Source organism: Ziziphus jujuba, chromosome 10 (genome assembly GCF_031755915.1).
Source record: "Ziziphus jujuba cultivar Dongzao chromosome 10, ASM3175591v1".
Classification (NCBI taxonomy): domain Eukaryota; kingdom Viridiplantae; phylum Streptophyta; class Magnoliopsida; order Rosales; family Rhamnaceae; genus Ziziphus; species Ziziphus jujuba.
In genome coordinates this window covers 852,167-974,062 of record NC_083388.1, presented here as the reverse complement: position 1 = coordinate 974,062, position 121,896 = coordinate 852,167, and the positions used below count along the sequence as shown (strand labels likewise).

At 33.6% G+C, this 121,896-nt stretch overlaps 17 protein-coding genes across 18 annotated transcripts in view; 7 read left to right on the top strand and 10 right to left on the bottom strand.

Annotated features, from left to right (window-relative positions):
- The first annotated feature begins 5,043 nt into the window (after positions 1-5,043).
- On the top strand, positions 5,044-7,429 carry LOC107403584 (E3 ubiquitin-protein ligase PUB23). Its single transcript, XM_016010493.4, has 2 exons — positions 5,044-6,438; positions 7,291-7,429. Exons 1-2 carry the CDS (start codon positions 5,213-5,215, stop codon positions 7,352-7,354), a joined length of 1,290 nt encoding a protein of 429 aa, XP_015865979.3. The 5' UTR covers positions 5,044-5,212; the 3' UTR covers positions 7,355-7,429.
- A 2,911-nt stretch (positions 7,430-10,340) lies between these two features.
- Positions 10,341-11,763, top strand: LOC107403585 (E3 ubiquitin-protein ligase PUB23). The gene has a single exon (XM_016010495.4). It carries the CDS (start codon positions 10,503-10,505, stop codon positions 11,733-11,735), a length of 1,233 nt encoding a protein of 410 aa, XP_015865981.1. The 5' UTR covers positions 10,341-10,502; the 3' UTR covers positions 11,736-11,763.
- Positions 11,764-27,042: 15,279 nt separating this feature from the next.
- LOC112489570 (protein FAF-like, chloroplastic) lies at positions 27,043-29,360 on the top strand. The gene is made up of 2 exons (XM_025068297.3): positions 27,043-27,232; positions 27,452-29,360. The coding sequence occupies exon 2, from the start codon at positions 27,496-27,498 to the stop codon at positions 29,236-29,238; it is 1,743 nt and encodes a 580-aa protein (XP_024924065.3). The 5' UTR covers positions 27,043-27,232; positions 27,452-27,495; the 3' UTR covers positions 29,239-29,360.
- Positions 29,361-31,787: 2,427 nt separating this feature from the next.
- On the top strand, positions 31,788-35,926 carry LOC107403933 (uncharacterized). The gene is made up of 9 exons (XM_025068455.3): positions 31,788-32,023; positions 32,863-32,953; positions 33,052-33,112; positions 33,497-33,574; positions 33,750-33,823; positions 34,232-34,345; positions 34,437-34,544; positions 35,430-35,468; positions 35,577-35,926. The coding sequence occupies exons 1-9, from the start codon at positions 31,935-31,937 to the stop codon at positions 35,661-35,663; spliced, it is 741 nt and encodes a 246-aa protein (XP_024924223.1). The 5' UTR covers positions 31,788-31,934; the 3' UTR covers positions 35,664-35,926.
- Positions 35,927-36,569: 643 nt separating this feature from the next.
- On the bottom strand, positions 36,570-48,800 carry LOC107403588 (serine/threonine-protein phosphatase BSL3). Its single transcript, XM_016010869.4, has 22 exons — positions 48,644-48,800; positions 47,760-48,548; positions 46,929-46,989; positions 46,747-46,825; positions 46,557-46,636; positions 46,379-46,473; positions 46,166-46,265; positions 44,916-44,985; positions 43,751-43,852; positions 43,574-43,655; positions 43,287-43,466; positions 41,535-41,805; positions 41,193-41,430; positions 40,919-41,089; positions 39,899-40,137; positions 39,093-39,177; positions 38,911-39,009; positions 38,625-38,824; positions 38,466-38,541; positions 37,613-37,748; positions 37,385-37,524; positions 36,570-37,281 (listed from the first exon to the last, which is right to left on the bottom strand). Exons 2-22 carry the CDS (start codon positions 48,187-48,189, stop codon positions 37,198-37,200), a joined length of 3,018 nt encoding a protein of 1,005 aa, XP_015866355.1. The 5' UTR covers positions 48,190-48,548; positions 48,644-48,800; the 3' UTR covers positions 36,570-37,197.
- Positions 48,801-53,387: 4,587 nt separating this feature from the next.
- Positions 53,388-57,870, top strand: LOC107403937 (outer envelope protein 39, chloroplastic). The gene is made up of 11 exons (XM_016010860.4): positions 53,388-53,674; positions 53,894-53,960; positions 54,041-54,079; positions 54,272-54,416; positions 54,557-54,715; positions 54,842-54,912; positions 54,995-55,073; positions 55,172-55,287; positions 55,710-55,857; positions 56,486-56,555; positions 57,294-57,870. Exons 1-11 carry the CDS (start codon positions 53,641-53,643, stop codon positions 57,449-57,451), a joined length of 1,086 nt encoding a protein of 361 aa, XP_015866346.1. The 5' UTR covers positions 53,388-53,640; the 3' UTR covers positions 57,452-57,870.
- A 416-nt stretch (positions 57,871-58,286) lies between these two features.
- Positions 58,287-59,645, bottom strand: LOC107403942 (uncharacterized). The gene is made up of 3 exons (XM_016010867.3): positions 59,268-59,645; positions 58,871-58,978; positions 58,287-58,720 (listed from the first exon to the last, which is right to left on the bottom strand). The coding sequence occupies exons 1-3, from the start codon at positions 59,610-59,612 to the stop codon at positions 58,409-58,411; spliced, it is 765 nt and encodes a 254-aa protein (XP_015866353.1). The 5' UTR covers positions 59,613-59,645; the 3' UTR covers positions 58,287-58,408.
- Positions 59,646-61,734: 2,089 nt separating this feature from the next.
- On the bottom strand, positions 61,735-64,683 carry LOC107403936 (glycosyltransferase BC10). Its single transcript, XM_016010859.4, has 2 exons — positions 63,126-64,683; positions 61,735-62,327 (listed from the first exon to the last, which is right to left on the bottom strand). Exon 1 carries the CDS (start codon positions 64,257-64,259, stop codon positions 63,147-63,149), a length of 1,113 nt encoding a protein of 370 aa, XP_015866345.1. The 5' UTR covers positions 64,260-64,683; the 3' UTR covers positions 61,735-62,327; positions 63,126-63,146.
- A 1,033-nt stretch (positions 64,684-65,716) lies between these two features.
- Positions 65,717-71,449, bottom strand: LOC107403946 (protein IQ-DOMAIN 5). Its single transcript, XM_016010872.4, has 8 exons — positions 71,244-71,449; positions 69,987-70,086; positions 69,683-69,800; positions 69,082-69,327; positions 68,622-68,849; positions 67,895-68,008; positions 66,496-66,979; positions 65,717-66,218 (listed from the first exon to the last, which is right to left on the bottom strand). The coding sequence occupies exons 3-8, from the start codon at positions 69,764-69,766 to the stop codon at positions 66,064-66,066; spliced, it is 1,311 nt and encodes a 436-aa protein (XP_015866358.1). The 5' UTR covers positions 69,767-69,800; positions 69,987-70,086; positions 71,244-71,449; the 3' UTR covers positions 65,717-66,063.
- A 1,502-nt stretch (positions 71,450-72,951) lies between these two features.
- On the bottom strand, positions 72,952-75,208 carry LOC107403577 (dnaJ protein homolog). Its single transcript, XM_048468012.2, has 6 exons — positions 74,903-75,208; positions 74,470-74,635; positions 74,167-74,305; positions 73,792-74,068; positions 73,500-73,698; positions 72,952-73,395 (listed from the first exon to the last, which is right to left on the bottom strand). Exons 1-6 carry the CDS (start codon positions 75,050-75,052, stop codon positions 73,070-73,072), a joined length of 1,257 nt encoding a protein of 418 aa, XP_048323969.1. The 5' UTR covers positions 75,053-75,208; the 3' UTR covers positions 72,952-73,069.
- An 814-nt stretch (positions 75,209-76,022) lies between these two features.
- On the bottom strand, positions 76,023-79,264 carry LOC107403586 (probable receptor-like protein kinase At1g49730). Its single transcript, XM_016010496.4, has 7 exons — positions 78,955-79,264; positions 78,164-78,419; positions 77,670-77,722; positions 77,511-77,578; positions 76,810-76,899; positions 76,614-76,686; positions 76,023-76,542 (listed from the first exon to the last, which is right to left on the bottom strand). The coding sequence occupies exons 1-7, from the start codon at positions 79,016-79,018 to the stop codon at positions 76,244-76,246; spliced, it is 903 nt and encodes a 300-aa protein (XP_015865982.2). The 5' UTR covers positions 79,019-79,264; the 3' UTR covers positions 76,023-76,243.
- A 2,895-nt stretch (positions 79,265-82,159) lies between these two features.
- On the top strand, positions 82,160-84,766 carry LOC107403581 (uncharacterized). Its single transcript, XM_016010489.4, has 4 exons — positions 82,160-82,421; positions 83,009-83,110; positions 83,503-83,663; positions 84,466-84,766. The coding sequence occupies exons 1-4, from the start codon at positions 82,325-82,327 to the stop codon at positions 84,571-84,573; spliced, it is 468 nt and encodes a 155-aa protein (XP_015865975.1). The 5' UTR covers positions 82,160-82,324; the 3' UTR covers positions 84,574-84,766.
- An 838-nt stretch (positions 84,767-85,604) lies between these two features.
- Positions 85,605-92,268, bottom strand: LOC107403932 (solanesyl diphosphate synthase 3, chloroplastic/mitochondrial). The gene is made up of 12 exons (XM_016010853.4): positions 91,832-92,268; positions 91,604-91,732; positions 91,090-91,173; positions 90,862-90,933; positions 89,734-89,862; positions 89,013-89,099; positions 88,558-88,629; positions 88,356-88,441; positions 87,875-88,007; positions 87,334-87,423; positions 86,790-86,888; positions 85,605-86,016 (listed from the first exon to the last, which is right to left on the bottom strand). The coding sequence occupies exons 1-12, from the start codon at positions 91,961-91,963 to the stop codon at positions 85,837-85,839; spliced, it is 1,293 nt and encodes a 430-aa protein (XP_015866339.1). The 5' UTR covers positions 91,964-92,268; the 3' UTR covers positions 85,605-85,836.
- Positions 92,269-92,817: 549 nt separating this feature from the next.
- LOC107403945 (methyl-CpG-binding domain-containing protein 11-like) lies at positions 92,818-96,789 on the bottom strand. Its single transcript, XM_016010871.4, has 3 exons — positions 96,570-96,789; positions 94,257-94,407; positions 92,818-94,177 (listed from the first exon to the last, which is right to left on the bottom strand). The coding sequence occupies exons 1-3, from the start codon at positions 96,642-96,644 to the stop codon at positions 93,162-93,164; spliced, it is 1,242 nt and encodes a 413-aa protein (XP_015866357.3). The 5' UTR covers positions 96,645-96,789; the 3' UTR covers positions 92,818-93,161.
- A 1,100-nt stretch (positions 96,790-97,889) lies between these two features.
- On the bottom strand, positions 97,890-103,051 carry LOC107403944 (BEL1-like homeodomain protein 1). 2 transcript variants are annotated; one of them, XM_048468252.2, is made up of 5 exons: positions 102,802-103,051; positions 101,358-102,330; positions 100,095-100,489; positions 99,760-99,820; positions 97,890-99,168 (listed from the first exon to the last, which is right to left on the bottom strand). In XM_048468252.2, the coding sequence occupies exons 2-5, from the start codon at positions 102,204-102,206 to the stop codon at positions 98,299-98,301; spliced, it is 2,175 nt and encodes a 724-aa protein (XP_048324209.2). In that variant the 5' UTR covers positions 102,207-102,330; positions 102,802-103,051; the 3' UTR covers positions 97,890-98,298. The 2 variants fall into 2 exon arrangements, with proteins under 2 accessions (XP_048324209.2, XP_048324210.2); XM_048468253.2 differs by lacking the exon at positions 102,802-103,051 and adding an exon at positions 102,437-102,626.
- Positions 103,052-106,028: 2,977 nt separating this feature from the next.
- Positions 106,029-114,478, top strand: LOC107409774 (transcription factor LHW). The gene is made up of 10 exons (XM_048468069.2): positions 106,029-107,037; positions 108,067-108,288; positions 108,404-108,485; positions 109,321-109,362; positions 109,458-109,517; positions 110,189-112,009; positions 112,110-112,211; positions 112,618-112,758; positions 112,846-112,971; positions 113,822-114,478. Exons 1-10 carry the CDS (start codon positions 106,943-106,945, stop codon positions 113,999-114,001), a joined length of 2,871 nt encoding a protein of 956 aa, XP_048324026.1. The 5' UTR covers positions 106,029-106,942; the 3' UTR covers positions 114,002-114,478.
- A 5,136-nt stretch (positions 114,479-119,614) lies between these two features.
- LOC125421130 (aluminum-activated malate transporter 2) overlaps positions 119,615-121,896 on the bottom strand; it is a 3,669-nt gene continuing 1,387 nt past the window's right edge. The window contains exons 1-6 of the mRNA XM_048468984.2: positions 121,673-121,896; positions 121,388-121,528; positions 121,014-121,286; positions 120,732-120,847; positions 120,484-120,627; positions 119,615-120,295 (exon numbers count right to left, since the gene is read on the bottom strand). The exon at positions 121,673-121,896 is cut by the window's right edge and continues 1,387 nt beyond it. Coding sequence (XP_048324941.1) covers positions 119,813-120,295; positions 120,484-120,627; positions 120,732-120,847; positions 121,014-121,286; positions 121,388-121,528; positions 121,673-121,896 — 1,381 coding nt within the window. The 3' untranslated portion in view covers positions 119,615-119,812. The remainder of the gene's footprint in view (positions 120,296-120,483; positions 120,628-120,731; positions 120,848-121,013; positions 121,287-121,387; positions 121,529-121,672) is intronic.

The window sequence follows — 121,896 nt, the reverse complement described above, 5'->3', positions numbered from 1 at the left end:
ATGACCTCTTGTTGTGTCCCCACTCCCAATAGTTCTTGCACCAGACTATGGGTCCCCTTGTAGGCCGTGCATTGTCATCCTCGGATGGATATCTCCTTTTTACTCTTTTTGGCCTTCCAGCAGCCTTTCTATATGAGGAAGGGTACACAGGGTCAAATGAGGTATTTGTCCACATTTTTTGTCCACTTAGTGGAAAAATAATAGGTTCGTATACTCTCATGTAGGCAATTATACTGTATGATGGGTCAATATATTCAGCTGAGTCATATTTCATAAAAAAGATGCATGACACAGCATGCTTACATGGACACCACATATTTTTCACTTTCTACAACTACATGAATGTTGTTGCAAATTGACCACAAACCTATTCGGATGATCATCTACCTCGAAAAATTCACCACCAGCCTAATATGGCAAGCAGTTCCTACTATCTACTTTTACCTGCTCCAGCTTTTATAAAGATAATGGACAAATCCTGTAAGTATGTTTTCTCATACTCTCCATATTCTCTCTCATCCTCAACATTAGCTTCTGCCTTATATACTCTAACATGTATATAATGGGTTTCTCTCTCCCCTCCCAAATCCAAGAGTTAAAAGACTCACTGATATTATTTGTCAGCAAATCGCATTTAATATCCTCCCTAAATACATGTCTACTCCAATGCTTTAGATCTAACCTTAGCAACCACTCGGCTGCATTCTTGTCTATCCTTTTTAGAACTTCCATTTTCATCACAAAATCAGGTGCATTGCTTACCCTAGCGGCATCCCACAACAAATCCTTAAACTTCTTTCCTCTATAAAGCTTATTGAAGTTTGCATGGAGGTGTCTCACACAAAAGCGATGGTCCACATCCGACATAAGCTCTTCAATTGCAGGAGCTATCCCTTAAATGTGCTTCACATAAAAAAAAAATCAGGTTATTAGTAACAGAAAATAATGAATGCTGAATTGTTTGTTAAAAACAAAGGAAAAAAAATAACAAACAAACAATATTACTAATAAGCAGATCCTCAAACAGAACTTAAAAAATTAATTACAAATACCTTTTGTTGATCACTCATGAAGGTAAACTTTTTATCTCTATCGGAATACCCAATGCCATCTATTAAATATTTAAGGAACCAAGTTCATGATTCCTTATTCTCATTCTCAACCACAGTATAGGCTATTGGATACATTTGCTTATTTGGATCCCTTCCAACAACTGACAACAATTATCCTCCATACTTGTTTTTCAAATGGCACCCATCCAATCCAATGAATGGAATGCATCCAGCCCTGAACCCATTTTTGCATGCTGCTAAACAAATATAAACTCTTTGGAAAATATGTTTCCCACTTTCTCTATTTATTTTCAGTTTACAATTGCTCTCAGGATTGGTTCTAACAATCTCAGCACAGTAGTCCCACAACCTACTGTATTGTTGTGCCATATCGTCTACTGCTTGCGCATTTGCCTTAGTCCTTGCCCTATATGCTTGTGAATTTGATATGCCAACTACATAATCTTGCTTAACCTTGGATTGAAACTTTGGAACATTTAATCTTAGAGTTTTCTCTAAATGTATGGAAATATTTCTTGGCCAACCACTTTGAACTAGCCAACCTATTATGCAGCTGCCTACTGCAAGTATGCTCTTCTTGCAAAGTCTTGATCTGGAAAGTCTCTTCTCTTTGCATGTTTGAAGCATGCACTCTCCAAGGGCAGACTCCTTCGCAAACTACTGTAAACTTCCATGAGGCACTTTTTATGAATCTAATATTATAACCACCTTTCAAAGCATAATCAACCAAGTACTCTCTAAAAGCTGCTTGACTAGAAAACTCCATTCCAACATAAAGTTCCAACTGGTCACCCACTGAACTATAAGTGGGGACTGTCAAAGTTTTCCTATCCTCATCTAAGCTTGCCAAAGTGACAAGCTCATCAGAATCCCAGTGAACCTCTCCCGTACTGTTACCATTCTAATGGCCAGATGCAAAGGCTACACCAACACTCCCTTCATTACTACCCTCTGCATTACCATCCCTGGCATTCTCAGAAGAAGTGCCAACACCATTCGATCCATTTTTCCTACCAGCACAATTTCTAACATTTTTTCTGGCATCGTTCACTCCTGCACTCGCAACAAAAATACCAGCACCATTACCTTTTGCAGTCCCACCAAAAGTACCAGTACCATTACCCCCTTGGACCTCATCTTCTTCTTCATCCTCATAACTCTCATATAACCATTTCATGGTCATCATCTTCTTCATCCTCATCCCTCTCATGTAACCAAGCATCATCATCTTCTTCTACATCAACATTCATATAAGAATTATGGCCTTCACTCCCAGTTTCATCATCTACTGGTTCATCCAATGGTGAGTCAAGCAATGAGTCAATTGGTTCATCCAATGGTGACTGTACTACTTCATCTGCTTGTTCATTTCCAACTATATCCTCATGCTTGACGTAAACATCAATTGCTCGATTTTTACTATCCAACTCAATCAACTTTAAAGCATCTCTATCAGTTTGTAATGGTTTTACATCCCATTGTAATATGCTATGAGGCTCTAAATACCACAACTTAAACTTATTGTACCCCATCTCTTTTACCATGTCTCTCAAGTCAATTATGTTGGCAGTATCGAAATCAAACTTTTCAAATATTCTCACCTTCCCACCCTTATATTTTGTAACTGGATTAAAGTCAAAATAACCACCATACCACATATGGATTGAAAATAAATCCATTAAACCTATATTGTATACAATACACAACCACATAAGTTTCAAATAAATTACTCAAATAACAAATACACATAAGTTCCAAATATTTTAGTAAAATAACAAATATTGCCACTAGTAGTCAAAAAAAGAATAATAATAACATCCCCATCCAATACTTCATTGATGGGGACCAGCACATCTGTTTTATCATTTTTAAACATTTAACTACATGCTGCCAACCCATGTCTAACTTAAAGGAGACATAATGGAACCAGTGCCACTGTTGTAGCATTTTTTAATTCTAACAACGCATGCTATCAACACAATATCATGCTGTTATTATCAAATGACTACAACAATAACTATCATCATCAGCGGGACCATCCATTCACAAAACAATACAAACAAAAAAAATTAAATAAAAAATAAATATATTAAAAAAAACACGTGAAAATACATGGTGTAAGCAAAGCTTTAGATGAACTGTGACCCACACAACCCAATCACACATCAAACCCATTCCACAAACTATGACCCACACCACCCAATCAAACATCAGCACCCCTTCCAAACAACCCACATGCAAACATGAAATAAAACGATTACATTTTCAACTAGCACCTTCATTTTTGCATAAAACTAAGCTAATATTCATACATACCTCGTCTTGTTACAATCCCGCACTTTTTTCGTCGTCAATACAGAGCTTTGCAATTTCTTAACCCTCTCCTTAAATCAATCGAGATTACCAAATCAATCCCAAAATCCCAATGTTTATATTCAATCCCAAAATCCCGATGTTGTTCTTCTTTAAATCAATTGAGATTGGCAACCAAAATCCCTAAATCCCTAGGTGTGCAAGGTTCATTATGCCAAAACGGTGAGTTTTAGATTTTTCATTTTAAAAATATTTTTCCATTTTCACTTTTTTAGAAAAATACAAGAAAGTATTAAAAATTTGAACTTAGTTGTCATATGCAACTCAGGTGACTGGTTTTTAACAGAATCCGTTTTTCTTTAACAATTTAGATAGTAAAGGGTATTATATGTAAAAAAAAAATTTACAGACCCCTAACTAAAAAAAACTAAAATTAAAAGGTACTAAAATGTATTTTGCTTTTTATTTTATTTTATTTGAAGCTAGAAGAAGAAGAAAAAGAAATCACGTGATGGTTCATAGATAAAATTGTCTCAAAAAAAAAAAATATATATATATATATATATATAGTTTTTGAGAAACTGAAACATGAGTCAAAATTAAAGGGGAGATTAAAACTCTCCTCCCAATAAATTTATCCGATCTATATGGTAATTGGAGTTATAAGAGTAGTGTTGAGTTTGACTGCTTCAAAACAATAAAAGTAAAGTAAAAAAGAGAAAGAAGAAAGAAGTACGGAGTCTTTGATTTGCTCTGTGTGTGTGTGTGTGTGTGTGTACAAGTCCATTGGATATACCCCTTTTGACTTCTAATTAGGAACAGTAAGTAATACTATTGTTGAGTTGATTGGTCCAAAAGAATAAAATAAAGTAAAAAGGATTAAAACTGGCAGAATATGGGCGGTGCAAAAAACAGACAAGATGGTCAACAATTCACGAAGCGGTACGTTTTAAGCTTTTTGGAATTCATGAAGCAGAGAGAGACACCATGTACGTACACACAGAGCGCTCCTCTTCAATTCAAATGCACCAACATTGCTGGCGATGATCATATCATCACGACTTTTTGTTGATGGCTCAGCAACTGATGCGGCAAACTGAAAAATCTATAAATTTCTTTCTTTATTTTAACTTTTAGCCAATAAAAGCATGCCACATCAGTTCCGATCCATATTAATTTAGCTTTTTAGCAAAAGTAATAGGCTTTCCATGCATGCATCCGCACTGTCCAATCGATCAAAGTGGACAAATAGTCACGCCCACTTACTTTTTGTTGAATCCGTGATCTCTCTCTTTCTCTCTCTCTCTCTCTCTCTCTCTCTCTCTCTCTCTCATTTTGAATCATATGAAAAGAGCAATCTGAAAACACTACTATTCCAAAACAACCCACATTTAAACCTGGGCCACCGTTGCCACCCATTATGCATAAAGTGCCTTTTTATTTATACACATGTATACATATATATATATTAAATGGTAGAAACAAAATTCATTTCAAATGTGTTTGTAATTTTACTCATGTGGGTTTGACCCACACAAACAGAACCACACCCAAATAGGGAAACAAGGACTACTGGTTAAAACGCTGAACAAACTAAAGACAAACCGCCATTTGAACAATTAATATGTGTTGCACCCCACATATAAATGCATATAAATATTTTGCTTGCCGTAACTGCTCTTCTTGTCAATGAATTAATAAGCCACTTTCTTTTACTCATCTCAGGAGCTTTGAAGATCCTCCCAATTCTTATTAATCTTTTCTACCCGGCCGATCAGCTTCCTTCATTTTCTTAGTTCCCAAACACACATTTTTAAATTAATTAAATGGAAGTTATGGTTGAACCTCCAAAGTATTTCGTGTGCCCCATATCCCTTCAGCTCATGAAGGACCCGGTTACGGCGGAGACAGGAATCACATATGACAGGGAAAGCATCGAACGATGGTTTTTGACAGCCAACAACTTGACATGTCCGGTTACGAAGCAAACCCTGAGAAGTGACTCCGACTTGACTCCCAACCACACCTTGCGGAGGCTGATCCAGTCATGGTGCACGCTCAATGCAACCAACGGTGTTGATCGGATTCCGACTCCCAAGTCTCCACTCAACAACACCCTCATTTTCAAACTCATAAACGATCTTAGCATCGTTGATAATGATGACTATTTGAAACCTGAGAAAGCTCTAAAGAAAATGGAAGCGCTTGCAAATGAGAGCGATAGGAACAGGAAGTGCATGGCTGAAGCAGGAGTTGCCAAAGCCATGGTTCTGTTCCTGGAAAGATGTTGCAAACAAGGAACAACATCAACAATGTGTCTCCAACAAGCTCTAAAAGTTCTTCATCTTGTTTGGAATCATACCCCGGAAATCAAGCTTCTTGTAAACGAAGAAAACACTGACTTTCTTCAGGTTTTGATGTGGATTTTACAAAGTGATCATAAGGTGAGTAGAACCGAAGCCATGCTTGTATTGAAAATGGCGATCCAAGACTCGAATCGAACTCGGTTGGAGAGATTAAATCCGGAGCTTTTCAAGAGCATCGTAAAAGTGTTGAGAGACAAAGTAGCAGTTAAGTCTGCTTTGGAAGCTTTAATAAAAGCATGTACATGGAGAGCAAACAGGTTGAGAATCGTCGAAGCCGGTGCAGTTTTCGAGCTCATCGAAACAGAATTACTAACAAATCCCGAAAAGCACGCCACAGAATTAATCTTCAACCTTCTGGCTCAGCTGTGTTCGATTGCTGAAGGGAGAGAACAGCTCTCGAAGCATGCAGGAGGCATAGCCATGGTGTCTAAAAGTATTCTCAGGGTTTCTCCTGCAACGGATGATCGAGCAGTCCTTATACTTTCCATGATCGCAAAGTTCTCTGCGAGAAACGAGGTCGTTTTGGAGATGTTATGGGTTGGGGCGGTGACGAAGCTTTGCATGGTCATGCAAGCAGAGTGTGCGGCGTATTTGAAGGAGAAAGCAAGAGAAATTCTTCGACTCCACTCTAAATTGTGGAAAGATTCTCCATGCATTGTTCTGTATTTGCGAACGAGGAACCAACGGTGAAGTTAATTTGATGATTTTTACTTTCAAAATTTTTTATTGGTACAAAATGAATTTGAAAATAATTACTAATAATAAGTTTTTTTTTTAATTTTGTGATAATTACAATGTAATTGGCCACTGGTCGTTATTATTTGATTGAATTTATCCATCAATATTTTGTTTATCAAATTATACCGCAGTGTATTTAGTGGTTGAGAAAAGAAAACTAGACCCTCAATTTATGGATATTAAACCCAATAACACTTTATAACATTGTTTGGCATTTGATAGGTACGGCATTACTACATTTGATTTCTTGATTTATCTAGAATTTTTAAATTACTATTTTTGATTAAAAAAAATTTTATTTTTTTACTAGTGCAAAATGCTATGGATTATGCTAAGTCCCTAAACCATACTTGTAGTACATTGCATTTTGGTATTTTAACTTTTTGTTGCATTTTGATTCCTAAATTTCATTTTTTGTTGCATTTTAGTTATTAAACTATTTTTTCAATCTATTTTTAGCAAATTTTTTGAGACATATATACTATGACAAGTAACCAATACCAAACACACGAGACACCCTTTGTATGTTACAAAAAGAAAAAGGAAAATTGAAATAAATGGTAATTGTAATCATTGGTGACTCGTCACCAATACAAATACATCCTATGTGCAAATCCCCTTTTGCCTTTTTCTAAAACCTAAGATTTTGCAATTCCCTTTTTGCCTTTTCTAAAACCTAAAGATATTTCATTCTTTGGCCTAAATTAGCCTCTCTCTCTCTCTCTCTCTCTTCTTCTCCTTACATGAGTCTTCTTCTGTAAAGCCTCGTCCTCTGATGGTGCTAAGATTATTTGATCCAGGATGGTGCAAATTAAGCTGTTTGGGAGTAACCAAGTCCATCGAACAGCAAGTTCGTCCACATAAGTGAAACAAGAAAGGCAAGGGCAAAAGGGACAATTGCTCGGAATTCACCGTGGAAGAGGTGAAAACACTCGTGGCAATAACGCCATCCTTAATATGATTTGCTTCTTTTTTTATTTGAATGAATAAATTTAGAGTGATCAATTTTTTTAACCAAAATTTTGATATTCATAATTTGATAATTTTTAAAGAGTTTATCTATCTATACATGAGACAATATTAATTTAACACCATTAAAAAACTATCACGTAATTAGCTATTAAAATTTTGATAAAAAAATTTGATACCTATAACATTATTCTATTTAAATATAAATATTCTTGCTTGTGCTCGAAAAGTTCTATGTATGGGAAAATAGATATAATAGATTAAAGTATTGCGTTCCGCAATATTTGAGTACCCAATAAATAGAATATATATTCACTGTAACGTATTTAGGTTCCATTTTATAATTGAACACACACACACACACACACATATATATATATGTGTGTTTTGGCATGAGACATATATATATTAGTCAAACCACAGCCCATAGGTATGGGGTTGACACTTTCAAAACTCCCTCTAAATTAAAAATTGATCTGTAGAAACCCCCCATGCCCACACCAAAACCCCCAAAAAAAAAAAAATGGCAAAATTATATTAAATATGATCCCCTTAAAACAAAGAGCGCTTTTTAATTATTATTGTTATTTTCCTCATATTTATTGGAGATAACCTGGCAACAATACTACCGCTTCCAATTTGTTTGCCATCGTATTTTATATCAATTAATGTGATATTTATTGAAGCTTGTAGTAGTAATCCCCATATTTAAAACTGCAAATATAGAGAAACAGTATAAAGCATTCGGTGGACTGGACCAAGCTCTTGTAGGGCAACATATGTCTTCACTCTTCACTCTTCACGGTCCAGCACTCCAAGCCTGTCCATAAATGATTCGGGCCTAGCCACTGTTCCCTTGCCTGCCTACTTTCAAGTATTTGGATGCACATATATATATATACATACATTATTTTTCCTTTTTATTTTTGTCATTAGTGTCAAATTTTATAATAAAAAAATACCCACCGGTCGAATCTCTCTCTCATTTATGATATAATCTCAAAATTACTTCCATTGGATTCCAATTAATATAGTTATTCTCATTAATCAACCCCAAAGTATCCATGCTGGCAGTGGTGAGTTTGCAGCTTGGAGTGGTATGCCCTCAATCTAATTAAAAATAAAAAATAAAAAATTATTTTATTGATTTATTAATCTTATTAAAATGTTCTTTTTATTGCAGCGAAGACGATCATGTTTTCTGATGATGATTGAATATGTGAGACAATATTCACCTCGCATTAGAGTGGAGGCCATCCTCCTTACCTCTTTATGTGTCCTTTTTATTATTGGTAGTTTCCTTTATTATTGGCTGATGTCATTGAATAACACTTATGTGAGTTCCATAATCAAATTCGAGTTTTTTTTTTAATAATTATTTTTTTTACCTTAGTTTAAAATGAATAATTATTTGTAACTGTTATATAATAATAATGGAACTAGCGATTTTAGCTATTTTCTCCCCCAAAAAAAAAAAATCTTAGTTTTTTTATTTGAATAAGCAAAAATATAATCACTAAAATTGCAATAATTCACTAAACAAAGTTTATGACTAAAAATAACAAACTTTGACCATATACTTTAAAACTAACCATGGCATGAGTCATAAAGTTAATTTTAATTCATCCAAGTTGAAATCGAGATTGAAATTATTAATGTATATTATATAAAAATCTAACATGTAATGATGGTTCCCTTTACATCTTAATCAATATTTAGACATTAAGTTAAATAGATAAATAAAGCTGCCACATCCCATTATTTTTAAAATAAATAAATAAACTAAACGATACCCATATTATTTTCACAATTATAATGCATTTGTCTCGTCTATTCTACTCTATTCACATCACAAACAACAAAAATGTGGAATATTTTAAATTGGTCAACATTATTATATTATATTTGTATATATGTGCAAAGCTGAATAGTTTATTAAAATGAGTTTGGTAACAATGAACTGAAATATAAAATAGAGAAAAAGTAATGGCAGAATTTATATGAGCAAAAGAAATGCGTGAAAGACCCATTTGCTCCCCATAACCTTTATCAGAACGCTGTCGGCACCCAGCTCAGGCACCCTACACGTTTCCCAATCAACTTCGATCCACACATATATTTTATTGGCGAAAGTCAAAAGACCCTATGTATCAAATACTAAAAGTAGACAAAATTACATTAATACCCTTTCATTTTCTATTCTAAATTTCATTATGTCCGTTCTTTTTGGAATTTTATTTTATTTTTCTTGTTTGATAATGCTGCGTTTTCTGGAATCACAAAAGTATTTTCTTTACATTTTATTTTATATAATATAGCTTCACTAACTTTATATATAATTCTTTCAAAATTTTCAATTATAAAATGTATATACATAAAAAAAAAATGTGAAAAAATATATATATCAACTGGTAAATACATATAATTCAGATGCAAATGTGATCATTTTAGTGTCAGAATTCAATTAAATTGTTTAAAATAGATGCATGGAAACAAATAACAATAATAAGAATAATAATAAGAATAAACTTAAAAAAATAAAATATAGGGGTATAAATGTAATTTCGAAATTATTGACCTAAAATATAATAATAGGACACGGTTTGCAACACCGACTGGTGCTCTCGCACCCCTCAATACACTCCATCCATTTCATTTACTCCCATTTGTTTTCGTTATAGATTTAATTAATTAATATATTTCCTCCAAAACCTTGGTAAACGAAAAAACCCCCATTATTAAATCAATTGCATCCCCATCTCATCTATTTCCGTGTGTTGACTTTATCGTTTTCCTACAACTTGCATTGCTTTCTTCTCCCTCTTGGCCTTTCCATATAAAAATTAAAATCCCCCTATCCATTTCCATCCAAACCCTTCAATATATATTGCCAATTTCTACTTTTTCAAAACTTGGAGGCCCATACTTCATTCCCAATTATTCATAATCTGAACCAATCCCACCTTATTTAATTTCTTACAATTTTTTTTTTTTTTCCTTCTTCTTCTTCAACTTAATTTCTTGTTATCTTTCTTTGATTTCGATGGAGGGAAACAGTAACAACAATAATCTTATTGTTGATGTTCCTTCCCATTTTCTTTGCCCGATCTCCTTACAACTAATGAGAGATCCAGTCATAGTCTCAACCGGGATAACATACGATCGGGAAAGCATAGAGAAATGGTTGTTCTCGTGCAAGAAAACAACTTGTCCAGTTACCAAACAGCCACTTTTCGACTCCGATCTCACTCCAAACCACACACTTCGAAGACTCATCCAAGCTTGGTGCACTCTCAATGCTTCTAACGGAATCGAAAGGATTCCGACTCCGAAATCACCAATCGACAAAGCCCAGATCGTCAAACTCCTCAACGAAGCCAACAACTATCCGAGCAGGCACGTCCAATGCTTGCTCAGGCTCAGATCCATCGCTTCTCAAAGCGAAAGAAACAAGAATATTTTAGAGGAAGCTGGAGCGATAGAGTTCTTGGTCTCGTTGATAAAGAAGAAGAAGAACGATAATTCATCGATATCAGAAACAGCCATTGAAGTCCTTTTCCATCTCAAGAACTCAGAAGCTCGTTTCAGACAAGTCATGAAGGAAGACAGCGAGATCATCGACTCATTGGTGAGAGTATTGAGATGCGGGAACTACAAGTCGCGAGCTCATGCAGCGGTTCTGTTGAAGTCGCTTTTAGAAGTTGCTGATCCCATCCAGCTGGTGAGTCTCGAAACCGAGTTGTTCAGAGAGGTTGTGAATGTTGTGCGTGATCAGATATCGCAAGCTGCATCTAAAGCTGCTTTGAAGCTCCTTGTGGAAATTTCTCCTTGGGGAAGGAACCGAATCAAAGCTGTCGAAGCCGGTGCCGTTTTGATCTTGATCGAGCTTTTACTCGAAACGTTCGAGAAGAGAGCTTGTGAGCTCGTGTTAACGGCTTTGGACCAGCTCTGCGGCTGTGCTGAAGGTCGAGCCGAGCTGTTGATGCACTCTGCTGGACTCGCTGTTGTGTCGAAGAAGATACTTAGGGTTTCGCATGTGGCGAGCGAGAAGGCTGTGAGGATATTATCGTCCATTTCTAGGTTCTCTGCGACTTCTAGGGTTCTTCAGGAAATGTTGCAGGTGGGTGTTGTGGGAAAGTTGTGTTTGGTTATTCAAGTGGATAGTAGTTTGAAGACCAAAGACAAGGCTAAGGAGATTCTTAAATTGCACTCTAGGGTTTGGAAAAATTCTACTTGTATTCCTCCTCATTTGTTGTCTTCATATCCATCTTCTTAATTAGAATTTTTCCTTCTTCTTTTTTTTCCCTTTTCTTTTCTTATTTTTCTGTATATAAATTTTTTCATTGACTAATGCTGTGTGTGGAAAATGGACATGCAGCATAATATACATTATGCAATGCAGTTTTGGTAAATAAGATCTATCAATGATGGTTAAGAATTTTTATAATTGTTTCGGAATAAAATCCTATATATACCTGAAAATGCTCTATGTATTTTGCTCAAAATAATACAATAGGATTAAGTAAAATATTTGGCTTGTCAATTTTTGAAGGCAACATAATTATTTTTATATAGCTATATATAAATGCAAGTCGTGGAAATTATCATTTGTTAAGAATTTTTATAATAGCTTGTGATCGTAATACATCACGTGCTCTATATATACTTTGATTATAAAATTTAATTTATAATACAATATTAATTAAATTAAGTAAAATATTTATCTTGTAAATTTTGAAGGCCACATAAATATTTATATATAGTTACATATAAATGCAGATATAGCTAGCAAGGAGTTGTCACACTAATTTTTTTTTTTCTCGAAAAATATGTCAACGGATAACATACATTTGGGAGTACCATGGAATTTATGAAAACCACATATTTTGACTAAGTTAATTAATTTTGGTCTATTTTAACCCATAAATTCCAATTGAAATCCAGCATAGTTGGATTATCGTTGACATACATTTATTATTTTGAGGTGTACAGCTGGTATTTTAAATGAAAACGGACCCGGAGTCTGAGAATGTTGGGCACGGCTTTGAACACTATACAAGGCCCATCTTTACTTTCTGGCCTGGTTTGATGACTCGAGCTCTGGATAGGTATAGCCCGATGCTTTAAGGCCCTGTTGACTAGAAATTTGAGCTAACATTTGGTGCTGAGAAGAACACCGCCTAATCTATTACCCAAAATATATATATATATATATATACATATATATTAATATTTTTATTTTTATTTTTTTATATCACCTTGGATGGGGGGAAATAGCGATAATAGTGGTTTTGCATTGTTTCCTGATCACACTGACCACCAATTAGGCCATAATAGAGCATTGGGGCCAATACACAAGCTGAGTGAAACATCCAATTTAACCCCCAAAAAAAATAAAATAAAAACAAAACAAACAATTTTCATCATAATATATGAAGTTCAAATAAATGAGGTAAACAAAATAATGATATCAATGCAGAGAAAGGGCAGTGGAAAATTCACTCTTTTTGTAAGTGGAGATCCCGAATTCAAAACCTCAATACTCCCAACATCAAAAAATATATATTAAAAAAAAAATTTACCATAACATAATAACAGTAATAATATAAAAAAGATAAATAGCTTCATAATTAAAGAGGTTAGGCAAACCCCTTTAGGTATGAAATGAAAAGACATGGAGGTGCGGATTAGATTTTGGTTGATGATGAAATAGGAATATACATATACATATACATACATATATATATATATATATATCCTTTTTATTAGAAACTGAGAGAGAAAGGACATTTAGAAGGGGAGCATTTGGACATAATTTTAAGAGACATACTTATGGTGAAAGCCATAAGCCCAACAAATCAAAGAAAGTGGTGTCTCAGTTAATACAATCAAGAAAATTAGGTATACAATTTGATGGTGGGTGGGCAGACAAGGATCTGACTCTCCCTCAATTTACTTTGCCTTGTTATGTGCCTTTCACCGTTCCACAACTTTTGCCATGTCTCTTGGCTTCTTGCCTATATTTTCTGTGGCAAACCTAACTTACTAATTTCATTCCATAATTTACTGGTTTTGCTTTCCAATTTGTGCATGCTCTCTAAGTTCATTGCATTTTTCTTCCAATAAAATTCATTACTTTGAGATATTCATGTTGTTGGGACTAATCCCCTAACGCAAGTTCAGCTCATGGTGTCTAGATAAATTTGCTATATAAATGATGATCTCCTTCACAGATTTCCCTTAACATTCTTTGTGATGCCCATAATAATTGGTACATCTCCATCTGTTAAAACCTATGGAAAAGGACTTTTTTGTTTTTTTTTTTTTTTTTTTTATACCTACACTCAACTCAATGAGGATGTTAAAGCACAATTTATTTTAAAATTTTAAATTCGATATGATAATTTAAAATACAAATTTAATTCGAAAGAAAAACAACTTAAATTCTATTTGCCATAATTACTAAAAAGATAAAAATAAATTTTAAAATTTAAAGCTGCTTTTAAGAATATTTAAATAATTTTTTGAAAGTTATTTGAATCTGTATAAATTTTTTTAATCAAAATCAATAAAAAATAATTTTTTTAAAAAACACTTTTGAAAAAGTTAAAAAAAAAAAAATTACACCAAATAAAGTCTTAACAAAGCTGTCAAAGCATAACTTTTTTGGAAAGTAAATCCAAAGAAGATGGGTAAAAAATTACAAATTTTTTTACATTATCTAAAATATTAATAAATGATAATTTATATATCTACAGTCATTGTCATTCCCTAATCCAACTATCCAAGCACATGATTTTCCCTAAAACTTTGTAAGGAGGCATTCATTCTTAATGTCGAGACGGTGTCGGCCACAATTAATTTTGTATTCAAATTAAGGAAATATAGACTTGAATATGTACCAAATGTAAGCTGATTACCACGAATATAAACATTTAAAAATATATAATTAGTTGTTTCGTTAAACTAGCTAGTTGTAAGAGAATCCAATATGATAGTAATTAAAGTGTCTAATTACGTAATTGATTTGACATGTCCTAGAAGTGAAAACTTTTCTTGTTTCTTTCTTCAACTATTATTAAAAATTAAAAAAAAAACATATTATTATAACATTTCCTACTAATACAAAGGGTACCCATGATTAAAACCCATATGAAAAAATAAATAAAGAAATCCATAATAAAGTGTTTGATAACTCTATGTCAGGCTAAAAAAGCTACGTACCAGAAAAATTGATGATTTTTTTTTCTTTCTATAATTTAATTTCTTTTGAATCCTTAGGCCGCAATTTAGAAGAAGAGATGCGCAAAGAAAAGTAGAGGGGTAATGCTGCATGCATTTTTACTACTAAAATTGTGACAGACACACGGTGTCTTTTTGAGAATAAGCTTTGATATATTCTTATTCACTTTCTTGCTATGGAATTAAAAAAAAAAAAAAAAAATTCACCACAAATATGCTGACAGAAGTGGAAATAAATTCTTCAACGCTAGGCTGCTTAATTATTATAATTACAAATTCAAAATCTATTATTATCTGAAAACAATTAACTCAGCTATATATCAAAATTAATTAATTAAATTCCAAGTTCTTTGTAGTAATAATAATAATAATAATAATTGTCTATTTTAGATCCATCACTTCATCATATATATAAATAGTTAGATTAATTGAATGAACTATTACTTATCTGTTAAAACATCAAAATGTATTTAGCATTCCAAAAATTGTAGTTAAAGGAAAATTTTAATTACAGAAGCAAGTTAATAATCACCACAAAAAAATAAAATGAAAAAAGTTTTTGCATGTGCGATAAGCATGTTAAATCACAAAGTAAAATTGAAAAAGAAAAAACTATCACTCACAAAGCACCATACAATCTGAAAGGGATATAGGGTATCAAAATTGGTTGATTGAACGAAAGGTGGAGGAGAGAGATTTGGATTTTGATAGACCAACATTCTCTTCTCTTCTAAGGAATAATAACAAAACTTTGTGTAAAAAAAAAATTTAATAATAATAAAATATAAAAGTAAAAATCAGAAAAAGTATGAAACAGGATCTTATTAACTCTGGGTCAAATTTTACACGTGTAAGCAATTCACACGTACAAAGAGAAGGCCGAAAGAATATACTAAGATTCTGCTAGGCTGGCTACCAATTTCTCACTACGAGTACGTTGGTGGGTGGCTCACACCCCATGCTTTGAAAAGTCAGAACCCAAAGCCAAACGCCACCGCTGGCCTCGCCATCATGGTGTGTGCTGACTGCTGGCCCTTTCAAAAGGCCTTGGACCACGCACGACAAGCAAAGCCTACACCGTTTACGTGTCCGTTTGCTATTCTGCCACGTGGTACTCTCTTATTCGCAGCATTTGCAACCCTCAAAAAAGGTTTCTAATTATTAATAAAAATTTTGTTATTTGACAACGCATGAACAAAAGTTCTAAAGGAAATCTATTATTGCCAAAATGGGTAAATTTTATTATTATTATTATTTTTTTGAAAAAGAGATAAATTTTAATTGGTTTATTTAATTGCTTTATAATTTTTTATACTAAAAATTTATTAAACAAAAATAATTATTTTTAAAATACTACTTAAATTGTTATATGATATATAATTAAATTGTTATATAATATATAAATTTTATTGGTGGTGGTCGAACGACGAATAATAATTTTAGACTAATAAATATTCAAATGCCAAACACGAGAGTCATAGCTATAGCTGGAGGAATTCTTCCAAACATATTCTCGCATTTTCTCGCTTTTTTTTTTTTTTTTTTCCCTCCTTCTTTTTCTCTCGTATTTTGCTTTCTGTCTTTGTTTCTGTGCCACCAGATGGATCACCCAATCACTGTAATAATGGGGGAAGATCTTCTGATTGGAATAATAAAGGTGGTGTTATTAAAAGAAGCCCCTTTGCCATAAAGTTTAGTGTATATAATATTTAAAGCAACACTTTGTTGGGGGCGAATATCTTCCCCTTTTCTCTTTTCTTCATCACCTTTTTTTTTTTTTTTTTTTTTTTGGTCCCAAGTCTCACACCGTCTTTTTAACTCTGATTTTTCCAGTAAACTAATTTTCTAGGAAAGTTAACAAAAAAAGGAGAGGTGTTTGCTTCTGCTGACGTACTTTGATTTTTTCCCTTTTTTTTTTTTTTTTTTAAAGCCAAAGTTTCGGATATACATGAAATATATTTAACCTTGCTTACCTATGAATATATGAGCTTTTTTCTGCAAATTGAGTAGTGCATTCGATTTATAATGCGCGCGTATTACATTCTGCTTCATTTTCCTTCTAAATTAGAACTTTTTCTCCGATTGTTTCTTGTATTTAATTGCTAACCAATCATTAAATTTGTGTAACTGAGAGTTATATATTTATATAATAACCTAGCCGAACCATTAGGGTAGGACTGAAAGATATTTTGCTTGTGCTATCCTATCTTTTAGTTAAAGTGATCATATAAAGTGTTGGTCAATATTGGTCTATGCATGATTGGAGGTGCATATTGTATGCGTTTCTATGCATAGTAATATTCTTTATCCTTTTTTAAACATATTGTACTATTTGGTTAAACGATATATTGTGCATGAAACACGTAGCATTTGTAATATTGATAGCTAATTGCATGTAAATTGATTATTAATTTCTAGAGTTTTTGCACCATATAAAATATAACATATTAATATTCTTTTTGTTAAACAGTATATATTGGTTTCTCTTAAGTCCTATCATGGCTCTATGCTAATTAAATATATTTACTTCCCTAGCTAGTTTCGTAGGGTACCAATACCTCGATCCATTAATGGGACATTATGTGTATGTTGGGTTTTATCAAAAACCGCTTATAATCACAAACATATAAATTCAATAATAATATATATATATATATATATACACACACACACACACACACACATTGCCTTGTCCCAATGACTAGGAATCATTGATAAGTGATCCCTGTGCATGATGATGGGACATGCACAATCTATCTAGAATGGCGAATCGATCAAATATAAATGCATATTGTGGGAAACAAAATAGGCCACAAGATCAGTACAATTTTTACAGCAAAAAGGAACAAAATAAAACAATCTTTGGTAAGAAAAAATTGTAGTCAAATCACATATTTAGTTACAACATGATGACCCCGTTAATACGAAACAGACACGAAATAACGTTTTCGTGAAGCAAATTGTAGCCAAATTAACGTGTGTGTGTGTGTGCGCGCGCGCGCGTACATGTAATTATTGATGAAATAATAACAAATTGATAGCTAAAAGTTGTGACAGAAAACTGACAAACAGGAGCATGATCAATCACAGCTTTATCGAATGCTTTTTAAATAATATATATTAGTAATCTTTTTCAATAAGCATAAAATTTTTATGATATGACCATATATGATATTGTTGTCATGACTATGGACCCTCTAATTAAAAAGAAATTTATGTCATATATATATAGGGGTATGAATATAAAGTTACCCAAGTCAGTTTAAGCAAAAAATAAAAAATAAAAAATAAAGTTACCCAAGTCAGAATATTTTGTAATAGTGATTAGCATATGAAAGATGATAAAAAATTATATATATATATATATATATATATATAGATATGCTCCAATTGATCAGGTTGTCCGGCTGTAGATATGAATATGTTTTAACTGGAAAATTCTTATCGAACTGTTGTCCAATCGCTCTATATATTTGATGCAAAGCTTCTGCCTATTTAACCATGTGCCATGCAGCATTTTGACCCCCTACGTGTTGAAACATGATTAAATCTTTCAAGATAAAATTATACTTATGTGTACTATAGATAAATGTGAATATACTAACAATGGTAGGAATGTGGAGATGGCATTTTTGCTATAAATTCTATAAAAGTAATTAATTATAAAAATAAAATTTTGTTCTATTTTATATATAGTGTTTCTATGATCAGGTCGGATCTGATCAAAATGGTACGATTTAAAAACATATCAAAATTTGTGATCATTGGATTTAAAACATAGCATAGATGGTTCAGATTTAAAATTTTCTCACGTGAGAAAAATTATCAAAATTCCCTTCCCACTTGATACCATAGCTCCCGCTCTACCAACCCTCCAACCTCCGCAATGGTAGACTAGTCTAGAGCCAAAAAGAACACCAGCCCACTGCAAAAATGCAATTATTCCACCTTCTTCTGCAAACCTTCTAATAAAAAGTTCTCTCCTTAGGGTTTTGTTTACCATCTTTCTCTCTTCCTTCTTCTTCATCCTCAGCTCTTACACCATCTCCACCATTCTTTCCACCACTTCTTGTTCTTCTTCTTATTCTTCTTCTTCACCTCTCCTTCACGATCATTCCCTCCACTATTCCAATCTCAACTTCTCAATCTCACCACCTTTGCAATTTTCAACTCACCACGCTCTTCCTCTTCCACCAGAACCTTCGAAAACTCCAAATTTCTTGGATTTTTGCTCAGAAAATTTCACCAACTACTGCCCATGTCATAACCCATCAAGAGAGAATGAAAGATGAGCTGAGGGTGAGAGGTTACAAATCCCAAATAAAAATTTTGAATAGGTTACTACACTAAAAACATTGAAAAGTGAACAAATAAAAATTTAAAAAATAAAAAAGAGAGTTTTCTGAAGAAAAAAAAATAGGATTTTAGTGACGGTTTTCTAAAAAATCGTCTTCAAAAAGAAGAAAAGTCGATGCTTTAATACAAAAGCGTCAGATATTGTAAACATTTTAGTGATGGTTTTTAAGAAAGCATCGTTAAAAATTCTATGCAATAGCCGATATTTTTTGTAAAAGTGTCGGCTTTTCTCCCTTTGGCGATGGTTTTTAGAAAATCGTCACTAAAATCCTCTTTTTTCAGATAACCCTTTTTTAAAATTTTTTTTTTGCTTTTCAATATTTTTAGGGTAGTAACCTTTTCAAAATTTTATTTGGGATTTGTAACCTTTCATCCTCAACTCATCTTCCATTCTCTCTTGATGGGTCATGACATGGGTAGTGGTTGGCAAAATTTTCAAAGCAAAAATCCAAAAAATTTGGAGTTTTCAGAGGTTCTGGTGGGAGAGGACAAGCATGGTGAGCTGAAAATTGCAGAGGTGGTGAGATTGGAACAGTGGAGGGAATGGTCGTGAAGAAGAAGAACTGGCAGAAAGAGTAGTGGAGATGGTGTAAAAGCCGAGGAGGATGAAGAGAGGAAGAGAGGAAGATGGTAAAGAAGACCCTAAGGAGAGAACTTTTTGTAAAAGGTGGAATAATCGCCATTTTTGCAGTGAGGCTGGTGTTCTTTTTGGCTCTAGACCAATCTGCCATTGAAGAGGTCTGAAGGTTGGTGGAGCAGGAGCTATGGTGTCGAGCGAAAGGAAATTTTGGCAATTTTTCTCACCTGAGAAAACTTTAAATCTAACTCGTTTCGTACTATGTTTTTAAATCCAATAGCTACAATTTTTAGCTTGTTTATTGACCGAACTATTTTGATCAGGTCCGACCTGCTCATATAAATACTCATAGTATATATATATATATATTTACAAAAAGAACTTCCAAATATATCATATATATATATATATATATATAGTAGGCATACGTATGTCAAACTATAAGATTATGAAGTTAGACTGCTCATACAGTAATTAAAGTTAGAAATTAAATAATATAAAGGGAAAGAAAAATAAAAAAGAAAAAGAATTCCTACTAGATGTCCAATATTGCCCATTGTCTCTCAATTGTGAATGGGTGTGAGTGGGAATCAGACAGGACAATATGCTCTCTTTCCATAACGCTTGGTCTCCCTTTTTATGACAATTGTTTATTAGGGGAAAGCACAAACCAACTGCCTCTCATTGGAAAATAAAATAAAAGTTTCATTACGTGTCACTTCCTTATTTGTCAATTTTGTTTCTCATGGAGATGCCACTTCAAATAATTAATTATAATATTATCTGCTATTTTTGTTTAGGCAGTACTTTCATCTGCATCTTAATTTTCTCACTTTCGAATTCCCAAAAAAAAAAAAAAAAAAAAAAGGTTTAACTCAACACAAAAATATAACAAAAACAAAAAAATAAATAACAAGTTAGAAAGTACACCTGATTGCAATTATATATAAGGAATTTCATATACAAAATTTTTTTTTTATTTTTTTGAGGTATTCTTTTGTGTGTATATATAGATATCAATATGTCAACATATATATATATATATATATATGTACGTATGTATTTATGTCCAAATCATATGATCAAGTATGGACAAAATGGAATACACACAATGTATTTTATCACCTATAAATCATTGGAATTAGTTTAATCCCAAGAAGAATCATACGCCAAAACATGCACGTATATATACGCGCCCTTATTTTGCTTTATGTTTCGCCCAATGATCAAATAAGTGGGATTAATTTGTCTCCATTTGAAAAATGACATGTAAAATACACAAGAGAAAATTGACCAAAACAGGAGGTTAATGGCTTAATAATCCCCTCAATATTATTGAATATTATGGTTTACCCCCTTCAACCTTACTTAATCAAACCGTTATGCAATCCAAAACACAAATAAGACTCAAATAAAGTACTACACTTCGTTTATTATTTTATTTCATCAAAGAAATAACTACGCAACAGTTCAGTAATCAAATCATTATATTTTAGTAATGATTATAAATTTAAAATTTTATATTTGAAAAAAAAAAATATATATATATATATATATTATTAATTCATAATTAAAGTGATTAATTTTAAGACTAGTAATCATAAAATAAATATAGATAATTTAGCCCAAGTATTGGCTAAAGGTATATATATATATGTGTGTGTGTGTGTGTCCCATTCGACAAATTAAAGAATATCATTCCTACAGCTAGCTCTTCATGAGACCCCTCCTTATCTCTTGGCCAATAGATTTTTTTTCTTTATGGTTCGACCAACCCAATATATAATTTAATATCACCAAAATGTAGTCAAATACTAAACTGTTAAATACGTTTATAAATTTGATAATCCCATGCGTAAAAAAAAATTAATGATGAAAAGTCTCGTATGGTCAATCAATTGGAGTAATGATGTCCAACTTATCGGGTCCCCTAAAGCGTCCTAATTAATGCAATTCCTTTATGCCTCCTACAATATATATGATAAAAAAAAAGAAAATTATATATAATATGATGTGATATATATTCTTTATAGGATGATGTATTTGGAATCGTATTTATATCAAAACCAGTCACATTTCTTATCGATTTACTTTGTTCCACAACAGTCCATGACGTGGAGCTTCCCCATTGCTGCATTCCCTTCACTGCATGGGGCACTAAATTTATTTATACATGCACAAATTTTCTATATAATTTTATATATTCCTAATCCTAAACTACAACATTTTATATTTCGCGCATATACAAAATCATAATCTAATGATAATTAATTAATATTGAATATTATATATCTGTATATTCCTTTTATGTAAATACAAAATTAATAATAATAATCATTAACTATTAATGATAATTTACTATTTATTAATAATAATATTATTAATGCCTACCGAAAGTAAAATTCATATTCCAAGGAGATCATTTTATATACCTATGTGTAGTCAACTCCGAATCGATCCATCCAGTTGGAGTCTACTAAATAAACGTACGGAAAAGTAATTGTTATTTGATTATGTTATATATGAATATGACTACATATATTCTTTCTATTTTTTATTTTAATTTTATAATATGTAGCTTATACATAAACACGCATATATATATATATATATATACACCTAAGATAAAGACTTCCTATCTTTAATCACATCCCCATATTTATATTTATTTTTTAATAGGATAATTATACAATATATATAATAATGGTGAGTCGACTATCTGCCAATCAGAGAGGCAGTTGACTTAATTAGCAAGTGATATAAGCTTATAAAATTTTCCTCTTTTTGGTGGAGACAATCCGTATGGTATTGAGTATATGTGTTGACCGTTTTATGATTTAATTATTTCCTAAATACAAAGTATTTCATCCTTCTTTTATTTTTTTTCATTATAAAAAAAAAAAAAATTGTAAGCCAGACCCACCACAACTTTTTTGTATTTGAGGGTTTGCTTTTGTTGTTTTTAATTTTTCTTAAAAAGTGACCTTTAAATTGGTACTAAACGCAATCGACGTTCAAGTTTCTAACATCTTATAACGTTTTTTTTTTTTTTAAAGTTAAAATTAATCATAAAATTATTCCTTCTCTTTATTGTGCTGATGATAAAATTTATTCGAAGTTAGGATAAATAATAATTTAAAAAAAAAATAATATGAACAAAGTTGATGGTGATGAAATTAGAAGAACGCATATATATATATAGGAAAGCCTAGAAAACTGGTCCCCTAAATAAAAACTAGAATTAATCAGAGTTGCATTACCTTTCTTATTCGCTCTCTAAGATTCCACTTAATCAACCAAATTCTACGACGAAATGTCATTCTTTGCACCTTATCTATTCAAATATTCACTTTATTTTTTTCTAATTTATTTTCTGTTCTATAGGAAACCGCATGAAGTTATATTCACGAGCCACTCCTTTTTATTTACTACTTCTTCCCATTAGTCTCCAATTCTATAATAATTTAAATAATAAATAAATAAATAAAAACACCGAATCTTTCTCTCACTTATGATAACTCTCAAAATTACCTCCACCGGATTCCAATTTGCGAGCTTAAAAATTATAAACCTAAAAGATGCTGGTTTTTCTATATTTATTATATATAACATGAGACGTGAGCATGGGAGCATTTTTTTGTTGCATATAGTGGGTAGTTATCTAGCTAGCTTGGAATCCATGAAGAATAGGCCGGTGGTTCAAATTGTTTGAATATGTCATCTTAATACCTATACTTATCATTACTTAATTAGCGCCGAAAACTCATAATTACTTTATCAAACCACGGGAATACTGCTGGCTAGAAATAAAATATATTCTTTTGAAAAAAGAAATAATATTAAAACCCTAATATTGAATTTTAGTATACATCATCAAAATTCTAAAGAATTTAACCTAAAAGTATAGACATATCTTTTCATACCACAGCTAGTAGTGTTGGCCAACGTCACCTCCACCATTTTTCAGTTACACTACTCATACTCCACCTACGGGAGTCACGTAAATACTTTTTGGTTTTGGTTAGTTTTAAATTTTAATTAAATATTTAAAAGTATATATAAGAGACATGCATGCATATGGCATTCACTTTGGAATAATATTATCAAAGTTTTCCAATTAATTTAATTTACCTAGTTACTTTTGGATGGAATTAGTGATAATGAGAGTAAGAGCAAGTGGTTGAAATTAGGGAAAATATTTGAATAAAAAAATTTAGAAACAAAATAGAAAAGCTTTCAATTTGTAGAGGTACATATAGCTAGGTTTTGAGTGGGGTATTTTGCTTTATAGGCAGACAAGCCGCATCCTGAGTTTCTCCCTTGCCTTCTTCGGTTTGTGGCAATGCTTACGACTTGGTCTTTATTTCTATGGGTTGCCTCTCTCTCTCTCTCTCTCTCTCTCTCTATGGTACTTTTTCAACTCATATTTATGGAGCAGGATTTAAAAATATAATGACGTTTGGTCACTAAGCCATTCTATGCTTAAAATTATTTCACTTTCATGTTAATGTTAAACACTTCCAAATATAGTTTTTTTTTTAATAAATATCTATTAAATCAAAAAGTAAACAATTAAAACTAAGAAAAAAGAAACTATGAAATTCTTGAAAATAAAAATTTGAAAATAAATATTTTTTCTTACTTAATAATAACAGTTCAAATAATTAGTATTAATACTAAATAGCTTTCTTATCATAAACCATATCATACACTTTTTTGAGCATTGCCCAAAAAAAAAAAAAAAAAAAACCTCTTCTTTGAATATAAATGGACTTCGCAGTGGTAAAATTTGGTTCAAAATCCTCAAAAAAAATATATTCAAAATGAATGGAAAAATTACTAAAATCTGTTTAAGTATTTAAAAAAATACGAAAAAAAAAATTTGTTCAAAAAGAATAAAAAGTCTAAAAATTAGTGCAAATAGTAAAGTTTGTTTCCAAAATAAATTAAAAATTGTTATTTATAACTAATGTTATTAGTTTTGTTCCATATTTAAGTTTAAAAAGTTATTCTTTGATAAGTAATCACTATGAGTTGGATTCAATAGAAATTAAACCTATATAATCTTTATCTCAAAATATTTCATGTTAAGATGCACTTTTATGTACAGCACATTTTTTTTATGTTCAAAGTATTCAATTTTCACAGAAAAAATGTTAATTATTCAATTTTTTTATATTTTTATATTTTTAATAGATAATTAGATTCATGAATGAAAATATATTTATCTTTGAAATAAGTTAAAAAAAAAAAAGTTTGCTCGAAGGCTAAACTTATGTATATATTATAAAATATAACTATTTTGAAGTCTTAGAAACTAAAATGAGAGAGAAACCGTCTTAACCATATAATGGGTTAGTAACCACACATATTAAAGTTTTTGATGAGGAGAAAATCCAGGTTATATTTTTATTTATTCTTGGAGCTCATCAACATCGCTAACTTTTTGTGTGTATGTAAATTAATAAATACATATGAGTGGTGGACGTATTTGTTGGTTTTTTTCTTCTCAATATACGTATAAACCATATGACCTTTCAGATAGAATGAGCGAGGCAAAAAGTCCAAAAATCCAGACGTGACGGCTTGGATTGTTTCCACATATACATTATTCTTTTTATTTAATTAATATTTTATTTTATTTATATAAGAATTAATTGAATTGTTTATGATGGGATTCTCTCTCATTCTATGCATGATCATGGGTTTTTTTCTGGCCGCCCGATCATGTTGAGCTATCTGAAAGTGATTCCTTTGCTTCTTCCCTAAGCCATTTTCAATCAATGTCACTTTCTGCCTCTTACCTAATTTCCAAATTAATTTTACTAATTATATTAAATTTCATATTTATTGGTATATAACTCGATGCTAATTCTTTGCCTTACCAATTCCTTCAGGTGGGACTTTGCTGGAACTTATTATTCACTAATCTCTGTCAAATAATTGTCAACTTTCATAATTGTACTCCCATGTTCTTAATTTCTCATTAGGTCCAAGTTTAAACAATTTTTTGAAAATTAATTCAACATCATCAACTAGTCCATTTGCAAGTTATATATTCTTACTTTACTCTGCTTTTTGGTCCTTCTTTTTTTTTTTTTTTGGATTAAATTTTGAAGTGTTCGAGTATATAAACATGATTACGACTTGTTATATATCTACATACATATACATCACGATATTAATTAAAGAAACACCGCTTTTTTCGAGTGTTTGAGCTAAAATCAATTTTTCAGAGCACAAAGAGTATAGCGTGGTTATAAATGAAGCAGAAGTTCAGAGCAACTTGAAGAAGAACCCAATTTTGGCAGCTTTTCTTTAGGACCACTAATAATATGTATGAGTTCCCATGCCAAGATTTTATTCCCATTTTTACATGCATGTAGAAAAAGTATTCTCATTTATAATTTTCATGGTCTATCTCCATCTTGCAAATTTTTTTAACCAAAACATCTAATATCAATAGTTCAATATCCTTTTTCCATTTTTTCCATATAGCTTTCTAAGAGACCCTTTTATTTACTTTAAGTGAAAGCTATAATTGCAATCTAAAATAAACCATGCATAACTATATTTGAAGAAGCCTATAGCTACTTAGTACTTACAAGATAACAAATTACTTATAATTTGACCCAAAAAGAGATTGAGATGCCAATTATTAAATATATATATATATATATATACAAGTAATTTCAATAAAAGTAAGTCATTTTTATTAAAATATTATAAGAAAATTAATTGTCACCATTAGTTACTATCATTCATATATCATGTAACAATTTAGTAATTGTCTAAAAAAAATCACTTTATTGTATTAGGTTTCAGTTTTAAAAAATCAAAAAAAAAATTAATTAGATATACCCATTTAACATTCAATGGATTCCGACATCTTTATTGTCTATAATAACAAATGGCAAAACTTAAATGATAAATATGAACAGCAAAATTCACAAGTAACTAAGAGATGTAGCTATATACTATGGTTGACATGACTTTCAAAATGTTATTTTATGTAAGAGTGTAGGTCTAAGAAAAAATATCAAGTAGAATCAGTAAAATACATCTTTTTCAAAGCTTTTATGAAAAAATGGAAGCAAAAATTATCCCAGACAAATTGAAATAAAGTGAGAGAGAGAGAGAGCCTACGGGAACCAAAATAAGGCCATCCGTCCTTAACTCCAAACTCCATGTATTATTATTATTGTTGTTGTTTTTTTTCTTTTCTTTTTTTTTTAATTTTTTTTTTTATTTTTAACTAAGCGACTTTTCCGATAAGGGAAAAAAACTAGGAAAAAATAATAAAAAAAGAAATGAAAGTGTATCTTTTTTTCGTGGTGGTGTTAGGGCGGGTCCCAATGGACACGGTTCCAAAAGCTTTTTGGCCCCCTACAAATACCACATTCTCCCCCCTCCTTGCTTTGCCATCAGCCACAGCCACTCCTCCTCAAACATCAACTTCATCATCATCATCATCCTCTAAATCAGCTCTCACTCTTACTCTTTGCTTTCTACTTTAATTTACTCTGCAACTCGCACCCCCAGTGGTCTCTTCCCAGAGACCTCTGTTGGATGCTGTTGCTTTCAATCCTCTTAATAAGGTACATCAATTGTTTCTCATCATCATCATCATCATCAGCTTTTTTGGTATTTTCTAAATGATCACATGCACTATCTTTATATATATATATATATAACGTTTTTGCTTTGTAACTTGAAATTTGTTTATAAATGTTCAGAAATTTACTGGCTTTTTTTGTTCTTTTTTTCTTTGGAATTTTTGATTTTCTGATTTCTGGGTTACCATTTTTATTCTGCAGCCACTAAGAATTTTAGTCCTCCTCCTCCTCTGCTTTTCTGGGATATGCCTTCAGCTTCTTTGATGAACAACAAGAGCTTTGGCTTACAATCAGCCTGCTCTTCTTTCATGGAGATTGACACCCAAGAGGTGGTGAAGAAGCACAATGAGAAGCAGGGCATCGTCACCATTCTCGGCCCTGATGTCGCCTTGGAGAGAAGTCGAGCTGCTTCTCTGCGTCGAACTCTGTCCGCCGACATGTCGTCCAAGAAATGGCTGGCACAAAATGGATTCTCTCCAATGAAGAAGACTGCCTCCTCTGCAGAGCTCTGTATGGCTGTTATTCCTGATTCATCGTCTTCATCGTCCTCGTCGGAAGGAGAAGAAGAAGACTACCACCGAGGACGACGACATGGAAAGTTCAATGTTTGGAGCTCTGTTCCAGACGAAAACAAGAACAAAGAGGTGGAGAAAACAGGACTATTCGACATCTGGAGCTCAATAATTTCTCAGAAGGCCAAAGAAGATGAAGCTTCCAAATCGGTTTCGCCTCCTTATATTCATCCTCTGGTGAAAAGATCAGCAAGCACGTTGAGTGAAAATAGTCTGAAAATCTGCACAGAGAGTCTTGGATCAGAGACTGGCTCCGATGGCTTCTCTTCTTACCCTGTTTCAGAGTCAGAGACCAGCAGTGATGTTGAAGTAATATCGGAGGACAAAGAAGAAGATGAACAATCTGATCAGAAACAGCCACAGATCGTATCTGATATTGGGGACAACCATCATGGAGGAGGAGAAGGTGGCAGTACCAGAAAATCAGTACTAGCTCCTCCTCGATCATTCCCTCCTCCAATTTCATCTCTTTCTCATTCCGATGGAGCTTCTCTTCGCATGCTAACTCGCCGAGACAATGGCCGTCTTGTCCTTGAAGCTGTTTCTGTCCATTCTCAGAGAAACTTCCACGCAGATCGACAAGATGGTCGCCTTGTTCTCACTTTTCTCAACACCAACACTACTACCTCCTCTGCTGTTGTTGACGGTGTTGATGATCAAGAAAATGAGGAAGAGTTTGATGAGAAATTTGTAAACTTCGAGGAAGATGAAAAAGAAGAAAATAACAAAACAGAGGACGACGACGACGACGACGATGATGATGATGATGATGATGGAGAGACTCATGATGAAGAAGTTGAAGTTGTAGTTGAAAAAGAAAAGGGAACGAGAGGAATTGAAATTGAAATGGAGGAAGCACCAAAATTGTGCATCAATTTCCATGGGTTGTCACTAATGATGAGCAATAAGCCAATTGGGTTAGCAAATATGAAGCAGCCATGGCCAAGGAAGTTCAATGAAGCAGCAGCTGTCAAATTGGAAGAAGATGACCATCATCATCATCATCATCATCACCATCAGAAGAAGAAGAACATGGTCCCAACCGCACAGTCACTCCCTCCTCGGCCGCCTCCTCCAGCAGGGGCTCGGATGATTCCTTCTTCTCCTGTGAACGAGGCCAAAGCAACAGCAGCAGCCTCTTTCAATGCCTATGAGTACTATTGGCGTGGCAACTCCACAGCAACTACTACTCATCATGCGGCTCTGAAGCCTCTTGAGAAAAACACTAACACAATTGTTATCTCCAAGAATGAATTAATGGCACACCATGAAGATGACCTCCATGAGCATCAAAATTTGGTGGTTCTGAGAGGGAACAAGGCTGATCATTTGGTTCCCTTGTTAAAGGGTTGCAAGAAGCCAAGAAGCTGCACTTCTCTTCTGTTCTGGGAGCCTCATTGCATAGCCACCTCCTGATTTCTACACTTGATCAAGAATTTTAATTCTTCTAATATAATTACATATAATATCCCACTGTTAATCCAAATTTTATAAGCCTGATTAATAATAGTTATATAAATATTATATCATTCACTCTATGATCCATGAATTATCACCTCCTGTCTCTCTTCAGACCCGATTAAATTCCTGTGTTTTAGTTTAGTTTAATGGAATAATAATAATAATAATAATAATAATAAGCAGAGGAAGATCAGAAAAACGCTTATATACTTTGGTTTTAGAAGATAAAAGGATAATTATGGAGATCTACAGAGGATGTATATGAGACATTTGACAGTGTCAATCGAGAGAAACCCTGTATTTTAACTTCTTCTTCTTCTTTTTTTAAGTTTCTCTGCTATATTAATTTTAATTCGGAGTTTGTAAAAACAAAATCTTTTGGGTGCATCATCAGCTTTGACTCCGGTGGACTGTCTTGTCGCTGTGTCGGTATGGCATTATGATAGTGTTTTTCCACTTTTTTTTTTTTTTTTTTTTTTGGCTCATCTCTTTTTCCATAACTTTTTTCTTTTAATTTGCTTTTTAGTAATTTTCTTCGCCAATGGCATTTCAATATTTGGGTCATGTCTTGCCCAATTGATCTTCATTTTGGGAACATCATGATCCACTCTTGATTTCTCTACTAGCTTCAGTCTTCTTGGTTAAGGTTTATACATGAATACGATGGATATTTATACTATTGCTTAAATAATTAATACAATATCCATAAAAATATTATATACAATTACAGTCTTTTATCAATTCTACATGACAATAATTTTATCCAAAAAAATAATAAAAAGAAAATCAGACACCATAATATTAACTAAAGTATTTTACCACAGTTGTTTATTTTTTTTGAATTTATTTGTTTGGATTAAATCTATCTTTTAAAATTGATCTAGTAGTATGTTAATATATAATATTATCGTATTAGTTTTGTTAAAAACCGAACATATTATACATATATATATATATATATATACGCTATCCGGTTGCAACATCTTATCAGTCCATTTGCTAAGGTAACAAACAAAATAAAACATTATGAATCTGTCAATATACATCATGAAAGGAAGATAACAGTTAGAATTTTATCCAATCATAGGACGACAACATTTTGGAGAAACTTACAAATCAATCATGGGTTTTAGTTACACTTACCATTATTATCGATCATGTCTGGCCAACTAAAATAATTTAGACCAATTAATAAGAGCAAAAGTTGATTTTTACATCAAAAAATAAAAGTTGATTTTGATTTAAAAAATTATTTTTATATTCTGATGAAATTTTTCACATGCTTTGTGCTCTCTTTTGTCTTCACGTCAGCACTTCTTTTCTCTGGGTCCTAGCTAGATTATATCTTTGAACATCTTTTACTAAGCTCACTAGCAATTAAAAAAACAAATTTGACTAATACAACAATGATTTATTTTAGCTTTGCTCTTGAATAATAATGAATATAAATAAATTTAGTTTCAGATGGACTGATTTTTTTTATTTTTTTTATTTTTTATTGTTCTTTTGTTTTCAGTGGAAGTTTTATGATACTTTTTTTTTTATTGTTATTATTAGGGATTATATAAGATATTCTAAATTAAAAGGGATGGGGATTTCATGTAGACTTTATATATATATAAAAGTATTTTTACTATTCGATCAAGCTTACAAATACAATTTTAGTGATATATACTATTCTATATAATTTATACCATAGAGATCCAATCGCCAATTGCAATCTAATGCGGAACCTTTCTTAGTGGGCGCTGTACCCATGAGATGCTCGGGCCCAAAGGCAACCAATTTGCCCTTCCATTATCCATAAGACCATTAGATACCACAACCCCAAAACTAAAAACAATAAAATGAAGAAGAATACTTCAGTTTTGTTTGTAACTTGTTGATTTTTAGTTTTTAGTTTTTCCTACTTAATTGTACATAAAATGTTAACCTAAAATATTTATTAATATTTTTCAAAAAAATATATTTATTAATATAATCAATTTTTTAAACATCTCAAATAATTATAAATAAAAAGAAAAAACACAACAAAATTATATTTAATTTGGTGTTTCTATTTTTTTCTTCCTTCACATTTTTATTAATTTAAATAATTAACAGATTTTAACTAGCACTAACAAACATTTGAGATAAACAAACACATATAATAAGGTAAAAACATAAAAATCAATCATGTCAATGTAGAAGTAGAAGAAGAAGGAGGTAATAAAAAAATAAAGATTAAAAATTATAACTAAATAGAAAGAGAATTGGAATTCATTGTTTTAGGATTTTGACTTTTGTCTTTCTGGGACAGTTAAAAAGATAATGTTAACTCGTCCTCTCTCCTATATCGAAAATAATAATAATAATAATTTGACTTTTATTGTGTGTGTATAGAGTTTATTTAGGAGATGCAAAAAGAATTTCCATGACTGTATAGAACAAAGCCCAAACCCACTTAGCTTGTGCACGGACAGAGAGAGGTATTGATTGTTTGGGCTTTGAGGAAGCAGAAAAGAGAAAAAGCAGGGAAAGCCCCACTTCTCGAACAACTCGGACGAGTCGTCTCGCTATCGACTCGCCATCGCAGAGGCTCTAACCGACCATTTCATCTCCATCTCTTCCAATCTTCAATCTTCAATCTTCAATCTAGGCAAACCGCAATTATGGGAGAAACCGCCGTCGATGGCGATTTGCTTCTCAAGAGCTTCTTCGCCGAAGTCAGCGAAGTCGAGAGGGACAACGAAGTCCTCAGGTCTCTCTCTCTCTTTCTCTCTCTCTCTCTTCAATTTCATCTCTATATATGTGTCTGCATGTATCTATATGTTCCTCTTCTTCGTAATAAGCGTATGTTTATCTGCTATTTAAGCTCAGCTTATTTGTGCTTTTCATTTTTTTGGTTGATGGGTGACTAGGGTTTCGACCTATTTCATGGTTTTTGCATGGGATAAGCATGTTTATGATGTTAGCAAGCTTTTGAATTTAATCTTGTTCCTATAAAGCTGATGAATTTGATTCCCAAGAGGGTATGTTGCGTTGAAAGTTGTTAGGGAGATGCCAGTGTTCTGATTATTAGAAAACCCATTATTGAATAAAGGAATCAGTGGCTACTGTGTAGCGGGGCATTCTTATGCATGCTAAGGGATCTGGGATTGTTCAATATATACACATTTCATGAAAAGAAACGGGTTATGATTAGATTTGCGTAAGCCATAAATTTGCATAAAGCGCAGAAATGAATGTTATATGCAGCTTTTCTTACATTGTGGGTTAATAATTGATGAAGAGGTTTCGTAGAGATGAGCATTCAATCAGGTCGTTTTTTTATTTTTTTGTTTGCCTGTTATGCCATTCACATCTGCATTTTACTTATTACTTTGAATTTTGTTTGTATGCTTTTGTTTTACTTTTAATTTGTGGTATGTTTATTTTCATTTATAATCATTACCTTTGGAGGATCCTTCTTCCTATACTAATCATTCATATCAAATACTTCCCCACTTTATTTTGGTGTTGTTTCTTTAAGAACGATATATTTAATGTTTCGATTGAACAGAACTTATGTCATCTTTCCTCAAATTCAATAATTCGCAGGATCCTCTCGTGTTTCAAGTTAAATCCTTTTGAGTATCTAAATCTACCATTTGATGCATCTCCGGAAGATGTGAAAAAGCAGTATCGCAAGGTAATTCCTTTCGACAACTGAAACGGATACCACCATTTTGTTGATATAGCTTGTTATGATTCACTCGCAAATTAATAAATATTATTTACACATTGTAGTTATCATTGTTGGTTCACCCTGATAAATGCAAGCATCCACAGGCCAAGGAGGCATTTTCTGGTAAGTGCAGTATGCTTTGGCATGGGGACAAAATATTATTATTATTTATACTTTGGCAAACATTTACATACACATAGGCATTCATACACATGCATGTGCATGTGTTGTAATTTTGCGAATAAATACTATAGTTTCAACCATGTCATTTCTTCAAGCCATATCATTTTTAGTATATTATCCATTCTGTTTAATCCTTTAATTGTAAATCATGTCACACTCTTCCTAAAAATACATTTTTTTGTTGTATGGTATTAATATATGTATCTAGTGTTTCAAATGCACAAGGAACATGAGATAAATTCTTTGCAATTCATTGATAGTATAGACATAGATGAATTTGGTTTACTGAATTGTAAAATTGCATTGCCAATTGATTCTGAGCAGCATTAGCAAAAGCTCAACAACTATTACTTGATGGGCAAGAAAGGGACTATATTATTAGCCAAGTCAATGCAGCAAAAGGTCAGTATCATAGTTGATTTGTTTTTTCATTTTACTTTGTGGTTAGCAGGCCCTGAAGCTATATTTTTTTTTTTTGAAGAAACTTGATAGCCTAGATTTATATCTCTGTATTTTGAAACTTTTAGAGCCTTTTTTTCCACGATCTTTTTCAATTTTTTATTCATTTGGATTGCAGATGAACTTCGAGTAAAGAGGAAGAAGCAGCTGAAGAAAGATACAGCTTCTAAAATAAAGTCAATGGTTGAAGAGGTTTCCTTCTGTGCCCTTCATATATCTATTTTCTTTTCATCTAGGTTAAGTGGTAGCACAATTTATGTTTTTAAGAGAATGCCTTCTATGCCTAATTTGCTTCTTTTGAATCAAGTTACATTATTGTGTACCTCCTGAGGGTTTCTATGGCCGTGCATTGATGGTATCAGGAGACAATGTAGCTTATGCAATGCTAGTGAACCAATACTGCCATATCAGTTTAGCCTATCAGATGTCTTTTTGTATATTGTTCTTTTTCGCACAATCCAATTATTATTTTTCTTTTTTCTGATCTTTTCGATGTGCTCAAGGGTGATTGAAGCAGTATATTGTTTTTGGTGCATATCTCTTTACCAATCCTCAGTTTGCAGCGACCCATTAAATTTATTGCCTGTTTACATGATACAGGGGAAATATGATCAACAATATGAAAGGTCAGAGGAGTTCCAGCAAGAACTAAAATTGAAAGTTAGAGAATTGTTAACAGAACAAGAGTGGCGGAGGAGAAAAATGCAGATGAGGGTATGTCGAAAGCTGATATATTTTTGTTAATTCCTTGAGCAATTCTTGTTTAAAAATCGTAATGACTATGTTGCCTTTTGTTTTCATTTAGATATCTGAAGAGGAGGGTAGACTGAAAAAAGATGAAGAAGAACAAAAAGAGATGTGGAAAAGAAAGCGTGAGCATGAGGAGCAGTGGGAAGGCACAAGAGAGCAGAGGGTTTGTTTCTCTCTATTCATGATTGATATCCCATTTATAGGATGTAGCTCCGTATTTTTTTGAATGTTTGGTTGCTCACCTTTTTGTGAGTTGAAAAGCACATCAAGGTCAAAGGACAATTTGGAAGCTTCAGATATACATTCAAACTTGTACACTGTAGAAAATTAGAAAACCTTTCTAATCTGTCGGGATATTTTTGACTGCACAGAGTTAAACTGGGAAAAGATCTTGTGTTTTCAGTGTGCTGATAAGTATTGGTTCAAATGCCTTATTCATTACTTCTATTATCTCTCAAGCAGAACTCAGGAAAAGTGTATAGAATTAGGAGCTAAACTGCATAAAATTCATCCTCTGTTTCGAGTCCTCTGAAGAATCACTTAGGAAGATGAAGCACCAATTAAACACCTATATTAGGGTTTTCTTATGCTTGAGTGCACAATTTGGTTTCTCAGAGAATGAATTTGATCATATCTTATCTAAGATTCATTCTTGTGAATGTAGCTGTATATTGTGGAAATTGATTGAGATAACCATAGGGTAAATTATTAAATGGAATGCATATCTTTAGTAATCACTTGCATAAGATTCTGAAACCATGGCAAGCGTTTCATTATCCTCCCCCCCCCCAACTCTTTCTCTCTCTTGACGTATATTGTATGTGCGTAGTGTGTCTTGCTCTATCTCTCTAAACATTCGTGTATTTGCTTGTTTCTGTAGTGTTTTCTTTTTCTGTCTATCCGCTATGATATTTAGCCAAGTATAGTAATTTTAAACCTGTTAGTCATAAACATAATATGTTAATTTAATATTCATGTAACCTGAATTTGTCCTACCAAATTAGTTACTTAGTTCTGACATGTTCATGTTTTGACACTTTGTCATCAGGTTTCAAGCTGGAGAGATTTTATGAAAGGCGGCAAAAAGGTGGGATTAAATGCAGATTTAATTGTTATATAAGCAATAATTATATGGAATGCACAAAGGCAAATGAGTACAGCCTGATCACATTGTTTTTTAAATGTATATTTGCAGGCCAAGAAAGGAGAAATTCGACCTCCTAAGCTCAAAACTGAAGACCCTAACAAATCTTATGTTCAAAGGCCAGTAAAACGAGGTTAATTGGTTTGCTAGGGCTTGTTTGGTTTTTTATTAATGATGAACCAAGCCTTGTTGCCCTAAAATTGTTGCGAGAAACCAAGCCCTGTTGCCTTAAAATTGCTGGGAGAAATTTGTATTTATCTATAACTTGTTTGTAAGCAAGTTTGCGATTATGTTGATCTGAGACATGGTAGGAATTTCTCGAGGACCTGATAGAACCAAACATATTGTAAGCAATTGTAGGTTTAGTTATATATAGTTTTGACAGAGCTATTATGCCTATACTTGGATTCTGTGGTAATGTATATGACAACCGGCCCGTTGCTCCTCGGGAGGTTCAAAAATGTGCTAATCCTTTTGATCGTCACAAGTTGAAAGCAAATTTTATAGGTCAAAAAATGGTCGTATATAATAGAAAATCACCAAACTCATCTCTTCATGGGTGATAATGTGCTGCTTCTATTTAGTGTTTTATATATTAAAAGCTAGATTTTCAGCATTTAGTTTCATAATATCCACAAATTTTTTTTCCCTGGTCAAAGAGATCCATTAAGGGGACCAACTCTTTATCCTTTCCAGTTTCTAAAATGTACCAGATTTCAGTTCATAAGATTAGTTCAGCATTTCAAAGCCCAAAAAAAAAAAACAAAAAAGATTTGTTCAGCATTTTACCCTTTTTCATTTATTAAAATATCATCCAAACAAAAAGTTGTACATGTATTATAAGACTTCAACATCAAAAAGATCATGGATGGTAGGGGGTGAAATAGATTATAAGACTTTAACATCAAAAAGATCATGGCATGAGGTGAAACAACAATGAAGAAACATATATAAAAAGATGCCAACGTATAAACTGAGAGAAACTAAGAAACGAAACCAAACCGGCATATAGCAATTTGCAGAATAAAACAATGCACAAAATCCTAAAAGCCAAAACTTTCACGTATTTTGTACGTTGGGCCAAAAAAGGTTATTTTTCTTCACACAAAATGTTACATTGTACAAAGCAGAGAAGAAAATTACACAAAGCAATACCTCTATGATACATGGACGCTCACAAAGATTCTAACATTTATATATCTCACCACAAATATGTCCTCTCAAAAGAGAAAAGAAAAAAAAAATTAATAATAATAATTAATAATATGCCTAAAACGAGGAATAAAAAATATATAAATAAATGAGAAAAATACTCAGCACTACCAACCCATAGGAAGAACGTTGAAGACTGATTTCTACCTGCCTGTGGCTCAATTTACAAAGAGTGAGTGGATCCAACTGCAACTTCTTAGCACGTCATACAAAAAGAAAACCTAACCGCCGCTGGCAACCTGGTTCTGGAACTTGCACCTTTTCATCATCTCATGGCCTAAAAATCGAGTGGCAAAAGCCAAAAATTCAAATAGCCCCTCTTATCTGATTCCTAGAGAAGATATCACAAGTTCAGAAATTTTTGTGTATGGCATTAATGCTATATACAGAACGCTGGAAACCCCAGGTGGAAGTGTTATCTTTCAGAATAAACTTCTTGAAACAAGTTTGGAACTGCCAACTATATCCATGCAAGGGAACCCCGATCATTTGCTACTTGTGGTCGGCCTCTTGTTGGTGTTGGAGGTCTATTAGCATTCAGCTCCTGCTCAATAGAAATCAAATTTAACAGTGATAAAAACTAAGCCAACAAGCACATATTATAAGATAAAAAAAGTCCCAACACACAGTGCACATTTATAAAGTACCTGCATCCATGTATCCTCAATATGGCGTTCTGGTGATGCTTCCGGAGATGAAATTGCCGGTGGCAGTGGATGAATGAGTTTCGGAACCACCACAAGATCTCTACCCAAAACCAAGATTGCCCCTGCATTATTTGCCGTACCTGTTGAAAGTGGCAAGAGCCAAACAGCCAAATCATTCAAAGGATCTTAAAAAGTCGCACCCAAGATCAAACTATGACAGGACCATACCACAGTAATTGGTGGCAGAGAAAAGTGTAATCAAATGTCCCTGGGCAAAACGCTCAAAGCCGTCCATTACACATTCATGTGCACGTACAATCAATTGAAGGTCATTGTTATTGCAGAATTCCATGACCCGGTCAGGCTGAAAAAGCAAACTCTTTTAGATGACCACTTTTATTAGTAAAATTAAAGTCACCAACATTTCTTCCCCTCCTGGATGCATCTTAATATACCAACAAAACAAACCCACATAAAAACCAATTGCAAGCAGTTGTGTTGTTGGGAAATTTTTTAAAGTACAAAAACAGAGTCGGGGTAACTTTTTGCCGGTCATTGTTCTTTTAAGAGAAGACCTGTTTTATTAGGTCTATTACACAATTGTTTGCAAACAGCTGTATACCGGAAAACAGAACAGCCCACCACACTGTTTTTTAGATGTCCACATTCACTGGTATATTTTCCTAAAACTGGAAGTCTAAATGCAATACCTAAAAGAGTAGTTACAGCAACTGAGGGGCAAGCACTTTTTCATCAAGTAAACATTTTGACCAAGAAAAAGAGTAAGCTATGTACCACAATTATTCTCTTCGTTAAAAATGTAAAGCAATTGATGACTGTTAAACTCTTGAAAGTTGAAATTATATTATCTTCTTGTTTATCAATTTCTCCACCATAAACAGTGAAGAAAAACTGGCATGGTAACCTAATTGTTTCTTATCTCTTATTTTTTCCCTCTTCTTATATATATATATATATATATATATGGCTAGGAGTAGACAACTAGTTAGTAATACCAAATAATGAAATTATATAATAGGAGAATGATAAATAAAACACAAAGCAATCAAGTAACACTCACCCCAAAAGTAACCAATCCAGGACCTCTAGCATTTGGTCGCAATCCTTCCACACTGTCATTTTCTGTAGGATCAGACCTGAGGAGACCAGTTAAAATGTCATTAACTATTTAAATAAAAGCATTTTACAAGAAACTAAGTGAACATAGATAAGTTCTGACCATAATAAATCCATAAGCACGATAGACCCTGCCTCCATTGTAATGGGACGCTGAAGATTCTCAATCTGTTCTACATGATTTATGGACCGACCAATGCCACCATGCATACAAATGATTTTCTTTTCAATAAGAGCTGCCAGGGGAAGCCAATTGAACAAACGGTTTATTCGATGCCATGCCCAAATTCCATCTCTTTCACCCTGATGCACAAATCATGAAATCAGTAATCATGCCCAGTTAAAATAAAAGAAAATGGACAGTATTGAACTAATAGGCATAACAATACCATGCGCTCAATGCACTCAATGCGGAAGCCAAAAAGGGCATTAATGTCTGCAGCTTCATGGTTTCCACGTATTAAATGCACATTGTTGGAATACTCAACCTGAAAGATTACCAACAATTATACAATGATCTTGGTTAGAATGTTTAGTCCAGAAAAACAAGCCACAGAAAGACAATTAGTACCTTCAAAGCAAGTAGAAGAGTAATGGTTTCCAAGCTGTGCTGCCCTCGGTCAACATAATCTCCTAAGAAGAGATAATCGATATATCTGATAGTCACACATAAAATCAGCATCATGGGAACCAAAAGTAAAACTTTAGCACCGACATGTAACTAAAATAATATTGAGCATGGACCAAGTCTCATACAAATATGCAAGAAAGTAAAAATCCTACACCAATATAAATGCTAAAAATTAAACAACTGATAAAGAAGACCTCAAAAACCATATTAGTTGGCATTTATTGTTCTTAACAGTGTTAAACCTGGTAAAGAAGGAAAATTTGACTGGAACTAAATGGAAATGCTAGGATGGATAGACACACAAATGACATATTGAACCATGAGAGGAGACTAAAGTACAAAAAGAACCACCATATTTTTAGCTGTATTCTCAGCCACACTCACTTGACCACCCAATATGCATGTAAGTTGTTCAACATCAGTTTATAATAATAATCCCAGCCCTAAACTTACCAGCTAAATTTATCTGTACTAATCCTGTAAATGGTATTTCCCATTCAATAAGACAGGACAAGTTAACAAAAAAGGGGAAAAGATATTTAAAAGAACAGCATGATATTTTATCAAATGGTTAAGCTCTAGTATAAATATAATCAACATAATATCACAACAAATAACAACAACAAAAACCTTAGCCTAGGTTTATGAGGTTGACCAAGGAATGTCCACAAAGAACAAAAATTTGAATTTGGAACAAAAGGAACTAGGGTTAATCATAAAAGATCATTATATTAATCATGACTTACGCAATATCTCCAGCAGTAGAAGGTGCACCATACTCATCAAAAAGACGCATGAGGTCCCCAAATTGCCCATGCAAATCACCAAATATCTTGATAGGGGCCCGAAGCTGTAATACACTGGGTTCACTTGAGAATATCCGCTCAGCACTGTCACAAAGATCTGCTATTTCATTGCAGTCTAAGAAAAATTGCCGGCGCACAGGGGGTTTCCAGCCACGAGGCTTTAAAAGATGCGCTATTACCTGATAAACCAAAGAGAAGGGGGGGGGAATCATTGATGTAAAATAAAAGATGGACATAAATGCACAATTATATATATATATATATATAAATTCGATGGTGCATACGTCTGCACCATAGGAGTACTGTATATATATATATATAAGTACAAATCTACAGATATATAGATAGAACATAGGCAAAAGAATCATCCAAGTCTCAATTGAAGAAATACAAGTCAATGAAGCCTTTAAGCTAGAATGTTAGGGTAGTCTCAAGAGTTACAAATTAAATGATAAGAATTTGTTTATAGTGTTGCTAATAGTCAAAACAAGGTTAGGTAAACAGAAAAAACTGCGATTAGGAATCAGTATTATTTCATACTAGGAGGCACCAAGAACAAGAGCATATGATCTCCTTTTTGGACAAGTGAGTAAATCATAAGGAAAAAATATGGAGTAAGAGCAGCAATTTCCCAGAACGATTTGTGGTCAGTTGTACAATCCTACAATCTTGCTCATCATATAAATATTCAGCAACAAAATCTAACTGACAACTCTTAATGTCATAAAATATGTTTTCTTGAAAAATAATTAAAGATGGAGATGAAAACATTAACATTATATCCACACCTATAAGTCTTGCTCTTAGCTGTAGTGTAAATAAGAAAAAAGAAAATGTGGTAAACTTAGCAAAACTACTTATCAACAATTGATAAAAGAAATCAATTCCAAGGCATCCACAAAAGAATATATTGATGATAGATTGGAATGCAAGGAGTACATAAAATGCAGTATGTTGCACCTTTTTGGGCACACTATTGATAGACATTTGTCGATCTAACAATTTTCTTGCTGCAGTTGCACTCTCTGGGGTCCCATAGCTGACCCGCCTGCCTTCATTTTCAAATTGATCAATTGAAAGCTGTCTAACCATTCCACCCAAAGCTCCACCAGTTTCTGCAGCTACAACAACCTGACCAATCACATGAAAGCAAAAAAATGTGTCACACTTGTTCAAACATTTTCATCCAAAATTAACCTCCGATTATTTCAAATAAACAATTTATAGTACTGACAGCTCTGTGATGCAGCCGAACTCCAGCAGGAGCAATATTATTCGACCCAGCAGAATCAGGTTTAATCAAGGTAGATATCTGCTTCCCACTAGGGGTAGCCTCTGAACCACGATCTCTGTCAGGCAGTTCAACTTCTCCATTAACTTGTCGTGCCTTAGCAGCAGCCAATGTGGCACTGATAGCCTCTGCTTCTGCTATTGATGCTTCAACTAAGTACTCAACACCTTTGGTCAGTCTCCTATATAGAAATCAAATCCAGAATCTCTTTAAATGAGGAAATTAAATAACATTCCATGACCACAAATGATTAAAATATAAGCATAAATGCCAAGACTAGCTTACCGTGTGCCCTGGAGCATGGCATTTTCAGTGCTTACATCAGTATACATGTCCCCATTTACAGGGGGCGCAACAGGATTTCCAAGCACAACTGCACCATCAGGTGCTGCTTCAGCCATTGTCTGCCTTGACCTTTCATCAATGAATCCATACCTACCAGGCAAACGCGCTTGCACATTAGATGCAGCAGCAGCTGCTGCAGCATGTGAAGCTGCACTGGTTGTTTCAGCAGCAGCAAGATCTTCAGCAACAAGTAGGTCATCAAGCAAAACCCCTATAGCATGAATACACATTATTGTTGAGATACAAGCATATGAACTTCCGATATAAGTAGGTCATCAAGATAAAACTGAAATGCAAAATTGATCAACCAAAAGAAAAACTTTGAAACACTGAATCTATTAAATTGCTTGCCTTGTCAATTTCTTCTTTGTATAGCTTAACTAGGTCTCTGCTGCTTTGATTTATTTCACCTATGGATAATGTTGAAAAATCTGCCTATTATTCTATACTCAACCTGGGGTATAGTCCTTAGAAATCTACCTAAGAATCAACATCAGATCATAGGAAATTTGTCAACTCGCTCAATATCCAATGTTTGTAGTTTGGTATGAAAAAATTTCATTTCAATGTCATCGCTTCTCCCATCCATGGATCCACAGATTTGCCAAACCATCTTATTTTTTCTCAACTGCCAAGAGATGTCATCGCTCCTTATTCAATTATCCAAGCATCACGTTGAGGAATAAAATGATTCCATGAAAGGGTACTCTAGCAATGACAGAGTATTACAACCAACTTGACATCTATGGTCGGAATTAGATCATTACTAGTGCATACAAATAGTGACTGCTGAGGACATTATCTAATTAAAGAACATGACGGAACATGTAAAGGTATTTAAATTATCGTTATTCTTAATCTTGAATTAGATTAAGGGTACAAATCTTGAGGAATGGAAATCTTCAATCTATAAGGCTTATATTATTGAAGAAGGGAAAGTCATTAGATTGTGATGCTTAGAACACCTACAAGGATACAGCTGAAAATCCATCCTTAGTTGCTCTTGGAAGTTCCAAATCTGCATCATCCAAGGGTGAAGGATGGATGAAGGAAGTAAAGTAGGACATAAAGAGTCACTTCTACTATCCATGAAGGAAATAAAGTTGGAGGGGTCGATAGGGGGGTATAAGGTAAGTAGCCAAAGGATTCACCAAAACTTACAGTATAGAGTACGAATAGACCTTTGCACTTGTTGCTAAAAATGATAATTATCCATTCTATTATCCCTCGCTACTGTTGCCCTCATAGCAATTTTACATCAAGTCTTCTTAAAAGGTCACTTGGAGAAAAGGTGCACATGGATATATCCAAAATTTAGTGACAAGTCATGGAAAACAAAGTCTGCAATCTCAAAAGTCCTGAACTTAAATTAGCTAATACAAGTCATATAACCTAGTTTCTTCTTATTTTTTTAAGTAAGGAAATAACCTGGTTACTTAAATGGTTAAATTTTCTAATACAAGTCATAACAGATCAATCAACAATAATGGATAGTAAATACTAACTTCAAGAGACTCAAAAACCCCGATATTCCAATAAAACATGTCTGCAGATTATACTAAGCTATATTTAGATCAGCACAAACTGAAACTGTGGCTGTACACCTATTTCAGGTTGACAGATTCTCTTCTTAACAAGGAGATTTAAAACAAATGCGTAAAGGTTAACTGTTGAATAAAACAATTCTCTTACCTCCACGTAAACCACCATAAATAAAGATTAAGTCACCAACTGCCGCAGCTGCATGTCTGCAACGCCTTGTCAACTCAACGGCAGCATCTCCACCAGCAGCATCAGCACTGTATCTGCCTGTCCTGGGACTAGTAACAACAGATTTTGTATCACACCAAACACCTGCTGCAGTATCCAATACTGTAGGCAGTTGAAACAAGGAATTGTAAGGTTCGCAACAACAGAATCTCTTGATAACATACTTCAGACTGAAAACTTCAAAGACTGTAAGCACCATAATCATATACCTGCAACACTTGATGAGTCTTCTACCATGCGCCCACCCCCTAGTGCCCCTCCAGACACATGTAACCGTGCATTGACAAAGACCTAGGATCACAAATGCACAAATAATTAATATTTGCAACTAATTGTTTTTAAAAATAAAATAATGAACAATAGGAGGAAATCAAATGAAAACCCACTGCTGCATGTTGATATCTTGGAGAGGGTGAGACACCAGGAGCAATAGCCCATTCCCAGCGGCCATCCCTATGCTTAGCAAGTCCATACGCACTTGCCAATGGCTGCAAACAAACCCCACAAAAAAAATAAAAAAATAAAAAAGGACCGACACTTATCTTCCACTACAAATGTGTCGCTACACCAAGAAATAGAAATTCCAGCAACCAGCAAAAAAATCAGTCAAGAAGGCAAATCATAAACAATATTCAGTAAAGACAATACACATTAGGGAAACAGAAGGTATGGCCTGGTAAAAATTAGAGGTCCTGATCAAATGTCCCCAAGTTTTTCATGGAAAAGGTGCAACAATTCAAAAGCAACCCTGTCCTTTCTATATAAAATATGAAAGATTTCATTCTGTGTACAGCTGAACATTAAGGTAGAAATGATCATGAATTTAGAGGAATAGTCCCACAAACATACTCCAAAAACCTTTTCACAAAGACAGGTCCCAGTACCTACTACAATGATAAGACAACAATATGAAATTCATGGACTATTACAAATTACTCTACAGATCATATGAAAGCATTGAATAATATTAAAGAGGATGAGAAATCCCTAAATGCATCAAATATCAGAGATTGAAATGTACCAGGTAGCCAAAATACTGAAAACAAATTAACTACTTGAAATAGAGGATGATGCTGCACTGATGATAGGAATGATAAAGAAGATTTTAGAGCTTCGACATCATAAACTCACCACCCCAAAATTAAATAATAATAATAATAATAATAACAACAACACCAATAGTAATAATAATAATAATAATAATAATAACAACAACGAATTCCATTCTCTCTAATTTTACCAAGGATTAAGGAACAAGGCACTACTTCCTAAAAACTAGACTTCAATTGCACTCCAATAAAAACCCCAACTCAACCTGAATGCAAACAACCATTTTGCTGTAAAGAGTAATTAGGGAATCATATCTCATTCTTTATATTTTATAAGTAGCTTCATCAAGTCCTCTAGCCTTGTATATTAAGTTCAACATCAGTATTATAGTTTGTCCACTTTCTTAAATACACATACATATATATATATATATTATATATATTTGATGCAAAAAACTGAAAACAGGAAACCAAAAAAAAAAAAAAAAATTCTTTAACTCACCACACTGTTAGCATCCCTTCCTCCACAAAGGAGAAGAAGACCATCAGAACGTGCACTTGCAGTTGCATACCTAGTCAAAATGAAAGGAGAAGGCATGACCACAATACTTCAGTAAGATGTAAGTCATCAGAATGACAAAACTCTAGTTTAAATAACAACATTATCCACCTAATGGCACCCACTTTTAGACCACCATAAGTATATAATTGATTCTCAGTACTGTTACCTTGGATAGCACTGATACTTGCAGATTGTCAATAGCATATCATATTGAGTGAAATCTTAAACAGTTTGCAAATGCCCCACTTAAGCAGAAATCCTCAGAGATATTCTTGAGGATTACTGAGCCATGATTTATTCAAATAGAACAATATAAATCTCCAACATGCAATGCAATGGACAACAACTATTTCTTATACAATATCATTCACACACAGATAAATATAAACAAAAAGTATAAACTATAAAGTAAAGGAACTAGTAAGAGCTCTAACCAAGTCATCTATCCTTCATTTCTGCGACCCATGAAACAGTAAAAACTGAAATTTAAAATTATTTAAGACTTAACACATTAACATGCACGCATCATCCTTGAAATCTTCCTATCTTTCTTGTAGAGTCCCTCCTATATGCATTTGTGCAGACGGATATAATCCGGGGTGATCTAGTATCTCCATGGAAAATACCAAATAAGATGTAATATCCCAGTTAGAGATATAAGAAGGAAGAACAAACAAGCTGTAAGTATTGATATGACAAAGCATACAAAGTTCTAAGCGTATACTGTTTTACAGGGAGCATGTAAGATGAATTAGTAGCACCAGAAAAGCTATATAAAGCCTGTTAACCCAAACATGCACCAAAGTGCAGAGAATGATCCAACTGACAGCACCTACTTAAAACCACCATAGAACTGCCACCTTCCATAATTTAACCAGTAAAACTAGAACTAAAATCAAAGTCGTGATTAACACAATGCCAACATATATGGCACTCCATTGATAAGTACATTGGTAAAGAATGATTTGGACATAACAACAAAGAGCATTCATGATATACCAGCTAAAGAGTTTAAAATATATATTTCTTATATACATGTCAAGAAGATATAAGTGATTGTATAAGTTTTTGATCCTATCCACAAGATTATATGTGTTATATTATGTGCATATGCATAACCATAAATATATATATATATATAGGAATAAGCGAAACAGAAACAGAGAGAGAGAGAGAGAGAGAGGGATTACATGCATGGAGGGGGACCCTCCCCTTCTGGTTCCAACTTACGCCATTCATAAGGCTTGGCAGCCGTGTCCAACGCCCAAACATCAGCTAAAGGCCGTTTTCCTGGTAAACATACACCAGTATCCCTTTTCTTTTAAATCCATTTCTTAGCGTATAATTATTATTCTTTCAATTCGATGTACATAAATTCAGAAGCTAATCCTGAAGTGACTCACCATCATTGCCACCAATTGCCATGAGATATCTTTGCCCCACCAAAGCCATCACATGGCCATAACGTGGCCCAGGTCCAGGGCCTTGCACAACAACCCTACAGGACAATCAACTCATGTTAATAAATTGATTAAAAAATAAATCCAAAAAATAAGGCAATAAAATTAATCACAAGTCTACCTATGCCAGCGCGGCCGCTGCTGTGTGAGGTCAAGAACATGAAGATCTTCAGCAGACAAACCAGCAGGACCAATACCACCCTGTACGGACATGAAAGGTTCTAATGAGAAAACAGTTATTAACTTTTACTGAGAAAATGACTGAACATTGATTTTGTCATAACTTTAATGATAACATGCCACATGCTAACCTGGATAACAACCATAGTTCCAACAGCAGTTGCCACATGTGCAGCCCTTGGTGTTGGTGGCTCTCCAAAAGGAGTGATCCTGCCAATTAGTTCAATGTTACAGACTAAAGTAAATATGAAGTATAACAGAAAATCACAAGGGGACTATAAGGTAAGAAAAGGTTTTTTACTTCTAGTCTTACCTAGACCATTTATTTGTTAACACATCATAGCAGTGCACATCAGCTGTGGCACCCGCTAGTCCTGAAATTCAAGTAAAATCACAATGATTACCGAAGGGTACAGCATGAAACATGTTAAATTCTGTTTTAGCTTGATAACTTAGTTGGATCTACTTAGGTAACTTCCTTGTACTGAAGATTTAAAAATCAAGTTTCTTCATATTTTTTCAATCCCTACTTTTGGAGCCTGTAATATCAACGAAATTAATATCACACTGAATAAATCCAACAGAATTAAACAAAACCAAGGGTTAAACAACTTGAATGTTCAAAGCATTATAACAAATATGGAAAAACAATAACTAAAGGACACAACTTTACTAGATTCCCACAACACTAAATTAGGCGTAGAATTATATCATCCCACAACACTACATTAGGCAGAGAATTATATTATTCTTACGGCAGCCAACAGCTTACGTCAGGACAACAAAATTAATGTTGCTCAGTCATTTATGATATTGGAAGAATTAGGAAAGCGTACTTCTTTGGAAACATACACTAGAATTTAAAGAGTACAACCAAACTATACAATCTCAATTGTATAGAAATCAACAAAGCCAGGATTAAAAAATAACTTTAATCTACTTGAGAATCTAAATGTATTTAGTCCATGACTAGTTAAAGATATAAAAACAAAATTAGACAAATAAACAATAAACGTAGCTTCAGCTAGGGTTCCATATTTAATTGATCTCGATGAATTCAAAAAAATGAATAACATTAGGGCTTTCTCAAACTACGATTGAAGAAAATAACCAATTGAAGGAAATCAAACATAAGAGAACATACGGATGCCGGCACTTCCAGCTGAAGAAGGAGTTCCTGAAGCCGCAGAATTTCCCTCGAGCGCCGTGGCACCACCAAACAAAATCAACCTGGGACCAATGTACCCCGGCGTACCCTCCTCCCCAACGGCGGCTACGGCCGTCAACGTGTGGCCGCACCTCGGCCCAGGCCCATCTTCCTTCTTCTCTAAAATTGCATTCACGACCGAGTAGGTCGGGGCGTGCCGTGGCCCAACCACCGGAGTCTGCGGCACCTGCGGTGACGCCTGCTGCTGTGGCTGTTGCGCCGGCGACTGCGGCGGAGATCCACTCCCCGCTTGTGACTGCTCACCTAGTTGCTCCCTGTCCATGGAAGCCGGAGACGACGGCGTATTATGGTTCTGCACCGCCGGATCGTGATCGGTTTCCGGCACCATCGACGAATCCACATCCATTGTTTCAACCCTTCGATACGAACCCTACTTTCAAGATCGGAGCTAGAATTCCGACCAATTAGCATTCCTAATCACCATTTCCATTATTCCCGAAAGGAATCCTATCCCCCAACTTCCACGAGTACCAAATATCCACAATCGAAACCCTAGCTCGGATCCTATGACGTTAATATTATACAAACTTTTTTTTCCGGAGAAAATAAGAAAAAAAAAAAAAAAAAGGAAAACAGAAAGGAAAAATATCTAGGTTTTTTTCCCTTCCCTTATATCTCTCTCTGCCTCTATAAACCTCGTAGAAGAAGACGAAGAAAGCAGCGCATCGAGGAATAGAAACGGGGACGGAGACAATCTCAAAGCCCCTCAAACAAACAATCACAAGCACATCAAAGTGTGAGAGAGAGAAATAAAAATAAAAATAAAAATGATAAATTAAATTAAATTAAATCAAAAATACCAAATTCTCGTTCTATTTCTTTCTCTCTCTCTCTCTCCTAAAAATCCTTCCACTTTCTCTCTCCACCAATTCCCTGGCTTTCTCGCTCTAAAATAAAAATTATATGTTCTCCTCTGGGACTATGTGATGTACTTCTTTTACGTTTTTGTTTTTGATTTTCATTTTTCTTTTTTCCCTTTTTGTTTTTTTAGTTTTAATTATTCATGAAATGGGGAATAGTGACGGTGTTTTTGTAATATTATAATTTTTTTTTATTTTTTTTTGTGTTTTTTAGTTTTTGTTTCTCTCTCTCTAGATTTATTATTATTATTATTATAATTATTGATTGTTGTGACCGGTAATGAACCGGTAAGAGTGTTGTATGTAACGGGCTGTGGCAGCCGGGTTGGTGAGTTTGCGGCGGAAAAGAGAGGAGTGGGTTACCGGATTAACCGGAAAGGGCTTTAACTATTAACGGTGATCACCGGTCTCCTATTTCTAAGGAGTTTTGCCTCTTCCCTATCTATTAGGGGGGGCATTAAGCTTAAGCAACGCGCAGTCTTACAAAGTTAATGCCACGCTCCATTACTTAATATTTTTGACAAAATGAAAGCTAATCTGATTCTGATCCAATTGTCAATTAATCTCTTTTTGGGGACAAATAATTTTCCCTCATGTATAGAATATGGATATAATATATTGAAAAATGAATTACTTATAAGCATTCTTATGTCAATGTTTAAATTTTTAATATGAAATAATTTATGTAAAAAACAATTTAGGAAGCATTAGAATTGTGATGCATTTTAAATCTTTTGTTTTCGATAGAATAAACAAAATATGCTATTTTTCCAATACTAAGAGGTGTAGTCTCACAATGTTTATGTTTTTGTTTTTGGTTTCTAATTTATTTATTTACTTTTCAGATAAAAAAATTGAAACTTGTTTGCTGATTGATTTAATATATATATGTATATGCATATGAACTCAAAATCAGGAAGAGTGAAAATGATATTTATTATTGAAAAAAGAAAATTAGCCGCAAGTAATTTTTCTATTTTTTATTTGCAAAGAAAACAAACAGTACAAATGAAAATACAGTACAATTTATGTTGAACCATAAATGATCCATTAAGTTCCCTTCAAAGAAAATACAAAAAAAATAAATGAACTATAAGTTTTTTGGAAAAAAAAAAAAAGGATTCGGTTAAAACATTAAATGAGTTATCAGTTTCATTTTAGACATTGGACTTGGATTTGATCCATAATCTCTTTTTTTTTTTCAAAAAATTTATGATTTTACCATTTCTATGTCTTCTAGAAGACAAACCAAAAAAAAAAAAAAGATAATATATTTGTGGCTTAATTTAATTATTTAAGAAACTATAACGTATTGTGCAAAAGTGATTTGCTTATATAAAAAAAGAAAAAGAAATGAAAAGAAAATATAACATTTTGAAAACCCCTTTGCCGAATAAAAAGTTCAAAAGGGGTTTCAAAAAGTTCCTTTTTGGTGAAAGCGTGCATGTGAAGTAAGAAATAGCGCGTGAGAATAGCAAACATTCGTTCTGACAAATACATATTGGCATGGGTGAGAGCTGAGTGGGTTGGGTAGAGATAGATACTATATTATCATCATCATTAACTATTAAAATATATATATATATATAGTACACTCTATAATTGTTTTTTTTTTCTTCAATAATAATAATTGATTTTTCTTCTTATTCTCAATTTTTAAAAAGAAAATTAGTTTTACTAGAAAATTTTAATAAATATTCATAGTCTGGCATAAAATAAATTTAAACTGAATTTGATGATCCAAATAAATAAATAAAAAAACTAAAATTAAAACAATCCTACTTGTATCAATTTAAATGTAAAAGACAAATGGAAATAAAAGAATAGAATAAATGGAAAACAGATGTTATATTTATTTCATTTTATACAGACGCAAAAGGAATATGAGAAATAGAGCAATAAGGTAGTGAGGAAGTGTACGTGGCAACTTAGAGTTTTGATAATGGCAAACTGACGTGGAATGTCCAAAACAGGCCACATGGAAGTACTGCGTCTGCCAGATCACTCTTGTACCCTCCTATTTGTTGGTCTTTCCATGTACAGAAAATGATGGGTTATTTATTCCCTTTTCCGTAAAACTGTACACTTTATATTGCAGTTTTTTATTAATTAAGAATTTTGTTTTTATTGATTTATCTTAAATTAGTTTGACATAATTATAACAAACCTATATTAGATTTTAGGATATGTTTTTTTTTTTTAATCATTTGCATTAGTTTTATTTCCCGCATTTCCCTATTTCAAAGTTATTTTTATTTAATCATAAATATAAATAGCTTAATAATTGAATTTATTTGACTATTTAAAAAATGTTATAAATATATATATATATATATAAAAAATGTATGTTGGGTTAATTTTTCAATTTAGTCATCAAACTTGTTTTCAAAGCATTGTAATGGTATTAGTATCTGATACTTTTGTTTTAAAGTTGATAAAATTGATCATTTAACCTTCAAGCGTACACCATCTGTATAGATAAGGCATATTAGACAAAAGATTGTTCTGATGCAAAAGTAATGATAAATAAAAGAATAGAAACAATAAAGTAGTTTCATTTTATTTTCAAACGTTGTTCGAAATAATTATAATTAACAACACCTTTCTATCTAGGCCTAGGCCTAGGTAGAATTTTTTTTTTTTTTTTTTTTAAGGTGTTGTGGAAAGAGGAAGAGAGAAATATTGTTGCCCTTACCTTATGTATAGTTTGTGAAGTTATTGGGAAAATGAATAAGAAAAAAGTCCCATTTGATTAATTTCTTAATTAATTAGAATATTTTGGATGATAAAGGAATAAAACTCCTTGAAGTTTTGTACTCGTTATTAATGTTCTAAAAATCACACCGTCCTTCTTAATGGAAACAATTCCCACTTCTTGTTAAATATGTTAGGCAAAATGAATAAGACAAATCAATAATTGACTTTTACAATATGTTTTCTTCATTCTATCCACATTTTCACACAAGTTTCCCTTGTAACCAAAAAAATAAAATATCTAACATCCAAACACAGTTTATTTCAATATTTTATTGGAAAATACAGCCAATAGTAAAAAAACCTAATATATATATGAATGATATAAAGGAAATTAATTATAACCCCTTAAACTTTTGACTTATTATTAAATTTTCTAGAACCATCATATCCTTTTTAAGGGAAACGACTCCCATTTATTACATCCTTGATCAAAGCCATGCAAATTGCCTCCATTGGATATCAGCCAATGACATTCAGAAAGACACCTTCTATAATCTCTATAAGCATCATATGCATCAAAACTATACCAGCTAGTAGAATTATTCCATCTAACATTGCAATAAAACAAAGTTGTGCCAAAGAAATTAACAGAAAAACTCCATTGTGTTTCTTGCCCATCTTCCAAAATAACAATCCCAAGATCATCATCTTTGGATTGACAATGAAGGGTCAAGGTTTGCCCATCTCCCAGGCTGTTCATCACATGGACGTGCACTTTAGCTTCAAGTTTCATGCCCAAATGCAGCAATATTAATAAAAGTATGGTAACTTTCTTTGTGCTTTTCATCTCCATGTATATAAAATTTGTATCTGAGAATAAATAGATATATAAAGATGGCTACAGAGGCATGGCTTGCTATATTTATATGCCATGCTCATCACCTAATATTACAAAGGAAATGTCTAACTACCTTGCTTTTGCATTTCCTGTTAGGAAGATCATAACAAGGGAATATGCCTTAATATTAGGTTTTATAAATATATATATATATATAAATATATATTTATAATCATGTTTGGGCCATATATTAAATTTTCAAATTTAATATTTTTATTTATTGAAATATTATTTTAAAAATATTAATTAATTAACATTAATCCCATATTAATTAAGGATGAAGAAGACACATGATTGTCATTTGTATAAATTGAAATGTTAAAAATTTAAAGAATACAACAATCCCATCACAACTGTATAACGCAGTTGAAAGTTTTCTACACATATATAAATTGAATTTTCATTGACTATGAGGAGATCCTCCAATATCAACATATCAATTAGACAATTAGGTTACTTAATTAATTTTTTAAAAATGTAAATATATTTATTTAATTGTTAATTATTGTTTTTAGTTGAAATTCATTTTAAAAATCTTTTAATAATTAAACTATTCGAACTTTATGGATTATTTTGTTCTTCAAAATATTAATTCGTCTGGTCTTATTTGGTACGCTTTTATTTTTATTTTCTTTAAACTATTTTTAGTTTAAATTATTACCAACAAATCAATATGCATTTCCAATAATAACATCAATAGGTATATATATATACACATATATATATAACATTGTTATTTTATTTTTATTTTTATTGTTATATTAAAGCTTAGGGTTCAATCTGCTAGTTAATAATTTAATAAAATATGCATTTTATCCATACTATAAATACATTTTTAAAATTTCAAATTAATTATAAAATTTTATATCTAATTTCATAAAATACAATAATACAAAGTTATCTTACAATTTTTAATAAATTATACGTTTTATTTTACTTTAATTATTAGTTTGCCAAGAAAATAAAATAACAGTGAAAAAGGCAGAAAATTAAACACCAAAACCTTATTCCTTTTTTTTTTTTTTTTTTTTTCAACTTTTTACTTGTTTGATTTTGACACTTGAAATTAATAGAAAACAGTCCTCATACCACACACACGCACACAAGGCATCCGCACGCGCAGGTAAGAACAACGAAGAAACAAAAGAGATAACAGACTCTGGAAGCTAAGAACTTCTACTTTGCTCTCTTGCACTACAATAAAGCCACACGCCCACCAAGTTCTCTTTCTTCTCTCTCTATATTTGAACAATTTTGTTCTGCTTCTCTACCTATTAAGCTCATTCTAAGCCTGAACTTCCATTTACTTAATGGTTGATGAGTCACGGTTAATGGTAATGGTATGGGAGCTCAGAAGAGTATACATGCTGGCAAAGGTCAATTTTTTACTCGCAATTTTCCCTTTAACCTAAAACCCATTAATCAAAACTAATAAAGCTTCAATTTTTAATAGCAAATAGATGGTTATAGATGCGCGAATGGGTCGTTTATTGACTTTCTTATGCCCTTTTTTTCTTTTTTACCTTTTTTTGGGTGACCTTGAGATTAATTTGCTCTCAAAAAATTAATTTGCTCTCTTTTTGAATATGCAACAGCCACAATTGATGTTAATGTCGATCTCACTCACAAGCTTTGCGCTTCTTTGATGCTTCCCCCTCTCAGGTTTTTCGTTATTTAATGTTCTGGATGCTTTCTTTTCTGTTCCTTTTCTTGGTAACTTAGCCTTGTTCATTTCCTTACAGGAGCAGCACTGGAAGCCCTCTCTCTCTGGTAATTGGAAGGTTAGGACTTTATTTTGCCTTCTACCTGTCAAATTTTTGGTATCTGGGTATTTGAGTTTATCGAGTTTTATTTCCTTTAGTTAGCCGTGTTCTGTTTGTTTAATGAGAAATTTGATGTGGGGATGGCAATGGTGTTCTGCTTTACAATTTATAATAATTTTTCTTAGCCTGACCAAATGATTGTGTTTGCAGTCTTTGCCTTAAACACCCAAATTTATTTGGTGGAAGTGAGAAGCTTGATGTATCTTGGGATAAGGGGCTATATGATTCTAATATCTTGGTAGCTTATAGAAAGCCACGACCTGAATGGCTAGCACAGCAATCTTTTGTAATTCAGGTACTTATTATGTACCTTTATTGGGGTGCAGTAGGGAGACAACTAGTGTGCGCTTTTAGATTGCTAATTTTATGTTAAGATAACCCAATTGATCATTTGACTTGAAATAAGTATTTTAAGTAAGTTGTTTTACTTCACAGCAATCTTGTTCTCCCGAGATCGGAGTTCATGGTGTCCCCTTGGACAACTTCTCCCGTTCTGGTAGTGGAGGTGTGAATCTGTCTCGATTATCAGTGGGGATGGATTTGAATGAGCCTGCGAGCTCCAAATGGAGCAGCACAACTAGCATAAAGTTTGAGGTCTGGGCTGACTTATTCAAGTTTCCACTTACCAGTATCACTGCCACATCTTTTTCTTCTTTAGTTAGTATCTGCAATTATGCTATGATCAATAGTGAATTTAAATCGCTATCATCTTTGATTTAGCATGTTCGTCCAGTGAACGACAATGGCCATCCTATTACAAGGGATGCTGATGGGTTTCCTGTGACGTGCAGGTAAACAAAGGTCTGCAGTACTCTGAATCTAAGCAAACTGTTTGAACTGATTTTCTTATATTGCAATGTGCTTGTCATGCAGTGGTAGTGCCCATGACAATATGGTTGTTATAAAGCAAGAATCTCAGTTTGCTAAGGCCAATGATTGCAGTTTTTTCCATGTACGGCTTCTAATTATTTTTTATCTATAATGGATAAACATACGGATCCTTGGACTACTTTTCTGTATTCCACTAACTGCAAGTTTTTCTCTATATAGTTTACTCTGCAAATAGAACAAGGGATTCCAGTTCTATCTAAGTGGCTAATCTTCAACCGTTTTAAGTTTGCTGCATCAAAGGGAGTGAAACTTGGGCCCGGATTTCTCTTGGCAAGGTGAGCTATGTTCTTTGATTTGTTAATATTAGGTTACATGAATCATTCAACTAACTTTGTCCAATCTATGTTAATCAGAAACAACATTGTTTAAGGTATTTATCAAATGCTACAAATGCTTTTGGATACCTTTGTAACAAATTCATCTCCATTGATATATCAAATTTACAAACTGCTAATGTACTATCTGAAGCGCTGTAAGAAATTAGGTTGCATTATCACACGTATAAAGGTTCAAATTAGGCTGCATTGAGTCTGGAATTCAAGGAAACAATCATATGATGTATAACCAATTTCAGACACTTCACAAGTCCCACTTTTGAACTCATACAAGCGTTGTTTTTTTTTTTTTTTGGGTGTGGTTTTTGAGTAATTTACACATCTTGTTCTATCTGTATTACTCGTACCTTTTCTTATGACAGGGTGACAGGTGGTTCCATTGTAGGGGACATGGCTCCTTACCAAGCATTTACAATTGGAGGTCTTGGTAGTGTGCGAGGGTATGGTGAGGGTGCTGTTGGATCTGGAAGATTATGTATGGTTGCTAATAGTGAATTGACATTTCCTTTGGTATGTAAGATAAATACTTTTTGTTTTCTGGCATCACCTAATGTCTATGAGAACGACGTCATATACATATTATTTTTCAAACCTTCTACATGTGCTCCAGCAGGCTGCTCGAAGTTGCTGAGCATTCTTTAGTTAGAGAATCATGGAAATAAGTTACGATAATTGAAAGGCATCATAGCATAGCCTAGATGCTTTGGCATTACTTTACTTCATTCCTGTGATTTTGGAATTTTTACACCTTCTAAAGCCTAATAAACTTATAAAACTTTATCATTTCTGATACGTGGAATCAATCAGGTGTTTTCAGTGCAGCAGCTTTATGTTTAAGAACATCTATATAATATGACCATATTTGTTCCTGACCATGTAAAATATGCTTGTTCTTCCTGACTATCAAAAATCTGAAGCAAGGAGTAACGGAAAGTTCTGTATTTGTGAATAATGTAACATATTTCTCATAACTATGTTTATTGTACTGCTAATGTTTACTTGTTGGGTTTTTTAATTTTGCGCTATACAAAATGCTCTACCCATCTTCATCTTTTGCTTTGGAGTTTCCTACTTTTTGGATCTGCAATAAACTTCCATATCTTGTACTTATCCTTGTAACATTGCTTATTTTATCTAGAACAAGACCTTGGAAGCCGCTGCATTCTTGGACTGTGGAACTGATTTGGGGTCTGGTCATCATGTACCAGGTGAGGTCCATTTTTTTACTGTAAGAACATGCTCTGTTTCATGAATGTTTTAGCTAGTTTTTAATAAGCCAAATTGCTGACATTGCCTGGTTTCCATTATTGAACTATATTGAGTGGTGACTTTTTATGCCTAATAAACCACCATTCTGAATACCAAAATATAATCTGAACTACCAGTAAATGCTTCACGAACTCAAAAAGAAATGTTGAAACACAGAGAGAGAGAGAGAGAGAGAGAGAGAGAGAGAGAGAGAGAGAGAGAGAGAGGTATAGAAGGAAAAATGTACCTAGAACGTAACATTGCTTATGTTAGGTTGATTCAGCAACCTAATAAAATGGAGTTGTTAATTGTGAGAGAGAGAGAGAGTTGGGAAGCTTCAAATTGTTTTGCTTTTCGATTTTTTCTTTTCTTCCCCCTCAACAACACCCCCCACCCCCCTTTCTACCCCCCACCAACCATTTAAACATCCTGCTATATTGGAATGATGAAATTTCACATACATTACGAATTAACATAATCAAGAGGGCTGTAGCTTTTAATAGAATATTTTAGACTGTAACCAAAATTAGTACTTTCTTTCCTTCTTTTGTTTTGTGTGTTAAATGACCTTCAAGCGGACAGTAAAAAACCTGCACATAGACTTGCAATATTCCTAAATATTGGTTCCTCTTTATTGGAGGATCCAAATGTTGGAGTCTCTCTGTCAAAATATTCAATTTTGTTGTTTGGAGTTTCAGGAAATCCAGCCCTGAGGCAGGGCAAACCAGGATCTGGAATTGGGCTAGGATATGGACTTCGTTTCAAATCGCAGTTTGGCCATTTTCAGGTTGATTATGCCATCAATGCGTTTCATCAGAAAACTGTCTACTTTGGCATCGGTAACCTTGCCACATGAATGCATTCATGACCAAGAAGATGCAAATAGGAATCTGCATTCCAAGAAGTTGCAAATGTCGTGGAGTTTCCATCTTAATTGCCTTTGACAGTCCATTCTTCATCACTAGTATTAGTTGTGTCAATGGAGAGAATACAAGCTGCAGGCATCCATGTTTCTTTCCTTCATATTTGGGAAGTAGATAGAAGATGGAAATCCACTAGAATAGTTTTCTTTTCTCCCCCTTCCTTTTTCTAACAGGATTTTTTTTTTCTTTTTTCTTTTTTTTTTTCTGATGAAATTATCACCATACCAATTGTTATTGATTACAATCACTTACCAATTCATGTTGAGGAAAAGAAATTCTTATGTAAAAACAAAAATTTTTTTCCCATTACAGAGGATGATTGAATGCACATAAATTCTCTCCTTTGACTCTATTATTTATTTATTTATTTACTTTTGATGATTGTTTTTTCAGTGTTTTTTTGTGAATACTCTTGACTTCAACTTCTAAATGCTGAGTCAGAACCTTCGTAAAGCCACCAACTCTAGGGAAATTTCAAGGACTGTCTTTAAGACTCTCCAACATGAAAAAGGGTTTTTGGTTTTTTATATTTACTATCAAAGAGTTTAATCAGTACCCATAATTTAAACAATATCTAGAAAGAAACCCACGTGTATTCAATATGCAGTTCTTGTTTCAAGTATGTTAACATGGTCCTTAAATATATGTTTTTAGTTGATTCCCAGGTATATAAAGCCTTAAACATTGCAATCTCATAGAACTTCACATTCACATTTAAGATTTATGTTAAATCCAAATGGATTTGAAACTTAGAATAACCTTTGAATAAAAACCAAGAACTGAATCACGGCACTGCTTTTCATCCAATTGCATTTGGTAAAAATGATTTAAATCAATCAAACAAGTCAAATTCCAACATGACAAAAAATATGACAATCATCATCAAATAATTAAAAGAAACTATTGTACTGGCTGGTAAGAGAATCCTTAAGGTTCGAGTACAAGGCGTAAAGCGAATACTGCCGGAGATTTGACACCTCATACCATGAATTGAGAACAGAAAGATGCCTGTCAGTGCCGGAAAAAGCAAGCTGTATACTGATACTACAATCACCGGAGCCTCCACGGTTTTTACAGCTTGATGTTTTGATGGCACAATCTTGTTTGTTAAGGCAGACAAAATTAGATTTTCCAGAGCATGAAGCACATCCATCTCTCTTCCAATACAAATTCTGAAGCCTACCCTTCTGAAACTCCAGTACCTTCAACCAAGTCATCTTGTTGTTAAAAGCAAGATAATAAAGAAAATGGAAAGTCCATATAGAAATTTACATCATTTAGGAATGTGGGAATGGACTAGATTGGACTCTGCTATAGAGTTCAGTCAAGGTCCTGCATTTCAAAGTCCTTACCAGGGTAAAACTGGTGACTATATACGTAGTGTTTGCAACAAAGGCAGGGAGAGATCTTGCCGCATACTTTCTTCCAGCAAATGCAACCATGTATCCACCATATGAATCCTACAAAAGCCTCAAACTAATCAATAATTTGTTTCAATAACACCATTTTACATAAAGATAGCAATTTTTTTTTTCCCAACTAAAAAAAGGAATTTGTCCAAGTTACAATGAAGCCTTTCATGTTATGTGTAATTAAACTACACAGAGATCATGTTATGTCTAATTAAACTACACAGAGAAAGGGGAAAAAAAAAAAAAAAGAACTTTTAATCATGGCATATTTGATTAAACAAAGAAAATCCCAAAAAAGACAATTCCAAGATTTTTACAAATGTGAAATGGAGCTTACTGGGTAGAAATCAGTGGTATTGATGGTGAGGAGGGAGAGCTCGTCAACTTTGGGTCTGAAAAGAGCGAACTGGGAATTGAGGGAAGCAAGGGAGAGCCTTACATCGCAAGGAGAGAGCTGATGGGAATGGTCGAAGAAGAAGGAGTTTTTGGAAGAAAAAGCAATCCCGAATGTGAAGCCGTCGAGCCTCTGAATCTTGGTATCGGTGCAGGGCTGGTAAACCCTGTTTGTGTTGACGGTGGCGGCGGCATCAAAATCTGCAGCCATAACCAGCATTAGCGACTGCAACACCACCGCCACCATCACCGCCATGACCGCCATTGTTGAAGCTTGTGAGATTAGCATTGTGGGTTAGGGGAGTTTTCGGATATTTGAAAAGTTAAAATAAATGTATATATATATATATATATATATTTTTTTTTTTTATTATTATTTTCAAAATGATAATAAGCGCCCATAACGCCTTCCTTCTTTTTCGAACAAGCCAAAAATGTCGTTTGCATTGCATGGCATTGAGAAGGGTGTGTGTATAGAATTCTTTTAAGGGTGTATCAAGTTGAAATGGATCAACAAGCAGAGCCTTTCTCATCTTTAATTTATAATGGCTTAAACGTTATCCTTTCTTTATACAAACACTTGTATAAAATTTTTCAAATTTTTATATTTTGATTTACGTGGCAAAAAGGTTATTTGTTAACAGATGAGTACGACTCAATATAGGGATTGGGGGCTGGGGGGATCCATATATATATATATATATATAAAATAAGAAAATATTGATATTACCTATGGTTTATGATTGCATATAATATATTTTAGGTGTGGCTTTATTTGTGGTAAAAATGGTTGTATATGGATATGCATATTACCAATTTCTAGCTACTTTGACCAAATTTAGGTGTTTTCTACTTTTTCCATAACATCAGCCACTGCAATTTGTAATCACATTGGATTGACGAGGCAGCACTATACAAATGTCAGCTATACTTTTTTTTTTAAAAAAAATAAAATAAAATAAAAAGGAAAAAAAGCATAAAGTTATTTATATATTGAAAGTCCAAATAGTACGCCATTGTGAAGTTGGTACCAATATAAATGGTATAAGCAGGGACACTCAATTATTATTTTTCTGTTATTTGTTTACTAATGTTTTGGGACATATGGCAATGGATTTGTAAATGCTGTGACAGATGGGAATCATATGTTGGAACTAAAATACAAAAACACATGATCCATCTCTGGTTCAGTGGGTTGAAAGAAACTAGGTGATCTAAATCTTCAACTCAGAACAAAATATCTAAATTTAAACAAACCCCATCTTCATCTTTAGTTGTTTTATTAGATTGGTTTAACTTTCCAGAACAATTAGTTTTAAGTATGGTGCTTTTCATTCAATTTGACCTCATATTTTGGTGACGTGTTTGATTATTTTGGAGTTTTATTGTTTAGATCTTTGTCAAATGATGACTGTTCAATCTTTTCATATATATATATATATATTATATTCGGCCATCTGTTCTTCTGTTTCTGATCCAAAAAAATAAAAAACCTTATTTATTTATTTATTTTTTCCAATCATCTTATTTATAATTGTTCTTTGATAAGAACATTTTAAACAATAAATAAAAGGAAAGATTCCTTAAATAAAGAGATATGGAGTTCAAAACAAGCCTTGGAGCAGTTTAAAGTAGGTAAATTTATGATTAACTATTTTCTTATTTGTCCCCAAAATTAGTCACTCGGCAGGCAGACGCATATGATAGCCACATAATGAATCATGAAAATGTACATTCAGAATTCAGAATTCAGCAAAAATCCAAATGAGGAGGAAGCATCCTCGTCCTATGTAATTAAAAATCTTCAATCTCAAGAAACAACCATCATGCCAACACCAAGTCCCACGTTTTGAACACTTAGCACCAGCACTTCAAAAGACAACTTCCAAATAATAAATAAAATAATAATAATATATATATATATATATATGAACGAGACACGGTGCCCTTTAAGAGGAAGACACTACAACAAAGCTTTGGTTGGTAGCCAACCGTCAATTCTCCTTTTCGTCCACTTCCATTTCAATTCTCACAATCAAGGCAACCACCTAACATTGACGCCACACCTACACCAAAAATACAAAACAAAAAAAAAGAAAAAAAACAAAAAACAAAAAAAAAAAAAAGAAAAAAAAAAGGGAAAGATCTACCTCCTTATGCGATTGCAGTCGCTTCGCTTAAATTAATTCGTCATTTGGGATTCTATTATGACTTTAATTCATCAATTTAATTATTCTTATTACCAATTACAACACATTTCATTATTCAAGACGCACTACAAACACATGAATCTTAATAATTTCTTAGTCATTTCCCCTTTCTTTTACTTATTGGAGATAATCCTACATGATTGATCTTTCTTTATATATATATATATATATAATATGGTTTTCAAATACAGCAAAAGGGTATGGAAATCGAAAATAGGCAAAAGTTTAAGCCCCAACAATTTTCCCCAATATTATATGAGGTTTCTTTTATCCCTTTCCTCTTGCGAAGTACATGCGAATCCATCCACATACCCACATTACATATATTTATAAATAAAAAATAAAAATAAAACAAAATTATGTACAGAAAACATCCCACCAAAAAGGAAAAAACCTAAACCCTTCTAAAGCGCGTCTACTAGTGGTACTATTGTTACACCATCCGAAAGGGCCCCCCCCAAAAAAAAAGAAAAAAAATAATAATAATAATAAAAGGTGAAAAGAAATACAACTTTAACGAAAGTAAAATACCTTGCTTCATTCATTGCTTGCATTTGCAATTTTTGCTTTGCTTTTTTGCTTGCTTTTTTTGCTTTGCTTTTTCTACAGCCTCTAGTAGGCTAATCCCCTTTCGGTTCTCTTACGACTTCACTTCTCTTTGGTAAACTCAGTTCGTATTTCTGGGTTTTTAGGTTGTTGTGGCCACTCTTACAGCTCTTCAAAACCATATTCCCAATACGTTACTTCAGTTTGTTGCCAAAAAGGTAAAATTCCCCAACTGTTCTTTTTTTAACCTGAAAGAAAAACCATTTCACTCGGTTCCGTTAATCTCAACTGCAACCAGGAATCAAAAATTATATATTGAATTAATTGATACGAGTAAACTTTTCTATAAAGAGAAGAGATAGCTGTTGTAAATCCTTTAGATGTCAATGTGTTACTCTAATAAAGCATAAAACCAACTCCCAATATGAGTGCAATGAGTCAATGTCTAATAGTAATGCAGTTCTAGAATTTGCAACCAACGATAAAAACACATCATATTATCATTCAACATTTTCAAAACGATAATGAATGCATTCAATCAATTCACATTTAACACCAATGTATTAAATTTTCTGAACTTTTTTCCGGACTTTCAGTTTCAGCAAGGAAAGTTTCAACTTTTCCCAGAAAAGAGGGGACCCAAACCCCTTGAATCGTTATAATCCAGACACCCTGTCACAAAACCAACTCAACCAACAACGCTGAATAACTTAAACTTAATTTTCATTTTGCCATTGAGAAACATTGCGATGCACATTTATTTTTGGAAGTTTTCTTTCATATAAAACAAAATTCACCATTTTTTTTTTTTTTTTTGTTCTATTGAAAGAAAACAAAACTAACCATATACTGCGACTTAACTAACCAAAATCCAACCTTCCAGGATTATAGATGAATTAAACTTTACTATTTACTGAAAATATCTATTATCACTTTTCTCTAATACACCAAGCAGAACCCGACTGGCTGTCAACTCGGACTCACCCGAAACAAAACTCAACCCGAAATCCAAAATCCAAAAAGTAAGCAAAGTAACGTTCACTTACCACTTAGCAGGGAAGCAAAATTCAGTCCCGGAAAATGACTCTATCGGCCATACCCATCAAGGGTCTCAAGCATTCCGGCGAGAACTTCCGGGCAAACAGGTAAGATTCCGAGTAATTTGACACCCGGAGCTGATAAATAAGCTCCGGCGACACCTCCGCCGGCCGATAAGTATACGGATGGCCATTGGTGGTTCCGGTCCAATTGACCCGTGTTAGCGTGTAATGGTTGCAACCATTCGGATCCGACATTGACAAAAGGGTCGGAAAATAGTGCTCTTCCGGGTAGCATTCGTCTTCCCTGTAACAGGGCGCTCTGAACTTCCTCCACAGAGTCCGATCCTTGACCACAAGCAGCGCGTGCCGGCGCGTCAGAACGAAAAACTGCGATCCGACACGGAACTGCTCGAAAGACACCTCGGGCATCATCTCGAACCTTCCCCTGGCGACGTACCGCTTCCATAGGCTTTTCGACTTGGAGAGTATCTCGACGAAGCTCTTGTACTTGGCGCGCACGCCGAGTCGACTCAGATCCGGATCGGAATCGGCACGCCGAGACGAAGACAAATCGAAGGTAGTGGAGGCGAAGAGGGAGTGATAGACATATCTGAAGGAATGGAGAGGAACGCAGTACTGGGAGAGAACCGCAAAGAAAGCGTTAGCCGGGTCGTCGAGAATCGCGGTGGCAAGAAGCCGACGCGTGGCGGAGATGAGGGTAGCGGACGCGCGGTAGGTGCGTTTGGCGGGGATGAAGCGGTCGTGGAAGACACCAGGAGGGCGCGTGACGTTGACGGCGGGATCGGCGTGGACGTAAATGTTGTAGAGATTGGAATTGCCATTGAAGAATCGTTCCCAGAGGGGAGCGAAATGCAGGTCGGAATTGGTGAGGAAGAGGAAAGCGATCTTGAACTTAGGGTTAGAGCCAGTAGAGAGATGAGAAAATGTGGAGGGGTTGGTAGAGAGAGAAGACCCAGCAACGCGGTCAAAGAGAGCGAGGTCGTCGAGCTCGTCGGACTGGGAAATCAAGAGGGGTTGGCGCTGGGGCTGAAGAGGAGGGAGGAAGTGAGGAGCCAAGAAGAAGAGGATTGGGAGGGAAAGGAGGAGAGAGAAGGTGAGGACGAAAGGGGTGGAGAACATTGAAGAGGAAGAAGAAGAAGAAGAAGGAGTTGTTATTCGGGTGGGACTGGGATGGCAAGCCCAGGAGGAAGGGATGGAGATGGAGAATGCATTCTGGGAAAGGCGAAGGCGGTGGTGAAAGGGGCTGTGCGGAGTAGGGTCTGGAATGGTGAAAGACTGAGTGGGAAAATGGAGGGGTTAGGGTTTGAGAGACGAAGATGAATATGAAGAAGAAGAAGAAGGAGCATCAATGGCGGATTGTGATGGTGGAAAGAGAGAAAAGGAGTGCGAATAGAGAGAAAGGTGTGTGTGTCGGTGGAGAAAGATGGCAGAGAGAGAGGTTTGTTTGGGGATGGAAAGTGGGTTAGAGTTAAGAAAGAGGCTGTCAAGGGGATTTTTTTATTTTTTATTTTTATATCCCCGCATTTCTGGCGTTTTGGTGTTCGGTTCCTTATAATTATTAATTAATACCAGACACAGTTTTGATGTTTATTTGCCAATTAATTTTGATTTATAATAACCCCTTTGCCCATATATATTTATACTATATATCCATCAAAATTAATTAAATAAACAAAAATGCTGCTGATATATATATATATATAATATTGGTTAGGTTGACGACGCTTGAGAGAGGATTTTCCGGGGATCTATTAAATGTTCTTTTCTTAATTTTTAATTTGCCATTTGACATTCTATATTAATTTCTCAAATTTTATCAGTTAAATTTATTTTCTCTTTATTTTTTTTTACAAAGATTATTATTATTATTGTTATCATTTACTGAAATTATATTATACCGTCCAATTAGAATTATGAGTGTAGAATCCATGTGTGGAGTGGGAAGCTGAGAGTCCATGTTGGATGAAGTCGTCATTGAAAAGTTAGTGGACTTGGTCCGCTCCAATTGAAATTGGTTAGATTATAGTTGAATGGTTGGGTTGGACTTGGTGTGCTGGATCTTAGCGCTTTTTTTTTTTTTTTTTTTTTTTTTTTGGTGCAAACATTGGATATGATTTATCATTTATCTGTTTTTTTCTTTGAAGAAAAAATAAATAATTAAGAAAAAAAATGTTTTTTTTTTTTTTTTTTAAATAAACAAGATGGGTTTGAAAGTTAATTGTCTTGGGCCGAAAACGAGTTTCAAAAATCTGACAAATAGATAGAGATAGACAATCTTCAATTAAACGTGGTGTGGAAGCTACCTCCTTTGATTTTATACAAAACCAAAACACAATTGCAAGAAGCAAATTGACAAAATTATATCGTCCCAAACTCGTAAAATACACGTATTCAACTTCTGAAAATTGGATCCTCACTGACTTATTATCGTAAGATCTTTTTTTTATGGAAACTGATGGATTTTTGCCCATAACGACTCTAAGAGCTCCTGATTAATACCTAAGCAACTGGCCATAATTTCCCCCAACTCAAAAGCTATACTAGTCTATATGCAAATAAAAGAACAAAAAAAAGAAAAAAAAAAATATATATATATATATATATATATGGGGGCTGACTGCTCTGAAATTTGTACATTTGAAAACAGAAACCGAAAAATAAATACATCGACAATAACAAAGTAAGCCGATTACAACAATCACACTAATCCTTTGCTTGCTAATCTTATTCTCTTCAGCAAGCCAACCCATTGCTGTCAAAACTACTGCAGCAAAACTTCAAATATTCACAACAACAACAACAGTTTGTGATGTGGTTTGAATCTCATACTAGCGTGGCGTGGCTTGATATGTACAGCCTTAAGCAGTAGCACCAGCATGAAGAATAGTTTTACGGGGGAGATTTTCCAGGGGAAATCTTAAACCTACAGATCGGTGGCTTGAGGGACCGGTTTTGCTGGGTTGGAATCGCCTCTTCCGTTAAGCTTGGATTTATCCTTGATGGGCTTCTGAGAACCGGGTGAGACTTTGACAGCAACCCTACTGGGTTGTTTAGCTGTTTGAGCACCGGGACCTCCACCTGATCAAAATCCAAATGAAAGGTAAATACAAAGAACCTGACAAGTCAAATATCAGTGTTATGATCTACAACTAGATATGCTTATCAGATGAATATAAATTTGAAACAGAAAAGATTGCACAGCTTTTGATTACAACGAATATGTAAAAGATATTCCCACATCAACCTCTTAGCCAGTGCATGCAACTAGGACAAGATGTGCATTCCATTGCTAATTGAGATAGAAAGGAGTAATATGGCCCCTTTACAACGTGGCAGAGAGAGAGAAAGAACTAACCACTACTAGGCAGAGATAACCGCTTCTTTGTCTGCTTGTCTGATTGGGTGGTTCTCTCTTTTGGATTGCTATGGGACCTTGAACTAATAGCAGGTTTTAAGTTGCCTTCTTCAGTTGAGTCTTCCATCTGTGGCTTGGACTTTGGCTTCGCAAACTGAGTGTTGGATGCCTCTAAAATACCTGCTGACTTACTCGGTGAAGAACCATCAGAATGAGAGGGGCCAGTTTTCTGATTTGGAAGATTTGCATGCACAATTGATGAGATTGGTTTCTTCCCAGCAGATTTTAACTGGGATTTGGTGCCACTCTTTTCATCAGCTGCTCCATTCTCGCGCACCATGACCCCATCTCTAAGATTAATATCTAAAAAGCGGTTCTCCCAGGGTCGAACAGCCATCCACCTTTCCAACCAGTTCCAACCCCAGCTGCTTTTATCTGGTTCAAACCCAGAGGGTATAGCCTGCTGCCTCGATCCTGCTTGCCACTGGAAGAACATATATTCAAACAAAATGACTATAACCAACTAACCAAACACTAAAAGGAAAATGCAGTGTGCCTTTATGAGTTTAATAATTTGTAATCAATATAGCACCTCAAAATGCATATAACATATCAAGAAAGCAGGCATCAATTACATCATAATGAACCGAAATTTCACCAGTATCTCTCATGTTTTCACAACAATGATATTCCAATCCAGACCACAGCTTAATAATAATGCTCAAGAATATCACATGTCTGGCAAGATCTACTAGTATGGTAGATGCGTATCTGAAACTATTTCAAGCTCTTTTTCTTCTACTCTTTCAATTTTGGCTTGGAAATCACCTTCTCTTAATTGTCGACATGTTAATAGTTCCATGAGTTTTTATGGAAATGTAACCTTTTATCAATACATATGAGCATGACAACCTACTTTCCCACTGTTACGTAGGCCTACTAGCTTTTTCCCAAAAATAACTAGCCAGAAATATAAAATTACATGACAAAAACCTGAAAAAGCATATTCTCATAAATAATTGTCAACTTTTTTCAAGAGTGTGGCTAGTAAAACAACAGATGTAAACTGTACACTTTCAAGATTGACTCAATGCTCTCTCATAGCTAATTAACTGCTCAATCTCAAAAACTAACAAGGAGCATAAGTTCAGGAAAAATATTCTATCTTCAAGAAAACAGTACAACAAGAAATTTTTAATTTCAAATTTCTAGCTCCAAAATCTTGCGCAAAGAGCAACATTTCACCATATTCAAACTGCATGTTCTGACATATGAGCCTATTACACATTCTTGTTCCTTTTCCCATTTTGAACCGTAATTTGTAGAGGTGATGCATTATTATATGTGAAGTTATAGTGTATTCATGAAAAATACACTCCTGGGGCTTATCATGTGTTACCTGATGAGCTAAAGCATATGCCATGGCTCTCTCGCGCTTAGCTGCAGCCTCCTGCCTCTTTAACAACTTAGCTTGAATGTCTTCAACAGATCCTACACTGTCACACCAACCTTCCTGCACAGATAACAGTAGTATAACATGATCAATCACCCTAAGAAAATCTTGAGCTGCTAATTTTTTTATCTCATATAATAGAAAGGTGGGACTACGCATTCTTAACTTACAGTAACATAATTCCAAGGCAATTCATTAATTAATATTGATTGCTATGGTATTACATCAGTGTAATTACAAGGAAGTAGCATCTTTTCATTCAATGCAATACCATCTTTGTTACCTTATGTAAACTGTCAAGGTGCTTTTTGGTTCTTTAGCAAGGTATTAGAGAATCATAATGATCTGTTCCTTCTGCACGTAGGCTGAAGCAGACTAGAAGGCTATTTAATGCAAAAGATCTGATTAAATGTTAACTATTTTATGTAAAGGACGTCTAGAACAATATTATTTTGCCCCTGAAAGATCAGTCCATAAGCTGAAAAATAGGGATTCCATCTAAAAGACTCGATGATAGCATTAACCTACCCAACAGCCCCCACCAACCAAAACAACCAACGGAAGAGTTCAAGCAATAATATCAAATTTGAGGAACTTAAAGCATTGCATTCCTTCAGAGGATGATAAATCATAATTTTGAAATTAATATATCCAAGTATCTACGGTTGCTTACTTCTATTTCTCGTACACGAGCTTCATTTGCAAGTTGTTGCTGATGTTTCTGCTGTACCGTTTGACTTTCCAATGCCATACGAACACGCCTTGCTCGCACGCGAGCTTGAACTCTTACTAACGCTTGCATACATCGAAGAGTTATTGCAGCTTGTTTTCGTACAGCATGGCCCCTAACAAGAGCTTGAAGTCTTACCAACCCTTTCAAAGCTCGTAGAGCTCTTCTAGCCTGACATGTTTCAAGAATAGTTCATAAATATGATAACAAAAATTAGGCTCAAAACGCTTAAAACAATAGAACGACTCAACAGAGTGGTCCGATCACAAAGCTTAAATTGATATAGAATATTTGAAAAACTACATCAAATCCACCTTTCAACTGAACCAGTTAAAACTACAATATCCATAAACCCCTCATCCCCCAGAAAAAAAGGGTAGACAAAGTTAAATAATTTGAATACCAAAAACCCACGAAAAGCTGTCTGGATACGAATTGCAGCCCATTCTTCCTTCACATTCTGCTGACTTTGAGTTGTATCATGCACTTGAACTGAAGCAGAAGGAGAATCAGCAGCATCTGGGATTATTTGAGTGCTGGCATCTCCAACTGGTGGAGCAGGGTTTGGATCCAAATCGTACTGAAGTTTTTCAGAGTCAATTTCAACGGAATGTTTCCTCCGGTGCCGAAACTTGCTGGCAGTTGTTCTCTATGATGATTGAAGAAGATTATATTAGAGGAGATTGAGAATGGAACGTATCAACTACATAGAGTTCAAAATAATGCTTTTTATTAGTTCACAAGTTTGTTTTACAGGCCAAATGAAGAAATCCTCAAGAGATTCATAACATTATTTTGTGAAGATGGCCAAAAGAGAATCATCCGAGAAGAGTACATTAATCCTGCCCAAACATGTAATAACATTCTTTGCTTGAAAGGAATAATACAATAAAGATCTAAAATAACTAGTAACAATAGGATGTTTGACAGCCACTTTTAATCCAATATTAGAGGAGCAATTTAAGATATAAAATGAAATATCCCAAAAGAAAAACAACACTCACATTTTCATCCTTCACTGAGGACTCTGACTTTTCTGATTTCTTAATACCAACCAAAGCCTTAATCCATTTCCCTGAGACACCCATTGTGGCAGTCGCTTTGACTCAACTAAACACAGACCTGACAAAGGAAAACTCCTGTAGTTAAGTACTTATCTGTGTTTATTCAATAAAATATTATTTAGCATCCAAAGAAGAACAGCCACAAACATAAACATAAGAGATGGGATCATTTGTTTTCATAATAATTTTATACTCATATGATGAAACATCTCTAAAAACAAAGGAGGAAATGCTGATAACCAACCTCTCTCAGTATTAGCATCCAAAGTAGGACCAATCCCTTCAGTAAGAAATATGTACAGAAGCAAAACTCTCAACTCTCATGCAACCTCCTTATCAACACACTGCAAAAGTTGAAAAACCTGATAAATTCCCAAACTTACTAAATCCAAACAAAAAAAATAATCATGTAACCTACAAAATGGAATTTATACAAAATACCAATCACATTTGAGGGGGAAAGGCTGGCAAGACAAACTCAACAAAGGTTTTGATCCTTTCTGGCATTGCTTATTTTATTCTCACATTTCTCCGCTATTTATAGCTTCTTCTTTTTTATTTCATAATAAAGTTAACTACTTTAGCATCTGGGATTTGCATAGAGTAACAGGATGTTATGTAACTGGAGTTGCAGATTTTATAGTGTAATGTTACAGATTGAAAAGACTAATTGTGCTCCCTCTCTTCCTTCTTGTCTCCTCTTTAGTCCGCCATAAGGCTTTCTGACGAACCAGTTTGTTTACCATAGTCCACTAAAAATATTACACCAATATAAAAGAGTTTGCATATAACTATAAAAATTAAAATGAGGGAAGAAAAAACAGAACAAAAAAATAAAATTTATGATATTTCTTAAAATGGTCATCTCTATGATAAACAGATCTAGTAACATCCAGTCAATATCAAAAGCAAACCTGTAGTATCCAAATCAATACTCTCTCTCTCTCTCTCTCTCTCTCTCTCTCTCTCTCTCTCTCTCTCTCTTCCTTCCCTAGTAAAGGGAGCCAAAGCCAAAAAGTTTAAACTTTGATAAACAATAATGAAGAAGCCAGAAGCCTAAATGCAAACATTAGCCACTGCCAGTCCTATCTATCACTTCCATCGAGCTCACATGACGGAAACCCCATAATTGAAAAGCAAATTTCAGTTGAAAATAAAATAAAATAAAATAAACCATCTCAAGCACCAAATGAGCAAACCCATGCAACCCAAACAATTAACATTCTGAATTTCAAAAGCCAGAATTTTTAAGCAAACCCAAATGCAACACTCGATATAAGAGACAATGACCAATAAAGAAACCCAATAAGGAAAAAGAAGAAATTGGACGCTGAATCAATGCAGATCCACGGATCACAAGTTAAAAAGAAAGCAAAATTCACCTGAAACGGTGTTTAAAAAAAATAGAGGGGAAAAAAATGAAAAAAAGAAAAAGAAAGCAAGCTAAATCAAAGCCAATCACCAAAAAAAAAAAAAAAAAGAAAAGTGAGAGAGTTGTTACCTTTTTTATAAGGCGTTAATTTGTCCATCAGTCAAAGAAAGTCAAAATCTGAGGGTGGTTTTTCTCTGAAATTTGAAGTTGGAGAGCACCTGAAAAATTCCCAATTTGCTTTTTGTTCGTTCAAAAGCCTCTCTCTCTCTCTCTCTCTTTCTTGTCTTCGCAAATTTTGAGCTGATAAAGTCAGTGAAAGCCGGCAGGAGAGAGAGAGAGAGAGAGAGAATAAGGACCGGTATACGCTAACGTACGCCCGGAGTGAGTTGCAACTTGCAACTGCTCCGCTACACGACGTCGTACTCTCGTGCTGGGATGAGCTGTTCGCGGTCGTGTCGTTTTCACTTACGAGTCAATCACGGGACATCTCACCCACACCCACTCTAACCGTTTGATTTATTCTTTTTTTACATTTTTCCCCTTTTCTTTTTGGTGTTATTTATTTATTTGTTTTTAAAAAGAAGGTAAAATATTATATGTAAGTACATCGAATTGTTCATTAAATTTTACAAATTAACTTCTTTTTTATATTATTGGCCCTAAAATAGTGGTGCATTTGTCCCCTAGAGGGTCCACAATTTTAGAGTTTATCAAACATCTCGCATTAATAATAAATTTATAGAGTTTTATTTTGAGGATTTAAATGCATTTTACTTTAATCTTTAGTTTAAAGCTTATATCAATTTAAGTATTTTAATAAATGATTCTTTTAGCGTATTATTGTATCCAAAACTGGCATATTTTTTAATTTATTATTTAAAATTAGAGGAAAAAGAAAAAAAAAAAACTTATTGTTTACGGAATTTTATTCCATCCTCATTAAAAATGGGTGAATAATGGAAGCAAGCAATAAACGGATAGGAACTAATTATGGAGAAGCTTTTAAATATCACTATATTTAAAATAAATAATTCTCAGCAAAAAGATAATATTTAAAATGGATAATATTTTTTTTTGAATAATTTATCTAAATTATAATCTACTTAAAATTTTCTAATTAAAATTCATATTTTCATGAATAAAAATAGAAATATTTAACCATTAAAATTAATTTTCTTTGTCAAATGGATAACTTATTATGAGAGATATTATTACTCAATCGAACTGTTTGTATTTGAGACTTATTACGATGAAACATAGTATAAACTGAAAATAGTCACTAGATGAATTTAGCAGAAAAAAGGATTGTAAATTTCCTCGAATTACCCACATGTAGATAAACAACATAAATTAAACCATTACATATATATGTATTTTTTTTTTTGGCAATATTATTTAGATATATTTTGAATTTAAGAAAAGTGAATCAACCTATAGATTCTAGAAGTTGGAATTTAAATCCAGAAGTCATTACCACAACAATTCTATTATGAATGAAGAATTATTATTGTACTTCTTAGGTTTGAAAACTGACAATTTTCTAAATTAAGTATTTGATGTAACGTGCAACTCAATTCATTTTACCCAATCGCATCAATATCTTTCATAAGATTTTTGACCATATTAAATACATCCACATATTAAATACATCACATACATCATCTTAACTTCTTCTTTACTGAGGTCGTGGTAGTCAGCTGGATTCGAACCTCATCAGCAAATAAAAAAACAAAAAAAAAAAAAAACATTTCTTCTTCTCTACCTTTTTTTTTTTTTTTTAATCTTTGAATATTTTCTCATTTTTAGACACATAATACTCGCTGACCACCAAACAGAATTACCAAAATCACAAAACTATTTCCATAATTGCCTGTGAAAAACAAGTTATATTAATCAATACTTGTAATATTTCTTTCGAGTACAAATACAAATTGGCCAAAACCCTGAAACCATTTTTACTGTTGGGCACACTGCACTCTCTGTGCACCACCAGGCATATCTTCATCGTCATCATAGGCCTCACCATGCGCCTGAGACTGCTGCTTCCTCCTCATCTCCTCCTCTATGTTGACATCATGCAGCGTTGTCTCCTCACACTCGTCCAGCTCCATATCCGATAGTGTAGACGCCGACCTCGGAGGCAAAATAGCCTCCAAAGCCTTCACCTGCTCTGGCTTCAGAGAGTCGGGGAATTCCACAGTGAAATGGATGTACAGCTTCCCTTTCATGAATGGCCTCTGGTACATGGGCATTCCCTCATCGTTTATTGCCTTGTAAGAATCTGTTTCCCATGAAATCAAATTTCTTTCAGATTTCTAGTATTCACAAATCACAAAAACAGAAGGGACTTGGTTAATTTAGAAGATTAAGATCAAGATTACATACCGGGCTTGACGACTTCACCAGGGTTCGATTTAATAAGGAGCTGCCTGCCATCCAAATGGGTCAGCACGAATTGAAAGCCGCAAAGAGACTCAACCAGAGACAAACTGTGCTCCACAAAGAGGTCATCTCCCTTTCTTTTGAACTTTGGATGTTCCTTCTGCTGAAGCACGAATACTATATCCCCTGTCACTGTGTCAGGCTGCCAAAAAGACAACACAGACCCGATCAAACAAAAAACCAATTGAAAAAACTCATAGTAGCCAACAACAAAGAAGACAAAATGAATACATACAGCTTCATCAGCTTCACCGGGGAATGTGATCTTCTGTCCATTTTGCATGCCTTTCTCCACAAACACTTCCAAAACCTTCTTCTCCTGAACGACCTTCTCTCCTTTGCACTGTGAGCACCGATCCTTATCACTAATGGTCTCCCCGGTTCCTTTGCATTCGTTGCAAGGATGCTGCATCTGCTGAATCATGGAAGGCCCAAGATGCCTAATCGAAACCTTCATTCCCGTTCCTTGACACCCAGCGCACTTCATTGAAGCTCCTGATTTGGACCCTTTCCTGAATTTACCAACAAAAGGCCACCACCCATTTGAGCATGTAAACCAACCAAAAAAGTCCAGGAATTTCTATAAACAACTTTGCAAATTGTTACTTACCCATTGCACTTGGAGCATATCACATTCCGGGAAAGTGAGAGCTTCTTTGCGGTTCCCAAGTAAAGGTCTTCCAGTGACACCTTTAAGGGGTGTACAACATCATCACCTCTCCTCTGCCTTCGTCCTCCTCTGCTACTTCCTGATTATAAAACGAAGTAAAGTAAGCTCAATTTCTTAGTAATTTTATCTTTGTTATTTTTATTTTATTTTATTTCATTTTATATTTTATCTTCCACTGCTGGTTTCGTAATATATATATATATATATATATAAACAAAAAAGAAGAATTGAGTAAATTCTAACCTCCAAAAGGACTGCCACCGAAGAAAGATTGGAAGATGTCAAAAGGGTCATGGCCCCCACCGCCGCCTCCCATTCCTTCCTTGAGTGCATCTTCACCATATTGGTCATAGATTTCACGTTTTTCGGGATCACTCAGAACATCATAAGCCTGAGCCAACTCCTTAAACTGTATGTACAATAACCCAGAAAATAAATAAATAAATAAATAACTTTTTTTTTTTCTTTGAATTCGATAAGACAGATAATTTCAGCGCAAAAGAACAAAGTGGGTATTGAAAGAACCGTGTTTAACCAAACACAACCCAAAAAAACCCAAATAAGAATAACATTCTTTCTTCTAAAAATTCAATTCCAGCACAACGCTCTCAAAAGAGAAAAAAAATAAAAATAAAAATTATTAAAAATAAAAATTAAGGAAGGGGGGATTGGTTACCTTCTCGGGATCGCCACCCTTGTCGGGGTGGTTCTTGATGGCGGCTTTCTTGTAGGCCTTCTTCAAGTCATCCTGGGAAGCGTTCTTAGAGACTCCAAGAATCTCATAGTACCTGGTGTTGTCGCTCTTCTTCGGTGCTCTTCCAAACATCTTCACCCAACAACTTCTCTATCGACGAGATAAGCCGATATATATTTTCTTTTCTTTCTTGGCAGTAAATTGCAAGGTCACCAATGTGCTAAATTTGCAGGGGTACGTGTGTTGAAATCTTTATTTATACAAGGCTGGTTTCTTTGAGCTTCTCTTAAAGAAGAAGGGTCTAGAATTCCACTTTCTTATTTTCTCTGACTCTAGCGATTTCCATCTTTGTGCTTTTTGGACCGTTGGATTGCCTTTGTTGAGTAATTGATAACTAAAATTTACTTCTAGATGCTTCCTTCGAGTCTAGTCTTCGGTTTCTGTTTTTGTTATTTTGCCATTTGTGGTGGTTATATTTTTGGAATATCTTGGGCCTTGCATCATTTATTTTTATTTTTATTTTTCCTTAATCGGGAAGTAAAAGAGACATACAGAATATTGTAGTTTCCTTTTTTTCTTTTTTTTAATTTATTTTGATCATTACAATAAATTTTACTTCCTATGGAATTGATCAACTAGAACCTTTGCAATTTAAATTTTGTTAAAGAAAAATAAAATGCAGTCCTTTTGACACTTGCCTAAAATGGAGGAATCAATTTTCATTTTTCCTTCTCATTTTATTTCACATTATGATATTTAATTGATGATAATTTTTTTTCTTTTAAAAGTCTTTCTTTATTTCCTGGTTTTTTTTTTTTTTTTGTTTTTCAATTTATCATGAATCTGAAACTCCAAACATAAACATTTAAAAAAATATAAATTCCATTTTTCACTATAATTTGAAAGTAGGATTTTTGTACCCATTTACCCTTAATTTTTTTTTTTTTTTTTGGGTCTAGCATTTTAGTTATTAGCAAAATAACTTCACTAACTTAATAAATAAAACAAAAACATGATCAATTTTTTTAGTCCTATATCTTGCACAATGAGGAAAGTCAGACAACAAATCAGCAAACAAGCAAAGCTCATATTCAGCTACAGAGAAACCATGAATTCCAAATTTATTCTTTTTCAGGAGAAGCACGCTGAGTACATTTTTTTACTCTTGAAATTGGAAACAAAATAGAAGCAAATGAAAATTTCCTTTCCTAAACATAATGAAACAATAAATTCAATTTCAATTTAAGAAAAAAAAAAAAAACAAAACAAAACAAAACAAAATTTCCCTACTAATTTACTTTGGAGAGTTTAAAACACTATTCGTCAAGGAATGTCCACCTTCTTTTGCAGATATCGAAATATTTGCAGGACTGAAAATGTTGGTTTATCCCTGGAGGCAATACATATTTTTGCTACAGCTAAAAGGTTCTTAAGCTCCTTAGAATCATAGCTATTTCCCAAGTCAGGGTCTATCATATTATGCATGGAACTCCTGAAGTGAGATGCTTGGATCCACTGGATTAAGTCAGAACCTTTCCTCTCCGACGACTGACCGGTGATGAGCTCAAGGATCAGCACACCGAGTTGGTATATAATGCTACCGCATTCTTGACTTATACAATCTGCAACAAAAAAGGAAGAGCAGATTGAGATGAAATCGAATTTGCAAGAGTCAGAGTAAAAACACACTAACCTTTTGAACATGAGGTATGAGGAATTGTGACATAATGTCCATCGTCAGAACTTACAAGGCTGACATCGGAGAGCTGTATAAGAAAAGGAAAGAAAAACACATTTTGAGCAAGTTCCTATACATGCAAAAGTGCAAAAAGAAGGGAAGAGATGCTAAAACCAGAAGGAAAATAATAAAGATCAAATTATGGTCTTACCTTGGCATTAAAGTTGTCATCTAACATGATGTTACTTGAGCTAATGGAAACATGATAGATTGGGGGATCATTAAACAGAAACAAATACTCCTGCATTGAAATTCATCACCACATGTTTTATGCCGGTAAGTTATAATCAATGCCTACGTCGCTATACACGTTGAAGAACTGTCTAAATAAGTTAACTAGCTGCTTATTTGATGCCATAATTCTTTAGCACTTTCCTTATTTCTTATAATCTGATTGCTGATCTATAGCCCCCATCGTTAGTAAATAAGGGCAACATAACCTTCTTATCACTATCAACTATTTGATAAATATGAATCAAACACAGCATCACCATACATATGAATATCTAACTAACTTGTAATGAGTCTAATGACTACATGCATGTAGATTCCGAAGATAGGCAGAAGTTGACAATACACCTTACAACACAGTCAATGAATATCTAGCTTTCTTCTAGAAATGGCATTTCTGCAATATCCTCGTATGCAACGTAAGGTAGCAATTTTTGTTCTCGTTCTATAAACTGTTAAGCATAGCAGTTTTAGTCCCTTTTAAAATTTATCAAAATCGGATTCCCCTTCAAGGAAAAATGAAATTTTAAGGGGTAGACATTTAAGGCATACAAGCATGAATGTACAAAATTGTGTAGCATTTAGGAAACACCTCTTAAAATAATATCTTATACAACATACCAATGCGGCCACGACTCCAATGGTTATTTGTAGCCTAGTCCTCCAATTCAAGGGTGTCCTAAGCGGATCTGCCCATCGCCAATGATTTAATGGAAAATTAAATTTTGAATGCCCTCATAATAATCATATGGACAGAAGTTTTGCAAAAAACAAATTTACCATTCAGATGCTCCTTCAAGCTCCCATTTTCTATGTTGTCAAACACTAGAAATCTGCAAAGTGGAAATTGAAAATTTTTGCTTAGTTAAAAACAGTACCTAAACAGAAGCTTGAGGAGTATCTTTCCTCCCAAGTTACTTTTTTGCTAAAGATGCAAAGCGTGGAATAGATTCTGCTGGTTCTCTTAAGTCATAACTCGTCCCAATAATTTAAAGAGAGAGAGAAACTTATACCATACAAAGCTACAATTTTTTTTCATTAAAACGAAAATTGAACCTTTTTCATTGATCAGGACAATAATTAATTTGTTTGATAATCATATAACTTGAAAGAATAATACTAAAGTTGTTATTGTGATTTTGTAATTGGATATATAAGAGAGTAATAATCCATGAATGTACTACACAAGCAACATTATGGAATAAAGAGTCTAAACAAAAGAATAAAATATTGAAAAGAAGCAAGAAAGTGCAGAAAAAAGCTTGTGAGAATACCTCTTACGCCCGGAAGAAAAACCTCTAAGAGCAAGAAGGTGGCGGTGATGCAAACGTCCCAAGAGTTGCACTTCCCTGTAGAAAACATCTTCTCCTTGATTTTCATCACTAATTTCTTTCACCAATGCAATCCCACCATCTCGGAATTTGGCCTTATAAGCAGCTCCATGAGAGTTGCTGTACATGATTCTGTGGAAACCATCTGTTGCCCTCTTTATATCTTTGTAAGAAAAATGCTTGATAAACCAAATTGGACCTGAAACCGAAAAGTTTGACACCAAGCAAAAAGAATTTAATTGAAACGAAGAGATTGAAAAATTAAATTTGTTAGATAATAAAAGAAGATTTTTCATGAAATGCATAGATAATGGCATCAGACAGAACCAGAATGAAAGAAAGGCGCTGACTTTTCAAATTTCAATGACTATAAAATTAGAAAATTACATGATAATAAAAATAAATAAATAAATAAAACGAATAGATCTCAACCCCTACTACATTTTCATTGCTAAATTCAGTACAATCCACAAAACTCAGACTCAAAACTCAGGCGCAATCCTCCATAGACCCAAAAACAGAGTAATAGCCTTCAAGACAATTCAACAAACGATACCAAAAAACAAAACAAACCCATTTGGAATTCAGCAAACTCAAGTTCAAATTCCATCAAATTACAATTTGGAATTGAGATCACACAATAAAAATCAGTAATTTAGAGGGAAGATAAAAAGGGTGAAAAAGAAAAAGACAGAAACAGAGTTGAAGGGGGTGAAGTGGAATAATGAAATTACCGGGTCCAGATCGGCGAAACCATGAAAGGAGACGACGCCTGAACTTGCGGATTGAGCGGTCCATTTGCCAAATTGGGGTGCTTTGATTCCGTGATCCAAGTGGTAGTTGATCTCTTCAGAGAGAGAGACTGTAAAATTTCCATAATTTTGCATATATAAATAGACATATACACATATATATTTATTATAAGCGTTCCTCTTTTTTACTTTATGGTGGGTCTAACTGCTGAGAGACCTAAGTGAGAGCTCTTGAAAGACAGGGAGTGGGTCATCATGGAATCATCTGAACTTGTCTAGTAGCCCTGGCCGGATCAACTAGTTGCACACTATTTTCCAAGTCTCTGACTTTGCTTATTACTTTATTTTTACTCCAATTAACTTCTATCTTTTTTATACATAATTTTATGCTTTAGTTTTTAAATTTTTAATACTGCATTATTAGAGGAGTAAAGTAAAACATATATATATCGAATATTTTTTTAAAAAGGCCAAAAAAAAAAAAAAACCTACTTTATAAATTTTGAAATAAAAATTATTATTAGAAAAATAAAATAAAATAGAGAATAATATTTTAATCTTAATTTTTAATTTTAGTTATTTTGGTTGGTGAAGTAGGTTTGTTGAACTAGAAACTCGACAGACAGGGATGTTATAGAGTGAGTGACCCACTCATTCAACGATCCACAATGTCGTCCCACGCTGCAGACAAAGCAGTAGCATCGTTCACGTGGACAAACCCTCACAATTATTATTATTTTTGTTTTTATTATCTTTTCCTTTTTTCTTTCTTTCTTTCTTTTATTTGTTTTTTGAAAGATTTTTTTTTTTTTCTTTATTAAAGGCTAAGATTCTACGAAAGGAGAAAAAGGACGATTAATTAAATGCCAATTATCACTTATCTGTTTAACTATATTTTTAAACCTTCTAGTTTCAAAAGGATGCCTATAATTTTAAGGACTTTTTTACAGTTATACTTTGAATTCAGGATTTTTTATAAATGACTTGGAATTTCACATTTATTATTTATGCTTCCCAAATTTATATTTTTTTCGCATCAATATCTTTTTAAATATGATTTTGTCTATTTCGTGGTATTTATTTTTTTTGAAATGTCGCATAAATAACATATGCTTTTTGAGGATAAAAATGTATTTTTGAAAGATCAAATCATTTGATTTTGTTGTAATATTTATGAAAATATTATTACAGTAATTTTAAATTTTTTAACATATTAGTGCAAAATTACTTAAAATTGGAGGTCTTAATGAAAAAGTAAAAAAGTTTGGGCAGCATCAGTGCATTTCACTCCTATTATGTTGCCAAGTGGCTTGATTTTCTAAAAATATTTTTATTTTAATACAGCATATGTCATTTATTCACGTAACATTTAACGCTACAAAATGAATGGAATTAGACTTGGAAATATTGATGCAAAAAATTTGTAAATTTAAAAATATAAGTGGTGAATGTGAATTTCAAAATGCAATTTAAAAAACATATGAGTATTTGGATATCATTGTAAAAAATTCTAATTTTAATTGTCTCAAATGAGCATCTCTATTTTGCTTTTCATTTTAATCAAAGTAAATTGGTAACAGAAAATTCACACATATTTTCTTCACATGCTTCTGATTTTGCGGCCTTCAGTTCAACCATTCTTCGCATCCTAAAGGGAGAAAAAACTATAGGGAAAGAAATCAAGAGAAAAAATAAAGGGAGGTGCTTTGAGAGAGAAAATGTGAAAGGAAATGAATTTCAATATCCAATGTCTCTAAATAAGAGAGAACTTTTTATTATTCAACAAGAGTTGTTTTTCGAAGATTTTTATGAATTTATTTACTATTATTATTTGCCATTGATACCAATTTTAATGACGAAAAGTGATAGACATATTAAATTCATGGTAAAGTAAAGATTTTCAAAAAAGTTGTTTTCTTGAATAATATAAAATTTTATTAATTTTCAACCAAAACAACAAAAAAAGTATATTGATATTCAAAATATAGAGAAAGTAAACATTTGAATTAACAGACTTTGGAATACCTTAAACTTTGAATTGTCCAAGTCATCTTTAACAATCATCTTTAATTTGGATTGGGCATTGTAAATGGTATTCCAAAAAGAAACCTAATCCACAATTTGGTGTATCCTAAATTCCCCTCTTTAAAAGTTTAAGGGATATGAAGAGTCTTTCTTATTTTGTATAGTATAGTCGAATAAAACCCAGAAGAAAAAAACAAAAAGAAAAAAAAGAGATGGAAAGTGAAGTTCAACTACTCCACTTTTGAGTAGAGGTGAGAGTAAAGGTGGGCGAAATCCGTTTAAACCACTAATTTAATTAATTTTTAATTATTTGGATTTGATTTCTTATATAAATAGATTGGATTTGGTTTAAAATATCACAAATTTTATATATTTGATTGAAAATACAAGCTTAATTCAATCCAAATCATATATTTTATGATTAAAAAATTATATATATTGTATATTTTTATATATTAATTTTTAATATATATTTTTTAATATATCCCAAAATGAAATGAAATTCTAAACAATAGTCTACTTTATCATTATGTTGCATTGTTGCTGCTACCACCACCATAACCATTAACCAAGTTTCGACCATCACGGTCATCAAAACTCACGACACAATAAGTTATCAGTTGCTATTCATTATTCATTTTTTTGCTTCAATACTCAACTATTAGTTACTCATTCCTCATTTTCTGCTTCAAAACTCACAGCAGCTTCACAAGCAACACTTATTTTTTGCTTCAATACTCGATATTGTTGTTCTAAATCAATTAACCAATCCAAACCAAATCGATTATATATTATTTGGATTTGTTTGAGTTTAAAAATTTAATAGTTTGGATTTGATTATTCTATTAGGTAAATCAAAAATATAAATTGAATTATATTTTGATTCAAAATGGAACTAATTTAATTCATGTCCATCCTTAAATGAGAGGCAGCAAAAAGCTCAAAAGAAAACAATTGTAAAACTCTATGTTGTCTATTTAACTAAATGGAAATCAAAAATAAAACTTAGGCATTTAATTAAAATAATAAAAAATAGATACACTAACTCGAAATTAAGGCCAAATTAAAGGGCCAAAACATGGTTAATAATAATAATAAAAAAAAAAGAAAGCCATCGTCCAAAAAAATCTACAATATTATTTACATTTTTGTTATTTATTGTATTTATCTTCTTCGACATAAATTATTTTGGGCTGCGTTTATCAAAACCAGATCAAAGTTGCAGAAGAAGAAGAAGAAGAAGAAGGAGAAAGTAGAAGAGCGCCTATTTGGGGGATTTTTGTTGAAGATTTAGAGAACCCTAGAGAGAGAGAGAGAGAGAGGAATTATGGGTCAAAGGAAGCTGCTCAGCGTTTTGGTGCTCTGCTTCTTCTCTCTTTACCTCCTCTTTCCTTCTACTCAAGCTACGGTTGTCAAATACTGCGGTCTCTTCTCTCACTCTCTATCTCAATCCCACTTCCATTCTTTCTTTTATACGCGATATATATATATATATACATATGTGTCTGTGCGCCTGTAAAGGAATTATTTTGTAAAAACTATCCCCTTTTTCTATGTGTTTGTTTGGTTGCTGAGAAGACCTAGGAAAATGCAAATGGGTGCAACTCGAATGTTCGATTTCGTTGTTATAATTTGTTAAAGCTGGATTCTTTAACATGATTTATGGTGTCCTATAATAATGGAATGTTGATCGGCTGCTTTTTTTTTTTTTTTTTTTAAATTTTTTTTTTCTCCCTTTTCCCATAAAATTTCTCAGCAACCAAACACAGACTAAGTCAACTCCGGTTGAGTTGTTGCATTATCCTAAATTTACTTAAACATGATGGATTTTCTTAAGTTTTAGCTTCGATATTATCCATGTCTCAGAAACTGTTGGTGTGTCTATTTGACTTTAAACCTTTTTTTCTATTAAAAAAAAATAAAAAATCATGGATTGGTTTCTGTTTGATGAAAACATCGGCGATGAGTGTTAAAGTATTTATTTTGCTTTTAATTGTAAAATATTTTGCAGATCGGAAAGCTGATTACCCTGTGAAGGTCCATGGTATTACAATATCACCTGATCCTGTTGTGAGAGGAGAGGAAGCCACATTTAAGGTCTCCGCTTCAACAAGTAATACCCTTCGCTTGCTCTCTGCTTCTATCAGTTTCATTTCTCAGTTTTATATGCTTAATCTACTTCCATGTTGTGAGGGTTTTGGTCTGGCTATATAATCATCAAAGTTTGCTGCCAATAAGCATGATATTGTGGAAGATCATGTAGGGTTTGGTTTAAAAAAAGTGCACCGTCCAATGGCTTAGAGTTTGATTTCTTACAATTGGGGAACTGTTTTTGTAATTTTTTTGTTTTGTTCATCAAGTGTTAAAATGTGCATAATGATTTCTAAAACTGAGCAATATTTATATCATTTGTTGCTTTTAATGCTTGCAACCCCCCCCCCCCCCCCCCCCCCCCCCACCCTTGGGTATTTTGCACATAATCTTAACCATGTAACTTTTATACAGGTGAAGTCATATCTGGTGGAAAGTTGGTGGTTGAGGTTGCTTACTTGGGGGTGCATATTCATTCAGAAGACCATGATCTTTCTGAGGAAGTTTCCGTCCCTGTACCGGCAGGTGACTTTGTGCTCTCTCATACCCAGACTTTGCCTGGAATTACCCCACCTGTAAGTTCATTTTGCCAGATCAATACTTGTTCTCTGATGCTGATGCCAAGATGATTTCCTTATTGATTTTAGAGGATTTTTTATCTTCATTTTTAAAATTAACCTTTCAATTCATGCCATTGGACCTTTAATATATTAATAAAAGGTTTAGTGGTTGATTATTTTGTTGGGACAATTTATGATTCCTTTAAATTTTTTAGCTACCTGTTGATTCGTTGCTTGTTTGGTTCTTTCTGAAGAAAACCAAAAGGGTTTTTGTTGGAAAGAAAGTATCACATACCATTTGTGTCATCAAGGTTACAAAGGAAAGAAATACAGTAATCTGGGCATGATTTAACGTAGCTACTAATCTTTCTTAAAGCCACAATATATTTAGTATTCTTCCACCTTGTTTTGAGCTTGGTTAATTTTCTCTGTTGGTTAAATGACTATATAGACTATATATTATCGTAGTTTGTAGCTTCTACTGTACTCTAAATCTTACGACATGGTCATTTTTTATTTTAGTTTACTTTTCATCTATTTACAAATTATAGTCTTTTGACAGCTTCTATTCTCCCATTTGTACATATCTTAATATACAAGGGATGCAAGTTTTATGGTTAAGGCTTGAGAGAACATCTCTTGAATTTTCTTATTCTGACAATTGATTTTGTAATGGAATATGATTTGTACCTTATTCACACGCAAGGCTAACAAATAATGGGAATTCTGAAAATTTCTTTGGACTTTTTTTTTTTTTTTTTTTCTTCATCTCAATACAATGGCACATGGTTTCTTATATTGTCATTATTATTTGCAGGGAACTTATACTCTAACAATGAAATTGGTGGATGATGCCCATAAACAGTTGACTTGCATCAGCTTCAAGTTCAAAATTGGCATTTTGTCTGTGCTAGCTGATAGCTAAGCATCCATGCTCGGTTCAATGCACTGTTCACGCGTGTTGTTTCTTCTTTTAATTTCCGTAATGTATGTATGTATGTACCAAGTGATGTATCAAAAAAAAAATGTTTGGATCTCGAGTTCTTGAAACTACTTAATGTCACTGCTTTTAAGACAAATTGATAAGCAAATAAAATAAATTGATAATATTGCCGTTAGGATTTGTGGGAGTAGACCGTTATAATTAGTAGTAAAATGGCTTTGTCAAATAATGACTTAGCAAGCTTTTGTATCAATACTTAGATATTGCAAATGTATGTTCTTATTTCTCTGGATTGGTTTTTTAACCACGTTACCCTCAAGCTTGTACACTCACATGATGCAATTAGCAGTTTTGATGTTTGATTTTATAACATTGGACAAGTTCACGTCACATGCTAAATGACAAACACTCGTTAATTGCATCTTCCAAAGCGAATTTACCATGCTCTGAATCCTTCTTTCCTCTTTTCACCACCAGCCTTCCTCAGTGAATTCTTTTCCGTACACTGAATCACTAAAGGAGCATTTTTAACAGCAATTTCATGATACCCTTCCCCTGAGGCAGTTAAGCAATGCACCTTCACATGCTCCACTAAAATCTTCTTATACCTCAACGCGGAATGAGCCACAGACATTTACTTTCTTGGCCTTATTTCAATCCTAACATCAACAACACCACACAACACAGCCACCATTGGCATTGCTCTCTGATCATGTGGTTGAGAACCATTTCACCCCACAATGTATGAAAAATCATTCTACCTAATTCATGGACATGGAATCCGATCACGACGTCACCTCTATGATGGTGGTCATAAGCAGAGTGCCAATCAGGTGTTAGAAATCTTATTTATTTGTTGGAAACTACAAAGGTAATGCAGATATAACTGTGTACCATAATGAAGAGACTATTTCTACGCTGAAGTTTACTTAGTCACATAAAGTATTGCTCTGAACTCTGGTTTTATTCATCATGCTACACAATCCTGTTCGTCTAGGTCAAGAATATGAATATGAAGATGAAAGCAGTCTCACTGTAAAACAAAAAGGATTATGACCCAAAATACATCATTTGAGCAGAACATTTACCTATTACCAGGCGTAATCTATTGCACACTGTTTAATTTACGTTAAATCAAAATTATGAGGAACAAAAATTGGAATAATTGAAAGAATATTGATGGAATAAGGAACAAACATTTAGAATCAAAAAATTCATCGGTCCGTTTTTTGGTGTATTTTTTTGTCATTTGGTTCTTGTAATGACCCTTTGGGTCAGATCTACAAGTGCCCTTCTTGATCTTTTCACATCTATATCATCGCTTTCAGGCATAGAATCAATTGCTTCCGCAGCAAGGTTTGCATGCATCATTGCTAGCTCCCTTGTCTTTTGAATTCCACGACTCTTTCCAAGGTACTCAAGAGCCTGTGTTTCAGATACATCATAAATGGAGTAAGCGTTGAAATGATGTGATTGCAAATGTCATAAATATTTCATATGACTTGCCCCACACAAAAAAAATCAAAGATCTGGAGAACAAGCTTCTAGCAAGTAAATAAGGTTCACAGACAACATATTCACATTGGCCACAATTGACAAAACCTCATATATTTATACTGCTACTTTAAATAAAATAAAAAAAAGAAGAGTAACAAATTAGGAAATGACCATTGTTTCTTGAATTAGTCATTTACAAAAGATGAGAAAAATCCAAAGCAGAAAAAGTGTTTTAAAAGCTGGAGAGAGAAGTCAGAGATCACCAGGGAAGTTGTTTAAGCCAAAGCCAAAATTTTCAGGGAAGAGGACAGTTAACATGTAGGACCAATCTCAGTCTTACTAACAGTACAAATTTTTCAAAAATTTATTACATATTATTTATGGCACTGAATGCTTGGTGAAGCATCATCATCTGTAAAACAAGTTAAAATGGAGAAAAACAGAACAAAGAAAAGAGGACTTTTAGAGTCTCAAAAACTTTTAGCTAAATTTGAATATGGTCACAGGAGTTTCTATCATCAGCTGACAATAGGATGATTAAACGAGATCAGTATATTCCATTAATATTGAAGTAGACATGTATTCCACTTAGGAGAATGCAGCAAAAAATCTCAAACAAAAGAACGATCAGAATCTATGTTGTAACAGAATATTCAATTATTTATCATGGACTAGCATAAAAAATTACATATAACACTTACAAGATCAACATTTGTGGGGTTGTCAAAACCCTGCTCAACCACCGTACGTAACTGAGGAAACTCTTCTATTGCAAACAATATTGGAGCAGTTACAATACCCTACAAAAAAATTGTAATGATTTCACACAAGGTTATGATATTACTTTTAGAAATAACAAATTTGTCAAGTACTCAAGTTGACAAACATATCTATGAGATCCTATTACAGCCCTTACAATAAGTGATTTTAAATGGCTTAATACACACCAGTTGCTCAGTAAGCCAGATGCATTACTACAAGGTATTGACAAACTTAGTAGGGCAAAGAAAAAAGAAAGAACATGAACAATTTTCCTTTCTTTTTGGAAGGTACCAGGGACTTGGATATTCAGATTGACCTTTAACATAAAAGAAGATCGATTCCATAAATTAATAAATAAACAGCATCTTTTATGATAACTTTGTCCAGCATGGTTTATCAAAGGTAATTTTGATAAACCTTTTTGAGAGTTATGGTTCCGTAATATGATTAGAGAAGATATGACACTGAAAAAAGATAATTTACATGGCGGATATCAGATAAGGAGCCCTTTCCAAGGGAAGCTGATGTGCCTGTGAAATCAAGAAGATCATCTATCAATTGATATGCCAAGCCCTGGAAGAAAAAAGAATTAATAAAGTTAGCTTAAAGAAAAAAAATTACATTCATATGTTAAGCAAAAGAACCACTGCAAACGATGGCATATGAACTTAGGCGTTCCAAAATCATGAATGCTGCAATTATAATAGAATGGCACAAGAATTAGCAGCTTTTGATTAAATCTTAGCAATCATTTATAGAAAAAATGCATTTATTTGAAAACCATAACAATTGAAAACATAAACAAAGTTTGGTTGTTCCTTTCTTACAAGAATAGAAATAAAATGTAAATAAGACTTTGCCAGTATCAATCATACGTGCAGATTATGTATAGCTTAGAATAAAATGTCCAATAAACTCATAAAAGACCCCTCTTATACTCATCAGGGCAAAAGAAAAATGAAAAAAGAAAGAACAAGAAAAGAAGAAAGATACAGAGAATGACATGAGTTCACTGTCAACAAACCAGATTTTTGCCATACTCAGATGCCAATGTTGCAACTTTTGCTGTTTGCCCAGCAAGGATGGCAATTGCCTTGCAACTGTTTGAAATCAGTGATGCAGTTTTGCGGTATGTCTTTTCCATATAATACTCCATGCTGCAAATCAAAGCAAAAATTCTTGAATACTTGATAAAACAACACTTGAAAGTCAATACACCCGGCAAAATACTATTAATCAAGGTCGATAAATCCTGAATAGTTATGCATATCATTTTCTCATAAAAACATCACATATTACATTTGTATTTTGTAATATATAAAATATACGAAACCCCTCTTCTTAAGGTAGGAGGTTTTCACTTGTTATTTGGTTTAACTTAAATAATTTATTTCATCACATCTTTTTTTAAGTCACCTCTCTTGCTGTCCTCATATCTTGACCAAAGCAAAACATAATACACAACAAGACAATTCTCAGCACAAAAAAGTTGCAAAGCTGTGTACCTACAACGTTGATCAGATGACATTGTCATTTGCAGGGTTTCACCTTTCACAAGATCCTCTAAAACATTTGCCAGTAATGTCACAACCTAAAAACACTCAAAGATTGTGCAAAGCATGCATCAAGGCAAAGACAGGAATGGATATTCACACATACAAATGCTTGATGTATCATTGCATATTAGTACATAGGGTGCACATATACCTCTGTGTTCTTCAAAGATGCAAGTACAACACAAGCTCGAGAAAGCAGAAAATCTCCTGCTAAAACTGATACCTGCATTACAAATGACACATATTAGCAACATTGTTAGCCCACATTCCATACATCAATCAATTTTTTTTTTTTTTAAAATAAATTGGAAACAAAAAAAGATTCCAAAACGAAGGGGGAAAAAAGAAAGAAGACTCATCAATCAATTTTACCTGTAAGCGAAAATAACTAGTGAACAGGATTGAAGAGTGAAGAGTCAAAGAGAGCATTCAAAAAAATGGAAACAGTATCTTTTTCATTCTTTCTGAAAACAATTTTAAAAAACAGTTTTGAAAACAGGCCACCAAAACGAAGGAAAACTATGGCCAAGAAGAAAAGATACATTTAGAATGTACAACATACTAACTAAGAAAGAAAACATACAAATTTGAGAGCAAGAACTGCACCTTATTTCCCATCACAACATTTAATGAACCAATACCACGTCTAGTATCTGCATCATCCAAAACATCATCATGTAGAAGGCTTGCAACCTACAAAAAGAATACAATTATTAATTACATCAGCATAGTAATAATAATGAGGAAGACTTTCCTTTGCAATTAAAAACTATGGTCATGCTGGAATGCTAACAGGACAACCCCTTCATGGCTTTCTAAATATTAAAGGAGGAGAAAATCATAGTTCGCATCCTTCCCATAAGAAAAGTTTCTATCAATTTGGCCTTCCTAAGTACTATTCACAAAAATCCTTTCTTTTTCAACTGTTTCTTATAAAACATTGACACAGATTCCAGTCACCTGTGTGAAATGGAAACATTTTACAGAAGCTTTGCACCAAGGAAAATGTAGGTAAATATGGATGAATTTCCCAATTTCAAAGCCAATTCAAGCTTCACTGAAATCTTCTTTAATATTTTTCAACAAATTGTGTACGAAAATGACATGGTAGTGACAGCGCTAGAAAGTAGTATAAAGTTGAAAGCACCAACTGAAAGTAATTTTAAACCATTTAATTACGCACCCTCAACAGATCAGTACTCTTATCAATTAATCATCTAATCTAGAACCTTACATGCAACTATTTTATTCAAATTGTACTTATTGAAAGAACCGATATGTTCTGAAGGTAATTTAAGAAGGTTAACAAAATTCTTAAGCAACTGACATGGATCATCTCTGTGACTTGTGCTATAAGTTGCTGCCTTGTTCGCAGCTCTGGTGTCACAGTATCTCCTAGCCCTTTAGGAGGCTCATGTATAGCAACATTCAAAGCTGTAGACATCAACAATAAAACCTGCATAAACATTTGCCTGTTATCACATATATGGGGAAAAAATGCAAACAAGTGAAAAAGATACATAGTAAAGTTCTTTTGTTTCTGGAGAGACATAATTGGTTAAGGTACTAATGATATAATCATCGAGTTCTTACAGAAACACACAGATAGAGCAGTGTACTAAAGGTGAAGATATAAGTTCATCAAAATTTGTTCTATAAGTTATGCGGTATAAATTCAAATTTAGGAAAGAAAAACCAAAAAAAAAAAAAAAAAAGAAGAATAAAGAAACATGTCAAGAATCAAGTATAAAATTCCAACCAGTTTTAAGTATTAAAGATGGAAAATTTTAATTATTACAAAAAGAAAAGTGACAATTACTAGAGAATTCAATGGTTGAAATGAACTTCAGAATTCAAGGATTCCATCCTAGTTTAGAATTAGCCAGAATACGAGGTGTTTACCTTAGGCATAAGAAAAGTTTCAAGGAACATGCTGAATGATTAGTAACTTAGTAATAAGAGGGGTACTTCGATTCACTTACAATTCAAGGAGGCAGCAGTCTCAAAAGTATTTAAAAACTTCGCCCCTGTTTGTTTAACTTAATATAACTGAGGTTCATTTTGTTTTTGATTTATTTATTTATTTATTTTTTTAACGTAATGCTTAATTTAAGATTTCTTTATCTGAATTTAGAAAAAGCTAAAAATTTTGACTTATCTCAATACAAAAATTACTCATTGGATTTTCATAATTCCTTTACTTAAAATTCGCATCACAATTCTTAAATTTATATATTTCTTTCCTTCATTTTCCTATTCAGATGTTTGAAGTATATATAGCTTTTCAAATTAAGATCTCATCAGATTTTTGAGATGCTGTTATATCTAATACAATTTAAGATTAAAATAAAAAATAAAAAATAAAAAATAAAAAGAACTACTTAAGCCTTGTACTATATACAAGTGCTGACAATATTTATGACAAAAATAACAGTAATGGAAATATAACTATTACCGTGGGACGAAACCTCTTTCCCTCCACCCCCATCTTGAAAAAGTATTCAGCAGCTGAGGCAAGCTTAGGAACCTGGATGATACGAAATATTAAACCTCACTTTGTTAATATGATATAAATTTTGAAATTCATCGTCATAAAAACCATGAATATCAACTACTTTCCCAAACATGTTACAGAACAATAAAAAACATACAGTCAAACTAAAAGGAAAAAGCAACCAGGTACCTCAACAACTATCATTGACCGCAACCTGTTAGCGACAAGCGATAACTCCTCAGCAACAAGCGAGAAGGGATCAAGTTGGTCATCCTGAAAAGCAGTTTCTCAACAAGATTGTAAATAAAAGAAAAATGTATCGCCTAATAAAATACCTAAATTTCCATACACAGAAAGAAAATGCAATATGCATGACAAGCAAGCAAGGATCAGCAGACAAGAAAATACAAACACTAGAAAAACCAAATTGAAATTCACTTGTCTAGAGACAACAAATTTAGCTTATTATCATCATTCCTTTTTCCTTTTCGATATGTTTTTATCTTGTGAGGTTGGGTGGGTGAAAGAGTAAATTATGTGAGAATTAGAGGGTCATTGCATTCTATAAAAAGTTCTGCTTTTTCAACTCCTAGGTATAGAGTTTCATTATGCAAACTACAAAAGCATCTCAAAAAATTGAGAAACAAAAAGGAACATTTTGGCAAACGAAAATGCAAAGGAAATGAAAACCCAACACACCCACCTCAACTATGGCACTGCTTTGGTGATGAATTTTTTTCCCTTTTTGGTCAATACTCTGTTGATGGATTTGATGTTTGTAACCATGCAAGGCAAGCAATCCCGCAGAGAAATCTTCTCTACAACCTAAAACCTGCTAATATACACCAAATCAAAGAAATAAAAAAAAAAAATTAAATGAATCTAAGCAAACAAGTTTGCAATCTTTAAGAATTGGAAACAGTTATATAACCGTCCGGGTCGAGTGGGGAAGAAACTTGGGATTGTTAGTGTAGGCGTACTCAGGTCGGTGAGAGAAGAAGAATCGGCAAAACCCATTAAAGCTGCTTCTAGGAATCCGAGAAAATCCCCGAGAAAAAAACATCTTAGTTCCTACTTGCTGAGAAAATAATCAGAGCGGTTTGAGGAAGAAAGCACACCAAAAAAAAAAAAAAAAAAAAAAAAAAAAAAAGAGATATTTGTGAGAGGTGTAAGTCCAAGTGCTTTGGTGTAGTAGGCGGTCGATGAGCACAGCGAAGCGAAAAAACGCAACGGTATTACGCTCAGCTTCTTTTAGGGGAAAAAAGAAAAGAAAACATATTAGGCTTTCACAGTAATTCCCTTTCTTTTTGCAATTATTAACCAACATAATCACATTAACCCCCAAGAAAAAAAAAAAGGAAAACTTTTTAGAGATTTTCCCCCAATCTTTATGGACCGTACTTCTATTTCTTGTTGACCAAACAATTTGGTACTTTGGAACATTCTGAACCACAAAATCAAGTTCGATACGTTTTCTTGTCAACGTCAATCATAAATTATGATCATATAATAATAGCATATGATTTTAATTTTACTTTTTTTATCTAAAAGCATAGGAGTTTATTTTCTTATAATATTGATGTAAAATATATATATATTGTCTGTCCGTTATACATGTCAATGTCCTGGAGTTCATTATTACCAAAAGAAAATCTCTCTCCCAACATTAAAATAATAATAATAACAGTAGGGCAAGATATAGATTTAACTGCACAATAAAATATTTTTACCGTAGCAATGTCAAAACACCAAACATTTATAAGCCTAACTTTTCTTGTATTCTCATTTTACCAAAAACTTTTCTTGTATACTCAAAATCACGTCATATCATACCTGAGTCCATTTCCTTACCTTACAGTAACGTTAAACACTATACGCACATTCAAGTAAGCACCGCATTCTCTCTATCCCAAAAAAAAAAATAATAATAATAATAAATAAATAAAGTAAGCACCACATTCAAGTTATGTGCTTACAATGCTTAGGAGCTTGAGAGTAATAAACTTGTTCTTTTGCTAAGGTTCGACAACATCCAAAGGAACTGCATCAGTCATAAGAGCGAAGATACCGGCTCGTATCAAATAAGTAGCGGTAGTCTAGTCAAGAATTTGGTTTCACAAGGTAGAATAAAAGGTACATCGTAACATTCCCGATTATGCACCGGTAGATACAGTAAAAGATCCTCCAATTCTAATTGCAACAACAGATTACTGTCAGTAAGACATCCTAACTGATACTAGAATCATCAAGAAGTTTACATATCATGGGATGATGTCTCCTCCTGATCTGCTGGAATGGTTATCTAAGGGTGTTGACCCATCTTGGCCTTCCTTAGGGATGTCACTAATAACCTTAGTTTCTCCAACACTAAGTGACTTACCTGTGGAAACCTCTTTGTTATCAGACTCCTTTTTTAAGTTTGCATCAGCCTCAGGCAATGCCTCTTTTAAAGGTTTCACCTCTTTCTCGGTAGATACTGCTTCTTCATGAACCGGTAGGGATGAAGGTGCTTCAGGCACTATCGAATGCTTTTCAGCTTTCCCCTCACCACCATTCTCTGGACCAGATGCTGCCTTTGAGATGCTCCCAACATTTTTCTTTGAAGCATCACAAATAGTTATTTCATCAGCCTTGTCGTTTTCCACTTTGGAAAGAGCTGCACGCTCTTCTGTTTGCTTCTCCTCCCCTTCCTCGTCACCCTCTAAACCTTTGTTTCCCACTTTGGACGGAGTTTCAGGCTCTTCTAATTGCTTTTCTCCTTCCTTATCACCTGCCTCATTTCCAACTTTCTGGAGAGCTTCAGGCTCTTTTGTTTGCTTTTGACCTTCCTCATTAGCATCCAAACTTGGTGTTGACAGCAAGTTGATGTCTGTGTGTGTTTCCTTTGGGTTAGAAGTTGTCTCAGTATCATTTCCCTGATGATCACTTTTCTCAATGTCAATTTCATCTTTCTCAACATCTTTTTCCTCAGGTTTTGGCTCCAAGTCTTTGCTGGAGACTGGGATAGCAGCATCCTGTGTGTAGACCTCTACTTTGCTTTTGTCCCCTAAACCATCTGCTTCTTTCATCTCCACATCAATTGTTTTAGTTTCTTCACCAACAAGAGTATCCTGTTTTTCTTCAATAGCCTCACCTTCCTCATCAGAATCATCTCTTTTATCTTTCAGTCCCTTCTTTGAGCTTGAAATATTTTGCCTTTTCCTTGGAGTCTCACTTTCTGGTGTCTCTGTTGCTTTTGATTTCTCAATTATTCTCCTCGAACGCCTTGGAGTTTCACCTGTGCAGAAATATTGCATCAACTTTTTTACATGATCTTGTGCAACACAAAAAGCACACACACCACACAGAGGAGAAACCTGTGCTCCAGTCAAATTCTGAGCTAGAAGGTCCTCCAGGATGAGACTTAAGATACTGGTCAAGTTGTCTTCTGCTCTTAATCTCTTCACCTGTAGGTGAAACAAAAACTATCTCATTTCGCCTCGGTGTCCCTCTTTTCTTCGGAAGGAGCTGAAGTACAGAAGAGAGGTTTAATTATAAGAAAAAAGTAATAAAACTATATCAACATTGCAGGAACTAAGGTGTTAAAACTACTTATTTATATGTTTATGTTTTGTGGGTATGGGAGGAGCACCCTGTCAAACAGATAATATGATATTCTTGTGTAGCGATCCAACAAAAAGTGCATTTAAGCATCCAAACATTAACTGACATAACATTTACTATTTGGATATGCAAATGAAACCAAGCCAGCAGTCACCCAGAGGACACTAAAGTGGAAAAGTCACCGTATATTGCACATAAAGTCTTGAAAATGAGTCCTCCACTCCCAATATTATTTTTAAAAAAAAAAAATGAGTGAAATATAAAAAAGCAACATGAATGAAAAGCAGCAAACATAACCAAAACATTAAAAAAATAAAAAAATAAATTAAAAAAAAAAAAGAAAGAAAAAGAAAATGAATGGAGGTAGCCTATACAAGGGTTATAGACTAATTATCAATGATTGCAAGATGTAACCAAACCCTTTAAATGAGGAATCACTCATCCAAGGGACCATAAGGATTGCTATCAAGCTGTAAGGAAATTTATTAGAACCCACTCAAGGAAGCTTGAAAGGATAGCAAACTGTATGATCACTGTGCAAACACCAATATTCTTTATGTGCATATAACCACATCAAGTTTCATATTCTCTCAAGAATCAATTTTATATTTTTCTTTATGACAATTTTACCAATACACAACAAAATCCATTAAAAAAAAATAATAAAAAATAAAATAGTAGCATTCTCTTCTTAATTTGAACAGTGAGTAAAAGTGACTTATAGGAGAATGATTCTCAGGAAAGAAAGTCCCAGAATAATTAATTCCACTAACATTTTTCCACAGATGAAATGGAGTACGGGGAAGATACTTTCATCACTAAAATCAGTAAGAAATCGCCAATCAGAATTTCATACACGGAATTGTACACACAATTTGACATGACCTCCCTAGTGGAGCAATAGTTATGTTCAAAATACACACTTAAAGGTGGTGGTGACGGTCCCATAATACAGTTTTCCATTCAAATCAGTTTGTGACTGGCAATTAAAATTGATGCAGATAAGGCAATGTCCCATAGGAAGCAGTCCATATGGCAACAGTCATACGTGTTTAATAATGCCAAGTCCTGGTTCGCTTAGGCCTTTGCTTAAAATCTCCTATCCCTTAATTTATCATTTGTGCCAAAAAAAATAAAATAAAAAATAAAAGAAAGGGGGAAAAAAAAAAGGTTAGAATTGAATCAACCAAGTTAAGAGGGTATTTGGATCGTTAAGAATTCAGGTCATGCCACCATCCAAAAATTGATTCCACAAACAGATAAATTTCCATGGATTTGAAAGCACAAACGACACAAAAACCAAGAAAGAAATCATAATATTAATTCAGAAACCAACTCATATAAGGATATTGATTGACCAAAATCCCAAACCTACTTAAATTTTCCATAAGTTTTAGGCGCATATTTTCCCATAAAAAAGTATTGAGTGCAAACTCCAATCTCCAAATGTGACAAAGGAATTGAAATGATACTTGACCAAGTATGGATTCGACTTCACAGAAGAGAACTTGATTATGTATCAGTTCCAATGGGCAACCACTATTTGGAATTTAACTGGCTTCTAAGGCAGGGTAACCATAAATTATAAAATCACTATTTTCCTTTTTTTTTTTTTTTTTTAACATTTATAGAAAGATTTCTTACAAAATATAATTCCAATTTTAGCATAGACTGGACCTCCAATCGTTTAAGCGCATTGGTTTCGCAACCGCTAATTCCAATGCCATTCACGATTTAAAAAATTAAAAAAAAAAAAAGAAAAGAAGAGAAAAGAAAAAGACAAATCGAAGAATAACAGAAAAACCCAACAAATGAATGCGAGAAAGCATAAATTACAGTCCCCTTCCCCCCCACCCCACCCTCCTTAGCATACAAATTCAGCAAGAAAAGCTTCATCAAAGACAAGATCTCGAAGCAATATTCTGAGACATAAAAAAAGGAACAACCGAGCACGAAGAAAATTAAACAAAAATGAAACCAAACAAATTTCCACCAGAAGAAAGAAATTCAAATTAGGGCACACAAAAGTAGAGAGAGAAAAGAGAGACAGAGCATTAGGAAAGAACCGTCTTCTTCCAGCCTTCAGGAGCAGATAGCATGTCCAAAACGTCGTCGTTTCCTTTCTCAACAGCTTTTGCCATGTTTTCGAGCTTTCCCTCCTCCCCCTCTCTCTCTCTCTCTCTCTCTCTCTCTCTCTCTCTCAAAGTTCCCGCTCTCTCAACCTGAGTTTCTCACGCACACACACAAATAAGTACAGAAAACCCCAAAAAAATAAAATAAAATAATAATAGCAACAACAATACAATACAATACAAATAAAAAAGAAAAAGAAAAATAAGGTTGAATTTATTATTTTATTTATATATATATATATAAATATATTGGTTTTATTAGAGTTGGTGACAATTCGCGGGTGAGCGCGTGGGTTTGGCTGACAGGGGAATCCCATTAACCGGATATGGAATCTTCTGTTTTCGGGGTGTTTGGGTATATTTACATACATAGAAGGATAGAGAGGGGGTTGTTTGGATGAGGCACGTGCATTTCTTTTTGTGATAGATAATAGGGGTTGGAAAAGCGTGCCAGGTGCACAGGGATGCTGATGGACGTCTCTGACCTCAACACGTTACCTCTCTAGTCTCTACGGTTTACACTAAGACAAACAAATACCACGTTTCGTATGTCTGATACTCTTGTACCAAAGCTCTATATAGCATACCAAATAAAAAAGTTGAATTAACTAATATATTATTATAATTTTAAAAATAAATAGTTGAATTTTTGAAATAATAAATATTATTATTATTATAAATCAATCAAATAATAATGTATGTATTTTTAATAAATATATTTGTAAATTAGATGGTATGTATACTATTATTCAGTAAAAAAATAATCCTTTCTCTAAGGAATTTTATATACCAAATTCACTTATATATTAATTGAATTATTTTGAAAACCAAATAGAAAATAAATTATTATAAGTATCATCAAATTTTGCTAATAAAAACAGTTATACTTTTAATCAAATTTTAATTTAGTTGGTAAATCATTTAAACTCATAGTTAGATTGTGGATTCAAAATATCAAATAAGAAAAATGGTTATAAATACAATTTAAACTTAGTAAAAAAAATAATAATAAGTGACATTGCCTAGGAAAATCAAAACAAGGTTGATTTAGATGTATCAATTACATATAAAGAAAGAGAGAGAATAAAGTTTATATATAGAACTAGCACATAGTAGGCTTTCCATCTGTATATTAGTTTCCTTGTTATTTACTTAATTTATGAAGTAAAAATACATAAGATCAAATACGGAAGTTGCAGCAATGTTTTCGTGTATATACATATATGTCAACTATACATCTCAACTACTTCAAGCGAAGAGAAATTATTTGGACAATATATATATATGAAATAGTTTGTAGTACACCCCAACATACTAATTTTGCATATTGATGAAATATTGTTTTGATTATACCCTTATATCTCAAGGTATACATCATTACAAAATAATAAATATACAATCCCCGAAACCTAGCTAATATATTATAATCACCCCCTAAACTAAGTATTTTTCCTATATATATATATACTACATCTTTTTTATCCTTTACAAGTAAACAAATCCAGCATATAATTAAGATACATATAACATAATTCAAGTGAAGTTGAACATGATCATCCTATCTAAATTTGAAAAATCTCATTTGAGGTTTTGAAATTTTACCAATAAGAAAGAGAGATTAATGGATCGGCAAAAAAGGCCAGCTAGATTTTTTCAAATTTCTTCATGTCACAAAATCTGGAAGCAATTGAGCGGCAAACCTCTTTCTGTTTTGCATGTCCATGTTCTCAAAACCAGCAGTGGAATATTGAGAGGACTGCGGTTGTTGGTTCACCGCAAAGAATTGATCAGCTTCCGATCTTGTACCAATCTCCTCCATCCTCCTAATTCCCAATGGAATGTTCTGGTTGGAATTTGAGAGATAGCTTTTCTGTGTTCCGGAGAGAGAAAGATTATTGTCAATGTGAGGAAGACCAAGTGTGAGAGAAATACCACTATTATTTCCATGAAACCTCGGCGTGAATTGATCCACAGAAGCTTGAAACCTCCCTAAGTCATGACCAATATTATTTGGATATGCACCAAATCCAGTAGTAATAGCTTCACTTGTAGCTACAGTTATAAACGAGTTATAAGTATTATCCTTGTTGGTTTGCCTTTGCCTTTCACTTGTCTCGTTCATGACTTTCCTATATTCCATGTCCATTGAGAGAATACTACTATTGGTCGGTGTTGGAGAAATATTACTGTGCAGTATTTCAGAAGTACTCCTTCGTTTCTTTGAACCAACAACGTTTAAGCCTGACGGGGATTGAAGAAGCTGGGAACTATTACTAACTCCCATTGGAGATGTTGACAATGAACCAGCGATTGATATTTGATCAGCCGCCGCCCCAGCCGTAGAATGATCCTGCAGGTTCGATGAAGTACTTGATGTTTTCTTGTTAACGGCCAGCAGGCCTTTGTTTTTGTTGTTGTCTTGTTGAGGATTGGTGTCATCTTTTTGCTCTTGTTCCTTAGTTTCTTCCAAGTACATCTCTTCCACCATTGGCTTCCATAGCCGAACTCGCGCATTTATGAACCAGTTTGAAACCTGTATTTCAAGAATAAACTTCAAATTTTAACATAAACTAATCTGTGAACTCCGATTATTTTAATAAATTAATGCATGTTTACCTTAGAGTTATACGGCCCACCATATATGATGGAAGGTACATCCTATTTTATTAAAATTATGATATTCAAAATTTTAGAAGTAACTTATAAATGCATATGATATGTCAATCTCCTGTTAGAATATTTCCATGGATTTTTTTATCAGAATATTTATTATTAGTTTTTAGAATTTTAAGGGTTCAACTTTAAATAAAATATATTAGAAATTTAAATAAATTTAGTAAAATATTAAAATTTTAGTAATATAAAATTTACTATATGAAAACTGTTAAAGTTCATATAGATCATAAATATATTTTTAAAAATGGATTTAAAGTTTATATGAATTTAATAAAATATTAAAATTCTAAAAAAAATAAAATAAAATTTATTAAAACTCTTATAATCATAAATATATTTTTAAATTTTAACTTTTAAAGAAACCTAAAAACTGATGATAGAGATTTTTTATGATTTTTCATCAAAATAATCATAATAATAATCCTAATGTAATGAGAATTTCTGTTACCTGGCTTCGAGTAAGCCCAGTTTGTTTTGCAAGCAATACTTTATCGGAATCCTTTGGATAACTACACAAAACCAAGGTAGAAAACATGGTTAAAAACACACACACACGCACACACAAGTTTTGCTAGAAATACATGCCATTTTTATTGGCTAAAGTTTTATATATATGAAAATTCTCTTGGATCACATCCTATTATCGATAATAAGCGACTTATTACTTGTACGTAATAGGATGATCTTGGGTAAAAATTTTTTCCAAGGATCCTTTGGATAAGAAACTCATTGATTAGATATATGCATATATGCAAATATATATATATAAATATATACACGTACGGGTGGAGGAAGTGTTCAAAGAGCCAAGCACGAAGAACAGAAACAGCCCGTTCTGGCAATCCTCTCTGTGGTCTCCAAGCATTATTATTGTTATGTTGGATCATTCCCATTCCCAGCTGCTGTAGTGCTCGCTGTTGACGAAGCTGATGGTCTACATACCTTAATCTCGATCCTTCAATCTTTGCACCTAAACATTCTTCATCGTCTTCTCCCAAGCTTTTCCCTGTGGCTTTGATTTGCGAAGAGATGGCGTCTTTAAGGCATCGAAATTGCTTGGAGATTGTCTGTAAAGCCAAAGCAGTGTATGATTTTGATGAACCAAAACCTGCTGCTTGCTCGAACGAAGAAGTAATTATTTGCATTTGGTGGTGGTACTGTCTGTATCTGTGCTCCACCTTCACAATAAAAGTTCAAAAAAAAAAAAAAGAAAAAAAAAAGAAAATTATATGTTATATATACGTATGTATGATAGTTATAATCATAACAAAGGCTGAGAATAATTAAGTTTGCTTGGAATTAAAGAGAGCATGGCTTATGACATGGTTGACCAAGGACCTCAGCTCGGCGACAAGTGCCAGGCAAAAGCCCAAGACAGGAAAAGAGAGAGAAAAGAAAAAAAAAGAAAGCTGGCTTTTTAAAGTTGGATAACTATTATCTTTTAATTATTATTATTCTTTATTCATATTTTTTGCACTTTTGAAAGTTGTATAATCATATGGTCAGTAGGGTAAAAGATGTGGAACTCTGCAAACAGACTCAAATGGTCCCGACCCCCACCCACCCATATTTTTATTCCTTTTTAAATACGCCATGAAATTTGTGGACATACCAGAAGTGAAAACCCATAATTCAATTTTTTTTTTTTTTTTTTTTTTTGGTATTAATTCAATGAACTCTAAGTATGGTAGAGCTAATTGGTAAACCTCATCGGTCTTCCACCAACTCCTTTCTTTTTAACTAACATATATTTGGTTTACACACGTTTTTTTAATTACCTACTAATATATGTAAATATAAGTTAACATAAGCTTTGTATATATATAAATAAATATATATATATATATATATATCTGTGTGTGTGAAATTTTAGCTATCTCTCAGCTCGAAGAGACTGATAATTTGGTGTTACAGTGCTGTAGCCTAGAAGAAAATTACTGTACATATATACATACATACAGAGCAAGCTCAACAAGATCGAATGCAATTTTGAAACAAAATAAATATTGAGGAGAAATGAGCATGAATAGAAAAATGTATATATACCTCATCAAGCATGCTAGCAAGCTTTGCTTTCTTCATTTGAAGCTCTTGCCTTTGCGCAGTGGTAAGCTCAGCTGGTTGCTTGGAGCCAGCACCACTGCCGCTGCCACCGCCACTAGAACTGCCTCCGTTTGCCGGCGTGGATTCCCTATTCATCTTCATCTTCTGTTTGGTTCCGATCTCGGAGGAGTTAGTGGGCTTTGTAATTTCTTTTCCAACGTTAATAACTTCATCAAGAATCTCCTGAACAGCTTTCAAATACTTAGACCCCAAAAGCACACTTTGCACTCCTCCACCAAATCCACCCGACGACGAAGACTGAGAGTTTCCCACCGTCAACAATCCGGTGGCTCGCGATATAGCAGCCACCGGAACCTCATGCTCCGATGGATAAACCGTTTGTTGAGAAGAAAGGCTCAAAGACAAACCCTGCAGTGTAGGTCCGGTCACAACCGGTACCTCCGGCGGTCTCCGAAAAGCCATCTGCGAAGCTGCAGCGACATCGATGGCTGTGACACCGCTGGAGTCTCCGACCATCGGACCACCGCATAGGCTGTACGGAACTCTAGAAGCAGCCGCAGTGCCATGGAAGGCGGTGGGAAATTGGTGGGCCGATGGACGGATGGTTGAGCTGGCGGCGGGATCGTCGTCATCAGAATTGTTGGATCCGGTGGCGGCGGCGTTGTTTTCGGAAAGAGGGATGCCGACTAATTGGTGGGATTGGTGGTGGTGGTGGTGGAGGGTTTCATCAGAGAAAGGCGTGACGTAGTTGGGGTTCATGAGATAAAGCGTGTGGATCCCGCCGTCAGAGGCTTGGACTTCTGAGCTCCCATGATTATAGTACGTCGCCATAGTCGTTCGGACACTAAACTGCTGCAACAGCCTACTCAACTGTGTTCCTCGTCTGGTACTCTAGGTAGTACATGAATCAGAGGAGAGTGTAGGTCCATTTTTTGATGTGGTTAGCTAGTCCCTCCTGAAAGAGATCAAAGAATATGGAGAAAAGACACAGATCATGATAAGGAATCCATCAATATTACTTGAAAAGCTTATACATGTATTTATGTTTACATTATACATACATATATCCAACGAAAACCCCTCGCAATTCTGTGAAATTTAGCAAACTTTCCGAAAAGGAAATTGAAAAAAAAAAAAAAAAAAGTTGAAGAATATGTATGCATATATATCTATATGTTTGTATATATATGGAGAGGGAGAGAGAGAGAGAGAGAGAGAGAGAGAGAGAGAGAGAGGATCCACTTTCAATGGAATTTGAAGTATGACACATAGATAGACCATGCATCAAATAGATCAGACCGATCGGAACTGGAATAATAAAATATATAGTATAAATAGTGAATAATAATGATAATGATATTAAAAAAAAAAAAAAAAAAAAAGAAAGAAAAAGAAAGAAAATTGAAAAGGATAAGCCATGAAGGACCTTTTCTGTTTGCAGAAACAGGCCAAGATGCGGTTGGGGGGTGGGTACGTACATCTGATCAGCACATGTCAGTCAATCTATCTGTCTATCATCGGAGCTAAATCTAATAATCTCTCTCTCTTTCTATACATCTCTTTTTTAGGCTTTGGAGATTGCTAGCTAAATATATGCTTCTTTGTCAGAACCAAATCCCTGCCCCCCAAAAAAAAAAAAAAAAAAAAGAGAGAGAAATTTTTTTTTTCTCCACTTGTTATAAAAGAAAATTAATAAAGTCGTCGGATATATGGGCTTTTTAAAACAGCCTCACAATTAGAAGATAGATACCCTTTTGCGTATTTGCCTTTTTTTTCCCATATATATTAATAAATAAATAAATAAAGATATATAAAAAGATAAGATTAATTGTAGGAATATGGAAAATGACAGGTTGATAGTTAGTTTGCTTTTCTATTGCACCCTTTTCTTCTTCCTAATTGTATTAGGTGGCTCATTAATATTGGATATTGATTTTTAAAAAATTATATTTAAAAAATAAACTTCACGGGCTTAGCTTGGACCTTTCTTTTCACTTCATTGAAAATTAAAAAATAAAAATGATAATAATAATGTATGAGAGAGATAGTGGGAACTTAGGAGAGTAGTGATGGTGGTGGTGGGGCACCAGATGGGAACAACTGAAAAACGAGGAAACGTCTACTTCCCATTTCCCACCACAGACTCCTAATAATAGAGTACGAAACTTGTAGAGCTAAGCCCTTCTTCTTTAATAACTCTATCAAAATATCTCTCTCTCTCTCTCTCTCTCTCTGTCTTTCACTAACTTTTTTTTTTTTCACTTTCACTATTCTTAAAATTTTATCTTTTTCTTTTTTTCTTTTTGTGGTTGGAAATGCGACAGAGTTGGAGATAAAAGCAATATCACAAATATTATATGTTTACCAATGGCAATTTACTTATTTAATATATTACACACAAAAACAAATACATTAAATAAAATTTTATAATTTTTGCCACCCTTTAGTTAAGTTAAGGGAATGTATCATTCCAATAATTGCTCACAGCTTTCTTTCTGCACAAATTATTCTCACACCATATAAATAAATAAACATAGAACAATTTTGGCAGGAGCTAAAAATTCAGGTGCATGAAGACCATACTCCAATTGAATTTTATATTAATTTGAAATGAAACAGAGTGATCAAAATTGTTGACCAAATATATGAGATTTGTTCTCCAATCATGTTTTGTAACTGGGCTAGCTGCCCGGTACTTTGTTGTTTTTATAAAAGGTTGGCTGCCATGTACTGGGTTTTCAATAGTACTACTGTTTTTATTGTGTCAGTCATAATCTGGCCTGTCTTTATTCAACCCAAAAAGACAACCGGGGAAAAGTAACAGTAAAAAATTGAAAAGGCAAAGTAATAATAATAATAAAGAAAAGGGACCTTTTGTTCTCCGCATTGATTTCATCGTCAATTTCTAAGTTGGTTTATGCTAACCAACGAGAATATAAATGTGCACTTTAGTTTCCTTTGAAAATAATCAATTTGATTTTATTTTTCATATTAATTATTTGCACTACTTCATAAACTCAATTTAATAGCTTTGAGTATTTAAACCAGCTACTTGATAGTTGAGACCATCAAATTTTTGTCTATCGTTTTGAAATTTTTTTCATCACAAATCAAATATCCAATGAAAGACTCTAGTAACTAGATCAAATACTGAAATTTGTATAAATTCTTCTGATCTATTGTAATGGACAATTTTAATGACGAACCATAATCAGTGAATACACATGGTCTTTCCTTGTTAATGTCATTCGCTTTTTTTTTTTTTTAATCACTCTTAAATAAAATAAATTTTTAATGTCATCCACTTTTTGTTTTTATTACTCTTGAATAAAATAAATTTTATATTAATAAGATCCTAGAAAATTTTAAATTTAAAAATATTTCTCTAATTAACCTGTGATAAATGAATTTCTTTTACCATTTAAACTTTTCTTACCGCTAAAAAAGGGCTGAGAATTATTCATTTTTGCCATTCTCTATAGACAAGAAATTTGATCGGCCCATCAAAATTTCTATCTAGCTTAGTTAAGCCCAAATGCCCGTTGTACGATGGAATAGTCCAAATGCAAATAGGCATTGGACATAATATATGGAGCTATTATGGGCCTGGGAGGGAATAAATCCACAAGGCTTTTTATTTGTATAATATTTTTTTATTTTTTAAATATTTATTTAATATATTTAAATATATATTTGGCCATGTATGACCAATATTTCTATATATATATTTGGCCCTCTCCTACTTAAAGGTTAAATTATTCAGTTTGTCAATGAAGATCTTAATAGTATTAATTATAAATATTTATATTATTGTTCGTTGTGATTCATATGTATCTATTCCATCTTTTTTAGGTGACGTCCATTGAAACTTTTAATATTTTTTTTTCGTTTATTTAATTATTTTGAGAAAACCATTTACTTGTTTAATATGCGAAGAAAAATTCCATAAAGATTGCTGGTCAACTACTTTTTTTTCTTGTCAATTACTATATATAGTCTGTTTTTAGCTAGCATTTAATTCCAGTAACTCCGGAGACAAGCATCATTAATTTTTTTTAAAACATATTTAACATCATTTCTAGAAATGATTTCATATCCACAGATAAGAATTCACGATCAAATCTTCGTAAAGCATATTTTGTATAACAAGTTACTTGAAAAAGAAAAGAGTCTAAAATCTTATTGGTGATGGCTTTTTTTTTTTTTTTTTTTTTGGTTTTTTTCATACTTCAATCATTCATGTGGAATGGATTACTATGAATATTCTTTTGCTGCGACCCCCTCCAAAAAATAGAAATATAAATAAATCAATAAACGCCACATGAATCATGAATGTCCTGTGTAAAACGTATCTAATAAATTCTTCCCATAAAATAATTATAAAAAGGAATTATTTTATTCGTCCACGTGTCATTTCTTAAATGTCATGCCACGCACGACAATCAAAATTATCCCTTCACCTTACACATTGTCTGTCTTTCTGTCATTTTCGTAATTTAAATAAAAAATGGAAGGGCAGATAAGTAAAATCCGTGACGTCATGACGACAACAACTCGCACTATGTCCAAATATTTGATTACTCTTTTTACTCTCTCTCTCTCTCTTGGGTTCTGTTCAGAGTTCAGGCCCAACAACAAAGGGCATTCCAATTACGTCTCTCTCGCGCGCGCGCGCGCACACACACACACACACACACAGAGGCAGACACTGAGAAAGCCAGAAACCGACAAAATCATCATCAACTCAGTGGCACTCCCTCGTAAATTCAACCAAACCCAGTGCCCTGTTATTAAGGCTTTGCCCTTTTCCCCACCTGCGTATTTTTAGAGCTTCAAGACAAAGTCTTTTGGCCTCAGAGAGAGATAGAGAAAGGAGAGAATTTTAAGTTTTAATTTTTAATTTTTAATTTATATATATATATATTTTTGTTTCTGAGTCTGAAAGCAAAAGCCCTGAAACAAACAGCCAGCATAGCAGAAGGAAAGCAGCAGCTCAGCTACACAGTGTCTGCGATTCTCGCTGAGCTTCTGAAGTACTTGTCGCTCTGTAATTCTTTTGAAAATTCTTATTTCTAAAAATTTCTTATTATTTTTTAAAATAGTTTTGGAAATGGAGCAAATCGTAGAAGGTGTATTGAAGCTGGAAGCTTGTGGAATAGTGTAGGTTTATTAAGGGCTTTTTATAATCTTTTTTTCTTGGGGAGGTTCTTCGGGTTTTTTTTTCTTTGAGCTTTTATTTTTTTTGAGGCTATATATGGCTGGCCGGAGACTGGTCGCTGGAAACTTGGATCCGGAGAGGAAGAGAAGTGGAGGTTTGAGGACGAAGCAAGCTGGGAGAGGATCGTGTAGAGGAAGTTAGGCCTTTTTTCTTTTTTTCCAACTTCTTTTTCTTCGGGAAGTCTCGTCGGAAAGTGTACGGTCTCCGGTGCTTTTCTTTTTACTTTTCATGCTGTTTCTGTATATACTTGAGACTTTCTGTTGGGAATTTTCTCTTCTTGGGCTTCTCTTTAGTGTAATCGATAGCGCGTGTTTTTTTTTCGTTGGGGAGCTAGCAAGTTGTTGAAGCCATGGGGTTTTTGCTGAAGGAAGCGTTGAAGACTCTTTGTGGTTGGAATCAGTGGTCTTATGCTGTGTTCTGGAAGATCGGCTGCCAAAACCCTAAGTAAGTTTCACTGGAAAAAAAAAAAAAAAAAGAGGAGCAGAAATTAGAAATAGAGCGTGGAAAATTTCTCTTTCAACTTGTTTTTCTTTTTGTTCTCTCTTCTTTTTTTTTTTTTTTTTTTTTTTTCCAGTACTGAGCAAGTCAATCAAAGCTAAAGAACGAGTTGGGTTTGGTTTAGTTTGGGTAGAATTTTTTTTTTTTTTTTTTGGTTGTTTTTGAAAATCTTTGTTTTCTCATGGGTTCAAAACTTTAGTTCAAGCTTTGAATGTTTCGGATTCCAAATACTGAAAGATTTTTCTAACGATTTAGATTTCGTTCTATCGTCCTACTTTTTCTCAGTGTCCAAACAGAGTGGATCTGACATGTATTATCATTTTGTTTTTTGGTCTTTAAGTTCTAGGGTTTGGAATTTTAGTAAGGGATCCTTAGATGCGTTTGACATGTAGGTGGGTTATTGGTTACTATTTTCTTTAAGATGCTTCGCTATACGATTTCTTAAAGTTCCCTTTTCTAGAAGGTTGTGTTTTGGTTTTTTCTGTTTTGTCTCTTAAGATTCCTAGAGATAAAGTGGGTCTGTATTAGTTTCACAAGCTCGCCCTGTATCATGATTGAAAAACAAAAAAGAAAAAGGGGGGAAAAGAAAACTCTTTCTGTATTGGACTCATTTACCATGAATCTTTTGATTTAGGATTTGTCTTCGTTGTTTGATTCTGTTTGGTCTTATGTTCTTGTTTCAATAAGAAAAGGTTAACCTTTTCAGTAGCAAATGGGATATTAATTTGCTAATCAGTTGTCTTTTGTCATTCTCTGATGGGCTGCTTAGACAGCATTTTAAATTGATATTTCTTCATATTAAATAATTTTCTTAATAAATTAATATATCTATATATATATATTTTAATATTTTCATTTCTTTACCTTCAAAAAAACATTTTCATTTCCCACCCTTAGAGTTTCTAATGTCTTTCTTATGGTTGAATAATTATACTTGTCTATTTGAGTTTGAAGAAAATATTACTTGATTTCCAGGTTGTTAATTTGGGAAGAATGCCATTACGAACCTGCAAAGTTTTCTGTACCTTTGCGCATTTCTGGAACTGTGAGTGATGAAGTACCTTTTGGAGAGTTGGAAAGGTGCTGGGTGTCTTCTGAAATTGGCTCCTCCCAGGTTGGGATTCATTCAGTGGATAGAGTCTTCACACTTATTAACAAAATGTTAACCAGTAATCAGGTTAATATAGTGGGTGAAGGGTATGGCTATTACATATTCTAATTCTGCTTTGATTAGGTCTTCAATTGTTTTATTCCATTGCTTTTTGTAAGTTGTTATCATAATTAAACCAATGTTTTCTTGGTGTTTTTGCAGAATGGTTGGGCGAGCTGCATTTACAGGACATCATCAATGGATTCTTTCAAACAATTACTCTAAAGATGCCCATCCACCAGAGGTATAAATCACAATTTTACTTCCCGAAGTGGCTATAAATTCCAAGCTAAGAACTATTGTATGTGATCTATGCTTAAGTGCTTGTTCTAAAAATATCATAAACTCATCATTTGTTTTTCTAATTGAGGAGTCTAGATGATGAATAAGTTTCAATAAGAGAAAATAATGAATTTTAAGTTTGGTGAATAACACCCCATCTAATCCGTATCTCTTTCAAGTATAGTGTTTTTTTTCCTTCAGATATTCCTGATTCATCCTATTATATTTAAATTTGTTACGTTGACACCTCTTTTGACAGTGAAACAATTAGTCAATTATTATCATTTTTGTAAATGACAAAATTATCTTGCTTATTTTTCTAACCAACCACCAAATATCCATATAATTAGGAACATATGAATTATGATATTTTTTGATGTAAAATACAAATAAATATTTGAAATAGGTTGTCAGGTTAAACATGTAAGAAGGTAAATTTATTGTTTTTGAAGAAAATTCTATGTTGTTTTACTGAAAATTACTGTCTGACTGACGCATTGATGCTTTCCAAAATATTTCAAACCTAACAGTATGTATTTATAGTTTAATAAATACAAAGGTAGATAAGAGGAAAGTGCAAACTATAGGAGGTTTATTGTAATTTAGCTTTTTAAAATAATATAACTTCATATTCTCCAACGGTGGTTGGCTGTGAGAGGCAAAAATCTATGCAGAAACATGTTTTGGTTTTTCTAGTGATATTAACTTAGCTTTGGGGGTTAAATGCAGTGGAAAAGTTCGTGGTAAGAATGGGTTTGGTTATGCCTTAAATTACTTTTACTTTTGGTGGTTTTCAGGTACTAAATGAGATGCATCATCAATTCTCAGCTGGCATGCAGGTTTGATAGTCATAGGCTTCTGTATAATTGATTAATTGGGTGTTTTGTCCAATAGCTTGCTTCTGTTTTTCATATTACTTGTTTCTTCTCTGCAGACAGTTGCTGTTATCCCTGTTCTTCCCCATGGTGTTGTTCAACTTGGTTCTTCCTCAGCTGTAAGTAATTTTTGTGTAGTTATTCTGTTCCTTGCATAATTGCCAACTGATGCTAAAGACTTGGAGATCTTTTTCTAAAATTAATGTGTTGTTTTGGTGAAAGTTGATGGTAGACTCCTTAAGTGATCTGTAACATATTGGTCACTCTGTAAATGTCTTATTTATTTTATTCCTAATGTTAGTTTCTTATTTCCCATTAGGAATTTACATTTACATGCCTCAATGATTATTATTATCCAAATACTACTCTGCCACAATTTCCAACCATGAGTCAATTATTTGGGTTTCATGTCCTACTGAATTTCACCTAGGTACTGGTTTTAGTAATTGTTGAAGTACTGGCCTTGCTTATTGCTTTTCCATTATAAATGATCACTTTGCTCAGGATGAAAATTAGTTCCTGATTTTGGAGTAAATAAAGCAATGCTATTCATTATGCTTATTGATGTGACAAGATTTAGAAATATTGGAATAATTGTCATTAATTACAGCTTCTTTTGCTGTTGTAAACAGCAGCAGCTCAACATGCTCATACTTAAATATGATTATTTTGTATCATAATTAACATATCCATTTATCCATGTCAGTGCATGCTCAATTTGGTTATAGATTAAAGAAGTTTATTGTTTCCACTAGTTGCTTACAGCTTGTTGTATATATTCATGTTTCAGATTATGGAGAATATAGCATTTGTTAATGAGGTGAAGAGTTTGATCATGCAACTGGGATGTGTTCGTGGTGCTCTTTTATCTGACAGCTGTGCGACGAAAGATTCTGCTGAGAAAATAGGGTTACCAGTTACTGTTGGAAAATTGGCACACGTTGATTCACCTGGAGTACAGAAGGTGACAAATTCTTCTTCTGTGGTTAACAACTACAATCAACAAAGCTACTCATCCCAGGCTTCAAGCCTTGTTGGTCAACCGTTCCATTCTCTTGTTAAAAATATTCAACATAATCAGCAAACTATTGGTTCAACATTTGAAAACCCGGCCAATGTTATCTTGCCTAAATCCCATGATAATCCTTGCCAGCCAAAATTTCCTTCACTGATGAAGTCAAACTTTCCATGTGGAGGCCAACTTAAGGATGAAATTGTAGGAGCTGAAGTGGTCCCCTCAAATTTGGATGCATGGCTCAACCGTCAGGTTTCTTCATGCAATTCAAGGTCTGGACTTAATGTACCTGGTTTTGTCCAATCACGTGCCAGTCAGAGAGATATGATGTTGAGGGAAAATAAGAATTTATCGGGTGTTAGCATTTGTAATCATCTTGGGGACAATGCATTTGTGTCAAATAACTTTAATATGCCTTTACAGAGAACAAGTGGACGCTTAACCCTTGATTGCAAGAACGGTTGTGGTACCACTCCATTGAATGAAAGAAGTCAAATACATGATGGAATAAGTAGGCAATCAGAGAAGAATTTAGTTCCTTGTTCTGTTTCAAGCCCAAGCACAGCATTTAGAATGGAGGAGGTTTCTTCATCTAGTTTGGCAGATCAATTAGCTACAGTTCATATGCTGTCAAAAATTGTTGACCATGGACGATTTAGAGAAGATGTGAAGCTTACTCAAAATGGATTGGCTCCAAGTGAGCAAAGGATACAAAGTGAATTGTTCCAAGCTGTTAATAACTCACTAGTCCATCCAGATGAGAGCATGCCTTTGAGTCAGCATATCAATGGTTTTGTTTATGACTTTGAGAACCTTGACAGTAAAATGCAGCGTCCAGGATCTACAAATCCTAAACTCGAAGATGGATGCATCCAACCTCCATCAGGAGACGACTTGTTTGATATTTTGGGTTTGGACTTTAAAAATAACCTGCTTAGCTGCCATTTGAATAATTTGCTTGCTCAAGGACTTGACGGAAGTGCACAAAGTATGGGTGAGAATTTGTCTACTTTTACAAATATGAAGGATATGGATTCTACTTTGTGTTCAGCAAGTGAAGGGATATCAGATTTTGGCATCTTCTTTGGAACAGGCACTGACCATCTATTGGATGCTGTAGTTTCTAAGGCTCACCGTGCTGCCAAGCAGAATTCGGATGATGATGATTTGTCTTGCAGAACAACATCGACGAGGATCAGTACTGCCTCTGTCCCTAGCAGTTCCTTGACATATGGATGCAATAGTACATCTAATCATATGCAAGGGGAGGCCTTTCGGCTTCCTGAGCCTATGCATAATGCTGGGACAGTGAAATCTAGTTCATTAAAAACTGGGTGTAGCAAGGACAATGTGGGAAATTGTTCTCAAACTACTTCTGTTTATGGATCTCAAATTAGTTCTTGGGTTGAACAGGGCAGTAGTGTGAAACGTGAAAATAGTGTTTCGACTGCATATTCAAAGAAGCCTGATGAACTTGGCAAATCAAACCGCAAAAGGCTTAAACCTGGAGAGAACCCCAAGCCCAGGCCAAAAGATCGACAGATGATCCAGGATCGCGTGAAAGAGTTGCGAGAGATTGTACCAAATGGGGCAAAAGTAATGCCTCTCTTCTGTTTTCACCTTATAATCTTTTCCCTTTGGCATATAGTGTTTTCAGATATTAAAGCTATTCTTTTATCTATATTATGTTTTTCAGTGTAGCATAGATGCATTGCTTGAACGCACTATCAAGCATATGCTTTTCTTGCAAAGTGTCACAAAGCATGCCGACAAGCTAAAACAAACAGGAGAATCTAAGGTACAAAGTCCTAAACTTTTTAAGAATTTTTTTTTTCTTTTATTGACAGGCACCTTGGTTGTCCTTTTGTGAGTTGGGCATTGTGAATTAAGAGATATTAAATAATAGGGAGAGAGTATCTTATAAAGTCCATGAAGGTGAGGTATTGTGCATTGAAGTTATATCTCTTGTACATTTGTAGTATGAGTAGATCTTTGAACAGCCCAAACAAAAGGTTAAAAAAAAAAAAAAAGAAAAAAAAAAAAAGGAACTTCTTACTATATTTAGATTTTGTAAAACAGAAAAGTTAAAATGCTTAAAGTAGATTTTACATCATTGCTACTGGGATATGATGATAGACCATTTTATTCCTTGAGCTATAATACATAAGAAACTTCCTAAGAGAATTTCTATCCTGGCCATGCAGATTATTGACAAGGAAGGTGGATTGCTTTTAAAAGATAACTTTGAGGGAGGAGCAACATGGGCTTTTGAGGTTGGCTCACAGTCTATGGTTTGCCCTATTGTAGTTGAGGATCTGAATCCCCCTCGTCAGATGCTTGTAGAGGTACTGGCTAAAATATTATTGAAGCTTTTTGATCTGAATTTCTATTTAAAAATTTCTTTTGTTTAATTTTGCTTCTTCTTTTGACAGATGCTTTGTGAAGAACGAGGTTTCTTTTTGGAAATAGCTGATTTAATTAGAGGAATGGGTTTGACCATTTTGAAGGGGGTGATGGAAGCACGAAATGATAAGATATGGGCACGCTTTGCGGTGGAGGTAACATTCTATATAGACCTTTATTCAGGTCAATTGCACATGGCAGGAATACATAATGTCTATTTTGCTTTCTTTCTAAATTACACTTCTACTTGATGGGAAATATTTTGGCAGTATTCTCTTATATACCTCTGACTGCAATTGGTGAAGAAAACTAAATAATAGTTTAATAAAAGAAGATTTTACTTTTGGCTTTGCTGTTTGATGGAGTTGTGCCTTTTTGATTTTCTATTTTCTTCCTTATCTTTCCTCTCTGCAAAAACTTGAGCGCTGGTTTAATACACAGCTAAACAAGAATAAGCTCGCATAATTTTTTCGTATTTGCATGTTGAAAACCCTTTATTCTAGTGACCATGCTAAGTGATGGTTCATGCTACACCGTTGGTGTAGCTATCAAATTTCAGGACATGATTACGTATCTGGGAATTTAGTATGGATGTAGCTTAGGGGAAACTTAGTAGTGTCCTCTTCCCTCCAGCCAGTAAGGTGTAAGCATATCTTATATTTTTCTGATGTGAGCTCACACTACGGACTATGAGATGTTGGTCAATAGCTGACGTTACTGGCTAGCCTTTTCTGTGGGTGAAGAGTAGTTGACTCTGTTTTGATCTTTCTGATTCCTGTTAAATTGGATAGTATATTTTTGTAAATGCTGGAAATTGATTAATTCCCGGGGATAAGTAGTTTAGGCTTCTGCTTTCTCTATCTTCCCATCAACAAATGATGGTGTTGCAACTTATCTATTGAGCAAATCTTTTCAATTGATAATTTTCCTCCAGAAATGGAGAAATAATTGCATAATCGCCTTTTCTTCTATATGTTTCATTTTATTTACAATTTTCTTATCCAGGCAAACAGGGATGTAACGAGGATGGAAATTTTTATGTCACTGGTTCACCTTTTGGAACAAACTGTAAAGGCCGGTGCATCATCTGCTGATGCCATTGGGAACAACAAATTGATGGTCCAGCACTCTTTCCCCCAAGCAGCTCCTATTCCAGCAACCGGTAGGCCCAGTAGTTTGCAGTGAACAGCCTGCAGCACAGATTCTTGGCCTGGATATGTTGAGAGTGAGCCCTCTTTTGCTTGCCATGACTGACATGGTTTCCAGTCCAAGCTCTTTGCATTGTTGTAGCTTTGACTAATTTTGTCTCCCACAAACAAATGATTGATCTTTCTAATGTGTGTTTTTTAGTTAGATAAGTGTCTGAATTTGTCGATCAATTGTCCGTTGGAAGTTTGAGTCCTGGTTAGCTGTTTTTCCGGAGGCTAATGATCGAACTACCGTTGTGTGGCCAAGTTTCTGTTCTTTTCTTTTTTATTTTTTTTAGTAGACTTATTTTTTATTTTTTTTCCACTCAAGGGGATAAGATCTTACAGGTGGGAGATGGTTGCAGGATATTAGGTTCCTTTTCTTCACAAATGTATAGAGGATGTGGGATTTGAAATGAAGGTGTTCTAATTGTAATTTTAAGATATTAATTTTAAGTTTGCTAAATTGAAGACATGTTTTGTGAGTGTTGGAAATTGAACATGGAGATATAGCTAGTTGTTTGTGTTTCATATTTATAAGGTTAATCATATCCCGTCGTCCTCTGATGTTCAAAAATAAAAAAAATCTTATAACTTCCTGTAAGCTTCTTAGTTTTTGTTTTCTATTGTCTTGTATTGAATCAACGAATTCCTAAGAAAGTTAAAGATAGATAGGGCAGATAATGGATTTGAAAATAAAACATTAGAGGCTTTATGTCTAGGTGCAATGAACTAAAAAAATTCTGAAACTAAAACATTAGAGGCTTTTATGTATGGGTGCAATGAACTAAAACGAATGGTAATCATAACAAAATATATTTCTTTAACTGGATGGCGAAGGTACAGAAACCTTATAGGTTACTACTTATGACGATTTTCAACAAAGATGAGAGCTGGATGCAATTAAAAGGACATCAATTGAAGAAGCGTGATGAATTTTTAAGGTCTTGTTTGGTAGTGGAAATTAAAGTGAAAAGAAGAATCGAGGAGCTGCAAGAGGCTGTAGAGAGGATAAAGGATAAATGATTGGTAAAATAATATTTAAAGCTTTAAATTTAATGTTTACTTTTTATTTGTATCAAATAAAGACTAGATTTGTAAATATGTAATCTTTGCTTCCAATCATGCTAAATAACCCGAGTGATTTTCATTTTATTTTTTATAGTTTTTATCTTTCTATCTTCTCGATTCTCTTTATTTTTTTACCTTTCTATTAAATGTTTACATGACTATATTTTAATTTTCATAGCAAATTGAAGCCTTGCATGTGCAGAATGAATGAGCTCATCAAATTTACCATGTGGAAAATGACAATGGATGAAAATAACGAAATTAATTTCAAATAGTTAATTAATTTGTAGAGTTATATGTAGCTTTCAATTTTTCACATACTTCTTTTATTAACTCCCTCTATTGCACTCACCGATGTCATAATTATCTCACAAACACTTCTGCTTCATGAAATATTCAGCCTCATTATTTCTTTTCTTTCTTTTCTTTGTTTTTCTTTATTCTCCTCAGTCGATCTTGTTATAGTTGTTGCATATACAAAGTATGGATTCAACGCCGACAAACCTAACTTCCTGCTTGCTTTTTGGTTTTGGCTTTTGTTTTATAATTCTGCTCATTATGTATGTGGCATTGCTTTAACATCTTCAAAAGTGCGTCAAAAGTATGGTGATGAAAAAGCTTCAACTATGAATATAATTTTTGTTCAAGAAGTAGTGAAGGAACAAAAGACAATGGAAATGCAATTTGATGAAAACAACACCAAACTCCACCTGCAATTTTATCGTCAACAAAATCATTATTAAAAAAATTCCAAGGAATCTACTTGATTAAACTAGTAATTCTTTATCTTGCCTGAACACTACTTTTTATTGCTCAAGCAAGCACTATATATAGTATAGCTCTAGGTTATTTAATCAATTAAACCCTTTATTTTTATTTTGTTATTTTAACATTAATCTTAATTACTTTATCTTTAGGGTAATCATTCTTTCAAGATGACAGAATGTTCCTTCACCTCGCACATTTGCTCACCTAATTGTATTTCTATCCGTACTTATAGAAGGAGAGATTAATTGAATTTTTTTTTTCTTTTTGTTTCTGAAACTAAAATTAGGAGTCACAATAAGCATTGATCATATAAAATCCTTAATATTTTCATTTAGAATATATTAACTCCATTAATCAAATTAACATATCTTAACTAGTTAAACTCCGTTTAACCTTATCTCTAGACAGTACAAATCAGTAACTTTACTTTAGAGTGGATCCTTCTATCTAGGATTTGGGAGAATATTATGACAATAAGCTGACAATGATTACTGATTTGCTGAACTCTCAATTTGATATATAAATCAAAATATATATATATATATATATGTTATTTGCTTCACGTAGACCTATTCGAGCTTGTTGCATTTCAAGTACTACATTATAATCTGCAACTTAATTAACTTGAGCATGCATCACGTTATGCGCATCAAGGACACGCTGATATACATACCACTTGTACTTATATATATATATATATATAATAGAAAACTGGGAATGAAGAGTACTTGGTGGAGACAAGTACCAAAACTGGTTTCAGACAACACATCGGCATAGATATGGGCGGTTCTTATTTGTTTCTTAACTCACAAAGTGTAAAATGGAATATATATTTACTTTAGAGAATATATATACATCATATATCAGGTCAGAGCATATTATATATTGATACATAAATACATATAATATAAGTAAGCACTTTGGAATGACGTGGTACCACATTTTCAATTTGGTAAAGAAGGATAATATATAAGACTCTTAATTAGTTTAATTTGTGTCTATATTATATGGGGAAATTCCGTACGTCTTAAGCGATCAAAAATTCAAACATAAAAAGATAAATAATTTCTTGATAAGCACAACAAGTCAAAGCCTAGAAAAGTTGGATATGTAGGTGGAACTTGTATGATAAGAGTACTAGTGTATTAATAGTGACACATATTATTATTATTATTTCTTTTTTTGGTAATAAGTGACACATATATTATATGGTCTATTATCTCAAATCTCAATTGGCACGAATCCCAGAAAAAGGTTGCTGGGAGTTTCTCAACCCTTGATAGAAAACAAAAAAGAGACTGATATGAATATAAATAATAAACAAAAGTAGAGTATGAGATCCTAGCTAGTGGCAAGTGGGAACCAACTCAAACCCCACCTTTTTTACTTGCACAAAGATATTGCTTTTCCTGTTCACCACTTCTTCCTGTTCATTGATTATGTGTGATCAGCGTGGATTCTGACCCCCCAACAGCTACGTCCACTTGTGAATTTTAGGAACAATGCTTCTTATTAATTCAATTGCATTCCATTTTCTAGTTAAAGTACCCCCCTGTCATTCCCTCTTTGTCCTCTCACCATAGTTTTATATATCATTCCATTTTTTATTTATTTATTTTTTAAATATTAGAGATGAAGGATTTAAATTCAAAGTTATTATGAAAAAATTAAATAATAATTTTGTCATTATTGAATGTTCGCACATGAAAACAATACATATATATATATATATATATATATATATTATATTTGGTCTTTATCATGTACTATAATGCATGCATATAATTAATTGTAAACTAGGAGATCTCACCAAAAACATTTTTTTAAACAATAATATTTACAATGTTTTCAAACAAAATTCCATCAATTATACATATATATTCTTCGAAGAATATTCACCCCCTAAGTAAGTATATATTTGCTAAGAATTCAAGATCTTAGCTAGCTAAGTCATATTTGATGAGGATGATATGTAACGTTATTTTTTTTTAAGATATATATATATTGATTTAAATGTGTAAATAAGTTATATTAAGCATCCTCATTAAGGATTATTTTTCGTGCAAAGATTAAGGAACATGGTTAAATTTAATTATACGTTGAAGTTAAGTATATAAAATTAGCTGTGTTGGGTCTCTAGTTCTTCATGTGTTCTTCCTTTTTAAAGAAACATTTTTCCCCTCAAAATACCTTCGAATTTAACACAATATATATGTATGTTAATCTGAATTAATTTAAGTATATTACTTTATTTATAATAATACGTAATGACTAACTTACTGTATATAATAATACATTATAATTAACTTCAACTAAGAATAACACAAGGTCAAGGGAGATCGGATGAAGTACATATCTGTACTTTTGGTCTTAATACTATTCACCCCTTTTTTTTTGGTCTCAATACTATTCACTGTTTTTCTTAAATACCGTGTGCTTGATATGCGTTTATGCGTTTCAGTGGAAATGGGTAGGATTAAAACCTTTAATTTGTAATTACCCAAAAAAAAAAAAAAACTTTAATTTGTCAGTCCACTAAAATGCTTCTACTTTTTCTTTATCAGCAATTAAAATATATTAAACAAAATTGACATATTGTACCAAGAGGGTTTACTAGAACATGCTCTACTTATGATTTCCATTTTGATTCATCAGTAAAAGAGAATGGAACAATATTATATTTATAATGAGGTTTTTAGCGTCAATGAAAGAGAATGGAAAGTTATTATTATACAAGAGAGGTTTTTAGGATCAGTAAAAGAGAATGGACAGGACAATAAAATGGAAAAGAGGTTTTTAGGGTTATTTAATATTATATTATAATGAGGTTTTTTAGGTCAGTAAAAGAGAATGGAAAATATCATATAGTAAGGTTTTTAGGGTCAATTTATATATAATAATAAGACTATAAGAGCAAGTTGATAACCTTTGTTAACTAGTTTAATGATGAATTGATAGGATGATGTTTTTCAAAAAAGTCAGAATCATATGCTTTTTCTGGGTTTCTAAATCTACGGTGTGGGTTGGACGGCTGGAATTCTTAATAACTTATTTTATTTTACCATTTTCTGATAAAAAAAATCCATTCAATTGATTATCCTCGTGAAACTTTAGCCCTAAAACTAAATTTATAAAAAAAAAATAAAAATAAAAAGAAGAAGAAGAAGAAAATAAGTTAAGCTTATGACCACCCCTCCTTTTGAGTTTCCCAAATTATGTCTAGTTAGTTTCTAATTTTACCATATGATGCTTAATTTGTCTTGTACAGCAATTTTTAATTTTTCTTTTTTTGGAATGAAACTGATTGATTTGTTGAAAATCTATATGAAATGTGTGGGGCAGAGAACTAATTCAGGAACAAAATCATGGAATTCTTAGTTATTCCAAGAATATGCTGCATGTTCTCAATACAATATTTGTTACAAAGTTATATTATGAAAAGTACATATACTTAAGTTGGTTTCAAATAACAGATCCATAACGTTATTTAGAAACAGATTCTTAATTTGATGCTTGTTTTTCATCATCACACAAAATGACAAAATATATATAAACTTGTTCACAGGGGAAGAGAAAAAAAGAAAAAAAGAAAAAAAGAAGCAGCTATTGATATTATATCATAATTTATATTTCTAAGATTTATCTTGTGTTTTTAAACTGATGAATGGCACATATTTTTATTCCTTAATTCATATATGCAGTAGTAGACATTTGCATTTTAGTAATTCAAATCTGGACATTGACAAACAAGAAAGACACCAAACCACAAATATGTAAGTAGAGAATTTATTCCAAAGTTTAATAAAAAGCCAAAAAGGTACATAATTTGTTAGAGGAAATTAAACCCTCTTTCAAATTTTTCTAATTTTGTCATAAACTCTAACTCCATATACCCAGACTTTATAATAATTAAGTGGGTATAATGTCATCGTTATGTTATTTCTGTTGGTAACATATTATATATGTATATTTACATTACTTCTATGTATCGACCCCTCATAGCAGATTCCGAGGTCATGTTCTTATTTTCTGCTAAAACTGATGGCATCTCTGTTAATGTAACAACAACATGTGGGCAATCAGAAGCAGTGTTTGGCTGCTGTGGTTTTTCTTCAGGTACTATAGGTGAAGAAACTGTCTCAAAATGAGCAAGAGAAGCCAATTCATGAACAGATTCAGCTATTTTTTCGGTGCAATTCACGACATCAAGCAGGAGGGAAGCTACAGTCACAGCAGGTATGACTTGTAGAAGATCAGCATCCTCCCAAATCCCAGATTTGAGTAAGGTTCTGAGGGACTTAGCTGCAGCTGTTGAGTTTGCAACATGGGAATCAGCAGAGGATGGTTTAGTCATCGTTCTAATTGCAGTTGCTAAGTCCTTGAGTGCTTTACCACATTCCGTGCTCATTTTTGTGCATGTTTCTTGGATTTTTTCTCTAACTTCTGGTAATACCTGCAAAACATGGAAATCAGTAATTCATTAATTAAGCGTTAATTTTTTTTCCCTAATTTTTGGCTTCTTTATTCTTTTGTATAAAGTTCTAAGTTAGTTAAATGATGACATTTGTCGCTTGAACTGTTTGCTAATAAGATTTTCGCTTTTAAAATGTTACACGAAAATGGAATTTGAGGAGAGAATACTTGGGTATCGGAATTGAGGCGGCTATGAAGAGCTTCAATCCTGTAAGCACATTGGCGAGTTAGAGTTCCAACTTTAAGGTATTGAATCCAAGGATGACGAAACTGGAAACGACCATGACCTGGTTCCCATCTTGCGAAATTTGCCTATCAAATGCCAAACAAAGATAAACAAAAGGGTCAGAGAGAGACATTTGGAAAGTATAAGCTGAACATAGAGAGAAGGATTTTTAATTTAGATTGGTACCCACCAAGGATTCTTCAGCAGCCTTTGAATTCAGAACACTTTTATATCCTTGAAGAAATGCCTTGTCATCTTTGGCCTCTTGGTCATCCTCTGATTTGTTAAAGTATTCACTTCCAAATCCTGAAAGTTTTTATGATTGCTGATGTTTTAGACTCATCTATCATACTTCTATATATATGATCAACAAAAAGGACAACTTTTAAAAGCTTGGTTTCTCATGGAAAAACAACTTCTTCTCCTTCTCTGTTTCCCAAAAAAAATAAATATATGTATGGAGAATGCTTACCTTCTAAGAAATTTCCGAGCTTTTCAATGTTGAGAGCAATGAGACTGTGAAGATCAGCACCAGCCCAGACAGGACAAACCAAAATGGATAAAACAACACAAGCAGAGCCACCAATGAGGATGGTTGATAGTCTCTTATGAGCCAACTCCAATATCTCATCGTCTCGATAACCAGAGACAGAAACCAAAGCGAATGTCAGTATGAAGATCAACAATCCATAGTCATATCTTGCTTTGATTTTTGGAAAAAATCGTATGAATGTTGATGTGGTTGCTGCAAACACATGAATGAAATCAATGAGGAACATAAATATGGACATAGAAATTAAAAGCAAATTTGTTTTGAAATGTCTTTCAAAAAAATGTTATTTTCACCTTGTAGGAAGACGAAGAAACCAAGCAATATTGGCTCTCCTATCTGACCAGATAGGCTTGCTAAGTGATGAGCTCCAACACCTAGAGCACCAGCTAACAATGTTGCCAGCCCTCTATTCACACCTTTTCCAAGTGTTGCTCCTGAAAACGTACCAAAACAAATTTTAGTCTCAAATTAAGCACTTTCTTTGTTTTTAATTTTCTTAACAAAATGGTGAAAATTTATATGGAACTATGCTACATAACAGGGCCACGTTTAAAAAGGCAGGGTTACCAGGTGCATACCTACAGTGAATTCAAAGACAACCACCACAGTCATAACAGCCCACATTGCAGAAACACCAAAGTTGTTGTAAAGTGGCTGGTAGTAATAGAATAATGAGACCAAGGTGAGTGCTAGTCCTACTTTAAGAGAGTGAATAACTCTTCTTGGGTCATCTTGACCAAGCTTTTTTGTATTGCTTGCAATTTCAGTAACCTTGTCTTTGAACTTCTCAGGCAACATCTTG

What these genes read in the sequence shown, in the direction of transcription:
- LOC107403937 (XM_016010860.4), top strand. Translation starts at nt 53,641, where the DNA reads ATGGGAGCTCAGAAGAGTATACATGCTGGCAAAG. An exon ending in CTCTCTCTGGTAATTGGAAG is followed by an intron (nt 54,080 to 54,271) that starts GTTAGGACTTTA and finishes TTGTGTTTGCAG; the next exon opens with TCTTTGCCTTAAACACCCAA. An exon ending in GGGTTTCCTGTGACGTGCAG is followed by an intron (nt 54,913 to 54,994) that starts GTAAACAAAGGT and finishes CTTGTCATGCAG; the next exon opens with TGGTAGTGCCCATGACAATA.
- LOC107403584 (XM_016010493.4), top strand. Translation starts at nt 5,213, where the DNA reads ATGGAAGTTATGGTTGAACCTCCAAAGTATTTCGTGTGCCCCATATCC. An exon ending in TTGCGAACGAGGAACCAACG is followed by an intron (nt 6,439 to 7,290) that starts GTGAAGTTAATT and finishes TATTTGATCCAG; the next exon opens with GATGGTGCAAATTAAGCTGT.
- LOC107403588 (XM_016010869.4), bottom strand. Translation starts at nt 48,189, where the DNA reads ATGGATGTGGATTCGTCGATGGTGCCGGAAACCGATCACGATCCGGCG. An exon ending in CTCTGCCACCAATTACTGTG is followed by an intron (nt 37,525 to 37,612) that starts GTATGGTCCTGT and finishes CACTTTCAACAG; the next exon opens with GTACGGCAAATAATGCAGGG. An exon ending in TTGAGGATACATGGATGCAG is followed by an intron (nt 37,282 to 37,384) that starts GTACTTTATAAA and finishes TCTATTGAGCAG; the next exon opens with GAGCTGAATGCTAATAGACC.
- LOC112489570 (XM_025068297.3), top strand. Translation starts at nt 27,496, where the DNA reads ATGCCTTCAGCTTCTTTGATGAACAACAAGAGCTTTGGCTTACAATCA.
- LOC107403936 (XM_016010859.4), bottom strand. Translation starts at nt 64,259, where the DNA reads ATGTTCTCCACCCCTTTCGTCCTCACCTTCTCTCTCCTCCTTTCCCTC.
- LOC107403945 (XM_016010871.4), bottom strand. Translation starts at nt 96,644, where the DNA reads ATGGCAAAAGCTGTTGAGAAAGGAAACGACGACGTTTTGGACATGCTA. An exon ending in CTGAAGGCTGGAAGAAGACG is followed by an intron (nt 94,408 to 96,569) that starts GTTCTTTCCTAA and finishes TCTGTACTTCAG; the next exon opens with CTCCTTCCGAAGAAAAGAGG. An exon ending in AGAATTTGACTGGAGCACAG is followed by an intron (nt 94,178 to 94,256) that starts GTTTCTCCTCTG and finishes ATTTCTGCACAG; the next exon opens with GTGAAACTCCAAGGCGTTCG.
- LOC107409774 (XM_048468069.2), top strand. Translation starts at nt 106,943, where the DNA reads ATGGGGTTTTTGCTGAAGGAAGCGTTGAAGACTCTTTGTGGTTGGAAT. An exon ending in ATCGGCTGCCAAAACCCTAA is followed by an intron (nt 107,038 to 108,066) that starts GTAAGTTTCACT and finishes CTTGATTTCCAG; the next exon opens with GTTGTTAATTTGGGAAGAAT. An exon ending in GGGCACGCTTTGCGGTGGAG is followed by an intron (nt 112,972 to 113,821) that starts GTAACATTCTAT and finishes TTTCTTATCCAG; the next exon opens with GCAAACAGGGATGTAACGAG.
- LOC107403581 (XM_016010489.4), top strand. Translation starts at nt 82,325, where the DNA reads ATGGGTCAAAGGAAGCTGCTCAGCGTTTTGGTGCTCTGCTTCTTCTCT. An exon ending in TAAGGTCTCCGCTTCAACAA is followed by an intron (nt 83,111 to 83,502) that starts GTAATACCCTTC and finishes ACTTTTATACAG; the next exon opens with GTGAAGTCATATCTGGTGGA. An exon ending in TGCCTGGAATTACCCCACCT is followed by an intron (nt 83,664 to 84,465) that starts GTAAGTTCATTT and finishes TATTATTTGCAG; the next exon opens with GGAACTTATACTCTAACAAT.
- LOC107403942 (XM_016010867.3), bottom strand. Translation starts at nt 59,612, where the DNA reads ATGCTAATCTCACAAGCTTCAACAATGGCGGTCATGGCGGTGATGGTG. An exon ending in ATACCACTGATTTCTACCCA is followed by an intron (nt 58,979 to 59,267) that starts GTAAGCTCCATT and finishes AGGCTTTTGTAG; the next exon opens with GATTCATATGGTGGATACAT. An exon ending in TAGTCACCAGTTTTACCCTG is followed by an intron (nt 58,721 to 58,870) that starts GTAAGGACTTTG and finishes ACTTGGTTGAAG; the next exon opens with GTACTGGAGTTTCAGAAGGG.
- LOC107403586 (XM_016010496.4), bottom strand. Translation starts at nt 79,018, where the DNA reads ATGGACCGCTCAATCCGCAAGTTCAGGCGTCGTCTCCTTTCATGGTTT. An exon ending in TTGGAGTCGTGGCCGCATTG is followed by an intron (nt 76,900 to 77,510) that starts GTATGTTGTATA and finishes ATTTCAATGCAG; the next exon opens with GAGTATTTGTTTCTGTTTAA. An exon ending in ATGACAACTTTAATGCCAAG is followed by an intron (nt 76,687 to 76,809) that starts GTAAGACCATAA and finishes TTTCTTATACAG; the next exon opens with CTCTCCGATGTCAGCCTTGT.
- LOC107403932 (XM_016010853.4), bottom strand. Translation starts at nt 91,963, where the DNA reads ATGTTTTTTTCTCGGGGATTTTCTCGGATTCCTAGAAGCAGCTTTAAT. An exon ending in ATGTTGTGATGGGAAATAAG is followed by an intron (nt 88,630 to 89,012) that starts GTGCAGTTCTTG and finishes TTTGTAATGCAG; the next exon opens with GTATCAGTTTTAGCAGGAGA. An exon ending in CTGAGTATGGCAAAAATCTG is followed by an intron (nt 87,424 to 87,874) that starts GTTTGTTGACAG and finishes TTTTTCTTCCAG; the next exon opens with GGCTTGGCATATCAATTGAT.
- LOC107403933 (XM_025068455.3), top strand. Translation starts at nt 31,935, where the DNA reads ATGGGAGAAACCGCCGTCGATGGCGATTTGCTTCTCAAGAGCTTCTTC. An exon ending in GGCCAAGGAGGCATTTTCTG is followed by an intron (nt 33,113 to 33,496) that starts GTAAGTGCAGTA and finishes GATTCTGAGCAG; the next exon opens with CATTAGCAAAAGCTCAACAA. An exon ending in AAGGCACAAGAGAGCAGAGG is followed by an intron (nt 34,545 to 35,429) that starts GTTTGTTTCTCT and finishes CTTTGTCATCAG; the next exon opens with GTTTCAAGCTGGAGAGATTT.
- LOC107403577 (XM_048468012.2), bottom strand. Translation starts at nt 75,052, where the DNA reads ATGTTTGGAAGAGCACCGAAGAAGAGCGACAACACCAGGTACTATGAG. An exon ending in AGGGTGGCGATCCCGAGAAG is followed by an intron (nt 74,636 to 74,902) that starts GTAACCAATCCC and finishes TTGTACATACAG; the next exon opens with TTTAAGGAGTTGGCTCAGGC. An exon ending in TGGTGAAGTCGTCAAGCCCG is followed by an intron (nt 73,396 to 73,499) that starts GTATGTAATCTT and finishes CATGGGAAACAG; the next exon opens with ATTCTTACAAGGCAATAAAC.
- LOC107403946 (XM_016010872.4), bottom strand. Translation starts at nt 69,766, where the DNA reads ATGGGTGTCTCAGGGAAATGGATTAAGGCTTTGGTTGGTATTAAGAAA. An exon ending in CCTCAGTGAAGGATGAAAAT is followed by an intron (nt 69,328 to 69,682) that starts GTGAGTGTTGTT and finishes CAATCATCATAG; the next exon opens with AGAACAACTGCCAGCAAGTT. An exon ending in CAGCTTTTCGTGGGTTTTTG is followed by an intron (nt 68,850 to 69,081) that starts GTATTCAAATTA and finishes GAAACATGTCAG; the next exon opens with GCTAGAAGAGCTCTACGAGC.
- LOC107403944 (XM_048468252.2), bottom strand. Translation starts at nt 102,206, where the DNA reads ATGGCGACGTACTATAATCATGGGAGCTCAGAAGTCCAAGCCTCTGAC. An exon ending in TTGCTAGCATGCTTGATGAG is followed by an intron (nt 100,490 to 101,357) that starts GTATATATACAT and finishes TTTATTGTGAAG; the next exon opens with GTGGAGCACAGATACAGACA. An exon ending in TTTGAACACTTCCTCCACCC is followed by an intron (nt 99,821 to 100,094) that starts GTACGTGTATAT and finishes GGTTTTGTGTAG; the next exon opens with TTATCCAAAGGATTCCGATA.
- LOC107403585 (XM_016010495.4), top strand. Translation starts at nt 10,503, where the DNA reads ATGGAGGGAAACAGTAACAACAATAATCTTATTGTTGATGTTCCTTCC.